Below are 142,628 nucleotides of genomic sequence, written 5' to 3' on the forward strand. Positions count from 1 at the left end.
CCAGTGTCCTATGTTAAATTCATTTCGGTTTATTTGGCTAATTCATAAATAAGAATATAAATTCGGGGCACTTTACACAGAAAGTTAACGAGTTCAAAACAGGTTCAATTAGATGCAGTCCAACCACATAGCCTACATTTCAGTCCAGTTCCTTCTACTGGTGCTAACAGCCTCATCTTAAATGCTCTGAATTCGTGCTCGTGAGATACGCTAACAAGGGGTCAAATGAACATAACTTCAAATGGAACAAAGAATAAACACCCTACATGAACCCTTGTTAATACACTGTAAAATATATATATTCTGCAAAACAGAGACTATGCCATAATCAAAGGTGAATCGTGAGAATGTTAAACAACCTCATAGATATTGCTTATATTTGAATGATTGGTTTCCACTTCAACCGCTAATGGAACAAAAAAGGGGGGGTTGCGGAGTCCAGATTGTCCTACTTTGAAGCGTGATGGACTATTCAGTCTTTCTGATTTCCATTTGAGCATACCACACCAATTCCACCCTTTTGAGCTGAGGAGCATTACACAAATGGAGTACTTCCAGGGAATCACTGTACAAACTTCTGTCAGCACTCCTTATGCTTCCCCTGAAAGGATCCAGCCAGAGGAAATCACAGTTTATAATAACTATCACCTTCCCACTTACCAGGATATGAAAAGACTGAGGCTCTTTAATTCAATGCAGTGGTCCCTCTTAAGAAGCTGAAGAAACCTTCACAACAATTGGACAGCCACACAGCTCACAAACCTGATTATCTGCAGCTTTACAGTGAGGGGCCCGGACCCCCTGACAGTCCTCATCATAAGTCTGAGCGACACCTCTGAGTAAAGAGGAGCTATACCACAGCTTCGGTGGGGGGGGTGTGAATGACAGAAAGTATTTTCACTCGGTTTCCAGATGCTTAGAAAAAAAAGGTTGCGCAATGGATCATTTCAAACACAATGTTAACAACGTTACTTCAGTCAAATATTTGATACCAAATCAGACTGCTTTCGTGATGTATGCACAACTTACCTGATGGTCATTCATAATAAATAAAATTAGATTTGATTTGCTACTTTTGTTCTAAACAGTGAAGCCAGAAGACAAGCACATACACCCTTATTTACAACAACAATCTTGTGTCTTTTAGAAAGCTTGTGCTTGTCTCACTATTGCATTTTACTCGTAATCAAGGGCTTAGCATGAGAAAGAGGTGCAATTTAAGCACAAGAAAACACTGTTTTTGTCACACAGCTCAAAAAACAGCAGCCACAGAGGGAGCAGTACCGTTGAAAATGACCTGCCACCGATCAATTCTTTAACAGTAAATGCATAACCTACAGGCTCTTGGGGGATAAATAGAGTCTTTAGATTAAGTGTAAGACAACAACTGCCTGCCTGTGTGTCTGCCATGATCCTAATGCCTTTGAAACTCGCAAGTGATTCCTGGATAAAGTGAGAGCGGGAAATAAGGGAAATAACCGACTGATGCAAGCACAGGGACATTCAGCCTCTCCGTGTTCACATCATTAAAGCCGGCAAACTATATCAGCACAAAGAGGAAGACTCTGCAGCACTGTCCACTGTGGCAAAGGACTGCCACTGAACTCTTTCTTGAATTACAACCAGTACATCTCATTCATCATTGTCTCTCTCTTTTTTTTTTTTTAGAAAAACTGAATCTAAATGGCTTCTTGTAAGAACACCATCCATCAAAGAAATGCACCCAACAAACACATAGAAACGGCTGCCAAACACTGATTGTGTATATTATTTATCACTAAATACACCGAATAGTATTTCTTAAGTGTGCGAGGACAGACAGGCACACATTAAAAAAAGAAAAGTGTCAATCTTTTTGCTGAATTCAAGGAGTCACAGAAGCAGTGACCTGGTGTTTGCGGCGCTCTCTGCTTTTGATTTTGTTTGGTGGGGAAAGAATCCCCCCTCAAGCCATAAGACTCCATTTACTAGTGCTCAAGAGATGAGGAGCACTTAGCTTAATGTACAGGACAGTAAAAATAACCCTCATACACACAGGCAAAGAAATGTTCATGGACTCCAGTCTTTTAATCACAATTGAAATACAACATATATATATATATATACATATATATATATATATGTATATATATATATACATATATAGATATATAGCCTCCTGAATTCAAATGCAGGAAATGATAAATATAGCCTGATATTGGGTAGACATTCAGTCAGTGCCAGTGCTTGAATTCCATATGTGCAGTGTTGTGTATATAATAAACTGTACTGTATTTTATCATATAGAATTTCTGAGATGACATCAGACATGTTTCAGTAAACACCACAACTCCACTGTGGAACTGTAGAGTTTCTCATTGTATTTTAAAACTATGGTGGTTTTTGAATAAGTGAGTGTCCGATCTTGTCAATTGAATCAACTGGGAACAGTTTTTTCAGTCAGTTTATGTACATTTACCAATTGTAAACTGGTTATAATGAATGAATTATGATAGATAGTAAATTAATAATATATGAATAAATAATAAACCTATCACTTCATCCAGCAGAGGCTGACAAGGAGTCACAGCATGTCCCTAACAAAAAACACTGGTTGAGACACAGTTTGCCAGGTCATCACAAAGAAACAGGCTCACACTCACACTTATAGCAAAATTAGAATAATGATTAACCTAATTTGCATACCATGTCATGTCACCACCAATTTTCACACAACAAAGCCTGCCCCATAAGTTTCAGTCAACAAAGAAAGAATAAAACTCTGACTCAAGCCTTTCCAAAATGTTCATCTGTTAACAGTAAATTCCTAAGAATAATGACATTTTCTCAAATTGCTGCGAAGTGTTATCTTCCTCAATTAACAGTAGAGGACTGTTCAAATCTTACTGTAAAACAGCACAAAAGTTTTATCTTGAACATGTGCCAACTGAATTATGGTGCGTGAGGACCGTACGGTGTTTCAGTACGCACATATCACACACATCAGTTGTATTAGCTTTTTATTTACAGAATGATGCTTCAGTCCTGAGATGGACTAAAACGAATATGATACCTGCAGGGCCAGCTTTCCTTAATGGATTAATGGAGAGGTGGAGGTACACGGGAACATCTGTCTGCTGTGTGGACGCTGATCATAACTGCGTGTGCCTTGTGGAGACAGAAGCTCGGACTAACTGATTTAGTTTGCATCTTTACTGTCAGCCTCCACTGCTCGTCTGGGTAACAAGTTGCATCATGCTGCGGGGATGGGCTCCATATTCAGTAAAGAGATGCAAAATATTCCACCTTGTTGCATCCTATCTGGCAGTTAACATTTTGTTATCTGAGCGCATCCGTGTGTTTAACAATATCTGGCAAATTTGGCACACAAGCATTCAGAAAGCAAAAGAAAAGGACACCGGTGTCATCGACCGAGGCGTGTGATGGATTACAGTGGCCCAAGGGGGAAGTCCTGGTCCATCAAAATGTGATGAAAACTAATTTGAAAACGGTGGGCAGGTATGAATAACTCTACGACGTGTTGGAGTAACATTGTGTTTGGTGAGAGGTCATTATTGTCTCATATGTGAGAAAAATGGGCTGATAACATTACGATTGATGATAGCACATTAGCTGTTGTCTTCAGGAGTTATGGCAGTCTGTAAATACACCTGACTGAAAATCGATCACAGGCAGGAACAATTTCACATCACGTTTGTGATCAGTTTCACTATCAGAGTGAAACAGATGGAACAACATATATTGTGTATTTGCAGGAAGAAAATGGGGGAATGCAGCACCACGAAACCTGTGGAATTTGTCCAAAAGGGCAAAAACATCTTGTATCAAAAGATTCCTTAACAAAGTCATCCCGTACTAACACAAAATGTTATGTCCAAATTTCTGTTCTTTCTACCATTGCAAGGCCATGTATAGCCTATAATGTTGCAGAGCTAATATACCAGAGGGAAGAAAGTCGAATGGATTGGGATTGTTGTCCTGGAACAGATTGAACAGGCTACGAGAGAAGACTGTGAGCTGAATCCCATTTCAACTCACAAGCCCAGGTGCATTTCGTTTGCTGAGAGGAAGGGGAAATTTACCAAAGGGGTCTTAATAGGGGTTTGAGGCAGTAAAACCAGCTTTAATCTAACTGCTATCAAAAGTAGTGTATTACTTTTCTCTGCAACAAAAGGAAAACACTATACAGAGTGGGTACAGAGTGGAGGTCTTACTCTATCGTGTGTGTATCTTAAACTCAGATTTATATGATTGTTTCTGATTTTACGCATTGTTGTTCCCATGGGAGTCAGAAGACAGGTGCACTTGGTACTGAATTCCTTAAATTGCTTGTTGATTAAGACAACATGAATTACATACTTGACATTAGGTATCTCAGTTTAATGTTTCCTAATTTTTTACTCTCATGTTGGACAATTAAAAGGCTGCAATTTGCAGCCATTAAGGATGAAAATGAATAGACATTTTTGAGAAAGTGCACAAAACTCCCTAAAAATACAACAAAAATCACCCCGAATGAGAGCGTTATGAACGCGAGGATAGTCTGCTCTGAAATAAAAATAGGTAATCTGTGGAGCTTCCTGTCCTTCAACAGGAAACCTTCGCTCCCCACAGAGCATCAAGGATTATCCTCAGTGCCTCACAGTCCTGCATCAACTGTCAAGACTTTTAAGGTTTATTCAGTGTAATAGATGTGGAGCCAAAGACTTTTGCAAATTTCAGTTTTTTTCCTTCTTTTACAGATTTCCGTCACCAATGTGGAACAATGCATCAGCTCTCTTTTAAAAAGTCAGCTTGCAGGGCTCATTACAGAACTGACAGGACACCCTCGGACAATGAAGCCCTCCCAGCCAGGTGGCGAGGAGGCTCAAGTCCAACAGTTCCACCACAGCTCTGCCATGGCTGAGAGGGACCATATGTCTCTCCTCTCCGGAGCGTGTCAGAGCCCAGGACTGCCAAGCCGTTAGGCCTATCCCACATATGTGTCGTAATGCTGTTAAGCACTAAGTCTTCCAGTGGGGTTTACAGCATAGCGGCAGTTCGGTTTGTAAACCATCATCTGTTTTGTCTTTGCTCAAGTGAACAACAGAGGAATGAGCACAGGAAGGTTCACAGGGTGGTGGTATTCACCGAGGACCTACACCTTCTTTAGACAGGTACGTTTGTTTCTTTGTGAAACTGAGATTAATCCGCTATTCTCTTTACAGTCACACAATCTAGAAACCTTGTTTGCTCTTTTGAATGGGCAAAGAGCCATTATTATTTACGAAACACACGAGCAGACCAAAGTTTATTGTTATAGTTTTAATAAAATCAAAACCAATAAGGAAAAAATATATTTGGCTGTTTGAGTTATACAATATTATATCAAGTTTATATGCAGAAACCACTAAACGGTACATATTATTATTATATTATTATTGTATGATAGAGAACTTTGTCAAAGCATCATTTCTTAAAAACACATTTGACCTTTCTTCCTCTCGTTCGATAATAAATGAATGAATGAAAATACAATAAAACTCCGAAAGCCAAAGGACACAGATAATAACTAGTTTGTGCATCCACTGGCGGCCAAAATCAGTGTAAATCACACAGACCAAACCTCCAAACTCACAGGAAAACATTAGAGATTCATTTTCCTTTTAACTGCTGTAGACGCGAACGTTGTTCCGCTTATCGTTGCCCTGGAAATGATTGAACCAATCAGAGGTGATCTAGCCTGAGACGTTAGAAACAGAGGCCAATCAGAGAGTCTGTTGTTTGAGGGTCGGTCTATTTGAAAAGCCATTAGCAAGCACTTTCCAACTGACGATTACTGTAACTTGTGGTAAAAGCCAAGTGTGGTGCCCGAGCAACTGATAAAACTGGTAAGTATTTCGGATAAATCTACGTCTGCGCCGGCACGTTACCTCGAATGGTTTTGTTTAACATTAGCCTTTACTTCTGTAGCTAACGTTTGTCTAACGGTTAAATCAGAAGAAACCAAAGCTAATGTTTGTTGGGCTGTAGGAACCAAATAGTACTTTTAGCTTTTCTTCAAGCACATAGACAGTATTACTCGTCTGTTGTTGTTTTAAAACACAACGTAAGGTTTGTTGTAGGCGTTCAGTTATAATTAATTTCCATTACACCTGCAAGGGAGCCATGGAAACTGTTTTAAAATGCACTATCCAGTCCTTACCAAGTTACTATAGAAACTGTACTTTTTTAATAGAAACTGTAATTATCTGATATGAAATAGTGCTCATTATAATGTTCATTCCTTATCATTCATAAAGGCATAATCCCTCACATATATCAATATATATATATATATATATATATATTATCATATATATGCCACACACACCGACTGTGTGTGTGTGTGTGGCATTGTTGTTGTCTCATGCTGCTTCATGAGATTACTCCCATTCTTACTTCTCTGGGTCTTTTTTTCACTTAGATGTCTTCAGACGAAGAGGAACCAACCAGTCCCGTTCTGCCCAAAGACTCAGACTGGGGCAGCTCTGTGTCCTCAGAGCTCCAGGTGATTCGAGAGGACACACCTGTGTGTCTTAAATTCCCTCTGCAACACGTAGCACAACCTCACAAGTGAAGTTGGTTTGGAGCGTCACCGTTTTCTGTTAGATAGTTGACTTTTAATTGACAAATGTATTAAACAGCCTAATTACCCTCTCCCCTGAAGGTCGTCACAGAGCCCTCCCTTCTTTGCATTAAACTAGTCGCTTTCAGTGTCGCTCACTCTTTCCGAAAATATCTATTCATGTCAGTCCTATATTTTAAAATGTCACAAATGAAATGTTTTGGGTTTTTTTCATATACATGCATATATCAGGAGACGCTTGGGCCAACTGTTCTTGTTTTCGTGTGTTGGAATTACTAGGATGAGTATGAGGAGCTCCTCCGCTATGCTGTTATCGCTCCAAAGATTGAGGTGCTTGCAGGAGCTCATCTGAAGGGTCTGACTCCTCAAAATACAGATGACACGAAATTGCAGCACCGACCAGGTACCTTGGGTTCCCTCTGTGCACAGGACGCATTTATACACACACACACACACACACACAGATATATTTTGCTAAGCGTTTATGACAGAAGGTCAACGTTGGACCTCCCAGACACTGCTGCCCACATCAACTGATCAGCTGTCAAAAAGGACTTGCCATCACAATATGAAGAAAATGCGGTCTCTGTGTTTTCAGCTCGTAAGCCAATCAGACTGCCTTGATAGTATGCAGCTCTCATTGAAAGTTGAGTGTCATGGAAAAGCACACATGGATGTGGAGAACAGAAAGGCTGATTGGTAATGATCTGCTGGATCTCTGCCCGCACTGCTCTTTAGAGTGCACCCCCCCCTGCCTGCAGAATTTAATTACGACATTGACATAAGATGCTTTCCTGGACGAGGAACCGTGCTCTTCTTATTCTGCGCCGTCACATTTTCTGTTTTTAATCTGTCTTCTGTTTTAGGAATTTTACTCTCATCATTAAATCCCCGATAGCAGATTTATTTTTTTATAGCAACAATGCATTTTAATCAAGTCTTAACCGTTGTGTCTTCCTCACTTGCTGTAACTCGCGCGTGTTGTTTGGGATCCTGCAGCAGAGGCTAAAGATGGGAGACATTCCAGCAGGAGTGTGAGATCATCACAGGCCTCGCCCCTGATTGTTGAGCCCTCCACACAGCCAAGAGCCTCTCTTGGTAAACTGAATTAAAACACAAAGAAAAACAATGACATTGTGATGGGTAACCGCATGTTCAGTTTATTTCTATTAGATATGCTTAGAAATACCTCGACCATTGGACTGCGTTGTGTTTTCTGCCCTCCAGCTGACAGAACGGCAGGAGAGTCTGGCAAAGCGTCGGCGCTCTCAAACACAGACGGGCAACATGGACAGTCTGAGAGGTCTAGGTCAAACAGCCCAGACCCGCATGAGTTTGCTGTGACCGAGATGTTCATTTCAGACGAGAACATTTGCAGCATGGAGAACATTCTGGACACATGGAGCAACAACCTGAAGGTTTGAAAAGTTTGATTCCTTGTACCACAGCACTCTTCCCCCATCAACCACTCAATCAATCAGTCATATGTTTTCTGATTATATAGAGCGGAAATGGAGCTGAAAAAGAATCCCTTTGATGGCGGGGATGGGTTTTTAGCATCAGTCATTTCCATGCTGGAACATTTCTGTATGTTAAATGGAACTGTGGCACTGATTTGCTCATTTATTGTCAAATGAAATATGAAATTAATGAACTATTAACAGAATTATGTGCACATTTAAGTAACTAATGCAACAATTAATTTTCAGATGTGCTTTTACCGACAGAGCTGTCCTCTTAAAGAAGGATGTAGTCAAGTGGTTATATTTGTCATTTTGAGTAGTTGTGATTTTGACGGCACATTTACGGTCCTTAAATTACAAGAAGTTGTATTCGATGCCAATACATTTCTTTTCCTATTAAAAGCGTAAGCGTATCACCTAGCTGTTATTAAACTTTTACTGTAGCCATGGCATAAGATGAACTGGAAAGACGAATTGGCAATTCCAATTATTAGTTACGACAGCTGATTATTCGCTGAGATGTGACAGTCATGGCGGCCTTAACGACCCGGTGAGAGCGTGTGAAAAGACTGCGCCTGAGTTTTAATAATGCCTTTTGAAAAGTATGACAGCTCGACTCGTCTTGGAAGCGGTGACCTTTTTAATTGTGTGTGTGTGTGTCCCAGTGGAGTGATTGTGGAGGAGGTGGCTGGCCCCATGTGGGTGTCCATCCTGCCCTTTTCTGCCGATGTTGTACAGCTCATTCACGGAGAACAGATGACAACCAGTCACCTGCTAATCCGTGTTGATAAAAGAGCTGAGTTTGACCTGAGAAGAGGTGAAAAATCAGAGAGGGACACAGGCTGTGACCAAGAATGTGGTCTCTCAAATCTTTATTTCAGCTTTATAGAATGATTCTTGTTGAGTTTTTTTTTTTTTTTTTTTTTAGCTTATTTTACCTACAAGAACAAAAAGCATAGCAAGGAGAAGTCTCACACTGGTAAGTTCACAATGTGAGCATTTATTGGTTAAGCCAAAATTACAATATACTTGTGTGCTGTGCAAAAGCTTAAATCTTGCTTAAATTGACGGGAACCTATTAAATGTTTTAAGAAAAAAAACGGCACTAGAGAGAAAATCTGCAGTGTTCATACCTTGTTCCCATCACAAAAAAAGAGTAAAAATGTGTATACTTGCACCCATGTTTGCTTAAAATGTGTCCCACCCTCTATTCCCTAATTAGTCGAATGTGCTGACTGAGCTACGGAAGTGGAAGTTTGCCTTTATGGAGAAACACAAGCTGGAGATGATGAAGGAGAGGGAAAGACACGCAGCCCAAACAGCTGTCCTGAAGTTGGAGCTGGATGGCCTTAAAGAGCTGCTGCAGACCTATGAGACTTCCAACCAGAGAAAAGACGAGGTATGGGTGTTCTTTCCTTCCCTAGCACATCATTTTATGGTTGGTGAGACGGGGATTTAGCCTTGTACCGTTTGTGTCTGATTGGAAACTAGCTGATAAATGAATCATCCATTGATTATGGAGATTATTCACATATTAACTTGATAAACTTACCATTTGTTCTGTAAATCTTCTTTATGGCTATGATCGGAGTGCCAGTTGACATCATGAAATGGCAGCCGGTCTATCATTTTAATGAATATCGGCTTAGCTGACTTAACAGTCAAACTAACCCATTTTCTTTTTTACGTGTCCAGATGTTTCCAGGATCTATTTGTGTGGATCTATTTCGGTTACTTACTCTATAGCTCTCCTGTTTTATATCTGTTAGGCGCTTGAGTGAATAAGAGACGCCGTATCTGCTTTGTAGAGCAGCGCGTTTATTGTGTTACCTTGATGTGTCCTCCCGCAGGTGATTGCCAACCTGAGCCAAGTGTTGCAGAGACAAAAAGAAAGCATTGAAAAGATGAGGGCCTTTACCCACTGGAGACTGAAGCACATCGACGCCAAAGAAGAGGTACACTTTGAGTACTTATCTCAATTCACAAAACAGCTGTTTATGTATATGGGAAACTAGCTCCCAAGGGAAAATGATGATTGTGATGTACTGCAGCTGCACGAGAGCGATTATTAGCTTGTGAATATTTTTTCGTGGCCTTTGGCCTCCCCCGACAGGCTCACGCCGCTCGGGTGGCGCAGCAGCACTACAGTTTGCAGCTGAAGAAGAAGGTGTGGCTGGGCTGGCACTCTCTAGTTGAGAAGCACTGGAAGGTCAAGGTGGAGCGAGCGTGCCGATCCAGGGCTGAGGAGGTCTGCTCCCGCTTATCTGCAGATTACGAGGCCAAGCTGGCAGAGGTAAACGAGTAAGAGTGGCTCGAGGACACAGTGGGTATAATGAGACTGCATTGCTGAGCTCATTTCTGTACACCCTACCTTTATTACGTTGTTTTGCCATAGCAACTGCGGCACATTTACGGTAAATGTATATTCACAAAATGTGCTCTTTTTCTGTGCTCTACATATAAACTTAGCAGATGTAGCAGTGGAATTACTGCAGCCATTGTATGTAGATAGAAAGGTTGCAACAGGAATGGGATGAAATTAAGGGTTAATAATGCTGGTGCTACAGACGCATCGTACATCTGGGGTAACGAATGTGAGGTGGTAAGATTGAGAGTGAGAAACTCAACTTTGGCGGCTTTCTGTTTTATCTTAACTGATTATTTATGGATTCCCTCCATCTTCTAATGTTTTCACAGCACTGCAGAGCTTTAGAGAAGGCTCAGGCAGAGATCCACCGGTTACGAGTAGAACGAGAGCAGTACGAGGAATCTATGAAGAAGGCCTTCATGCGAGGTGTATGCGCTCTCAACATGGAGGCTCTTGGCATGTTCCAGTCCACAGAGGGACGACCGCAGCAACCTCCTGTTCACGAACAGCACGGTGTGTAGTCTTTGTTTTCTTTTCTTTTTTCCCTGATCTCATCTGACAGATGGATGAATCGGTGGTTGTTCTTAATGCTGACTGAAAGGTACTTTTCACGTTTGCATTTTCTATCTGTGCATGCTAACAAGCATAGATGGCATAAACCTGTGACCAGACAACAAGACATTCATCGAGGCAGCTGTGTTGGCTAAACTTTAGTCAGGATTCACCGTGACTGGGCAACACTTCAGCTTTAGGGTCCAAGTCTGCTGTTTTTGAGAAGCTGCTGAAGGTCCGAGCTGCTGGATTTCAACCTGCTCATCCGTCTGCTCTCAGGATTTATACGTTTGGAAACCTAAAACCATGTCAGACTGTTAATTAAAATGCTCTTGTGTATCTTCGTAATTGTTAATGAGCCATTTATGCTTTTTTTTTTTTTTTTATTAGCCACCTTATTGAAACTTATTCAAACGGCTTCTCCATCACACCTTTGTTTTCATTTATAAATCCGATGCGATTTTTATTTATTTTTTTAGTGACATTTAATACAAACTCTACCATTTTTAATCATGATTGACAGGCAGAAGGTGAAATCGCTCAACTACCAGTAAGATCTTAGAGTGAGTGGGTTACATCTGTATTTATTTTTGTTTCTGGAAGGTTCTTTGCCTCCCCACGATGAGCCTGGACCTGCTACACTGGCTCAACTTCAACCATATCCCACCTCCTCCACGAGGTTCAGTCCGGTCCATTTTGAGCACACACAGCCTTCCCACAGTGAAACAGATCATATGGTAAGCCCCTGACAGTTTAGTTAAAACACGTGTAAGGTGCGTTTACTATTCACACACCTCTGTTCATCTTTGCCATTTTTCAGTTAAATTTAAATAAATCATTATTGTAATCATTACTAAGAGATTGAGATCTTTCTGTAAATTAGCATTTTTGTTTGGCTTTTCCTTCTTTTTACTGAGAAGATGCCACTGAAACAAGCCTTTGTAGAATGATATTTATAGTGCACATAGTCAGTTTGCCTTATTAAAGCCTTCTCATTTAAGTAGTTGCACTTCCTCTACATTCAGCTCCCATTTCCCCTTATTTTCCTTAGGTGGGTTCTAGAGCACCCATGTCCCACGAAGAAGTACTCCCTCCCACTGCAGTGGTGCACAGCTCACTTCCACTTGGAGGCATCGCAAGTTCTCACAAACAGGTTGATATCTCACCACTTTATCCACTGACTCTGTTACAATGGTGAAATGAAGGCGTTAAAGGGACAGTTCGCGTCTTCTGACATGAAGCTGTATGACATCCCATATCAACAACATCATTTCTGAACATCTTCTTACCCCCTGCTGCGTCCTGTGAGCAGAGTTCCAGCCTCGTTTTGGTGTTGATGAAGGTAGTCCGGCTAGTTTGCTGGGGTTTAAAAAATAAAGCTTCTTGCTTCTCAAAACAATATGCGTTCAACAGAGTAATACATTTGCATCACAAAATGGTTCATCCAGAAAAAGTCAGACCTCACAATCGGTTGGCCCTATTTTCTCTCTCCCTTCGTATCACTGCCTGCTTGTGTAGACCGAGCAGTCCCCTGCTTCCGAGCAGGAAACACCGTAACAGGCGCGGCTGTCGGCAGGCGGCAGCAGGCAGTGATACGAAGGCAGAGAAAATGGGGCCAAGAGATTGTGAGGTCTGACTTTTTCCTGGAGAACCATTTTATGATGCAAATGTATTACTCTGTTGAACGCATATTGTTTTGAAAAGCAAAACGCTTTATTTTTTAAACCCCAGCCAACTAGCCGGAACTACTTTTGTCAACACCAAAACTCAGCTGGAACTCTGCTCACAGGAGGTAGCAGGGGGTAAGAAGATGTTCATAAATGATATTGCTAGTATGGGATGTCACACAGCTTCATGTCAAAATAGGCGAACTGTCCCTTTAACCTTCACAGCAGCTATGCCAAAGTGTAGCATAGTCGCATCAAATACAAACTGGTTACGGAGAACACAACACATAAACGTCTCCAGTCAGCGGACTGTTTTCTGTCTCCATATTTCTGCTCCATCTCTTCTGTGTTTCCATAGATTTCCATAAACAAGTGTTGAAAGAAACAAAAGATCATACCTTCTACTTTAACTTTACATGCACGTTATGATATTTGTGTTTCAGGTCAGCGGTCGCATTGTGACAGCGAGTCAACAAAAACCCTCAAAGACCGTAACGGCTCGCATCACCGCCCGTGCCGACCTCGGTAAAGCAGCACGCACCAATCTCCAGGTGATGGGAGTGGCCCCGCCCGTGAGCTCTGTGATCGTCGAACGTCACCATCCGGTTACACAGGTGCGGATGCGTTACTTTTTACCACCTATGAGTCATGACGTGCAGTTCAGTCGGGGAAAGCTGAAAATAACTCTCGTCCTGCTTGTCTTTGACGCTCTCAGCTCACTGTCGGACCGGCTACAGCTGCTAAGTTTCCTCGCTCCGCGCAGCAGAGCCACGCCTCCACTGCAGGCCGAGGGTCCTCCCGAACGCACACCAGCTCGTGCCATGTGCACTCCATCAAAGTAGTTGACTGATCACCAAGTGCAGTTTTAGGCTGTAACTCATCCTATGCAACAATCCATGCAATACGTACGTTAGCATTGATGTCAAGTCGGTTTTAATCTGACATAAGCAGTGACTTTGCCCTCGATGTCACTTGATCGTCTTCTGTTCACGTTTGTGAAGAGCACAACAGGAATTTTCTCAGGAAAGTAGTTGATTATTACCGACTTGACCGATTTTAGATTTCATATGAAGGTTTTAATTTAAATTATGCACAGTCAAGAATGTAGTTTACTGTATGAAATCAGTCCAAGATGTGGCAACAGTGGTGTGGCACCGTTGTATGATATATTGTATAATATATGTTGTGTATATATATATATTGTATCATAAGTATAAAATTCATTTTATACTAATGATCTGTTACACAAAGCTATTTTTGGAATAAATATTTTATTTGTAGTGGTTTAAGCTGATCCGCGGCAGCACTCCTCTTCATGAAGTGCAGCAGCTCTTACTGCTGCTACTTACAGCCTCCGTCCGAAGCTTATCTGGAAGACACGTACACATTTTACTCAGAAAAACTGTTTTTGTATGTGTCGGAATCTTTTGTTTTGTAAAAACAACTGTTAACGAAGGCACCTGCAGCTTTCCTGTTGCCGGTGGCGATGAGGCCGCGGTACAGTTCCTTGGCAGGACTCCTCTGAGCCAGCTCCTCCCCGTGGAGCCAGATCAGCAGCATCCTGTTCCCATGCTCTTTATAGCTCTGCTGACCTGTGGACAAACGCACCACTGTGTAATCGGAAAAGCAGTTCCGCTTTCAAGAACAGGAAAAATAGAGTTTTTTAAAAAAAATGAATTAAAATATGAATTAAATCAATATAAATAAATCATTGCAGGTTCATGTATATTTTAATTGCCGAGGATTTGTAATTGCATCATGTGAGAGTGAGAGGATTGTGTTGGAGTTTCCAAACACAAAAAGCCCGTCCTGTGTGTTTCTGTGTCGTGGCACCTGTCCACTGCTCCTCGATGGCAGACACTTGCTCCCGAGTGAAGCCCCACTGCTCCGCCAATCTTTTCCAGTCTCCTGCCTTCAGGAGCTCGTAGGCCAGGCGCCACGCCATCGAACGGAGTCGCCTGGTCTCAGAGCGATGGTCAAGTTTAAATGTAAGTGGATACTCGCTGTGAACGCTTTCATTAAGCTCGGGGTTGGCCTGAAAGGGTAATTAAATCATGTCAGAAGCCTGATAAAGGCCACCAGGCCCGGAGAACATAGGACAATTATCATTATTAGCAATATGAGTGCCGGAGTTTAAAATCAACAATGCTACGGAATCATTAATATAGTTAATTCAATTGAAGGAAAATTGTCTGTCTGGTGTTTCTGGGTCGGGAGTCTTTTTTAAAAATGTTTATAACGGATGCCTTAATGCTAATCGAGAAAGCAACATTTGGGAAATGAATCATTTCTGTTGATTAGTGATTGATTTCAAACCCTCAAAGGTGCATTCTATCGCCCCAAAAACCTGTAGTTAAGTTACACGGATCATTTGACTGTCTCTCACCTTTATCCAGGCGAAGTATCTTTCTGCTTTGATGATCATGTCCACAATAATCACCTCATCTGCTCTGGCTGCAACACCCAAAGCTGTCTTACCCTGCTGCTCCCAAACCAGCGGGTACAGGGAAATTTATATATTAGTATATTAGAATGGATAAATAGATTAGCGTTTGTCAATCTTTCCTTTGGATTGCCTACAGCTTAATTTATATGGCAACTGCAACACTGTTTGAAAAAGTGTGAATTCTTACTCTGTCCTGGAGTGTCAGATCCACATCGGATTTAAGAAGCATTTCCACAACTTCGGTCCTGGCCAGTTCTGCAGCTAGATGCATGGCAGTCTGGGACCTCTGACAGCAGCACAGTGAGGCGCAGTGAACATTTTCCTGCTTCAGTGTTCTTTATATGTGCAGACTAAATGTTGTGATGTCACGGTTGAACATACCATATCTGTGATGTTAATGTTGCAGCCTCCGGCTATAAGGGAATGGATCACAGGAAGGTGGCTGTTCTCCACTGCCAGGTGGAGAGGTGTCTGCAGGCGCTGAGAACAAACGGATTCTGTTACACGAGCCCAAACGATGAGCTGGCATTCTGGAGAAAGATGCCTGGAAATGATTTTCAAGGTAACAGCAAAACCTATGAGGGATCAGGAAAAGCTGTTGGTCTGTTCTGCTGCCACCTACCTCGTGCTTGATTACCTGATTTTGGAAATCCGTATAGGCATGGTGCTTTGTGAGGAGTTGGACAAGAGAAGCGTCTCCTCTCTCTGACACGGGGTGCAGAGCGCTGCACTTGGCCTGCAACGAGTCGGAGTTCAGTTTGGATTATTTTTATTTTTCACATACTGAGCTAAAGTTGAACCTCTTGTACATGTTGAATGAACAACAGGGAAGTATTAGCAGGGACTAAATTCTTTGAGTCAGCATCATGTCGTATTGTACCACTGTCAGAATGTTGGGGTCACAGTCGGCCTCCAGCAGGGCCAGGACGCAGTCTTCATGACCATCCTCTGCAGCCTGATACAACGCCGTCTCACCGTCCTGCAACCCAAAGCATTTAGCAACACTTTCCAAAAGACTTGTTTTTCTCTCTAACTTTAACCAAGAACGCTTCAGAAACCAACCTTTGCAACACAGATGAAACTGGGACATGTATTAATCAATCAATAAGTTATCTGAAATTGATTTATGCTGTTAATCTTGGGAAGCCTTCAGTTGTAGAATAATAAATGTAAAAAATTGAGTTAAGAAGTTATAGCTTACAAATTTGGAATTTTTTTTAACTCAATCCTCACTCATCTAAGACTAAAATGAACCTGAAATAACACGTTCAGCATTCTTGTAAACACATGTACAGCTCAAATCCAGCAGGGGATTGCAACACCGTTACAAACCGTGTTGACTTCATCCCGAGTATCAAAGCTCTGCAGCAGCAGTTGGAGAGCGTCCAAGTGGCCGTTCCTGGCAGCTAAGTGGAGGGGCGTGTCCCCTCTCTGCCAGAAGGGAAGGAGGCAAACCACACACATCAAAGAGTGTTTGACTTTGAGCTTCATCTTTTATTGCAGGTGAAACACCTTAAATACACACTCAGGTCCATGTTGATATGAGTAACCTTATATTTACTGTATGAAGATGCACCAAACACACAGCAGCAGCAGCAGCAGCGCGCACCTTATTTGGCTTCATGGTGGCCATGTTGTAGGGCTCCATCAGTATCTCTAACATTTTAACGCACCCATGTTCTGCTGCCAGTGCGAACGGCCGGTGTCCTGACTGAAGCACAAGAGCTGTTACAGAACAGCAGAATCCGCTGCAGGGACTTTAGAAGCTAACCAAGTTTACAGCTGAATTTTACCTGGTCATCTTTGTCCAACTCTTTCATCTGCAGGTCATCGATGATGTACTCTACAATCTCTGTGTGACTGTTGATGGCGGCGCAGTGCAGAATGTTCAGTCCATCCTGAGATGGAGAGGCCAGTTTTAAATAAGAACACATTTTCTGTTACACAAAGGGGATTTTATTTACAGGAGCTCACAAGTGTTAGGTTTATAATCCAGTGTAATCAACACTAATAAAAAATAAAAAAAAGTGGCCACGTTATTCTATTCAGGACTCAGAGAAATCTCATTAAGCTGCTTTACCTCGTTCTCGACCTTCTCTTCAGCCCCAGCACGCACTAATAATTTCAAGATTTCCAAGTTGCCGAACAGGGCAGCCAGATGAATGGGTGCCACGCCATACTGTCAGAGACAGCAGAGAATGCAAACTTGCTTACAGATATCTCTTGAGCTATTGTTCTTAGCTCAAACATTTCAAACCTTCACACCTTGTCCTTTTGATCCACCTTGATCCTGCGCTGTAGAAGATGCTGAACGGCCTCAATGCTTTTGCCAGCTACTGCGTAGTGAAGGGCAGTCCTATTGTGCTGAGCCAAAGAACATTAACAGTATGTCAATGAGTTCCTATAGAACCAGTGAGGCTGTTCAACCTTTTTTTTATGTGGTATTAAATACCATATCAAAGTAATGCAGTGTTATACAATTGGGATAGACCCACCACATTCCTTGCATTGGCATTCAGGCCTTTTCCAATATCCTTCATGGTCTGCACATCATTCTTCTTAGCTGCTTCCATAAACTGCTTCTCTGTCTGGAGCACTGTTCAACACGGTTAATGGTTTTACCATTTTATATAAGCTGATTAAAAAAGGGTGCAAATGGATCATGTTTAAACTTCCACAGCAGCTAACTAAACTGCCCGCCGACAAAGTTCCATGAAAAAATGGAAAGCAAATAAAGTGTGTTCCTTGGAAAACAACCATGCATGCAGTTCCTCCTTCACAGCATAGAGCTAACTATTAACATTTAAACCTGTGTATAAAATAGCTTTTGCTCTCTAATTTCTCTACATGAATTTTCTGTTTTAAACAAAAGTTCCAGTCCATCAATGTTCCTCTGTTTGTTGTTTAGCAAACTCACACATCTCTTTGTTGTCAAAGCTGTCATCCGTCTCTTTGTCCGAGTGTTTGTTGAGGTCAGCAAAGCCCCCGACGGTCCCCGGTCGCACCCACTTCCGAGGGTCCAGATTGTCCTTCTTAGGACCACGCTCCTTGATCATGGTCTTCAAAGCCAAGGCCCTTCTCTCCATTGGGACCTCTTTGTAGTAAAGACACCCTGTCTCACTGTTTTCCTGGGTCACACAGTAGACATACAGCAGAGGCTTATTCGTGTTTACTTTACCAGCTCACGCCCTTAAAGGGCCTGCTGATAACAAACACCAGAGTATATTTACCGTGACATGCTTCTCTTGTGTGCATGACTCTTAGATATTATAACTATGGTGTAATTTATTTATCCATCGACTGAAAAACATGAAATGCTAATACCAAACTATGACTCAAAGATTTATCAAGGTTAACACAAGGAGGCGGTTTAACTCGCCTTCCCAGGAAAGTTCGGTTAGTTGTCAGACATGTTTGTTCTCAGAAATGGCTCACCTTCACTCAGGCTGAGGCATTTGTGTTTTTCTACCGGTCCACCTGAGACCTGGGGGTTTTTTTGTTTCATATCAGCCTTAAAACTGCCCCCAACCCGGTCTCAACCTTGGTTTAACCTTTGTGCGCTGTCCTGCTGATTCTGACCATTTACCAGGAGGAAAAATCCCAATGAACAATCATCAGCCTGAGACTGATCAATGTAGGCTCATTGTCTGAGAACATGTTAAGGCACTAGGGCTGGGACGATATGACCATTCGATTTGTATCACGATTCTTGATAATTGCGATTCTACAAGTATTGCGATTGGATATAATCAGTAATTGCAATTTTCTTCCTCCTTAAAAAACAAACAAGTTGAATCACACACTTCTAGAATGAATGTCGTTCCCATAAACGATCCACATCAGTCTGTGTCAGTCAGTCCAGCAGCTGACAAAAAGAGGTCCTTAACTAAATGAATTGGAATGTCCACACAGCACAAATGTGAGCTAGTCTTAACATAACTTAATCTAATGAATTGATGAAGTTTTTCTGGACACAGATATGACATAACATAGTCAATTCAGGGGAGAAAAATCGATTTTTAAAATCATCCCATAAAAAACTATTTTTTCGCCCACCCCTAAAAGACACACATCTGTACTGCACATTACATGTGTGGGGTCAACTGTACCCAAAGCTCACTTAAGTGTTGAAAAGTGTTATTGACAGAAATTAACATTTAGATTTGCAGCATGTGTCATAAACGTAGCAATGTCCTCTCCACTGTATTAGAGGCCAGAGTCAGGTTGGTGTCGATCTCATGTGTTGAGTCTGCATGAGTGATCCAGCTCAAAGTTTGAAGCCACTTAAAAAGGAAAAGTCATTAAAAAACTCTTATATTTATTCATTGAAACATTTTACATTATCCGTCTTTGTGAAGAGATACGCCGTAATAAATACAACAAATTCCTTAAAAGAAAACAAAACACCAAAGCAAAGTAACAATATAATACATACAATATGACAAAGAGTACTTAAAGTTCACAGGGGAAGTAAACAATGGGAAGTAAGCATACTCCGTTTGTTCCGTTTAGCGTACATTAAAATGATTCTGAATAACAGAAAACAACAAAGTGGCATCGTTTTGACACCAGACGCGTTGAAAATAAAAACCCGCTGCTGGAATTGCTGCAAACTTTTTGTTGGCACCTTTATTTTATTTTTTTGTACTATATGGCTTAAAAACATACTTAAGTGCAAGTGCTGAGCTTCTTTAGTCTGTTGCTTTTCCAGGAAGACACTGAACATGGCTTTGTGTGCAGAGGCTGTCAGGACAGTTGAGAGCTGCCGAGTCACTGGCATAACTAAACCAGTCCAGTCAAACCGAGGGAAACTGTCTCGCTTCATCCGAGACGGGGACCTACATTCTGCACGGCTGACTGTCACGTGAAGAACTTGTCTATGGTGTTGCAAAGGCCAAAGTTTTTAGCCTTTTTAGAAGGAGGGGAGGAAGGCGAGTCTCGTCTGAGGCAAGAAATAAAACACAGAAACCATTTCAAATCAACGTCAGAACATTGTTGGCAGAAATGTGCCACATATGCCACAAGTGAACAGTTTGCGAAGCAAAAATCAAGCGGTCTCACCTTTTGCTTTTGCCTTTGCTCGCTTGCCGTGGTGGGAGATGTCCTCTGTCTGCAATCAGAAACAGACACCAAGTGATGTGCACCAAAAATAAATAAATAAATCCTTTCTTATCTCTTCTCTGACGGGAAAAAAGAAAAGACATTCATCGAGGAGGAACACAGTTGCAGCATCTCCTCAGGGACATAAAGACTGCAATTTCAGAGGCAGGCTTGTTTAAGAGAAAAGCAGGCTTCAGTTCATTGTAGGAAATGAATAGGTGAGAAAGTGATTTAGCCATTTCCAAGACTGGGGCAAAGGGGGCCTCGTGGGGTGAAATGGGATGTCTTTTCTCTGTCTGAATCAATACAAACTTCTCACACAATGTCACTGTCAGTAAATAAGAGGGTCATAGGTCTGTGACAACCCTCCAAATAGACATGGCTTCTATTCACTCCAAAGAAGTCACACGCCCACAGTTTATGGACATTTTCCACAGGATGGTATCTGTCCACAGCAGAATCCTCAGACTTAAGAGCCATGCGGGAACAGATGACACACCCGGAGCCCCACTGTGCGCGCAGAACAAGATGAGTAATTACCTGCCTGCTCAGGACCAAACAGCAGCCCCTGAACATGATGGGGCATTTAGCTTCAGCATGAATCCCTTAGCTATATGCAGACCAAAAACAGGCTGGTCCACAGGTGGTCAGAATAAATGTTGCTAAGTAATTGCTGAATGAGTGAATAACCAATCGCTGTGCCGTGGTAACAGCTTGTTATTACTAACCTTACGTGGCCAAAGAACTCAGTGACTGCAGGTGTAACGATGGAACAAAGCAAAAAAAGTGCCAACAATCAGGCTACCGTGAACCCAGTCTGAAAAACATCTTTCAGTCCTCACGCTTACCTGCGCTCTGGCCGTTTTTAAGTGCAGATGGATTGATGGAAAATGGCGTCTGTCCCCCCAGCTCCTCTAGGACCCCCTGGTTCAGGCAGAGGTCAACGTGGCGGTTGAAGACGGCGAGGTCACGTGTGTCCTGAATCAGCTGGCACACTGGGCAGATGAGGGCGGGGCCTTTACCGTGACATGGCCCAGGCTGCTGTGAGGTCATGGGTTTGTCGTCACCTTTAATCAGCGAAACCTTCTGAACAACGCAAACTGTGCTCGTCTGCAGCTCTTCAGCCTCACACTCTCCCCTCTGGTTGTCTTTCTCTGGATCCAGATCGGACTCTTCGGCTGAAACCGTGCCTTCCTTTGGCTTGCTGGCAGCTTCATTGAGACAGCCGTCTATATGCCTGTTGAAGACATTCAGATCAGTCGTGCCCACCGGCCTGAAACACACCGGGCACGTGAGGGTTTCTGACTTTGTTCCGAAGCCCGATGTGGATGCCTGGGCCCGCGCTGCCTGGGAAACACATTTGTTCTCTGGGAGCTCTGAGGCAGTACAGCTGTTCTGGTTTGAGTTTGTTGATGACTCGACACCCTCTTTAGAAGAAGTGCTGGTAGAGGTAAACACAGAAGTGTCATCCTCACTTCCTTCCTCTCGCATGCTTGCATTTGCCGCCTGGAGTTGCAGTCTTTTGGCATGAGCCCTTTGGAAGAAGGACTGTCGGGGTTCCTCACCAGCCTGACTTTCCTTACTCTGCCAGCGCACTTCCTCTCGTTTCTGGCCATTTTGCACCGGTGGAGGATGCAAAGTCTGTGAGGCTCGGAAGAACTGACTGGGGAGATGCTCTTTTTCAAGGTTTTGATGCATTATTTGGGAAGAGCCACTACAGCATGTTTTGCCTGGCTGGAGAAAGCCAATGATGCTTTTCTGCATGTGCGTTTTATCTTCAGTCGTCACAAAGGCAGATACTCGGACACCTACAAGTACAAGAAAATGTTATTTTTTCTGCATGCAGTGTGTCACAGATCATTTGGATTTATTTCAAGCTACTTATATTAATTGGCATGTCATTTGTATTGCTAAATTTAATTACCCATGAGCCTCAGTCTGAGTGGCTGGGGGCTTTCGTTTTCTATTTCCGTTCTCAGTAGGTCCTTAGCAACAGCAAAGATCTCCTCCACTGAAGCGACGGCATATGGGAGCGTCTGTGCCCGGGTCTTCACCTCAAAGTTCACGTTCTTGAGCTTTAGTGTGACGGTTTTACCCTTCAAGAGAAAGAGCAAAACCGTTAAAGCAGCAACCTCCTGGTTATCGACATAATCAATAGGACGGTTCAGAAGGACTATAAATAGAGGAGCGATGAAAATCTCTGTGATCTCTCATCTCAGTGACTGATATGTCAGAGTGAGTTTTCATAGTAATGTGTTCATCTCCCAGGGGATGTTCTGACGCTGATAGTAGCCCCTGCTGTCTCTTTAATGGCCCTTCATTTTCTCTTGCTATCAAGGGACCCAGGCAGGGGGGTGATGGCTGTACCAAGCCAACCAGTCTGTCCTCTATCGATTCAAAATAAATGGGCAGGGTACGGTAAGGGTACAAGATCCAGACTGACGTCAGTGGGATTCTCAAAAGGTCAACACTAGGATGGTGGTTTTTTTCTTATTCTTTATCTGCACAAAGAAATGTCCACTTCTGTTCAAATACTGCAAGAGCTATGCTGCTTCTCTTTGCTCATTCTGAGACAATTACACCATGTTTGATAAGACTCATACAAACATATATATATGCAAACAACATCAAGACCGTTATGAACGCGCAAATACGTAAAGTTGGTGTAATGAGGATGGGAAAACCTTTTTTGCTCAACCTTATTGAGGAGATTAAGGAGGAACATAAAGATATTTTCATTTTGAAATTGAACAAAGAGGCTCTCATTCGGTACCTTCAAACCTTCTTTCTTCATGTCCTCTGCGAGGTCTTCACAGAGTTCCCTGCAGAAAGACAGCTGCTCCTCAGCTTTACTCAGTTCTTTAAATGTCCTGTCAATATGACACATCACCAAGGAAATGAAAGGATATTCCAGAAGATGGACAAAAGAAAAAAATAAAGTGGTAAGCACTTAAAAACCAACCTCTCTGTGCTCATGCTTTTTCTTTCTTCATGCCTGAGTGAAAGCAGAGTACATGAACATCATCTCCTCTCCCTGGGATGGACTGTTTAGTTTTCAGATGAGTTGTTCTAAAATGTCATGAAGTACACACTTTACCTGGGTATATGTGTGGAGCCCAGACCCAGAGAAACTTCCATGAAATGATGCCAACTCGTCTCCGAGAACAACAGCGACAGCAGTGCCATCTGCTGGCCGAGATGGGAACAGTTGGTGATGCCCAGCGCGTTCAGCATCTTCTCACTCACCTTCCCTATTCCACAAACCTGGAGGAATACATACAGGAACAATACATGAATCAGACAGGTTTCTCTAAAGGTTTTGCACTTTGATGTCAAGTCGCTAAGTCCCATTTGGACGTTAGAATAGTTTTTTCTCACACATGCAACTTAAAACACACGCACTGCAGCAAACACACAGCGAGTTGAGTTTTCATTTGGTCGAGTTGGACAGTACTTTGCGAACAGGAAGGTTCAGGATGAAGTCCATGACCGCCTCTCTGCTGGGGGGCAGTCTGAACTGTCCGTTGGGCTTGTTCTTGTCACTGCACACCTTGGCAAGCATCGTGTTGGGAGCAATTCCTAGAAGATTGGATAAGTGTGATTCAAAACAGGCTGCACGATGCTGACCACAACTGAGCAAATAAAAATCTAATGATCTGACTTTTATCACTACTAAGCTTGGCAGTTTTGTTATTGTAAAGACCCGACTACTAAAAAGGATTCAATGGTGTGGAGGGGGCTGAAAGAACAAAAAGCTGAAATGCATTTAACTGATAAGGTCATAGTGAATATATCACTATGATACAATTATAAAGAAAAGCGTATTATCAGCAGTGTCTGAGTGGCTTTCCCCTCACCTGCACTAGCAGTCAGCATGGTCTTCTGCTCAATGCGGAAGCGCATCTCTCTCACGGCCTCCTCGACAGACGTCCCAAACACCTGCAGAGCACCACCGTCAGAGCCCGACAGGCAGGGGGAGGAGCTTGGAGTGTCCTCAAACAGGACCGGAGACAGGTCTTTTGTCTCTGTCTCCTGACCAGGCTGGATCTGCTGCTCATCTGTGCAGAAAAGACTTCACACCGTTATCACATGGAATTATGGTGCATAAAATCGGTCCAGAGTTTTGTAGAATTAGGCCTTACCTGCAGCGATGGTCGTGGAACGATAGCCGTGCGTACGCAAGGCCTCTGGCCAACTCTGCCTCTGCTCCAGGTGGTCTGTAAAATCTAGATAGGCTTCATCCAGGCTCATTGGCTGGAAGTGAGGATCATAGTCTGCAAAAATCTCCCGGATCTTTCAGAGAGAGGACATTCGCGTGCTTCTGTTAATAAGATGCAAAAGGTCTGCGTGACATGTGTCAGCGTCTGAGTGCCTTTCGCTCTTACCTCATCACTCACAGCTCTGTATTTATCAAAGTTTGTTGGAACAATAGCCAAGTTGGGGCAGAGTTTCTTTGCAATGAAGCCAGGCATGGCAGCTCGAACCCCAAATTTCCTGGCGTGGTAGTTCGATGTCGACTGAAGATAAAAAAAGGAAGAGGAGCATTTCCTCTTTGCTCATACATATGATATAAACAATGCTTGAACCGGACATGATGCTCATTATAACAGTAATACAGTTTGTGATGCATTTATAATTCAAACTGTAATAATGGACATCATACCCAAGACAATACCAGTAAGTCAAATTGTTCTCCATGGAGATTAAACGAATTTGTTAAAATATTAGGATGAGTCATGACAGAACTCTCTACTAAGTGACCTGTAAGACGTTAATTGCACTGACATGTAAATAAAAGAGGGAGAGGTTGAACATATCTAAAAAACTCCAGATACAGTGTTGGCATGGGAACAGGGCAGCCAGGATCTGGCTTGCCATGTCAGTGCCCCACTGTGTCTTTGGTTTCATGTCAGAATATGCGCTGATCTCCCCTTCGCTGACATGGCAAGAAAAAGGTACCTGTGATTGCGTTAGTGCATCGTGGTAAAGTTACTATCAGACTATATAGAGGCTTCAGAATGCGCTACAGAAAGAAAGAGCCACTAACATCACCTGTTTTAGATGGTGATGCTCGTTAGACCTTTTTTCATTGGGACATCCTTGGTTGTTGTTGCTATTCTTAATTATGTCATTTCCTTCATCACCATCGATGGTAGCAGTGGCTTTAGTATTAGTACTATTACTAATATTAGAATTACTATGACTAGTACTATGATAATCAGTATCGTTTGTATTACTGTTCTATTCCTACCACATGTTAAAAGCTGGTCTATTCTCTTATACGGTCCATATTAACATTCAGAACAACAATAGACCTGCCAAAATGTGCTCACTCCCTTCTGTACTAAAGTTTTTCTCCTTTTTTTTGGTCTTTTCCTCATTTTATGATATCACAACAAGAAAGAAGATTTTTCCATCTGCACAGTGTCTGTCTGTTACACCCACGGCTCGCAGCTGGAAAAGTCCTTTCTGAATTTTCTGTCATTAGCGCGTCCTTTAGAGGGATATTTCCACCCACCAGCATGCTCATGGAACCCACAGCCATGGGCTTGTCCTTCAGCTCAGGACAGTCTCTCATCTCCACAGCAGCATAGAAGGCGTCCATGTCCACATGTGCAATCACACGGCTCAGATCACGACTCTTCTCCAGCGCCGAGGCCACTCGTTCCACCTGCACACGTTGGACATCTCAGCATATTTAAGAAACAGAAAGCAGGGTCAATTTGCATCCATCACCTCCACGTCACAAGTCAAACCTGAGCCTGTGCCTTCTTTAGCTGGGGTTCTGTGATTTGTGCCTTTTGGAGCATCATCTTCTCTATGCGCTGGTTCACCTGCTGCTCCCTCTTCAGCTCATTCTCATAAAACCTGGATCCCTGCGTGGGAAGGAGAAAGAGGAGTTGTATTACTTCACCTAAAAAGAAACGGTACGATACCACATTCATTTTTATGTCATCATACAGGTACAATTGGACTTAAAGTGCTGTAGTAAAGTGTGAAAGAGGAAGCCACAGTTTCTTTTATCCACAGCAGACGATAGCTTTAGATTATATTTCCTCTTTTTACACTGGATGTAGATCATAGTACGTGTTTACGTGCGCAGGATTGGATTATTTATTGAGTTCACCCACCTTGGACGTCTCCATAATGATCTTATTGATCTTGTCCCTGTCCAGACCCTCCATACCAGCCTTATTGTCATTGAGCGCCATTCTGGAGAGAAAGCCCCTCTCTTTGGTGGATGCGACCCCGTTCTCCATCCTAAAGAATGAGTCTTTGCAGGGGAGTTTGTTTTGTTAGGTGGTCTGGTCCTTTTTAAAACGATCTCCTCTCTGCTGTCAACTAAGACATAGTATGTCCATTATATGCATCTTTCCATCTTAGGTCGGATAACCGTAAATAATTCAAAATCGTAAGTAACGATCACGGTTTGTCAAACACATCCAGCTGTCTTAACGTTCGTGTCCCTGAGTGTTTTGAAAAAAATGACGACGGCGGTTTTTGGCGGTACTTCCGCATACGTCATCGTCGTCAAGGCCGGAAAACAAATGTGAATGTTACAGCTTTGTTGCTCTGATATCCAACTGTATCCAACCAGATTTCCTTTTCTTTGAAAATGTTTTGTTTCAAGGCGAAAGATTCCTCTCCCACATACCTTATCAATCTAATATTCTTGCTTGCTAAATTTCATATTCATAAAAGTAAAATAATGCACAGGAAACCACTTTTTGATCTCTTTGTAATAGATGTAAAATTGTATCTTGACTCAATCTCGAATTCAATTAACAAAAAGACTATAAAAACATTAAGTATTTGGAAAGACTATAACTTATTTTTGTAACTCACATTTACTTGTGTAATTTTTATTTATTTATTTTTTCCTTTTTCCTTTTTTTTCTCTCTTCTGTTCTAACAGTTTTCTATCGTTGTATTTTTTAACTATGTTCTTCTTTCATTTTATGTCCTTTGTTCATTACTGTACACACTATTTCTTTCATGACTACTGTTACTGTGATATTGTGAAGATAAATAAAGTTTATTAAAAAAAAATGTGAATGTGAATGTTACAGAGAGGAAGGTAACACAGAGGAATTTTATTTCCGACATGACTGATCGGAGGGTCATAAAGGTCTTAAAGATATTGTTTTTTTTAATAGCTCTTCTACAGTCTGTCTCAGCTTTTGGTAAATGGGTCTTTCAGGCTTGCAAATTAATTATTTAAAGCAATACTATGTAACATTTCTACCTTAAAATAACAGCTTGAAAAAAATTGTGCAGCTAGAATGAGTTTTAATAATACGATTGGCCTGTCTCCTATGCCCTTCGGGGGTCTGAGTTGGAAAAACTGCGCTATGTAACTTTGCTGGACCGGCCCGGGAGCTGAGCGGAAGTACTTCGACTTGCTTTCTGGCACACCTACCGCAAAAACAAATAGACCCCTCTCACGCTCCCAGGTACATTTGATTACTCTTACCTTCTCGGTCGACATAGCTTGCACCTTCTGACTCCTCGCCGGTTCGTCAACAAACGTGAAACGTGAAAGTGAAAGGGTGTTGTATTTACGACAGTGTAACCGTACATTACCTCCAAGCCTGTAGGGGGAGCTCCATAACGGGCTTTTTGAGAAGTTACATTGTATTGCTTTAATATGTTTTACTTGGGAACTTTAAATTCTTTTTAATCAGACCGATATCCATGATCTAGCTTTCTAATTTTTGTATTTTAAATATTGAACAATATTGAACTCTCGGTGCACCTACAACTGAGGGTGTTCACCCTAAAAGCTTCGATTTTGTCTGGACTCTCACCGCTGCACTTGCTAAAAGATGGTGACTAATATTGTGTATTCTGAGCATGCCAAAACATATAACTTTGTTCTTCAAGGCAACTCACACACAAGACTCGTAAATATAATAATTACTGCTGTATTGCTTTTGCACAAGGTCGGCGAAAATCAAAGGCATCTGTCTTTTTTTTTATTATAGATATATAATTATATCCCTTTCTTCTGAAGTACACAACAGAAACTTTATGGCTGAAATGCTGATATGGGTGGACTTTATGAACCTTATCGGTGTGACTAAAGTACAGAATGTGCTGGCACACAGAAGAAAAAAATCTAAAATGTTTCTGTTTAGTTTAGTGTGCATTTGACACCCCTTGCATAGTTTTGATGCATGCTGACACACATTACAAATCACAGTATATGAGAAAACAAGGAAAAAACTTTTCACATTTTAACACAATGATCATGATGAGGTCAAAAAAGTAAAAACTATTAGAATGATAAGAACGCACAATTATCTTAACAGCCACCGAGAGAGAGAGATAACACATCAATCAGACAAACTACACTTCAGAAAACATTTCACAAAATTCAAGGACACAAATTTACGGAAGAGTATTAGGGCCAGGCATAAGAAAAAATATTTATATTTTGCCTGTCGAGATTAATGTCAACATGTTGAGAATAAACTCGAAATGTCGAGATTAAAGTTGAAATGTTGAGAATAAAGTCAAAATTGTCACACCCATGGACTCTCGTTTTTAGTTTCATGTTTTAGGTTATGTTTTTGTTTTCAGTCCATGTTTAGTTTTTAGTCATGTTTTAGTTTCCCTGCACTCAGTTCATTAGTTTCACTCACTTCACCTGTGTTTTTTCCCTCAGCTGCACTCACTCTCCAATCACTCTCACTCCCTATTTAGTTTCCAGTCTCCCCTCTCAGTTTGCCGGATCTTTGTTGTTTGTCATGTTTGTAACCCATGCTAAGATTCCTGCTTCCCATGAGTTCCACGTTTTTGAAAGCTAAGTATTTATCCATGCCGTGTTAAGTTCTTTGTTTTGTTCACAGCTACGTTTTTTCCGGCTCAGCCGCGTTTTATGTTGGTACTTTGTTTTTGTTAAATAAATTCAGTTTTCCTTCAAAGTCCGCATCCGTGTCCTCCCTTCCCCACACCACTTTGACAGAAAGATCCGGCCAGAAAATGGACGCGGCGGACTCCAACCAGTTTTGGGACCTCTATGAAGAGCTTTGGCGCAGTATAGAGCGTGGTTCCGCATTTGACAGACTGCGGGTGGCTGGTAAGCTCCTGGCGTTCCTGTCAGCAAGGGGGGGGCTCCGGGGGTGGAATGACAATCTGGAGGGCGCGTGGATCCATGCCGGGTCTGTGCAGCGCGCTGCCTCACTGGACGTTTATGGCTTGGAGCCAGAACAGGTAGCCGCACGGTACAGCTCCTCTCCCTCTTCCTCAGGCTCCCAGGACCAGCAGCCCCAAGACCCAGCAGCCACATCCACAGTGTCCAGAGCCCCAGCCATCACCGAGCTGGCCCCAGCAGTGTCCGAGCTGGCCCCAGGGCCTGACCACGAGGCCGCAGGGCCTGACCACGAGCCTGACCACGAGGCCGCAGGGCCTGACCACGAGCCTGACCACGAGGCCGCAGGGCCTGACCACGAGGCCACAGGGCCTGACCACGAGCCTGACCACGAGGCCGCAGGGCCTGACCACGAGGCCGCAGGGCCTGACCACGAGGCCACAGGGCCTGACCACGAGCCTGACCACGAGGCCGCAGGGCCTGACCACGAGGCCGCAGGGCCTGACCACGAGGCCACAGGGCCTGACCACGAGCCTGACCACGAGGCCACAGGGCCTGACCACGAGGCCACAGGGCCTGACCACGAGCCTGACCACGAGGCCGCAGGGCCTGACCACGAGGCCACAGGGCCTGACCACGAGCCTGACCACGAGGCCGCAGGGCCTGACCACGAGGCCGCAGGGCCTGACCACGAGCCTGACCAAGAGGCCGCAGGGCCTGACCACGAGGCCGCAGGGCCTGACCACGAGCCTGACCACGAGGCCGCAGGGCCTGACTACGAGCCTGACCACGAGGCCGCAGGGCCTGACCACGAGCCTGACCAAGAGGCCACAGGGCCTGACCACGAGCCTGACATCGAACCCGACCACGAACCTGTCCCAGAACCCGACCAAGAACCCACAGGGCCTGACAAAGCCTCATAGCCCTTGGGGCCCCGGCCCATGGACTCACCTCTTTGAGCCCCTCCCTCCCACGATGTCTGGGATCCATCCCTTAAAGGCCCCCCCCCCCCCCCGGACGGTCCCCGGCTCCTCCTCCTGCCACATCGACGGGTGTCTGGGTGCCAACCAGACCACTGCCTGCTGCCACGTCGTCCGGGCGTCCGCCAGACCACCGACTCCTGCCGCCACGCCGACGGAAGTCTGGGCGTCCGCCAGACCACCGCCTGTTCCTGCCATGCCGTCTGGGCGTCCGCTGTTGTGGAGAAATTAGAGTCGAATCCCGCGTTGGTCAGCCGTCCATTGGGGAGTTTATTGAACAAACTGTCACAGCAAATATGCATACAGAATGTACAAAATGTCCGACGAGCTCATCTTGTGACACTCTTTTATACCGTTTTATCATAACAAGTGTACGTGGCCCTCTCTGGAGGCGCCTAGCTTTCGCAGTTTATCATAAACACGCTCATTCTAACTATCAACAATATTCATATGAACCAGTCAACAAGGCCCAGGATGTAACTAGGCCAGAAGTCATGAGCATGTAATGACATCCTTCTCCCACATAGTCCCCCCTGAAATCACTTATCAGTGATTTAATAAAGAAATAATCTAAAATGAAAGAAAATCATCCCACATAGTTAATTAAGAATGAATTAACATAATCAACACTAAATCATCCTAATAATTCTACAATATCAATCAACGGGACCATTTCGAATAAATGAAAAGGAATATATATATGCGTGTACTCGAATCACATTAAATGATTAAATTAAATTAAATTAAACGATATTGAATTCAACAACACTACAAGTTTTACATTGCCATCACACTCGTCCACTGTTCGCAGTGCATAGGTGCGAAAAACCCACCGGCTGCTACTTTCGTAACTCATGTTCTTATTTTGGGAAAATTCACCTACGGCCCCCCCCACTGGCAACCGACCACTTTACCAAAGTCGCATTCCGAACAGTCGACTAACACAACTGGCAATGGACATATCAGTGATCAGTTCTGATTGATAATACACATAGACTGAATACACCACCATCAAATCAGTTAATCACCGTTTTGTATCAAGTACAATACATAAAATTATGGATTATCACACAACAATAGTAATAAAATGCAATGTAATGCAGCTCTTCCAGTCCCGTCCCATCTCCTGTACTCTGGTGTCGTCTGCTTCTGGCCGAACATCCGTCCGGCTGGGTCTGGAACTGCTAAGCTAACTCTGGGAGGAGAGGTCACCAGTACGTCACTCCCAATCAAAGAGATCTTCAGCATCTCTTCTCCCTGTCAGACTATACTTGGTTCCACCCTCGAGGAAAGAAACTTGTGAACCGTCCGTTGATAACCTTCATTCGTTGACCCGCTCTCCCATGCGTTGGTCCTCAGACCTGGTCTCGCATGGTCATCTGCCTCCTGATTCCTTCCCCTGTTTGTTTGAACATCACTTGCAGAAAACACCTTCTCAGAATGGGTATAATGCAACACCCCAATAGGGAAACCATCCTCACTATCAACAATATTGCTATTCCCGCCTTAACTGTCATCGCTCCCCCTTCTCCCAAAATCCCAAACAGACCAGTCCACCACCGTTCACCTCCACCAGCATCACACGTCAGCTCCTCTCTCCGTTCTCTGAACTCCTTCACGGCTGTTGTAAACGTTCCATCAGCTGCAGTGTTCCCGGGTATAAATGTACAACATTTTCCCCAACCATCTGGCAAACACCAATTTCCCTTCTAATATCCATTCTAAAACTTGTCTGTTCTACCAAGCCATCATACTCGTCTCATGTAGTTGTTCTCCAAAGCCTGCAAACCCTTCACTCGTGTAGCTAAGAATTCTCTGTTGATTGTATTATATGTAATTAGTCCATTCCCCATTTTGTTAATTGTGATCCACGGCAAAATAGACTCAAATCCAGCTGTAACCTCACTGCGTGCTTTGAGCTCAAAAGGAATCCCTCTCGGCTGTCATATTGCATCCAAGTAAACGTGCTTATCCCTGATGTAGCCATCACTAGATCTTTTAACTCTCCCTTTTTCCACATCCAAACCTCGCATCTCGTTTACCTTGTCATACACTACCACAACTGATGTCTACCTCCTCACCAGTGCCCAAAGACCTATCCACCTGTTGGGTAGCACATTTAACAAAACATCATCTCCACACATCCAGTAACTCTCAGCTACTGGGTGTGTCTGATCCCCAAAAAGATATAGAGTTAAAATGATCATTTCTATATTTTCACAATTTGATCCAAATAAATAAATCCTAATAAATATTGTTTTCATTTAACAGTAGTATTACCTACGCGAGTTCCAAAAGCATTCAAACTCACCATCGTAATCTACTCTATAATCCGTTGGAGGCCCATCCTGTGATGTACGAAGATTAAATTCCGCACAAGAAGACTCCAATTTGTGGCCCTCCCTTATTTTGAAAATAACTATGTAATTTATTTGGCCCAAACATCAATCTGCACTTAATACCACACATAGGAAACAATAACCATTTATCCTCTTCCGAAGTGAACCTACCTTCCCTGCATTCCCGTTGCCGGACCACTGCACAGTCCCTGAAGGTGTGTGGCTCTGGAACAATAACAGGCAATGCTCCTGGAGCGTCTGCGCATATGAGACACTCCGTCGCTGTCAGTTCCCTCGTAGTGTACCATGCCCAACTATACCACGTATCCTGTGCTGCATTAACCCATTTTCCAGTTACACTGTTTTCCCGACTCTACCTGTGCATGTACACTCCGTCTGTTCTTGGATTAACATGATTATTCTGTCCTGTAGTGCTAATGGTAGCAAATCCCCCTAGACTTCCACGAGAAATCTTTCTATTCTTACAACCATTGTGAACAACTACTTCTGACCCGATCTGACATGATCTTACCAGATTGCCCCTTTGTTGTGGCGTCCAGAGGCGGTGATTTGGTCGTCTCCTCCACCGGACCCATGATCCACACTTCCTCAAATCGTTTATTCCATGAACTTAAATTCAAGCTTAGCAGATACCTCTTCACGACTAGCTCTAGTGTGTATTGCTGGCAAGGTTTGTGGCGTGGCATGGTCTGAGTGGGTGTGTATTGTTGCATCATACTCCTCTGACCCAGGCTGGCTACTTCCCTGCGGGGTGGCTTCATCACGGGACCCTTCCAGCCTCTCCTGTCTGCGGGATCCCGTCCAACATCTCCAGGCTTTGTTCTCCTGAGCCCATGCTGTCGGCCAACACCCACACCTGGATGCTCACAGTGTCAGAAATCTTAACCTCTTCCTTTTGTTCATCCTTTGCCTCGGACTCAACTCCGTCTGTGTCTTTAGTCCGAACCTTAGTGCAGTGATTCAAATGGTACCATGTGTTGCTACCTTCCACTTGAACTGCCGTCGGCGTTGCTCGCACCACTGTGTACAGTCCTTTCCGTCTTGGCTCAAGCCACTTCCTTCGGAACACTTCGATGTGCACCTGGTCGCCTGGCACCACTGGTCTCTCAACCAACTGTTCAAGACTCAAGTCTCTGAACTCCTCCTGTAGATAGATTGTTCTGTGGATTGCAGTTAGTTGCTTCATGTAAGCTGTCCACTCTGTTTGCAGCTGCTCAAGTGGGGGCCCTCTAAAGGGACCTCTCGACTGAGGTGCCAGCATGGGTCGACCCGTTAGCATTCTATGCGGTGTTAGTGCATGACTCTATGAGTCTGCATACGAAAGCTCATTAGTGCAAGCAGCAAAGCATCTAGTTAGTTTAGTTGAAGCACAGATTCAATTCAATTTCACTTTCAAAGTTCCTTTGATCCTCTCAACCGTCCCTTGACTCTGTGGATGATAAACGGCCCCACAGCGCTGCTTGATTTGCAGCTGCTGCAGAATGCCTCTTGCACTTTTATAAACAAACACTTAACCATTATTTGAACTAATCTCTGATGGAATGACAAACAGATGAGTCAATTCTCCTACCAAAAAATTTTTTTACGACTATTTATCCAATATGTATAACCAATATCCTTGTGGTGGCGTGACCTCTGGCTCCAGTAACACCATTGGTGCCAAAACAGCAAGCTGGCACTTTGATGCTACTTTCGCTGCTTCATCAGCCGCGTTATTACCTTTACCGACCATTTTGTTACCTCTACGATTATTTGACACTGTATCACTGCCAATTTTCAATTTTCATGACTGCAATCTGCTCCTTCATTTGGACCTCCTGTCGCGCTGGACTTCCGTCTGACCTCCTGAACCCTCTCTGCTTCCAAACTGCTTCAAACAAATAGCAAATATCATGAGCATATGCAGAATCTGTGTACACATTCGCAACCTTACCTTTCACCAGTCAACATGCTTCCATTAATGCCTTCAGTTCAGCCAACTGTGCCGAACATGGCCGTTCACATTTCTGAGCTTTCACCGTCACAAAGTTCTCCACCATCCTGTTTCACAACTGTAAAACCTGCATGATTACCCAAATGATCTCACAACATGAACCATGCACAACATAAGTGACATCAGCCTGCACAAGTGGAGTTGCTTCTAAGTCAGGTCTCAGTTTAATGTATCTCACAGCTTCTGACACACGCTCATGTGGTTCTCCTTCAAACTCACGTGGAATGACATCTGCAGGATCCGATGTAGTACACTTCTGTATTCACATCTGGATGTGTCAAAAGATGCACAACCTGCAAACATCCTGCCTGAGTCACAACATACCTACTCTGATTTATTAGTTCTGAAATCTCATGGTTTTTATTGGAGACATATAAGAAAAATGGCTTCTCATAGACTAGTGTTGGCCGTTTTGGATGACTTTTGCTAATTTCGTTTCAAATTTTCAAAGGCTAACTTAGCCTCGGTTGTCCTCTCCAGTTGTGCTTTCAACCTTTGATCTTTGGATTCTTCATGAATCCTTCCAGAGGAAGCGCATTTTATTGCATAATCCTCCCAAAAGAAGATCATACTTGTTGTATTTTAATTTTACTTATTTATTCATTAGTTATTTATTTAATTATTTTGGACATGGCGCTTTTCTTACTCCCTCCAAGTGGGATGGAGAGATATCAGTAATTCCCTATGGGCTAAATAGATACTCTAATTTAGGCTATCAATACTAAAATTTAAATTAGAAACTTTGTTCCGTTCAAATTTTAGAACTTCGTAATAGTGGCACATTTAAATTTTAAATTCAGAAACTTTGTTTTGTTCTGTCCTAGTAACAGTGACCTATTTAAATTCAAGTTTTAGAAACTTAGTAGTCGTGACACATTTAACTTAAAAACTTTGTTTTGTTTTGTAATAATGACACACCTGAGGGCGGTTTTTAAACCCTTTTGAGTACGTCCGATGTAAGTGTACTTCTTACCTCTATATGTCAATGTAAACCAATACTGGGATTCCTCTGCCAGAGGAACGCCTTGGACCTGCCGGGCCACTTGCTCCGCCCCGCAGGGACTGGCCACGGTCCTGCCGAACACTCGGGTTTCTCGGTGCTCTCGGACAGCTGTAAACAAAGTGTCCCCTCTCGCCACAGGCCCAACATGCCCCCGAGGACCTTCGTCCTCCAGGTGCACCTCTTCTTGACCTTTGACAGGGTCGACTATGGACTTGCCCCTGTGATGGCTGTTCAGCGGCCCCCGCTGTCATGGACTCATTTCGTACTTCTTGCTTCGCTTGCAGTTTTTCTAACTGCAACCGTGCAAGTTCCCTTTGCATATCCTTCTCCTGCTCATTCCGTTTCAGTTCTTTTCTGTATTTGTTTACTGCATGCACCACGTGGTCTCGGAATTGCCCATGTGACATTGAATTCAACCCCACCACATCCTCCAGCCTCCCCTGAACTGGGGCAGGCAGAGCCTCTGTGATGGAAACTCTGAACAATGTCACCCAAGCTGGGCTCTTCTCGATTTCTCCCTCAGACTCTTGTCTCCATTTCTTCAATTGTTGTGCAATGTACACAACCGGACTCTCTGTTCCTGACAGTGGTTCCCCCTTTAATGCTTCAAGGTCCACTCCCGCAGGAAACTCAGCTCGTAACGCTCTCCAGAGTGCAGCTCGATATGCATTAAAGTCAGTTCCATCAGCTCGGTGGCTTAAAATCCAGTCATTCTCACTGTGTCTCAAAATGCCCTCCATGGTAGAAGTTCCCAAACACAGTGCCCACACTGCCTTAATGTGTCCCACAGACAACAGTTTATCCACAGTCTCTTGTTCAAAAGCTCTTATCCATCTACTTGCACCTGTGTGAATGTCCGGCAATCGAGCAACCAGCCCCCCTAGGACGAGCGTCTGCCACGGCACATACTGTCCCTGCGTCATTTCTACCAAACTCGGTGCTGACGCTGTTGGACTCTTATGTTCTTCAGAAGATGCCTTTTGAACTGGAGATGCCAGTTCTGGTGATTTTTGATCTTGTGGGAGCTGTCCCCTTGCCTGATCTGAATTACAGACGGCGCCTGGCTCAGGAGCTCCATGACTGCTTGATGTAGCTATTTGTGGTTCTGGACGTTCATGAGATATTTTATGATCTTTTATTTCAGAATCTCCTTGTATGTTTGCTGCTCCTGGCAGTGTTGGATATAGCTCTGCATTTTCAAAGAAATGTAAAACTTTTAATTCAAGCTCTCTTTTTTCCTGTCTCTTTTTGCTTTTGTCCTTTGGTTTGTAAGCTTTAATCCTTTGTTCCATAATCTTACAGGTAGTTACATTGAAAGTGCCACCTTTTGGCCAGGGTGAGACGTTATTTTTTGTTCGTTTTTCCCATTTTAGAGATATCTTTTTAATATCTTTGGAATGTTCAGGATGTTTGGCGCTGATGGTTATTGTTGGTGTTACATCCATTGTTTCAACTAGTTAGTTCCCTTCTATTGACTTTTGACTTTTCCTTTTTATTTACTTATCTATTTTCTGAAATTCGTATTCCCTTTTTTTTTTTTTTTTTTTTGAAAGTCAATTTAAATTAACTAATTACTTAACTCTAATCAATGCTAATTTAATGCTCGGCTAAATTTAGCTTAGATGCAGCTAATTATTGGATTGGATATTGTCAATGCTAATGTTAAGGTTAGCCTATGTTAGCTTTGAAAGCTTATGCTCTAGGTTGTTTTTTTTTTTTTAAATTGAACCAATGTTAATTCAATGTTAGGCTAATTTAGCTTTTTGACTTCTAACCAATGCCAATTGCTGTTAGCTTCCTAGCTGTTGCTAATAAATGCTAACCTATTGCTAATTAAGATTTAAACCAATATTTGCCTTATTGCTATTGCTAATCAATGCTAATTGTCTTTCTGATCAATGCTAATTATGGCTAACGAAATGCTAACAAATGCTACTAATGCTAACCAATGCTAACTATTGCTAATCAATGCTACTTATTGCTAATCAATACTAGCTTCCTTGTTGACCAATGCTAATTGAATGCTAATTATGCTATTCAATGCTAGTGATTGCTAATCAATGCTAGTTATTGCTAATCAATACTATTAATTGCTAATCAACGCTAATCAATGCTAAACAATGCTAGTTATTGCTAATCAATACTAATTATTGCTAATCAATACTTGCTGTATTACTAATGCTACCCAATGTTAATTTATTGCTAATCGAAAGCTCAGTTAAAGGCATGGTAGGTAATCCTGTTCAGAAACACATTTTGTAATACTGGGTGAAATGGTCCGTCTATCCTGAGAGAAATCTACACAAGATGTATTTAGAAAAAGGGACGAAAATAATCAGACCTCTGTGGCAGCTGCAGGACTGAGAAAAAGCTGACCAATCCGAGATCAGCGTCCCGCTGATCTCGGATTGGTCGCCTACAAAAAACCAATCAGATGCCTCTGCTTTCTGCCTACGCCCCCCTCTGCCGGCTCCCTGCTCCATGTGCGCATGCGGTTCCACCGGCTTTGGATGAAGCACTGACAGAATGGGGAGGGGGGGGTGGAGCTTAGAGCAGGGGACACTTTCGAATCTTGCTAGCTCTCTTGCTAGCTCTCTAGGATTACCTACCATAGCTTTAATGCTTACTCTGTTTGAAGTGACTCAGGCTCAAGGCGTTGCCCCAACCTTTGCTCACATCCGGATGCTTCCGATCCAATCCACACACAATGTCCTCCACCAATCCAGATGATCCAATGTACGTCACAGCTACGTCAATTCTGACCAATGAAATAAAAATATTTTTTGACCAATGAAATCTGAACACACCTCTAAATCTATCTCCAATGAAACACGTCTGAGACACGTAACTTCTAACCAATAAAATATGAACACACCTCTAAGCCCGCCTCCAATGTACCACGTGAATTTTTAACCAACCAAATATGAACACACCATTACATCTACTTCCTAGACTGTTATCAACTCCTCCCAAGCATAACAATTGAACCACACCCCAACTCAAAATGGCGTTTGTCACACTTTTTGTTACAAGTTAAGAAAGAGGAGGAAATACAAACTTTCCAGCTGGACAGAGAAAAAATACAAACCAAACAACACAGAAATAACAGTTGCACTATTCCTCACCTCAAAATGGCATTTGTTAAGAAAGAGAAAGAAATACAATTTAACACGCTGTGGACAGGGAAACTACAAATCAAAAGATACAGAAACAATGCATAAGCGAAAAACTTTCTTTATCAGGAATGTCACATTCACGTCGAACGACGTGATGAATCAATGGCCTAAGGACAGAAACTCTCCCTTAGGAATTGCGAAACCAACATTTACTCGACTGATAACAACTCTGCAATTAGCACATTACCTAAAGAAAACTAATAATTATTACAGTTCAACCATAAAGTGCCCCTGGAAGACACAAGGAAAGAAAATGTGATTACGCACGAACATCTGTCAGTGTACAGACAGCACAGGAATCTCAAGGACAGAGCGGCGCGGCTCCACACAAGCAGCGTGCCCGCGCAGCACCTCGGTCTCCCCCTGAAACTCAAACACCTTCACGCGCCTGTTGAAAATAGAACTTTAGAAACTTAACACAAATCACAGCAGTATTCAATAATTCAATAATAACAAGATGCACTCAACGAAAATACAGAATCTTAAAGAAATAAACACTCAGCGTTTAAAAGTCATAGCACATTACTGCAACAACTTCTTATCTCCCCAAGTTATTAATGTGGCAACTATAACAATTAAGCAAATTATAACAATGAAGCAAATTATAACAATGAAGCAAATCTGAGTTTAACTTAAAATACTACGAATACTCAAAAGTCAAGGGATGATATGAGTCAGAACCTTTTTTCTTTTCTTCTTTTTACATTCACATAAAATAGCAGGATTTCACACACATTGACAGACAACAGAGACCGGTCCCACACACTCACACCAAGTCAGTCGATCAAAGTTTTGTCAGTCACCGTTCAAATCTTCACATTTTTAAATTATCAATTTCTTTCATTTAGACTTTTAATTTTTCAGGAGATGTTGGTGTCGGCAATATATGGAATACAAAATGTGTTTTCCCTACAAGCCTTGTGATATGGTTTCTTGACCAAAGAAACAGATGCTGACGTGTACTTTACCAGCTTCGCTGTGACCTCTCAATAATAATCTCCTGTGGTCAATTTCATAAACGAATTTGAACTTTCTTCTAAATGTCTTTATACTGAGGTCTCGGATAACTCCAAAGAGTTCTAAGCAGATATATAAAATGATATAAACATATATACTTAAAATGTGCTCCTCATAGAACTGGATTTTTCATTTCAGAGTTTTTTTGAAAGCCTGATTGATTCAATCGTTGAACTTTAATGTTTGCCAGTCAATCAATTATCAGTATTCGTTTTACTCCTTGACTAGTGAAAATAATTTTCACGTATGTTTAATGAGTCTAGTGTACCCCGTACTCCCGTCAGTGTTCCTCCCCCCAATGCATTGAAGGATGGCTGATAGGATGCAAGAGGTACTATTGGTGGTTGCTCAACAACCTGCCCGCTTCTTCAAAGCTATTAATTAATCCAGTTTGAATTCACCCGATTCACAATTTGCCGGAACGCAGCAACTATAGTCCTTCTTAATTACCACAAAAATACAACAACACAAGCCAGACCAACTGCTCACAGCTGTCTGCTTTACAACTCTCACAAGCTGCTGTTTACCCAATTTTATCCCAATTCACACATATGGCTCCTCTTGGCCCAAAATTTCCCAAACAATTTCAGCAGCCCCCCTGCGCAGAGGAAAGCAATGGAAGAGCTTACCGAATGCAGGATCCATCTCTCTCCTGTGTTCTTTTAAATTTGGGGAAGCCGGAAGAAGCCGTCAGCTGTGCTCCACTAACAGAGATCAACTGCGTAATGGTAGGAACAAAATCCCACCTGCCGGCTTGTTACAGCTGATGTCGGTTGTCGGGGCACAGAGGACACACTCCGCCGGGATCCAGATGCAAACTCTCACGAATTCGGGGTCACCATTATGTTGTGGAGAAATTAGAGTCGAATCCCGCGTTGGTCAGCCGTCCATTGGGGAGTTTATTGAACAAACCGTCACAGCAAATATGCTGCCACGTCGTCGGGGGTCCGGGCGTCCACCAGACCACCGTCTCCTGCCGCCACGCAGACGGAAGTCTGGGCGTCTGCCAGACCACCGCCTGTTCCTGCCACGCCATCTGCGGTCTGGGCGTCCGCCAGACCACCGCCTGTTCCTGCCACGCCGTCAGAGGTCTGGGCGTCCGCCAGACCATCGCCTCCTGCTGCCCGAAGCCAGTACCACATGCCTGTTTCTGGTCCCCCGCCTGACCGGCTTCGAGCCCCTCCCTCCCACCCTCGGACTTTTAAGGGTTGTCTGGGATCCACCCCTGGGGGGGGGGCTCTGTCACGCCCAGAGACTCTCGTTTTTAGTTTCATGTTTTAGGTTATGTTTTTGTTTTCAGTCCATGTTTAGTTTTTAGTCATGTTTTAGTTTCTCTGCACTCAGTTCATTTGTTTCACTCACTTCACCTGTGTTTTTTCCCTCAGCTGCACTCTTACTCCCTATTTAGTTTCCAGTCTCCCTTCTCAGTTTGCCGGATCTTTGATGCCACTCATGTCTTGTTACCCTACCTTACCTGCCTGCCATGCTTCCCGTTGTTTCTCATGTTCTACGTCATCTTTAAGTTAAGTATTTATTGCCATGCCAAGTTCTTTGTTTATTTTTTCCACAGTAGTTTTTTTTTAATCCGGCTCAGCCACGCTTTCTGTTACTTTGTTTTTTTGCTAATAAACCTAGCAACCTGACAAATGTTGATTTCAACTTTATTCTCGTACATTTCGACTTTTATCTCGACATGTGGACTTTAATCTCAACAGGCAAAATATAATTGTTTTTTTCTTATGCCTGGCCCTAATACTCTTCCGTACAAATTTCCTTTAAATGCCACAAAATAGAGCATATCCCATACCTAATAATCCCCCATAGAACATTTCACTTTGCATTGCATATCTTAAAAATACAACATTTTTTTGTGTGTGACCAATTTCTGAACATGGAGGCACCAGGCCAAGCAAATGAACAAGGGCAAGTTCCTGCTCGAGGAAGAGTGAGGATGCGTAGTGGTGGAATAGGGGGAAGAGGCCGAGGAGCACGAAGACACCGCGCTGTCCCAGATGAAATTCGGGCCACAATTATAGATCATGTCATCATTCATAGTCACATAATTTTGCTTGTTTTTTGTTTGTGTTTATATTACAGTATATGTGTGCTATGTATATTTTTATTTTCCTTCTACAATACTATACTGTATGGAAGTTACGTACTTCACAGTATATGTGTGAATAAAAATGGTTGGTATGAGTGTATTGTGTGTGCTTTGAGGCTACTCTTACTGTGAAACTTTTTTCCTTCAGTTTTATACACTATTGTATTCTGTTAGGTAGTCTTATGCCATAGTGACAAAACATCTAAACATTTTGACTTGTAGTGCTCACACAATGCCAAAAGGACAATGCATTTTGGGGGCACTGACTATTTGAATGAGAAAGAAACTTCATTTTGACACATGGGTGAACTGTTTAGGGGGAGATATGAGCTTTTGCTGGTGAACCATGGTGTGTTGCTGAACCATTCAGTGTAGTTTTGCACAAAGTACTAAAGAGTGTTGAAAGCATCCGGTCTGTTTCAAGAAATGAGCCTAGGCAATTGAGAAAGATCTTTGCAATTTGGGTGCCACTGACTCTTTACATGGGAAAGAAATCAGGTCTGAAGCATGGGTGAACAGTTTTGGGAGAGATATGTGCTTTTGCAGGTTAGCTATGCTGTTGTGCTGAACTATAAGAGAGTTATGCCAAATGATCTTAGAGTTTTGAGAATGTAATTTCTGTTTCAAGAAATGTGCCAAACCAATAGAGAAAAACTGTAACAGAAATTGGTGTTTACCTCATAAACATTAGTATTTAAAGGGTTCCTTTTTTTTAAACAATTGAAAACTTGGTGGTTATGATCAGAACTGAAGTGGAAGAAAAGATTTCTGGGAAAAAAAGTGGAAAAAAATATTAACATATGGTATTTTGGGGATCATTTTAGAAGGGGGCAAAAATGGCCCTTTTCAGAATTTTTTTTTTAAATCAGGCATAACAAAAAAATTAAAAATCCCTAAAAATCAATGTTGTTGCTAATCATTGACATATCCCAGACCCTAATTATCCCTACTCAATAATTCCACTTAGCATTCCATATTTTGAAAATACTGGCACCTAAAGGCTTCAAATTTGGGCTAAAAAGTTCAAATTGGCATCTAAAGGGTTAATTTTTTTTTTAAATAATTAAAAACTTGGTAGTTATGATCAGAACTGAAGTGGAATAAAAGATTTCTGAAAAAAAAAGTGGAAAAAAATATTAATATATGAGATTTTTAGGTCGTTTTAAAAGGGGACAAAAATGTCCCTTTTCAGAAATTAAGGAGGTTTTTTTTCTACACAATGAAAAATTGCATTGTATATGATGTGTGTTTGAAATTCGAAAAAATAGTCAAAAATGCACAACTGGACCAAATATGATGAGTATCACTATCTACAGTGTGAAATTAGAGGAGAAAGTACACCCCAAGTGGAGAAAAATGTCCCCTATCAGGGATTAGGGTTAAACTACTTATGTATGCATTTATTTTGGTATGCTTATTTGTTCTTCATTTATTAATAATGATACTTGTCATGTTTTTGCACTGTTTTTGTATCTTGTAAAGCAAAATAAAGTTGTATTTAAAAAAAAGGTACCTTGACGCCATGTATTTATTTTGGTATGCTTATTTGTTCTTCATTTATTAATAATGATACTTGTCATGTTTTTGCACTGTTTTTGTATCTTGTAAAGCTAAATAAAGTTGTATTTAAAAAAAAAAAAGTAGCTTGACGTCACTCGACGCAGCAGGTACACAGTAAAGCGTGGCTGCGGCTCCTCCCCCAGACAAGCTAGCCAGCACTCCGCTACTGCTAACTGAGCTGCGGAACCAGAGCAGCCACACAGTCCGCTGCTGGTTGTTTGTAGGTTGAAGTTGAGCTTTCAGCCTTAACACGACGGCCTTTGGAGTAAATGATCGACTGCAGCTCAGTTAACTGTGGACAACTGCCACAAGTCGCCAGTTAAAGTAAACGCTAGCTATTTGCGTCGTTTGACAGCTAACTAAGTTAGCAAACGGCTTGTTGGTATTCGACGTCAGTTTCAAAACAAAGCCCGCAAAACGAAGAAATCCAGACCGAGCTGTCACCTCCAGAGTGGCTTGTTGAAAGACGAGCTAGCTGTAAGAAAAACTGCAACAGCTTTGTGTCACCGCTGTGGAGCCTCGGTTAAATGTGTTGTTAACATTATTTGGCCAACGTTAAGTTGAAGAAGCTGTCAGCGGGTTGAACCGATAACTCACCCCGCAACACAGATTGAGCAGCGTGGGTCCTGTCGATAAAAACTCAGATTCAGGTTGTTGGTTTTTTTTTAAAACTTAGAATTCAATGTCCGAAAAGAGTTCGTCGTCCGGTTCGGACGAGGATGTGGAACCGGAATCCGGACAGCCCGGGGAGCTGGGAGGCGTCCTAAGCAAGGTAAGTTTAGCCAAGTTTCTTACATGGTGCTTTGCGCAAGTCTTAAAAGTCTTAATAAGGATGGACTTTTGTGTGAAAGTCTTAATAAAGTATGGAAAATAAATGTATGGTATAGAATTTTACAGTATGCTCAAAGGCATTGTGAAATGAGAAATAGGAATGTAGGCTATAAAACTATAATTTTACTAACTGGTCACGTACTGTATTAGCCTAATGGGATGATATTTAATCAACGCATGCTTAGCCTAGTCTGGCACATGTTCGTAACGTCACTGCTGAGGTCTGTTGACATGTGATTTTCATGTTTTGAAACGTTTTCATCAGTAAAAGCATAATTTACTGTGAATAATGCATTTGTTAATTGAATACTAACCTATAAAAATTAACATTAACATTAACAAAGTCTGGAAAAAGAGCAAGCGCCCTGTTCTTAGTGTGGTCAAGTTTTTGTTTTCTGATGAAGTAACTTAAAGCATATGTGTTTTAACGATCCACCACTAGTACGGGAGTCACGTGAGCATTCCCAACAAGCGGAATAAGTTGAATCAATGCCTGGATGGTCACCAGGGAGGTTGTTTGTTAATTGCACGATGCAGCTGACGTCATATACTGCACATCATGTGTGTTTACAGTGGACCAACTACATACACGGGTGGCAGGACCGATGGGTCGTGCTGAAAAATAACACTCTGAGTTACTACAAGTCGGAGGATGAGCGGGAGTACGGCTGCAGGGGTTCTCTGTGCCTTAGCAAGGCTGTCATCACAGTAAGTACTGGCCCTGTAATGAGGAGGAAAAGTGGCTTTCCTCACATCTAAAGCGCGAGTACGAACCACGGGGAAAACACCTGTTTAACATTTCATTTCTCTAAAAGAGTTTAGGGAGTTCTCAAGGTTTAGATTTAGTCTTTACACCCAGTTGAACTTCTTTGATTTCCCCCCCCCCCTGTCCTCTGGGATTGAGATGTAACTTGTAGTTAAGCCATTATTAAGATCTCACGGAGGCTACACACCTGTGATTCTAGCACACAAAGGCAACCAGCCTTGTCCACACTCTCAGGCCTCTGTTTGTCTGTGTGAAGTTGGCGTTCTCTGTGGTCAAATGTAGGCGCTGACCACATACGGTGGAGACTGCTCTTGCATTCCTCCAGTGCAGGTAAGATAAGCTGAAATCCCATACTTTAGTTAAATATTCACTGACTCCCAAGTATGTCGGCCAAAGAAGTGGTTCTGCTGGGATTGCTGCACTTTTGTGAAATGGGAACAGTAAACACAGAACTAGATTAAAACCTCAACATGAAAGAAACGGCAAGTTTTTTCCAGTAAGAGTTGAGATAATGGCGTGTTTTTTTTTTAATTTAGTTATAGTAGCCTAATTAACAGTGTACGGCTTTATTACCGATGCTCCCTAATAATTAGTGTGGTGTGACCCGCACAGCCACCTCTCACTGCCCTCTCTTTTGAAAGACACATCAGTCTCATGAGACTGTGGTATGAGGACTGAGGAATGCAGAAAAAGCCTCCCGTTTTCTTTTTTTCCAGGCCCAGCATCGGTGTGTTACCCACAGCGTATCTGTGGACACAGACCAGACTGTCCTCATACCAAAGGACAGCATGCAGGAAATGTCACTGTCAAAAAAATCCTACTGTACAACAACAGTCAAATACTCCCATCAGAGCTTATGTGTTCTCCACTCAGTTGCGTGTACTCGTGCATCTATTTGCAGTTGATATTTATATTCATTTCGGTAAATGTGACTCTTTTTACAAAGCCAATATTTATGCAGCAAACATTAGTTTCTAACCTCGTCTGTGCTCACACTGAAGATTTCTCAGTCCTGAACATGGAGAAGCAGTCGGTGCAGCCTGGGTGTACAGCACTGCTTGTACAAGGGGAAAGTCGAGTCATTCCAGTCTGAATGGAAGAGTTATAAACTTACTGTAAGGCTGAGGTTTATGGTCCGTGTCTGATACTGCACAGTAAGCCGAGGCAAGATAGATTTGTCTAACCAGTAACTGTCATGGCTGGTTGAACTTGATAATACCACAGCTTATTTTTTTTTTTAACAATAAAATCATAAAGAGGAGGGCATTTTTGATATCACACCAGGCTAGATCAGATTACTCATGCCCTTGCTGAAAAGCTCAGCCCTGTTTGCATTTGTAAAAATGTAACTTTTGAAATGTACCGTCACGTGAAAGTGTCACAGCAGTGTCACGCTACACGGCCGAGACCTCACGCTCAGAATTTGAGTATATGTTGCTGTTGTCAGAGGCTGCAAATGAGGCAGCACATGAGCGTCATTCAGCAAATGAAATTAGATTTAGGCAACGTAAGGTTACAGCTGCTCTCCTGATGCTTCTGAAGAGGAAAAGCAGCGGGAAAGCGAGGACACCCGACCCAACTGTGTCTTATTTCTTCTTGTGAACTTTAGCGGAGCAGCCCTCCTCTCAGCTGAGTGCGGTGGTCAAATTCCATTCTGAGAGGAAACGAGTGAATTCTTTGCAGCACGTGTTGGGGTGCCTCAGGCAGCCTGTGGTTGGATAGGGTTGGGGGGGGGGGGGGGGGGGGGGTGTAACAGTTGAAAGATTCCTCCAAAAATTCAAAAAGTAAGGCCATGATGACCCGGGTTCACGCTGGAACAATCCGTGTTTTGTTTTTCCTTGCACAGCTCTGCTGCAGTCATTCAGGGCCAGGACAGCAGACACAAGACATCAGTTTTCAATTAAATTTTCTGTTTATTGTGTGGCGTATGGCCCTCTGTGACTGACTGAATCCATGTGTTGGTTAGAATGTGTCATTGCCTGTCAGCCAACGCTGCAGACAAAGCTGTTCAGCATTATTCCACTCCTGCTTCTCAGGAATTTCATTGAGGCAGAGGAAAACTTGTATTTCGGTATCCAGATAAAGATCGTTTATTTACATTGCTCATGCACTCTCCCTAATAACTGTTTGTGACCTTTTCCTCCATGCGCAGCCACACGAGTTTGACGAGTGTCGTTTTGACATCAGCGTGAACGACAGCGTTTGGTACCTCAGAGCAGAGGATCCCGAGCACAGACTCCGCTGGATAGAATCAATAGAACTGCACAGGGTGAGTAGTTGATCTCTGTTCTTAGCTTATTTTATCTTACTTTGCTGGCTTCCTTTAACGTCTCTGTATTTTAACATGCAGATCTTGTTGGAATGAAGTTCTTTGTGGGCATCAGTGAATCCACAGAAGCTGATTAAGACCCACTGTGTTTGAGTAACCCCGTCCCTGTTGTGTTTCCAGACTTGTTAGTTTGTGAAACATCCGAACACATTTTCTTAAGCTAAACTGAAAAGCTGTTTAGCCCATAACTGTTTTTGCCCAATTACACCACATTGTTTTGCTGCATTATTCACATACTTACAGTACTCAGGTTGAATTTAGGGTCAGTCTTTTATTTATTTTTCCCCCTCCTCTCCCAGAACAGATAGAGTTATGTGCTTTTTGTTCTGTCAGCTGGGTGTGGCAGGATTCGGACACACAGACAGTTCTTTACCCGGGGGAATGTTAGGAATCTGAGGAGTGAGGTGTCCCCCCTTGCCATCAGATAGTAAGCTGCTTTTCCCTCTGCAAGAACATCTAGTTAAAGATGTATGGCTTCAGAGAAGAATCGTGCAAAGCACTTTGGATAAGTGTCAGAGTGTATTTATTTATATGTGTTTACTGAACAGACAACTTGTTGGCAAGGGCTTATGTGAGCCCTTCTCTCAGGCCTGTTATTTGTGCTGCACTCAGGCCGCTGCAGACATCACACATAAAGATCACATGGCATTAACATGTTGACATGCAAATGACTAGATGTGGTTTTTGATGGTATCTGTGTGACACACCTCCACGTTTTCCCTGTAACTTCACAGGCCTGATGGGCCACAAACCCTTTCTTGGCATAAAAAATGTGTTGCCAGATCAGGCTCGATGACCTAAAAAGCGATTGTTTTTAAGCAGCGCTGTCCCACAATTCAAAGGAAAACATTACAATGATGTTTGCTTTTCTGTTGTATGTCAATATATTTTATTTCAGCTCAGCTTGGACGTTTTTGACTGCATATTGGTGTCATTTACAGTCGCAAATAGTTTCTCTCTCCTCCTCTATTGTGCTGTTAAAAATTCCCCAACGAGTGTTTATCCGTCTAAAACCTAAGAAACTAAACCAACTAAACATCTGAATCTGCTGACAATTGTGAGGGCGCAGATTGCACGGTTACCAGCAGGAGAACACCAGGCTCAAGCTTTATGCCGCAGCAAAAAGCTGAACTGAACTGTAAGCATTGCAAAGGGTCCTTCCAAGCTGCCGTTCCAGGTGGCACTGATACGTCTTTGTTCCACATCACTGTCCTGGGTTAAAGTACAGAGCCAGAGTTGATGCTCCACTGATATCCCGCTCAGTCGGCAGTTGACGTCGTCACAAAGTTGAATTGACGTGTGTGTGTGTGTGTGTGTGTGTGTGTACACATGGGGATATGTACTTGTTTTTCTAGCAAGATGGCAACAAAACCTTTCACTGCACGCTTATGTGGAGTTGGTGAACAAGGCGACGGGAGGGATTTTTGAGGCTTAAGAGCTGGATTTAGGGTCAGGGTTAAATTGGGCTTTGATTAGGCTTAGGTATTCTACCTTTATGGTTAGGCCAAGGGGGGATAAATATAAGATGTGTGCCAGCTGCTAGTTTAGTTTACAAAGTATTGTTAGTTTAGCATTCACAAAAAAAATATTAAGCTAGCTGACCATGTGTTTCATTGAGTTGTTTGTTTCCTCCTCATCAAGAACAGTTTAGATGGGACACCCATGAAAAATCATCACTTGCTCTGAAACGGAGCCGGGGACAGTTTGTTAAAGCGCTGCTGGGTGCTTTTACTGAGGGTGTGAGTCACTGCAGGTCTCTGGTCCATTAACAACGGTGTGAGAATATTTCAGGGTCATGCCTGAACTGTGGCCTGTGGTAACCTTGGTGAGGTTATTGCAGCATAACGGCAGGTTGTGTGTTTGTGCTGCAACCAAATGGACGGAGAAGGAAGTGCGTTGTGGTTTTTAGGCTTGCAGGAGGACCAAAGACGGCATTAACCCAGGAAACTTGACTTCACTGCGTATTCTCTTCCCTTTCCTTAAATGTGAGCATTTTATTCATGGTTTATTTTGAAAATGAAATGATTTAATACAGTTGAACATTGATGAACCTTACCAATTGTTTTTGAAGGTGTTTTAAAGCTAAATTCTTTTCCAGTTCCGTACATTGCTTGACTCCGGCTGGGTTATTGACAGTTACGGCTATAAATGTGCTTCAGTATGGGTTGAACAAGTAATGAGTACAGCTTTGAAATTAGGAACCTCTTTGTAAAAGGCAAATAACACTAATTTGCATATCAATATTAGAATATTTTGTTCAGGGAAGTGTTTTTTTGTGCAGGTCCATTTGTGTTTTTGTGCGTGGGCGTGTTTGTGTTGGTGGGTAGCAGAGTGGTGCTAAATCCTGTGACATTTAGTGCAGCTCCTGAACAATAATACATTTATTTTGATTGCTGATTTTCACAGCAACACAATTCATCACGAATACAAAAACCTCTTCACCACGCAGAGACTTATCTTAAACTGATTCAGATATATTTTGCCAATGGGGGTGGGATGCTTGTGGGAAAGTTTTTTGTTAGTTTGCGTGTTTTCTACCACTTCTTCAGGGTTGTTGCTGTTGCCGTAGATTGAAGGGTTGCCAATGAATCAGAATAAGAAGGATGTAAGGAAGGAGCCAGGTAGATAGAAGTAGAGTATGGGTTCCAGACAAATATTGCTCCCTGCCTCTCACTCTTCCTCTCAGTCTCCTTCTTCTGCTGTGTCATAATACACAGCAGGCTTCTTCACTCGCCCACCTTTTCAGTTCTCCAGTGTTTTATTACACAAGCAGCTCCAGACAGCGCTTGTCTGGCTGATGCATACATGCATGCACCCATCATCTCTACTCCACTCTCACTCTCCTCGCTGCGAGCGCACACGGTCCCGGATGCTTGCTCAGTGATGGATGCTGGACAGAACGACAGACCAGATGAAAAGGTTTCATATTTCAGGGTGTGTGGTCTCGGGATGCATGTATTTAGAAACAGTGGAGTGCATGTGTCCGTGTGCATCTTTTGAGCCCGTTTGTGAAAGCGGAGGACCTGATTATAAACAGACCCTGCTTCGCTTCATCAAGGAATTACAAGACTCTTCCTTTGGCTCGGCCGGTCTTTCTGCTTCAAGGAGCATTTAGTGTCTCCCCTCGTGTCCAGGCAAATGACTACTTCTTTCCTCTTCTTGCTCTGCTTCTTATATTACTGTTTTCCTCCACATGCCGAGCCAAGCTAAGCCGTTACGGCTTCTCTGCTTCACTTGTTCTTCCTCCCTTTTGTTCTCCAGTGAGGTGTGTCCAAGGAAACGGGAAAACCGGATTAAAGCTTCTGCATTATCAGATCAGAGTGTTTGGGGAGCGCCTGGCCATGTTGGGCCCAGAAAACCGGCAGGACTGCAGCCGTGCCCTGCTCTGCTTTGGCTGTTGGAATGGCCGAATGGTGGGCTTATAGCATGCTGGCATGCCGCCTGCTCACTTTAACTCATCCCTGAGGTCTTTAATTATTGTGGCAGTGTTGTGACATGAATGATCTCTATACATAAGCCATTTTCCCCTGCAGGATAACACAGTGCATTAAGAAAGTATATTTATTTTGCATGCAGTTTTTGGTGTTAATGGCACCGGTGGACTAGCTTTACATTTGAACTCCCCTGCATGTAAGTCACTGTTATTTAAATTGTACTGCTTAGTTGTGTGCTGAGAAGTCTGTGTACAGTGTTACAGCCAAAAACTAAAAGTTCACTTGTTTTGTGTGAGCGGGTGCTCAGTTTGCATGGCTGCCGTGCAGCTGACCAGGTGTACGCAGATGGCAGTGGGTGGCAGGGTCACATGTTGGCCTTCATCGCTTCAGAGCAGCGGGGGGATCGCTTAGAGATAAACAAACAAGAATTTCAGGGTCGACAACAATAACCCATAATCATCTGTTTTGGAAAATGGCACGCTGTTCTCCACAGAGTGAGATAATACTTGTCGTGGTCCCTTGATTTTAGACATTTTTCTTAATTCGTAGCTCTTTATGTTGCAGCAGAGTGCCTGTCGGATGTTGTGTGGACCACAACACGAGGTCTCCCTCTGTGTGTCTGAAGCAGAGAGGAGCAGCACGATGGACACACAGAGTAGTTAGTTTTGAAGTTTGCTGCTTTTTTTCCACTCAGTGCGTTTTTTGTGTTACAAATGAAAAATGGGTTTAAAAGTTGCTGAACTTGGCAGGCGACAGCAGCAAGCGTTCCTCCCGTGGCTGCATCTGGATCTGGTGAATTTGCATTAGGCAGGGAGGGGCTGTGGTACAGCGTTGGTGTGAGAGAGCAGCACGCAGCTTCCCAGCTGTAGATTTCACTGTTCTGGATTCTGAAAGATGACAAATATAAGTAGGCGGTCTCCTACATTTGAATGGCCGTTAATATGCTTAAACTTGCCACCCAAGAAAACTGAATTGATATTTTATTGATAAATTTTGGTTTTTAATTGTTTCTAATCAAACTATGTGAATAACTGCTATGATTGAATTATAATGATACTCCTTACATTTTCTTCCAATGTCCGTGTGCTCCTAATTTCAGTTTCCTCTTTCTTAAGTCTAATCAAAGAAATATACATTCATTTAAATCCTGTGTTTAGCTGGTGCAAAGGACCATATGGCAACATTTATTTACCCATGTAACCAGCCACTTGTTTAAATGGTAAGCAAGTAGTAAACAGTAACACATCTCGGGTATTTATTAGAGGACGTGCAGTGGAAAAACATACTGAAAACAGTCCCAGGTGTGTGAAGAAAGTGGCCAAGATGGTAGCTTGGGTGGATAAATGTTTGACAAAGGGTACTATGGATTTCTCCGTACTCACTATTATATTTACAGTCTGTTTATTAATATCTACGGCCGACTCACAGGTCAAAGTGTTGCCAGCCTCTGGCTTACAGTTAAATGGATCATTCTTGACTCACAGCTCTTCTCCACCATTTTCAGCTCTAGAGACTCTGATGGTAGTTTTGTGAAGGTTGTATTCACCTTTTGGACCGAGGCAGGTGATTTATTATTATTATTTTTTTTCCAGGCAGTTTTTGTCACGTTACTGAACTGAATTGAATTTTATTTTGTGGTGTTAAATGTAACTTTGTGATATTTGTCTTGTGTGACAAATTCAAATGTTCATATTAGGAATATATAAGCGGCACCTTTTATCACCATTCAGTGTAAAGTAAGTTATTAGGACATTGCCAATTACCATATAAATGCAGATAAGTAACTTCTCAACCTCTGTAGATGTACTTATGCCACTGATATAATCCAATAAATAAATATTCTGCTTGAGTGAATACAACAACTCCTGCAAGACGGCCCCATTAGGGGCTAATACGCACTTATCCAGTTTCCCAAGTAAGAGACTCGACTCCTCCACCTATCAGAGCCGCGGGAGGAGAAGGCAAGTGCAGACACGAAGAGAAGGGAGGGGAGGAGCAGTTAACAGACTGAGACCTCTTTGCCTCAGAGCCTCATTTTACACCAACACAAATTTAATGACACGTGACAGCCGCATCGTCTAACTGTTGTTTTGCTGCGATTCGTCACTTATCTAAGGATTTCTGTCAGTTAACAATTAAAGCTGTTTGTAACAAAGTGGCTATTTGAATGACAGCATGGGGTTAGCATGCCACACCCCCTGCAGATGTTACAAATGCAGAAAAATCCTCCGCCCCATCCCTGTTTAAAGCTCCTCTGGCTCTCCCCTCGAACTTACTTACTCCAGATGCATTATAGGAATTAAGACATCTGGTTCTGCGTGCCTATTTCACAGTTTTGTTGTTGATTTATTTATTCTTTTACCTCTGAAATGTTACAGTAGGTGTGATGAGGATTGTCTAGGGAAAAAAATCGACTTTATTTCGTTTGAAAATAGTCAAAAATTCATGTTGCGCTTTGTAGATTATTTAAAAGCTTTCAGTAATGACATTTTTTTTAAATAGTTTTTTGTGTAAAACTTGTTTTAATAACCTTAACGTATAACCTCATATGTCTGTCCAGTTAGAAAAAGGCATTTTCCTGATTAAATTCTGTATGTTAAATGACTTGGATCGGTGTTTGAGGACAAAGTATCTCCATCAGGACATCCTTTATGTCATGGTTATGTTTTTTTTTAGTTATTAGCTGCATCTTTGTGCAGGATTAAGGTTATCTTCTCTCTTTTGGTGTTGAACCCTCTCCCACTCGGCTATTTAATGTCAGCTCTCTGTCTGTTGACATGAGAGCCTGTAGCAGAGGGATACGTATGCGGAGCAGTCGCCTGACTCGCTCTTTGGTTTGCTCACTGATTCTTAAGAAATTCCTCTTCATTCCTGTTGGCCAACAGAAACTGCTCACAGTTCGTTGTTCATTTTGTAATCGAGGGGAATCATAAACACAAAGCCACGACTAAACCCAACCACAGCATCTGCATTTATATGGAAAAGCTTTTTCAACATGCTTTTTAGTCTGGTGGTGGATAAATAAGGCAATGTGAGTGTGAGGCATGAATCATCTCCTTCTAATGTTGTGGATAAGTATCAACAGCTGCATGTGGGGTGATAAAGAATATTTTGCTTTGTTGTGGAGGGCTTGGTGTGCACATACATACAGTATGTGCAATAAAATGCTGTCACTTTGCTGAGCTCGCAGTCCCAGGCGGCGCCCAGTCGTAAGTTTGCCACTTAATGGAACAAATGCCTCCACCGCCACTCCCACGGGCCTGATCATAGATCAGTTTTACAATGTCAAACTAGGCACAGAAATAAACCAGATATTCTATAGGCTGCACTTTTTCCTCTTGTCTTAGAATTTAGTGCTTGTGTCTGTTTTTTGGGCCATTTCTGTGGTGGTGCTGGGGTTTAGGATTCCTCAGTCTGCTTAAATTGCTCTTTCTCTTTCTAGATTTGATGAACATCGGACGTATTTTTTGGCAGATTGGGCATAGTTTTGTGCACTCTTACTAATCTCCCTCCCCCCCTCTTTGCTTCTTCTGTTTCTCGCCCGTCTTGCAGGCCGAGTCTGGATATGGTTCAGAGACGAGTCTAAGGCGCCATGGTTCCATGTTGTCTCTCACTTCAGCAGCTAGTGCCTTGTCCTCCGCATCCACGTCCTCCTTCAAGGTAATAAAACAATCATTTGATGCAGTCACAGGTGGCCGCCTTTCAAGTATGTTCACAAACCATGGAAACAATACTTTATACTCAATACTTTGAAGTTTTATTTGCTGTCCAGGTTGGATCACCCTGAGCCCAAAGCACAAAAATCGTCCTCTGAAAACTCTTTGTGTAGATTTGTGTTTACCTTATTCCCCTGTGTGTCTCTGCTCAGAAGGGGCACAGGTTGCGTGAGAAGCTGGCCGAAATGGAAACCTTTCGGGACATCCTGTGCAGACAAGTGGACACCCTTCAGAAGTATTTTGACACGTGTGCCGATGTTTCCAAAGATGAGTTTCAGAGAGACAGAGGTAGCGTGTGGCTGCAGTGCACTACAACACAGCTTGTATGACTTACTCTTGGATGCCGTTATACTCGGTCATGTTCCCTATCTGATGCGTGATAAACTCATTAGTTGAGAGAGTTAGTTCAAGTGTTTGTTTTCCTTTAAACACAAATTTAAATAAATGTGGAATTTGAATGATGTGCAAATCATTGATTATAGTGTCTGTTATGAAAATAAGATTAAGATTGTCCAAGTATAAATGAACTGTCCACAGTGAAGTTTAAAACCTCCTTTTTCTGTGGATTACTTATGGTGAACATATCGACGGTAGGCTGTTGGTTCTGAATGTTGCAGTGGACAGCACAGGGAGATTGTAGATATTACTGAGATTACTGTTACTGTCTCACCCACAGAAGAGGAGGATGAAGAGGAATTCCCCACAAGACCAGAGGGCGAACACAATCACAACAATAATGGCAGCAAAGAGAAACGTGAGTCTACCTGAAGCTATTGGCAAACCATTTTCTTAAAATGAGTTCCTGTTCGTGTCCTCTGGTCAGAACTGTCTCCAGATGAATTTTGAGCAGGAAAATCAGATGTTTTTCAGTGAAGCCACGAGGCACCCGTTTGATTATTTGATTCCTTTGTTGTTGTCTGTGCCAGTGTTTTCGCCCGCCAGTCCCAAAGGTATGAACGGGATAGACTTTAAGGGGGAAGCTATCACCTTTAAGGCCACCACAGCAGGCATCCTCTCCACCTTGTCCCACTGCATCGAGCTGATGGTCAAACGAGAGGACAGCTGGCAGAAGAGATTGGACAAGGTACATTCCATACAGTCGTTAGAATAAATGGCACTCTCTTTGTAAGATGAATAATGGCGGCTTCTCTGTCTGGATGTGTCACTCACTGAAGAGCTGCCGGTTCCCTCTGGAGGTCAGACGTTTGGCTGGTGACTGCTGATGGAAAAATCAGCTGAAAGGCCTCTGAAATCGCTGTGTGAAAGAACTGACTAACAAACATTTTTAGGGAGTCATTAAGATGAATCATTGTTGACACACATTTTTTAGCTTGTAAAGAGTTTCTCTGAGTGTGTGTTTAAGTGTCCGTTAGTCCTTGACTTATTTGGGGTTCTTATATATCGTAATATTAACAGTTATATTGACAGATGGACGAATGGTGGTTTCTCACCGCGGGAGTAACTCTTTTTGATCGTTTTGATTTGTTGTTAAGTGGTCTGTTTCTTTAAATGTATACTCTCCACAGCTCCTCGTGCTGAGTTGATGTTGTCAAACCAGTTTCTCTCTCTCTCTCTCTTTTTTTTTTTTTTTTCCTCTCTCTGTATGTAAAGGCGTGCCACCCCACCCCTAAAACTCACAAAAGCCGGGAAGTGTTCTCAGTTAGGCTGCTTGAGTGAAGTTAAGTTACAAGTTTGAATGTTTAGTTGCCGATCTGGAGTAGGAAAATAAAAACGGGAACATAACACACGCTCACGGGAACAACACACCTCCGTTTTATACAGAGCAGAGAGAGCAATGAGTGCTCGGACTTCATGGTACAATCTGTGGAAGCCTTCAATACAGCGGAGTACTGAGCTGCTCAAACACCAGACGCAAAGATGGATCCCTTTACAGACCTGCAGTCTTCTCTTTACAGTAGGTCTCTGTCTGTCTGTGCAGCCGTTAGACACAGCAGACCACAGGATCTCCTCCTGTTTATTTTTGTACGTCTACACCTTCTTTTGAACTCTGTTGACTTTCATTGTCTGGTCTGTCTGGTTTCCCTCCATGGGATTGTTTTGTAGAGAGCCGGGTTGTTTTGTGTCACAGTTGCTCTCTGCGCACGTTTCTGTAGTAGACTGTGAATTTGAGTTTGTTGTGCGAAGCTGAGACGTTATGTTGTAAACACAGTTTATCTTTTCTTTTCTTTCCGAGTCATAACTGAGCGAAACTAAACACTTCTGTCTGATTGTATAGTGGGAGTTTGTTGTGAAACCTGTTTTAGTGTTCACAGCTGAATAGGACACTGGTTTATCTGAATACCTCTATTTTCATTTTCATGGCACTTATCATCTGTAATCTGAAGAAGCTGAAACACTGTCAGAGGGGTGATGATAGAGGCTTCAGAATGACCAACACGGCTACATTACCCACACTGACTCACTGTGTTTGTGTGTGTGCAGGAGATGGAGAAGAGGAGGAGGATAGAAGATGCCTACAAGTCTGCTTTGAATGAACTGAAGAAGAAGTCACACTATGGAGGCCCAGACTATGAGGTACGATGAAATGATGAGCGAGTTTGATTAGTACTGATACTTTGGTCACAGCTGTTCCAATGGATTCCTCACCATCTTGACCCCACTTGCTTCTTTCCAGGAGGGACCCAACAGTCTGATCAATGAAGACGAATTCTTTGATGCTGTGGAAGCTGCACTAGACAGACAAGACAAGATAGAGGAGCAGGTGTGATGCTTATTAATATTTTGACCCGTCTTGCTCAATGGAAAATGTCTTCTCCAGTTGTTATGTGTAAAGCAGATGCACATTTAACCTACAAGTCCTCTCATTTTCATTTTCTTTTGTTAGTTTGTCAGATGACCTTATTCTGCAGCTCAGTGTTCAGATCTTTAATCTCTCTTTTCTTTCCCCTCAGTGCCAGTCAGACAAGGTCAGGATACCCCGCCTAACTCCAGTTCCTCCTGGTGATGCTTTTTCCACCATCGGCACACATCGGTTTGCCAACAAGGTAAGCAGTCTGTTGGTATATATTGACTTTACTGTATACTTAACCGTCATGCTGCTTTGTTAAGAATTAATGCCACGAGTTGCTACTATTCAGTTTGCCTCATCATTCTGGGTTTAGACAGCCGGCAGCTCCTTGGAGAGAGCCAAACATTTCCATTATGCAATGCTAATGCTACCCTGCTAGGTTGTGATTGTATTCTTCTGATCTGCTGCTGTGGGGCTTCTTTATGTTCTCTTCCTGCGTCTGTTCTCTTTCAACCACATCTCTGCTGCACAGCCCCGTAGCTATTCTTCTTCCCAGTCCTCCATTGAGCTAGTCAGTGCTTCAGATGACATTCACAGATTCAGCGCTCAGGTACTGTACTTGGTCAACTGATGGCGCCTTCAGGGTGATGCAAGCAGCTCCCGCTTTTCACTCCAGTTAGATAGAGCATGAACAGATAGCACAAAAATGTCCACTAACCAATCCTTCCATGGTTTCTCAAACCTTCCCTCTGCTTTCATAAATATTTTAATCATATTTATGCACCAAAATGTTATTTTGATGATATTTTGCACTGATGCACAAGGATGAAGGTGAACACTGAAGCTCCTGGAGTGAACAAGTTTCCCTCATCACATAACAGCTGCATGACTAGTGAAGCCTCTTAATTTCCTCCTCCTCCTTTTAACAGGCTTCTTGTTTCACAGCATGAAAAGGCATGTATTCAGACCGGCTATGCACCTTTTTTTTTTTTTTTTAATGCATTTTTGGGATGTTTAATATCACCTTCAAGCAGGATTGTATATCTTGTATGTGTTTGCTTGCCGCTCAGTGGCTAATGTATCTGCTTAAGGAATTCCTTAGGCTCTGAGAAGGAAACAGTTTTTTTTTTCTATTTGAGGTTATGAAATAGAAATAGAAACCTCTGCAGTACACGGGTGCTAAGTACAATGATTCCAAACCCTGAATATAGCCTTGCTGAATATGACATGCTTCTTTTCCCCTTGTTTTAAAGCATGTCCTCCTCCAGTAGGCAGATGAAATAAAGGCCTCTAACAGGAATTTAATCAGAACGCCTTCTTTTCTCAGGTGGAGGAGATGGTGCAGAACCACATGACTTATTCTCTTCAGGACGTGGGTGGAGATGCCAACTGGCAGCTGGTAATAGAAGAGGGGGAGATGAAGGTGTGTAGAGCTGCCCATGTGTCATCTCACCTGTTAATATTTAAATCAGTCTTTTAAAGTTGCTTTATTTGCTAAAGAAGCACGTTTTAAATACTTTTACAAAAGCTATTCATTCAGCAGACCACCACTGCTCTGATGTGCAGTAACTCTGTCAGAATCTTTCTTTCCGTATTGTTCCTGCTAGATTTGGAAGTGAGCTCGTGAATGTGTTCGCAGTTTTCACGTGTTCTGCTCCGACCGTTTAACAGGTTTACAGGAGAGAAGTGGAGGAGAATGGCATCGTGCTGGATCCTCTGAAAGCTACTCATTCTGTAAAAGGGGTAACAGGACATGAGGTGTGCCACTACTTCTGGGACACGGCTGTCCGAATGGACTGGGAGAGTAAGTCCGTGACACCGTCATATTGACACATTAACCGTCTCGGCTCCAATGTCACGACCTTACTGAACTGAGCTCTCCCTCCCTCAGCCACCATTGAAAATTTCAACGTTGTGGAAACACTCTCTGATAATGCCACCATTGTTTACCAGACACACAAGGTAGATTTGCTTTATTGTGCTTTTTGATTTTTGCTGGTGTATTTGGCAGTCTGTTTGACGGCGGCCGCATGCGGTTGCTTGTGTTTCAGAGAGTGTGGCCTGCTTCTCAGAGAGATGTACTCTATCTGTCAGCCATCCGGAAGATTCTGGCAACTAACGAAAACGATCCCGACACGTGGCTGGTCTGCAACTTCTCTGTGGACCACGACAAAGCTGCTGTAAGAGGAACCCCTCAAACCACATCTAGCTGTTAGCAGCGATCACATGTTCTACAGATGAATGAAAACAGAAAACAAACGCAGCTCCGCGTTGAAAACAGACACGACTCTGTCGCTGAAATCACCGCACGGACCCCGAACCGTTTCTAAATCCCACCATCAGTGCACATAGTTCATCATTTCATCCACAAACGCACACTTAGATTGTACCGTGAAAATAAGAGCCGGGGATTTGGAATGAAAGAGAGTGATATCTGTCCTCTACCAAGCTTCACTAATTTGTCTGGTTTTGTGGCGTGAAGCGGGCTATGACAGGAGCACCCAGCCATACAGCCATCAGTGCGTCAGGTGGAGCCGGCACTTTGTCTGTCCATCAACATGCACCTTTAACAGCCAGACACCGTTTGTTTTTGTTTTTTCTGATTCTACCAGGCAAAATGACTTCCAACACTTAGTTACCTCTGCTACTTAGGTACCTCTGCTACTTAGTTACCTCTGCTACTTAGGTACCTCTGCTACTTAGTTACCTCTGCTACTTAGGTACCTCTGCTACTTAGTTACCTCTGCTACTTAGGTACCTTTGCTACTTAGTTATCTCTGCTACTTAGGTACCTCTGCTACTTAGTTACCTCTGCTACTTAGGTACCTCTGCTACTTAGGTACCTTTGCTACTTAGTTACCTCTGCTACTTAGTTACCTCTGCTACTTAGGTAACTTTGCTACTTAGTTACCTCTGCTACTTAGGTACCTCTGCTACTTAGTTACCTCTGCTACTTAGGTACCTTTGCTACTTAGTTACCTCTGCTACTTAGGTACCTCTGCTACTTAGTTACCTCTGCTACTTAGTTATCTCTGCTACTTAGGTACCTCTGCTACTTAGGTACCTTTGCTACTTAGTTACCTCTGCTACTTAGTTACCTCTGCTACTTAGGTACCTTTGCTACTTAGTTACCTCTGCTACTTAGGTACCTTTGCTACTTAGTTACCTCTGCTACTTAGTTACCTCTGCTACTTAGGTACCTTTGCTACTTAGTTACCTCTGCTACTTAGTTACCTCTGCTACTTAGGTACCTCTGCTACTTAGTTACCTCTGCTACTTAGGTACCTCTGCTACTTAGGTACCTCTGCTACTTAGGTACCTCTGCTACTTAGGTACCTCTGCTACTTAGGTACCTTTGCTACTTAGTTACCTCTGCTACTTAGTTACCTCTGCTACTTAGGTAACTTTGCTACTTAGTTACCTCTGCTACTTAGGTACCTCTGCTACTTAGTTACCTCTGCTACTTAGGTACCTTTGCTACTTAGTTACCTCTGCTACTTAGGTACCTCTGCTACTTAGTTACCTCTGCTACTTAGGTACCTCTGCTACTTAGGTACCTTTGCTACTTAGTTACCTCTGCTACTTAGTTACCTCTGCTACTTAGGTACCTTTGCTACTTAGTTACCTCTGCTACTTAGGTACCTTTGCTACTTAGTTACCTCTGCTACTTAGTTACCTCTGCTACTTAGGTACCTTTGCTACTTAGTTACCTCTGCTACTTAGTTACCTCTGCTACTTAGGTACCTCTGCTACTTAGTTACCTCTGCTACTTAGGTACCTCTGCTACTTAGTTACCTCTGCTACTTAGGTACCTCTGCTACTTAGGTACCTCTGCTACTTAGTTACCTCTGCTACTTAGGTACCTCTGCTACTTAGGTACCTCTGCTACTTAGTTACCTCTGCTACTTAGTTACCTCTGCTACTTAGGTACCTCTGCTACTTAGGTACCTTTGCTACTTAGTTACCTCTGCTACTTAGTTACCTCTGCTACTTAGTTACCTCTGCTACTTAGGTACCTTTGCTACTTAGTTACCTCTGCTACTTAGTTACCTCTGCTACTTAGTTACCTCTGCTACTTAGGTACCTCTGCTACTTAGGTACCTTTGCTACTTAGTTACCTCTGCTACTTAGTTACCTCTGCTACTTAGGTACCTCTGCTACTTAGGTACCTTTGCTACTTAGTTACCTCTGCTACTTAGTTACCTCTGCTACTTAGGTACCTCTGCTACTTAGTTACCTCTGCTACTTAGTTATCTCTGCTACTTAGTTACCTCTGCTACTTAGGTACCTCTGCTACTTAGTTACCTCTGCTACTTAGGTACCTCTGCTACTTAGTTACCTCTGCTACTTAGTTACCTCTGCTACTTAGGTACCTCTGCTACTTAGTTACCTCTGCTACTTAGGTACCTCTGCTACTTAGTTACCTCTGCTACTTAGTTATCTCTGCTACTTAGGTACCTCTGCTACTTAGTTACCTCTGCTACTTAGGTACCTCTGCTACTTAGTTACCTCTGCTACTTAGTTATCTCTGCTACTTAGGTACCTCTGCTACTTAGGTACCTTTGCTACTTAGTTACCTCTGCTACTTAGTTACCTCTGCTACTTAGGTACCTTTGCTACTTAGTTACCTCTGTGTTGTTTCACTTAAGAATCCTAAGAATCCTTCCTCAGCTATACAAAAAAAAAGAATAAAAGACCATTTAACTGGATCCCTAGTGTCCACTCATGGTGGCTTAGACTGTCGTTCTGCTTAAATAAATTCATGATTTTATAACCGCAGCACAATCTGAGAAAATCACTGTTTAATTCACTTAAAAACGACTGTGGAATGAAAGCTGCTGCACTATGATGTCCCGTGGTTGGCATTAGAAGCGGCACAATGTCGAGCGTTTCTCACACAGTCCACGACATCGCAGTGTTTTTTTTTTTGGTTTTTTTTAATTTTCTTAATTGTTTGCATTTACCTCTTTTGTTTCATTTTCAGCCCACAAACCGATGTGTCCGTGCCAAAATCAACGTTGCCATGATCTGCCAAACCCTGGTCAGCCCACCAGAGGGAGATAAAGAGATAAGCAGAGACAACATCCTTTGTAAGATCACATATGTTGCCAATGGTAAGTACCCTTCCACTCCAGCAGCTGAGAGAAAAATGCCTCCGTTTCATGATCAGTCATACAGCAATGTACCCGCAAGCACCTCAGTGTCGACACTCAACCTTCTGTGAAATGCACGTAAAGCTGCTGAGATCTTAATATGGGGAAAACCTGCATGATTTTCTAGATTGCAGAGGAGAAACGAAGCACAAAAAATGTCATTGTGCAGTCATATTCACACACACACATCCAGACACACTTTGATTTACTATAAAACGGCTCAACTGAAGCTCCAGTTTATTGTCAGAGAAGCTAGGAGGGTCATGGAATTTAGTTTGGTGAGGCAGCACATCCTCTCCGCTCTCCAGAGGCCTGTTTCATCCTATCAGTGCTGATCATTACTCTCTTTGTGGCTGCAGTGAACCCTGGAGGCTGGGCTCCAGCCTCGGTCCTCAGAGCTGTGGCCAAGAGAGAGTACCCCAAGTTCCTCAAACGCTTCACCTCCTACGTTCAGGAAAAAACTGCTGGGAAGCCCATCCTCTTCTGATCGCTGAGAGGTAACCAGGGACCGGGACGCACGGCGTCTCTGAGTGAGAAAGCAGCCGGTCTGATGGGAGGAGCATTCATCACACTGTTATTATGTGCTTTTTCCAGGAAACTTCCTGTTTCCAGTTTGCCCACAGGAGGGACAGCATTGTTCAGCGTTGAACAGACTCTCGATGAACACACGACGTGTTCACCCGTCATTCAGCTTTCAAACGTGCATGCAGGATCCTCCAGACCATCAACACATCCCACGGGATGCCTGCTTAAAGACGAGACTGGTTTTACAGCTTTAATGCATCAGCTACGTTTTAATGGCCTGGAAACATCTGCTGGTCATGAAAGTGCATTTTATGTCGATTCAAACTTTTTTGAAATGTTAACAATTATTTGCATTTTGTTTTTGGTTTTTTTTTGTAAATTGTTTTGTACATTTCTTATGATTACATACTTGTTGACTTTTTTGGGTTTGCTCTGATCACTAGTATTACAGCTCCTTGTTTTTCTGCTGCTAAGTTTGACAACCATAAGAAAGTAGAAATGGCTCCGATGAGGTGAGGTACACCAGCTCCTTTTTTTTTTTCCTGTCCCTCTCGTTATGACTCTTCACAAATGGGGTCAGAGCCGAAAGCTTTGAAATCTTTATATTTCTACATTGCTATAAAGCATCTTTCTGAGAGCACCGTGGACACAATGTATTGTACAGGAAAAAACAGAGTAAGCTTTCAGTTGGTTTACCAATGTGAGAAATGTGAATTGACTGTTAAATGCTGGAACTTGATGTCAGCAGTGGACTGAGCAAATGGGAGATTGAGAAAATTAGCTATTTAACACTTTGGACAATGTTTTTTTTGACCCAGATGACCTGATGAGACGGTTAGCTGTGGTCTATAGATGCTGAGCTGCGGTCATCGTGACCTGTCTTCAGACGGGTCTTGCCCAGCCGTAGTGTCTGATGTGAGGATTCCTCTCTTTCATTGAGAGATGAGTGGATGGACTTTATACACTATTTTTTTTCTTCATGTATCCTCAGGCCCTCATGAGGCGGGGAAAGAAATGTGTCCACCCATGAGTGTACGGTTCGTTGTTAAAGTTGTTAAATGATAAGAGGCTCCCAGTTCGTATTGTTTTACATTTCACACGCCACACTACAGTGCTGTGGCCTCCTGCCCTTCGACTGATAACTACCCCCAGAATGCCTTAGACTCCAGGAGTCCTGGATTTCTCTTCTTTACAGCCACCAGATGTGCATTTATCAACACTGAAGTGAAGCTGGGGGGAGGGGTGTGTCAGTATTTCACATCATCTTACCTCATGATTAAATTTTTACCACAAGACGGTTTATTGCCATCACAAGTTGGGAGTTCTGCGATCAGTCCATCTTCATTGTTGGGGGAAAAAAAGAAAAAAGAAAAAAAAAAGTTTGCCATGCAGAGGTCAGAGGTTTGGAAGGTTCATTGTTTTGCTGATCGTAACACAAGCCAGATCTACGAATAATGTCAGCTGAAGAATGCAGTTAGTGTGTTTAATTGTATTTTGTCAGTAATCTACACACTTTGTATATTTCTAAGTTGTACATCAGAAATATTATTTGCGCTAAATGTAAGGCCCTTTGATAATGTTCTGTAAATTAAAATTGTGACACAACAGAGATGCACACGTGCACTGTTCTTGCAATTAACTCGTCATTTACTGGTGTGTTCACAGCCGTGACAGTCTGCAACCCCGGGCAGTTTTATTTTGTTAAATAATAGTAATGATAATAAAGGTATCACAGCCACGACACCAATTATATTATAATTAATATATTATAATTAATATATATTATAATAATTATATAATTTAAAAACAGAATATTGTGGCTTTAGAAAACTTTTTTTTTAAATAATAAATGAAAAGCAAACGAGCACAACTGGAATCATCTAGAAAAGCCAAATGTAAACCTTTACTAACTCCTAAACAGAGAAAAATAAAGTTAGTGCGGACTAACGTGAAGCAGTCATGGCCTGGGGATGATCGGCTGAAAGTGATCCAAGTTGGACACAGAGACGCTGCTGGAAGTTGTTTAGTGCAGGTCCAACCAAACGTATAAAGGCGACCGAAGAAAACGAGCACACTTCTAAAATCACTGAAGATACGGGCTTGATATTAGATGGAGATGGCAGTCCTCCTCAACTTGAAGAAATATATATATAATTTTTGTTAAAGTGTTCAGTTGTTACATCAAACAGTTTTGTGTCACTTATTTCATTTTCATTCATTTATTTCTCGTTATATAAAATAAAGCACCTGCATGAATATCCCTCAAGAAGTGATTCCATGATGTTTTGCAAAGGGCTTGTATGTTAAAGGTTAATCCCTTTAAGAAGTAAAGGTAATAAACAATGGCAGACGACAACTTTAAAGAGTTTATTTGTAGGAGGCTTCTAAATATAAATATGCATTGTCTTTACATTCAATGATTAAAGTATTTTTTTCAGCAAATGGTAAAATATTGAGATTTACAGAATAAATTATGGTCTCAACTGACGTGTGATCGTAGAGTTGAACAATTATAGTTTGTAGGTGATCTTGATGCAGAGGTATCAGGCAGCTGTACGAGTAGCGTGCCTCGTAACTTCTTGAAGAGGACACACTTAATCAGTATCAAAGGAAATCCTGAGTAAAAGCATCCTTAGTCAAGACGCAAACCTCACAAAACGTGTAGTTCCACATCAAAAATGATCTAAAGTGTTCCTTCATTGTCTCTCTACATGTAGTATCAATGACAAAACAGAGGTGTGCATTTGTATCATAAAAAGAAATAAAAAGTGCATGTTCACACATCCAAATCTGTGCTTATGTCAGGTAGCCCACCCACCTAAGCAATGTCCTCGATAGTTCTTACAGTAATCATAACCAATGTCAAAAGTGCCTTTTTGTCATGAGCAGGTGCATTGTCCCCTCGCTCTGTGCTTTTGTCCAGGATCCAGTAACTGTCTCTTCTCACTTTACGGCTGGAGCGTCTTTACGGGCTCCTCTCGGGAGCACAAACAACTGCCCGGTTTGGAAAAAGTTGGTCTGCGTTTGGCCTCTGTAGCTTCAGAACCGAGTCCGTTCGTGTGTCTTCATCCGTGTTGTGTTGGCTGTGGCACACAAGCTGGCGTGTGTCCTCCGTGTGACCGTGTCCAGTCCCTCTTCATCGAGGACAAAGGGGCCGCCGTAAATTTCCTGTAAACATTTCTCATCGGCAGCCAACACAGTTCTTAACATCATTCTGATCATCAGAAAAAGAAAAAAAAAAGGAAAAAGTAATGTCTGTTTATCTAGCCTCTCCTTGTGTATATACGTGTATATTTATATATATACAGTATATAGGAAATGTTCAAATCTTTGTTTAGCCCATTAAAAACAGTAAACATATATAAAACTTAATGGCACCACCTTGATGCATGCTCTATAAAGCAACACTCAATTCAGCCTGAAGTTCAGCACATTACACAATATGTCACATGGTTCCTGTCACAACTGCATCGGTATGACTTTGTCACGGTCTGTCGACCAGTGGGAATCTCTGTATTTTTATGTGTTGGCAAATACAAGTGGCAACATGGACCTAGCAGCACTGAAAGTGGAGTCAGACGCCAGCCTGGCATGTCCAGTGGAGCACGGCGATTGTCTTATGCGTGGCAGGAGGAAATGAAAGATGTCGAGCTGATCCTTTCACTGTAAAGGAACAGAGGAAAAACAAAAAAGACTGTTAAAAAGGACGAGAATACGCAAGCGTAACCCCAATGCGACCCGAAACAATAAATGAGCGACTCACCAAGTAGACATCGAGCACAGATCCGTCATCACGGTCCATGTCCACGTCCATGGTGCTCTGCTCTGAAGTGAGGCAGATGGCGCTGTCCTCCAGCGTGAACGTGGAGCTGGATGCAACGTCATCTCTGAAACAGGACAAAACATCAACATGTCAACCTGTAGGCAGCCCCGAGAGTTTACTGTCTGAGACCAAAGCGGCTAAAGTCAAGCAGCTGCATAAACAGAGCATGAGATTCAATAAAACTTAAAAAAAAAAGCTCTCCAGGAACAAATGTTGCAGAGGCTTTGACGTCAAAGAGGCGCAGGGGATGAACCTGTCTGGGGTCAGGCTCTGGAGGCCTCACGTGAGAGGCTAATAGTCTTAGAAATGTCCCACAGGAAGTGAGCAAAATCTGGCAAAGCTTGGGCCACGATGACTTGGTCAGAACAAGGCACCTCGTGGGGAAATTTCTTTTAAATGGCCCTTTGCAGCATAAGTGACACAAATTTAAAAAAAATTCGAAATCAAATAATAAAGGGAAACAGGAACTTAATAGTGAGGATGCTTAATGCATTCTCACTATAAATATATGCAAACTGCGCCCTGATCATTTTCCAATATTTTGGTGTAAAAACAGGCACAGCATCACAGTATTTCTGTTTGTAACATGGCTGTTGATGAGCTGTCATTTCACGCTTTGAGAAAGTGAGAAAGTCCGGCTAATGAGACACGTGCCACCATCTGTTGTTGAATGCACACAACGAGGACCCGAAGAAGAAAAATAACTCGTGTCTTTATTCACATTCAGCCGGTCGCAATTCCTGAAACTGATTTTAGCTGGACAGCAGAGGAAGGTGGGGTAAAAAAATAAAGATGTACATGTGGCTTCTTCCCACATCAGAAACATACTGCAGGCTTTGCTCATGGACTGCTTTCCTTCACAGCTGCACTTCAACCACTAGATGGCAACTAGAGAGCTATTTTTTTTAACATGTACATCAGGTTGACTTCCTGAGAAGTCGCCTTTTATGATACAGGACTAACTGCATTTTTTGGTTCAAAGTCAATAAGAGTTCCAGGGAGAGCGCTGTAAAGTACAGCTGTAGGAAGAGATGGATTAAGATGCATACAGGTAAACACCAGCTTTTTATATGGCCTCGCACACCTGACGCAGCGACCACTAACAAGCCGAGCAGCTGTCAGACAGGATTCATTGTTGACCGACATACAGTCTCTGCGGCGCCGCTCGTCCTCCTTTGTCACGGCATTTATGCCGCATAATGGCAGCGTGTAAAACTGTGTCAAAGCTGCTGTTCAAATATTTATGAAAACAGTTGAGAGAACAATGTCAGGCCGGCAGCAGGTGACTGATGAGAGGGACAAGACTGGACACGTCCCACAAAGGAGCCTCAGAGAGCAGGCTGAACCCGACACTGCCGGACAGGAGGAGAGGTGAGAGATGAAGAAGGAACAGGGGGCAGAGGACAAAGAGGCTTCTGGCACGAGGGAAACGAAAGCGACTGCTGCCAGAGGGAGGATGTAATAAAACCTGTTAATGGAAAACTCGAAATGTTGAGAAAGAATGAGGCAATACATAACTTATAAAGGTCTGCAATAAATTCTGTGAAGTGTACTTTAGGAGAGAAAAGGGGCCATGGAGACGTTTTCTGCCTGAGGCCAAAGCAAATACTGCTGTCACGGAAGGATTTATGTTCAGGCACATTACGTCTTCCCTGTCTGAGAAGTAAAGAGAACAGCAGTGCCCCCCTCACATCGGTCTCCCTCTGACAGCACTGTCCACACAGTGTGATGTGTGTTGGATGCCAGCCGAGTCACCGGCTCCATGACGCCAGCCGCTGATAAGAGTTCCAGTGATACTAACCTGGGAGTGTCTGTATGTGCTGGGCGTGTCCTCTTACACTGTGCACGCTAACCTTGCATCGTGGTTTCATGTGACACACATTATTGGGTATGATATAAAAGAGGAACTGTACCTCTCTCCTGTTTGGTTGTCCACATTTACAAAGATGGAGGAGGTGGAGATGGTCCCCATGGAGGAGCCCTCGTAGAAGGATGGGTTGGCAGGGACTAAATCCGGACGAAGATATGAGCCGAACACAACTGAGAAGGAAAAAAACACGATGTCACTTTATTTTCCTGAGTAGCACATTTCTGATCTGCTCCTAACTCCCCGACACAAGGGCGGGGGTCTTTCTTATCATCCAAGACTTTGGTTCCTGCTGAAAATACTACAGTTAGTTGACTGAGTAGGTGATTCATTGTTCTCCAAATGACACAAGGTTAGAGATGAAAGGAGCACACTGGAAAGGTTTGGTGTTCTCCTTTGACATTTAACAGCGTCAGTCATTGTTACATTAAAGCTTTATAAACACTTTGACAAGCCTTGTTCAAATAAATCAGCAGCTATAGTTCCTCTTAGCAGCTTACCTAGCACTCTGAAAATGAAAGTAATTGATGACTACAAAGCAGAGGAAGGATATATGAGCATTTTTTGGCAGCTGCAAAGTCTGTTGGAGAAGTAATCAGGAAACGCCACGTCACAAGAACAATGGGTTTCAAATAGAGGTCTGGTAGACCAAGAAAACCGTCTGAGAACTGCTGCTGGAAAGCAAGAAAGACAAAGCAAAAAGCTCATTATGGACGGGTAAAGGTCTTCAGGAAGACTAACTAGACTCGTGGTGATGCAGGCTCATAATCTAAATAAAATCCACAATGGTGGGCCTGAGGTAGAGCACGCTCAAAGTTTTTCATGGTCCTCACAGTCCTGCGCTACAAGCATCACTGAAAAAAGAGCAATTCAAGCAAGATGACCCAAGACTCTGACAGAACAAGAACATGTGAAAAAAAAAATCCCCCAAACTATAGAGCGAGAACTCTCAGCTGCGAGAAAAGCTATTTGCATGCTGTGATGCTGGCCAAAGACCATGTTATTAAGGACTAACTAAACATTTTTTTCATTTTAGGCTGCAAAAGATGGAAATCAAAAGTCATTTAGCTTCAAATATTAAAGGGATCTGCCATCTTTATGCCTTTCAGAAATCAGAGAAGCTTGTTGCTCTCATAGTTTTTATGAATGTTTCATCACAGGGTTCCCAAACCTCTGCATGGCACCGTTGATGTAATAAAAACAAAAAACTGTTTTCCCTCTGGTTCAGCTTTGGTTTCTGTTTTTGGACTTCGAGGTTAACACTGAGCCTAATGACTGAGACACGGCAAGAAGCCAGAATTGAATTTAACGGATTAAAAGGTTCCAATAAAATCAACCTGTTGCTCTGCTTCAGAGTAAAACAAATTTCCCTTTTCAGACACATTTAGTTACCAGAAAGGGCTAATCAGGAAGTGTAACAATCCAATTGGTGGTGCGCAGTGTCACAGCTGGCGACACATGACATGGTCTTATGACTTCTCTTCCTGTGCCACCTCCACGCCCCTGTTTCTCCCAGCGTGGTGTTGGCCAACACTCCTTAATCATATCCTAACTCAAAGGTCAGACGCAGCTGCTGCACTCCATCTCTGAAAGTACTTTCACCCACTGATTCATCTTCTACTGAGGTCAGACCGTGGTCAGAAGGAAGAGGACGGCTAAAAAAAAGAAAAAAGAAAGATACGCACACATGCACATAAACTGTATCTGAGGTGGGGGGGCTACCAAGGTGTTCTGTGTCCACCACGGCTGAACACTGTATCAACCTGTGACAGCTTCGTCAAAGGCCGCTGCTGAGAGGACGTTTTCATGGCTGAGTAGAAGAGGCTGCCTCCGGTCCTCCAGTGTTTTAAAAAGCTTCAATAAGCCACACAAAAAAAAGCCATAAAATGACATGATGAGGATGTTTATCTATGACGTGATTTTATCACAAAATCATTTAATTCGTCTTAACAAATCCCAATGAGAACCGGTTCCCAGTGTTTCAATTCCTTGGAATCGTTTGGCGGTTCCCTTATCGATTCCAGTGGGCACGAATGACGTCACCACGCAACGTTGCGTGGCGAGTCCGGTGCAGCCAGCAGCCAGCAGTAAACATGGCGCCCAAGCGGTACAAACGCTCGAAAGTTTGGTTACACATCCCTAAAAAAGACGACAACAGGGCAACTTGCAAATTGAATATTTCACCAAAGAAAGGAAATACTACCAACATGCAATAACTATGAATGAATGTCGCGTTTTCGATCCGCTCTGGACTAACGTTGGTGAATCTGAACCCAGCAACGTTAGCAACGTTAGCAACGTTAGCATGTCCTCAGCTAACACTGCAGGTAACTAACTAACAAACACTGCCTATCATGTTAGCACCATTTGCCTCATTGTAAAAGCTGCTGTTAGTAACGGTTAAGGTTAAATGAAGGCCTTCTCATGCATTACATTTACTACCCCCAGTTCACCTCTACCTCCAGCTTCTCCTTTCACCAGAGCAGGAAGAGTTCAATTACCCAGGCCATGATAGACCAATGTGGACCTCACCGTTGTTGGGTTTGTGAGGTCATGACTCGTGTGACTTCTAAACTAAACAAAGTTGATGATAATCGACCGGTTTGTTGTCCTTTTTCTCCAAATGAGAATCGATAAGGGAACCGATAAAGAACCGAATCGTAAAGCAGAATCAAAAATGGAATTGGAATCGTAAAAATCTTATCAATTCCCATCCCTAATCCCAATAATAATGAGATCTTTCTATGTATATGCCTGGATGTTGTAAAACGTCAGATGGATGCTCATCTTGCTAACAAGGTGAACAATGACTTGTCGGTTTTCCATAAAAGCTTGCTGCTTTTTGTACCTTGCCCATCCAGACTGGCCAGGCTGCGCGCCCCTCCCAGCCTCTCCCTCCTGTCCTCCTCATGCCTCTCATCTGCCTGCGATGAAAGGATCTCCTGTGAGGACGACTTCAGAGCAGGGATGGAAGTGCGGGTTCTCTTTGAAGGGGAGAATCGAAGTGCTGTGAAGCAAAAAGGAAAAAGCACTCAAGTCAGAAAAAGCAAAGAAATGCAAGATTTGGGCAGGAAAAGGATGAAGAGGGGGGAAATAATAAGACAATGGAACTCTAATCTCAAGAGTGAACAGATACTAAGCTGTCCAACTGCAAAAGAGAGAAAGAAAAAAAAGCCACCCCCATTCTGCCCCCCAAGCGGCACAAGAAATGAAATCCTTCTGCTCTCGTCCCCTGCTGGCAGGACTTGGCAGTGGTTAATAACACAGCTAAATCCTCAAATCAGGGACTCAGCCTGGTTCATTTCAACGGGGGGTCCTGCATGGCTGAATGGCTTTTGTTACTATATTTGATGCTGACGTGAAGCTTCCTGGCTTTACTTACAGCTACTCACATGACACAACATGTTTGCCGTGAACATGTTTGCTAGTCATGCTTCGATAAGTTCTGCATGCCGAATTCTCAACAGTCTGACTGGAAAGGACTGGACTGAAGAGGGTGTAATGAACGTAACATGCATATAGCTGCATATATAATTGAAATTCCCACAAATAGAAATAACTGAATGTTAAATAAATCGATCTCATTTTCACACAATGTATCATGCAACTAATAACAGAGGAGAAGGGCAGGTCGTTGTTTCAGATAACAGCAGAGTGTGTCTAATTATGCTAAAATGACACACATGTACCTGGCAATACACAATAAAATCTGCCCACAGACTCATTCCACTTATCAGGCCAGGATTTCCTGCTTTCACCCCTCCCCTCAGTGTTCATACGTGCGCCACTTACGCTGAGTCTTCCTGAAGACCCGTGTGCTCATGAACTTGAGGAAGCGGCTGGCGTAAAACCCGGGCCGGTGGACCGAGACGGAGTCCTGAGGACGAGCAAGAGAGGTGCCGAGTTTTAGATAGCCACATAAAAGGCTCATTCATAAAAGGCTCATTCATAAAAGGCGTGGGCATCAGATTTGGGGCGATCAGCTTACCCCGTCGTACACCAGGGCTTTCCACGAGTGCTCCAGCTTTTTAATGAACCTGGAGAGAAACAAAACAAGAAAGGGCCTTGTGACAAATGTATGCACGTTTACAACTTCCCCTTAGAATCAAAGCTCTGAGGCTTCCTCTTTTCCTTCTGGTGAGCTCAAAGCAAAATATTTTAAGGGATTGTAGTGGAAAGCAAAGTTTTACTCATGTAAACCCTGTGAGGTGAAAGTTTAGCAAAGCAATCTACCAGAAATGCAGCAGGATAAGTGAGCGATAATTGAGCTTATTCATCCTTCTTCCCCCACGCTGTGTGCATCTGATGCATCGACCAGCAGCCTGAAAAAGATTTATGTGATGCTTTTAAATGTCCACGGCCTTGAAAAGCTATTGATCCAGAGGGCTTCCTCCTCTGTTACCAGACTCTCTTGCTTTCAGGACGAAAATAAAATCGATGGGTAAAGAAATGAGACTGAGAGGGCACTGTGGACCTTTAAATCATGCTGGATGGTGGAGAAAGTCTTGGGTCCTTTTAGGATTGTGGTTCAGTGTCTTGTAGATCTTTCCATTGGCACAGGGTGATCATTCAACTCAAGAGGTCTTGCTGTAAGCCACGAATCGATCAAAGCAGTGACTCTCTCTTTAGTGTGCATTGATGAGCCATTCTAACTTAGAAAAATGGAAAGAAACATGGCTGCAGCGGCACCCAGACCTGAAGAGTTATGCTTATCAGTAACAACAAGAAAGCACCAGCGCTGGAAATAAAATGCCGTATGTACAGCAGGTTTACTCAGCTCCATGAAGACCAGTACCTGTATGACTGCAGAATGTCTATGATACCCAGGAAGATGAGCAGCTTTTCGTCTTTGTGTGTTTTGGCAGGGATGCCCCCCATCCTAAAGCAGTGGAAAAGCACAACAGCAGTCAGAGAATAGCTACTGTTCTCCTGCGACGCTTGAAACCGTGTTCAAATAAAGCCAGTGTGCTGCTTCACTTTTACAAGTGTTTGTAAAAGAGCTACTTACGCTATTTACATTTGAGCGTTTGGCTGTAAATACGCAGAACAGCGACTGTGTTTGTATTTGTGTAGCTATGGTTATGCCAGAGCCTGACTGTGTGCCCTGGCTGAGGTATGAGCGTGCTTGTATAACAGTGTCTGTGAGAGAAAAAGTGGAGAATAAGAGACAGACGGAGGCGGAGTGCCCCTAATATGAGTGCATAATACAGTGTGTGCGTGTGTGTGTGTGTGTGTGTGTGTGTGTGTGTGTGTGTGTGTGTGTGTGTGTGTTTCCCCCCCCGCTGAGCCAGCTCACGTGTGGTCGGTGGTGAGGGCTTCAGCAGCCCGGCCGTCTCCTTGGATGGACTCCATGGCTGTGGAGTAAAGCACCCTCTGACCCACGGGTCTCCTGCCATCGCCCCCCGCCTGGCCCGGTTCGCCCCCGTCCCTGTGGCTCTGGTCCAGGACGTGCACACCCAGCAGGAGACTGTAGTCCATGATTTTAAAACTTTCCAGCACCTGTTGTGACAGGGAAGTGGCTTTTATTGCAAATGCAAAAGGTAAACCTCCAGAAATGTCCACATTTGCTACGACATCCTGGTTTTTCTTCTCACCCACCACAAGAAGAGGTGCTCTACTTCCAGCTCCCTAAATGCAAATACACAAGACGTGGTTAAATATTTTTTTTCCCTCGCCCCACACCCTTCGGTGCCGAGAAAGAGGAGAATGGGAGCAGAGGGAAATCTGTGTTTAAAGCAGGCGTGAGCTAAGCAAACAAGGTGTTTCTCCACCATGAGCCAAGTGTTACACATTGACCCGTCTGAGGAGCCCTTTGCCCAGTTTCCCAGAGACTCTGTGACTTTATGTCTGCCAGGTCTTGAGAAAAGTGCTTTTACAGAGTGGTGAGACAGGGGGCAGAGGGATGGAGAGAAAGGAATGGGATCAGGATCAGTAAGCAGCCCGGTTTATCTCATGACCAACACTGGGAACATTAAAGAGGAGAAAAACATTTGTGTCTGCTAATTCCTCTTGAGTGGATAACATTGGCTATCAAGGAAGAGTTCAACCTCAGGAATGAAAGGTGTGTGGACTTACTGTGGGGCCTGCATTTTAAACATAGTTTATCTAACATCTGAAACACAAACACACTGCTGTTTGGCATCAGTACATTTCAAATCATATTCCACTCAAGCAATGTTGGACAAGGTTGAAATATTTTCTGTGTCTGAGGGGGAAAATGGGAAAAACTCGACACGGTGAACAAAACTTAAATAAACACTTCAGCATCAAGGTCATTCAAACATATAGTCCATAAATAACTATTTCCTGCAGTATACGATTAAAGGCACTGAAAAAAAAAACTAGACCGTCTTCCCTGGAAAAACATGTTTTCCATCCATGGTCAAAAAAGAAATTCCTACTACTTGTCATTATTTTTCACGTGCAATAGAAAGAAGTGATCTCGTCCAACCCATCCACACACACGCCTGACACCACACCAACAGAAGAGAGACGCAGCGACTGACTGAAACCGAACACTGAGGCTTTTGTCTGCACTTTGCCTCTTCCATATCAACAATTTGCATCCCCTCACTCGAACTCCCTCAGCCTATTCAGACAGCAGCCATTTTGAATAGAGCCACACACATCGTGCTGCCTACAGAAAGCCATTAGCATGTGTCCGGGCCCCAGCTTTCCCTGCAAACAATCCAAGCATCACAACAACGGATACGTTTCTGTTGTCTGGGCCATGTTTTTCTTTTGATTCTGATTTCAAAGTGTAACATCGGTGATCCCCAGAGACAGGCCCAGCGTTTGGGCGTTTTCTCCGGGACCACCTGCCCTCTGCTCACATTTCAAACACAGCTCAGTTTTCTTGAAGTCAAAGGGGAAAGCATATTCTACTGTAAGTGAGCTTTGTCACAGCATTCTCTGCTCCACATCTCTGATGCATCCCACCCTGAAGCACTCCAACAATCTCCCTCTATGCCAGTGATGATGGATTCTCCCTGTGTGCTGTCTCCCACATCCCACTTTGCAGTGACACTGTTTCCCAAGTCTGAGTCTGTCTGCACCGGATACCGAACACACAGCCACTTCACTCTCATGCACTGTGTCCACCTACAGTCAGAGCAACGCTTCCACTTAAGTGTGCATTCATAATTCATTCATTCAACCTGCTCCACATTACAGAAGATTTAGATTGGACACATGAGACCATTGATTTTGAAAGTTGTGCAGGATTATAAGCACATTTAGACGTACTCACTGCTTTCCCAAACAGTCAAGAACAGCTACAGTAAATCTCCCTTTTGGTGCTTTATTTCTATTTCTGATAACTTCTGTTCTTGCCATTTTTTAAAACGTTTAAACCATTCAACTAAAAATCACCTTTTTTATTCCTTTTTCTGAGCTTTAAAACATGGAGTTTATTTCAATAAGACTATTTTTTTACATTACATGAATGGTATGATAACAACAATACCTTAATTGAATTAAATTAAAGGATTCACACAAATTCGCGAGTGTCAGGCTGTTATTATTGCAACAATTCATTAGTCAAAAGAAATGGTGAAAAACATTCAATTAAGCTTCTCAGCTGTTGTCATGCTCTGAACTTGTGCTGCCACAGGGTCACATGACTTGGAGGAAGGGCAACAGGCAGTTCAAGCTGTTGATGATTGACCATACTGACTGCCAACTAACTCGTTATTCTCCACTTACACCGCTTCACTTTCTGCATTATGAGATTCCATTTCTGCACTTGGTGTCTGAAATTAAAAGACTCTCTTGTCAAAATAAACTAAATGATCCTGATCAGATTTGGCCTGAGTTCTCCCCCGGCTGACAAAGCCGCCTGTGTGTCTCTGAGCAGCTTGACATCATCGCCCACATGGCTGTCACTGTAATGTTTGTCTCACTGTAATGCCACAGGGATGCTCTTCTCAGTTACAAATCACACCTCACTGGTACCAGCAGACACTCACTCTACAATAAACCCACTCCATCTCACTCGCACTGTAAGTTCAGCATGAATTATTCATGTCTAATGCTGTTTTGCCATTTGGGGAGGTGCAGAGTGACAGTAAGAAGACGCTTGAAAGGACGAAAGCGCAGCCTGCGTTTTCCAATAAGTGTGCCCTGTAGCAGAAATACATGCATTGGTTCTTTCCTGTTTTTTCATCATTCAACATTCAGCTCAATTCTAACCTCCCACATACCACTGACAGAAAAATCAGAGCCCGAGCTCTGGAAATGAAGCAGGAATTGATCCTGAGCCTGTTCCTTTTTTTCCCACTTTCTCCACAGCCCTCACTGCATGCTGCCAGGCTCCTGCCGACCTTTCCTCTATGTTTAGGTCCCCTGCTGGGGTGAAGGGGTTAGCTGCTTACTCATGGAAACAGACAGAGATTCTGCTTAGAGGGCATTTTGCTTCCCGTTTAGGAGGTGAGCGCAGGAAGCCCTGACAATAACACACTATAGAGCACAGAGGCTCTAACAGCAGCTGATACACAGGCACACACATAACACACCTCGTACTTTAGACATGCAAAATGTATCCCGTATCCACAGGTGGAGGGTAGAGTGTGTATGCCTTTTGGAAAAGCCTGTGTGTGCTGCTGGGTTAAACATTAAGAAAGCAGTGACTTAGCAAAACTTCACTCTTGCTTAAGGAAACATTAAAAAAGAAAACAGGAAACATGGAGAAAGTCAGCATATTGGTTAGTAACGATAAGGAGGGGTCAACCTGAGGAGATGACATGAAGTTCCTCTAAATCTTTGGTAATCTCACTTTAACCCGACTTAAAAAGACCCTTAAAAGCTGGTGATCGGGATTCTGTTTGACACAAACGTGGGAAACGCGACAGTTGTTCACACATGTTTGCAGACTTTTCCTGGAAGTGCATTTCGCTCCACCAAAAGGCTAACACTATACTATAACTACATCATTTACTCTGACAAAAAAAAAAACAACAACATAAAAGCCTTTCTGTGATTACAGAGCTCTGTTACCTAACAGGCTGGACTAAATATACCCACAGCACCACGCTGTTCGTTACCTTTAACTCTTCACCACGCTGCATCAATCAGGAATTTCCTGTACAAAAAACTGAAACATTAAATCCAGTTTAATGAAAGTCATCCACTTTTTGGCTGAATGCTCCCATGTGGCACTGTCAGGTCAGCTCAGGCAGGTTGGTTCAGCCCAGCAGGAACCCTGCCAGGAGGCAAAGCTGGAAATAAAGCTTTCCCCCAGGTCTCTGGCCTTCCCCGAACTTTAAGTAACACCCTGATCAAATTCCAGTTTATATAACAGATAGCTGACACTTTACAGGTGAGAAAATGGTGCTACAAAAGATGGAACTTTCTCTCCTATCACTAACCAGCTGCTATAAGAGTGAAACGCCTTCACTGAATGACTGTCACTGATAAAGCTAAGAGGCTGTTACCTGAGTGTAAAAATGTCCACGCACAGAACACCCAGCTTTATGCTTTCTATATGTTGGATCGGAGCGAGTCCTTTCTATCGCATATTTGTGGGTTAACTATACTGCTCAGCTCCCTCTAAACTTAAACTTTAAGACAGTAAATCATCCACCAAGGCCAATATCCTATTTTGCAATTATCTGCTTTAAAAGCTAACGGGGTCTCTCTGTGAGCACCCACTTCCTCACCAGGTCTGTGAAATCCTGCTAACAAACAGCCAAACAGTCAGCAAAAAAAAGGAACCTGAATAAAGTAAGTCAGGTGGATCACCAGCAGTACATCGCTACAGACAAACAGCTTTCTTTCAGGTTACATAAAAGACATTTATTTCACAAAAATTGCTTGGCTAACGTTAATGCTAGCTTACATTAGCTCCTGATAATGTGTGCTTTGATTTGTTATGATTAAACCAAATGAAAACTTCTGATGCTGCTGGTATTTCAACATGAACTGTGACACGGGACCACAAACACTCAGTTGCATTAGTTTCAGAAGTGCATATTTAGCCTATATGGTCTTTCAGCTTCCACTACGAAGCTATTCGAAGAAAAGGTTTCAGAGAAATTATTGTTGAGCAATTGTTGTTGTTTTCTGTACAACGTTTCTGTGAAGTACCCAAACAAACAGTTCACCTCCAGCTGATATTCGGCTGTTCAATAAGGAATATTTGTTCTTTTTCAATCTGTCACTATTCATCTGTGGAGAATTGAAGCTTTTACTGCAGGTCTCTCTCTTATTTACCAATGTTTTCCACACTTAGAAGGTAAAGCCTCCCTAAATTTCCATATTTTTGTCTAACTTCTCTGAGCCAATCAGATCATTTCAGCCATCCTCTAACCTAGACTCCAGGGGAGTCCCTCTCCTATCTTCATCCATTGCTCATATGATGGGACTGCTCATGGGTATTTAACAGCCAAGACTTCACTATTACACATGCTTTTTTGCAATGAAAAAACACACAATAACATAGTTGTGCAAATCTGGGGCAAGCCAAGAGTTTAGCTGAACACAGACTGGAAATACGGTGTCCCCCCCCCCCTGGCAAACGCATGGCAAATCCTCTTTTCATGCATTTTGTCCCATCTTGTGTTCACAAACACTATACTGACCTGACACGTTATGTTACAGGGCTGCATGTGTTGGCGTTTTTTGAATCCTTCATAATTGGTTACATACATCACTGACATATTTCCAACAGCCCTGCACCCTCACTCAGTTGAGGTCACAGGTTGAAAGAAATTGCTGTAAGATCTAATAACACATGACGAACACATGTCCATGTGAGGCTTTGCAGCGCACACGTTTTATCAAAGTGATGAAACTCAACAGAAATGGCTATTTTCTAACACTTTGTTTATTAAAAGAAAGAGACCTGATCCCAGACTTGCTGATTTGCCCACAATGTCTGTCTGTGGAATTTTAAGTTGGCTCCACCGAGCAACCAGCACCCAAAAAAGCAAGCACACCTGCAAAAACAATCCAGCTCTACACGCTGACAGAAGCACCTACCCGACAGTCTCTCTGCAGCGTCTTCATCAGGTTGTTGTACGTCTCTGTGTCAAAGTAAACTCCTTCCTCGTGCATGTCCTGGAAGTCCAGATCTTTGTAGGTCGGACAGCCCTTCTCCCTCTCTTTCCTGGACGCTCGTCTCTTATAGGTGGATCCCTTCAGGTCATACTTGTAGTGCATTTTCACAGAGCGCGGCAGTACATTGTTCATGACCACCAGTCGGATGTTGATGCCACCAGACTGGATGCAGTACAAGCCGTAGAACTTGGGAAGCAGCGTGCGTGGATTCTGGTTCAAGTTCTGTGGATTTAAAGAGAGTATGGGCTCATATTCAGACTCAGATACACCATTTCATAGTGTATGCTGTATGTATTGTTTACTTTTTGCTCATTTAGTTTTTCATTTCCCTCCCAAGCCCTTAAATGAGCCCCTAAAAACTCATTTCAACGTTACACGTTTAGTTTAGTTTGAACAAAAAAAATGTTTACATCAAAATAATCTTTTCAAGCCTTAAAACTCCTTAAATTAAATTATTATATATTCACACAGACCACTTAATAATAAAATGAATCCTTCTTATTTCATTTATGAAAAAAAATCACAAAAACATATTAATTACGTTTGGGAAAGATGACAAACTTGGCATGTTGATACAAGATACATTTAAAAAGGAAATAGGTGCAGGAAATATAATGACGACTTAAAGAAATGATGTGACTTATACATGTACTTAGGCCTGTTTCAAGAACTCCTAATTATTTCTTTTTAATGATTTTATTGCCTTCTTGTGATTTTATGTAGCTGTGAAGCACTTTGTATTGATTGTGCTCTATAAATAAAATTGCCTTGCCTTGCCTGGCCTTGCCTAATTGTAATATTAGTTGTTTAAAAGTTTGAACTTCCAGTTTTCTCTCTGTCTCTAAGCTTTCCAACATGATCATTTGTTCATGCATGTTTCCATCAGCTGCAGTGACTGACCATCTTTGACTTGCTCATAAAAGGAGGACAGACAGTAAGGCAACACATCACGGCCCTCACCATGTAGTATCCAGGCAGCAGTCTCTGCAGAAACTTGGCCTCTTTGTGCTGAACAGTTTTAATAATGAACTCATCGTCGCTGGTTAGGTAGAAGAGAGAGCCGCTGGCGCCCGGGTTGGCAAGCTCAATCAGAGGCTCATTTACCAGGGAATACTGAGGAAGGGAAAACATAAACATACCAATTTAATGTTCCTCCTGTATCACTGGTCAGACTTCTTGAGAACAGCAATGTAATCAAACAAAAACATTAAACCGTATGTGTTAACAGTAAAGTCGGACTAATAATTCCCTCCTAAGAACTCTGCTGAGGCTCTTTAGCCTATTCACATTCACAAGATTATTTACCCTCTGGAAAAAAGAAATAGTAAAGGATAAATACAGTGCCAAAGGGTTGTTGATGCTAGTTGTCTTAAGATTTTCCTCAAGAGGGGACTAAATGACTTCCACCAAACCGAGAAAAACTGCTCCAGACCAAATGCAGTCGTCGACTCACTTTTCCAACATTTAATGTAGACATGCCTCAATCTACTTTTTCTATAGTGATGCACCCCTGCTTCTGCTGCTAAAAGACAGCCATGGTGGATAAGAAACATCAGCCCTTCAGATGGGAATACCAAACTGTGTAGAGCAGATTGAGAAGCTTCACTTAAAGCGTTGGGAGCAGACTGTGAGAGCAGCAGACTCTTCAGAAGAGTCGGATGTGAATCCAGGCATTATAAAAGCAACGTGTTCGGAAGAGAAAGAAATACTGGAGGCATCTGCTCCTCCCCTCCAGAGACCGTCTGCAGACACGTTGAGTAACCATCACAAACACACCTGTGGTTCATTGTATTTGCATGTGAATGCATTCTCTCCTTTAATTAAACTCTGGGGTGTGGCTCCTCTGTCTGAATAAACGCATCATCACAGCGAGCGCGTGAATCAGCAGCACACTCTCCTCCCTCCGCTGCCTTCAAGTTACATTTCTTTTGTCTTTTGTCACTTTTGCAGAAATAAATTTGGCATTCAAAAACAAGAATGCAGCTGGAGGGGTTCATGGGAAATAGGAAAACGGCGTCATAACAGGATGAAGTCATATCAACATTAGACAAAATTGGATTTTGCTCAAAGCTGTCCAGTGTTGCTCAAAAAACTGTGAACCCTGTGGGGATTTTTCTGAATTTCTGCACATTATCAGATTATTATACAAGTAGACAAAGAGAGCCCAATTCAATGAATGTGGAAAAAAAACATTGTACTTAACTTTTATTTAATGAGGAAAATAATCATTGCTATAATAATCAGCTGTGAGTGTCTATGGAAGTGACTCGTTGGACAAAGAAATGGAGACTTTTGTCTCTTCGTTTCCATCAAAGTGGACTCCACCAATCTATAGTTAGATAGATTGGGAACAAAGGTACAAACTTCAATACCAAGAGTGGTCAATCCTCAAAGGTCACTCCAAAAGCAAGGTGTGTAATAATCTGCAAGATCATAAAGGACCACAGGGAAACTCCCTAAGCTGTGTGTTCACAATTTTGAAATCAGATGAATTCACGGGTCCCTGAAAATAACATTATGATCTGTCTGTGTTTTACTTTATGTCGAGTAGAGAAGCCAGCAGGCTGTTAGAAATAAAGACCTTTCGGCCTTAAATGAGGACCATTGGGTATTTTTACAAACAGAAGGAGACTTCATACCAGCATTATCCCATCTTTATAGCTCGGTGGTGGTATTATCATGGTTTGGGCCTGTTTTACTGTGTACTGTTTGAACATCCGTGAACTGATTCTTTTGAGAAAGTGGCTCTTGCAGCAAGATAATAATACAGAAAAATGCTCAATGAAGACTGAAGCAACAGCTCTGAATTGGCCAAGTCAAAGTCCTGATCTTAATCCAATAGGAATGTTATCAAAGGGACCTGTTCATGTGAAGAATGTTGCGGCAGTTATGCGTAGAGAAATTGGATAAAAGTCCTCTAAGAGAGCAAAATCCTCCACGTTCCTCCAAAAATGTGCAGGACTAATTGAAATATCACATTTAGTTGCAGTTGTTGCTGCAAAAAGAGATCACACCCAATGCTTCTGTCCCTTACAGACACACCATAAGAGCATAAGTGTACTGCTTTATACCGTGTACAGTCAATTTATTTTTTGCAGAAATGCAGAAAATTCTATGGCGTTTGCTAAACTTTAATCACCACCGTATATGAAGAGTAGTGATAAATGTGGCAGCCAGGCACACTCACTGTTCGACAGCATTTTGACTTAGTGTAAACAGACATCCGAGGCTTACACATATGTAACTGGGGATGAAAGTTAAAAAAGAAAAGGAAAATAAATGACCGAAATGCCTCTGTTGGAAAATAAGTATCCCTTCAAAAACTATGGAAGGATCAGTGGATTTCATTCAGCAGTGATTTTTCAGACACTGAAAATAGGATATAAATAACTGTAAAGATTCTTGAAAAACCCTGATCTACAGTCAATTCTCCTTCTATTGTCTTTTGTCGTCAATACCTGAATATTGCAATGGCCCACCTGCCAGGCCTCAGGGAGATTTTGATCTTACCAGGTAGTCGTCGGGTTTGATGCCAAACAGATCTCTGAAGTAGCGGAAGGCGAGCGGGGCGTAAGTCTTGAAGCGGAAGTCAGGATAGTGATGAGCTGGGGTCAAGTTGCTCCCCTCACTGGTATGTAAAACCAAGACAAGGGGACATGAAAACATTCACGTTATATTAGATACATTATTCCAACAAAATCTCAAATAAAGGATAAAACCAAACCTAAAAACATTACATAAATTAAACCTAGGAGGGTCAACAACACAGAAGGATACAGGCAGGGAACTCTAACACCTAATCTTTGTTTCTGGGTATGCAGCCCTCTGACTTCCGTGTAATTTGCTCCATTCATGCATGAACCGGCTTCGGTGAAGTAATCTATGGGAACCCAGATCCACCGGCATCATGATGACAAACAGGCCAGTGTAAAATTCTTCGCCTGGAGACTGAAGATGGCTCTGATTACTGGATCCAAACAATTCTCAACAGCAAATGAGCCTCAACTCAAAAAAAAAAGGAGAGAAGAGCCAGCAAAAAGCTTTAAAAAAAGACACAATAACATTTTGTAATCTTGAGCGGACCGTGAGACATTCTTAGACAGGCTCTGACAAAGGCTGACCCTGTTTTGTAACTGACCTAACTGGAGTTCCAAGGGGAAACCACAACAGAGTGAGTTGGCTTACGGGGCTTTCATCCACTGAACCCACTAGAATTAGTTTTGTTGATGCCGAACGTGGAAGTGGGTTAATAAAGATTTTGTTGCCCACAGCACCTCTAAATCCGGTTACTTGGATGGTGGACTGGGTAACAGGTCTAATGTGTTCTTTCCTGCAGGTACAATTATGGAAAGGGAGCAACAGTCAGGCCCTGCCGTGTAACCCGATGAATGCGATTACTCTACAATGTAATTGGACTGCTTTGTTTATTGTGTGAGGGCAACAGCACCTGTCTGTCAGGAAAAACATTTAGCAGCACATGGATATGTTTCATTCAGTCCAATCAGGAGGGCATCTTTGTGTGTGTCTGCCTGTGGAAAGAGGAGTGCTGGTTGCTATAGATGTACTACAATAGATATGCAACAACAACAACAAAAAAAGTGTGTGCGTGGGAGTCAGAGTGATGTGATGTGTGATGTCCAGCCATTCAAAACTAGACTGACGGGACAAACAGCAGCAGAAAGGCCCCAGAGAATGAACAAAAAGAGGAAGAGAGGAGAGCATTTCAGTCTGCTCCATCACACAGTAAATATATACTATACTTATACATACATGTAGTATAATACTTTTATTATATATATAAATATATATATACTTTTTGTTTTCATAGAAAAGGCAACTAAAGCTTTATTTGACTTTAGCATTTATTGGATGGCTCTGAGGGTGTCACTTTGAACTAAGAATAATGTTTGCCTGTTGCTGAGAAACAGGACAATAAAAGGTTAGTGTGCGTGTGTGCTAAGCCCAGGTTTGCATAAACCACACTGAGTTTGCATCTCGAAGGTAAACCACCAAGTACTTCCTGATAGGACCCCCAATTCTCTTCCTGAAGCTTCAGAGTCAAAGTCAGCGTTGGATGATGGATGTATTTGGCCACAAGTCTAGTCTAGCTAACCACTCAAAGTACCTTTACACAACAGGCCACAGTGAAGCATTCACACACACACACACACAAAGCACTGCTCAGTTTATTCAGTGTTACGGGCTGCTCGGTGCTTTTTCTCTTTCACACACTGATGGACGTATTAAGAGGCAACGTGGGATTCAGTGTGTCCTGCACAAGGACAGGTAACATGAGGTCTGGTGAAACCAGGGATCAAACAAACAATGACCTTCCAACTGCCAGGTGATCGCTGAGTTTCAGCCACCCAGGTGAACAAAACTGAGACATTTCTCAGTCCAACTTCCTCCATCTCCTGCCAGCTGAGCTGGGTGCAGCTGGGGTTCTCACATTTCAGTTACGCTGGCTTTTGTAATGCCAAAAGTAAAGTAATGAACATTTTTATAGCAATAGGTAGAAAATAATACAAAGGTGGGATAACTGAGAAATGGGGTAAAGGGATGCAGATACTGTAATAATAATATTTTGCTACTTGTAAGAAATACATGCATGCTAAGTGGAACAAATGAAACGTTTGCATTACACAGACTGTTCAAGTGCATGAAAATGAACTACAACAATTTTGAAAGACTTTCAGAATCAAAGCAAATCAGCAGGTTTAAACTGCTGGTGCCAGTGAGCTCAGCTGACAGACCCGTGGAAGTCCATTTGTTTAAAAAGCTTGGGAATCACTGCTCCAAATCAATTGTACATACACATAAAGTAAGTGTCAGATAAAAACAAATGTGTGTAAAAATATGTGACGTACACGTTACACTTTCATATAAAATGTTTCTGTAAGCTGATGATGTAATTGTGGAGACGCACTGAGGACAGCGTGGCCACACACTGACGTACGCTGAGCACTGCAGCAGGCAGAGGTACACAGTAAGCTGATTTCACAGTTTTTGGCAGGATAATCCACTAGCATAATTATATCCCTGCATCATGACTTAGACTAGAAAAATGATTTTTCTTGATAAATGATGATAGAGGCAGTCTGTAGCAGAGGCTGAGTTTCTTTGGATTGGCTGTTCAGCGGCTGCAGTTCCCACTGAGCGTGATTAATAAGAGATTCTTTTCTTCTTTTTCAGCCCCAGTGATGAAACAATCGAGCAGACAAAAAGGTAGCATTTAGATTGTGGTCTTTCACTAAACTGACACCGCCTATTACCACCGACACATGATCTGTTTTATGAAGCAGCTCTCTGATCCACAAGCTCCAGCAGCTAAATAACCTTGAGCTTATGCAAAGGTCTGGCTGTTATTATAATGACAATGTGCAAACATCCAGTACACAAAGAACTCAGACAAGGTGTTTCCTTCTGAAAAGTATACATCATAGAAGATGTGTTGCTGCACACAGTGAGTATGAAGGTGTATCCGAGGGGCTGTACACTGTGTGGTCCTAACCTGGGCAGAAAGACACTCTCCACCACATAGAAGTCTTGCATAAGCACATCTCTGTCCGGCTTGGAGGTGAGGTTGCCCACTGTGTAGCCAATGCCGAGCTGAATGGCTCCCTTCAAGGCCGAGGACGTGGTCTTGGTGGGAAAATGAAAGAAAAAAACATTGCTTTAGTTTGGCTGCAGCACACCGTCCCTGTGGCCAAATACACTCACTGTTTAATGAAAATATGGAAAATAACACAGGTACATAGAGGAGGAGCAATCCGAGAATTAAAGCTCGTGCTTAAAATATCAATTTCAATGTGTGAGTAAATAAACAGCGCCAAACTCAAAAAACAAAGACCATCCACACGTTCGGTTTATTATGGCTACATCAGCGCGGATTCATTTACAAATTTCCATTTTGAAACTTACAACAGCTTTTACAGGCTTGGAAACAAACATGCCAGTATTGCTGTTAGGTGTGTAGCCACCACAAAAATACTTCTGACTCTTTAGTCCCAACCTGAACAAAGCCAGCCACTGTACTACAGAGAGCTTAATGGTTACTTCTTAAGAAATGCTGCCATAACCAGTGAAGTCTACAGTTTAAAAAAGAAAGTAAAGAAAACAAGTGTGAGCAGCCCTTGACTGGTTTCTGGCAGCCGGCCCTAACAGGGGTCAGGACATTATGTGCTGCAGTAGAGGGACATTTAAAGCACTCAGAAATAAAGTCCCTTTGGACTCCCTTTGGCTCAAAGCAGCAGCATTCAAAAATAAATGTTATGGGACCAGGTTTATATTCACCATAATTGGGAAATCAAACCAAACGCGGTGAGACTCTTGTCTGCTTTACCTTCTTGTACGTTTTTTCTCTGCCTGTACTCCGAGGCCCTCCCGTGCCATTTTCAGCTGTGGTTGACATCTAAAAAAAACGGGGCACAACATAATAGAATAAGATGCTAACTTGCCATAATGAAGTTAAAAGCTTATTGGAACTTGTTTCATAACCTCAAATAAAATCTAATTTGCTCAAGAGCATAAACTTACCTTGCTTTATGATAAGCTGTGCCTGGCAAACAGCAATCAGGGCGACAGCTTTTTATTATCAGCTTGAGCAATCATCAGGGGACCCTCTGCAAGAGAGTGGGTGCACAAAGAGTTACCATTATGTAAGAAAGACCCAGGGCAAAGAAAAAAAACAGCTTCAAAGTTAAGATAATGACAATATGAAAACAAGAGGGGATCCATCCGCAGGCAGAGAGAGCTTCATTAACTGTGATAAACTTGTATCCCTTTCAGTTAAAGGCCATTTTTATGACATCACTCCAGTTAATCACTGCCTGACAAGAAGGGCAACTTTGCTTTGACAGTCGCTCATGATTCAGGACATGTTTGTGTAACATCTTCTTATTAAAGACTTGTTTTGGTACAGCAATACTTTCCTGCTCGTCACTTCAACGGCTCACAAACCACAGTCTACATATGACGTTTTAAAAAGTGCTCGTAGCTCATTGAAGAGCAGAGCTACATAGTGCATGGGAAAGAGATAAAGTCCTGGGGCTAAAAGCCAGAGCTCAACTCAAACCGTAAAATCACTCCAGTCGCTCTTATTTCTGCATATGTGTATCACTGCACTGCTCCCTGCCACTCTGTCTTTTCGGACTTTGTCTGACGAGCTCTGGCAGGCCTGCAGTCACCATGCCACCTGCATATAAATGCACCTGCAGCTCTCAGAACCTTGAATGTTGCACAATGACTTTCAGCTTCACCGGTGCACGAGACCATATGCCCTCCGTTCAACTGTTCTGTGACCAGCTGCCCCTTCTCCATCAGAGCAGTATGTACTGCAGTAAGAATCCAACAACTAACTTTGAGAAGAACCTCACCACCATGTTATATATATCACTTTCTACATACTGTATGTTGCAGCTTTGATAAAAACAGTCTTCATACAAATCTATGAGCTTTTATGTGGAAACGTGCTCACAGATATTGAAAGAATGAAGCTCTTATCTTCAGACACAGGCCTTATCTGTGCACCAGCTTTCTGTTGCTATAAACACAACAACGCATATTTTGGCTGGAGGCACAAAGCAATTTGTCTCTGTTTGGGGACTTGTCATCGTTTATAACTCTTCTATCGCCTTTAAATAAAACCCTGCCGCTCCTGAAGGAACGTAAGTATGTTAACGCTCACATAAAACTCGTTTCACAGCTTCAATCAGAACAGGCGAGACATTTTAGAATCCTGCTACTGATCATCAGCAGTGTCAGTAGAAGCAAATCTGTGTAATGAGGTATTGATCCACCTGAGTCAGTGCCACCTATAGCAGCTGTCTGAAGCTAAGGAATGTTAATGAGCCCACGGACGGGCCCGTCTGGCTCTCAGCTCGCCCCGAGCCCAACTGTCAGTGTCAAAATGAATTGTGTGGATCTCTCACCTGACCCCATTCAAGCCAGCTGCTGCTCTAACAGACTGTTTCCAGAACAATCTATGAGAGGCCCACAGCTGCAGGGAACAACAGCAGGTCTCTTGTTCACCTCTCAACAAAAGGAACGCAGACAGATGGATGGACGCACGGATGAAAACGGACGGATAGATGGATGATTCTAATCAGCCGTGTCTTATTGCTGTCATTCGCTACCTTAGCAAAGGCCGCTGCCACATTGGAAACACGGAGGAGAACAAGGGAACACGAGTTACACTGTTACACGGGCAGAAAAAAAGATTCAATTACATTAACGGAACCCAGAAATAAATCCACCTGTCAAATCAATGGCCGCAGCAGATGGTGCCATGCAGTGACTGTTGGAGGTCTGGGTGAGAGCCAAATGGATCAAATTATCTGACTGATCGATAAAATGAAAACTGTACTCAAATGTCTAAATATAAATGAAAAACATTTCTGTAGAGGGTCTCGAGTTGCGTTTAGTTTTGTTGGTGTGCTTCTGTGTTAGTTATGAGCTACGGTGTCCCTGCTGGCACAGCGGGGGACATTTTAAGGCAATGAGGAAAATGACACATTGGGTCCAGACCCTGATAAACTGATACTACAAATACTGCACTTAGACGCTGTCCAGTAAAACCGTAAAACTCTTACAGATACAAAGAGTTGTGGCAAACACAGCTAAATCCAGACTTGGCTAAGACTTATGCAGACTTATGTGTCAACAGGTTCTGTAAGAATAAACTCTGCTTACTAACCTCTTCCCTTTGTAAGTCTCCCAGTGTAGCGAGGACTCTATTCCCACTTGTCCCTCCCTCTTCCTTGTCAGAAACTATATCAGTCTTCACACAAACACACTTGAGCACAGATCAAACACTGGTTCTCATGCCATATCTCCTCCATGGTTTCAGGGTTATTGCCAGTCAGTCCCTGTGGAAGTCAAATAGCAGCTCTGTCTAATCAAGCAGTGCTAGCAAGGAGAATATGTTGCTGAGAGCAGACTGTCTGGTATGATAATGATGTAAACCTCATTAGTCTGAACAGCATTTCTTAGCAGCTGAGGTAAATTAGCTATATATCCATACAAAATTGGAAATTCTGGTTCTTTACAAGATGTGACGAAAGTGGAACAACTTCCCATTGAGAAGCGAAACCCTGTTGAAACCATTTGACAATGACACCGGTGCGGAGAGTTGTTTAGTCAAGGAGGCTCCCACTGGTTCTGTGATCAGGACACAGACACCACACATAAGTTCCCTGTTTGCTCTGCTTTGTTTCTGTCCCCAGATACTATTAGATTACTGCAGCAGACTGGAGACATAATGGGGAATCAATAGCAGAGCAGCAATGCGGGGCACTCAGAGCGAACCGCTCTGCTGGGCTGCCGTGACCCCCACAACCAGACTGAGATGGCAGATAAGCACAGAGATCTGGATTTGGATGGATACAATCAAGAAGATGCATGTGCAGTCGGCTAAGCTCGGCATGAAGAGGATCGGCTTCATCAACTTAACTGTTCTCATCCCTTTCCAAGCCCTAGAAAATGGAGGGAACATGTTCAATTTTACTCTTGATTGAATTCTTTATGAAAACTCTCTTCACTGTGCAAAAGGACTAAATATCCCCACACCATGCCCAGCATGATAAAATGCAATAAAATAAGTGCACTAATAAATTTAGAAAAATTCCAGCTTTCTAAAGAAGTGCTGTATGTATATCACATCTGGCAGTAATTACTCATTTTCTAGACTAAACACATTTGGTCTATAAGTGTGATCACATATTTGGCTTAATTAGGCCAGGCATGTAAAATAGTTGCTTCCACGGGATGAGTTAGGACTTATTAATGGTGATTAGTTTCAGACATGAACATTGAATATGCCGGCCCCTTCCTCCACCACCCATGCAAAAAGTCTGTGTAATAAATGGAAATGTTAAACAAATGATAAGTCGTCCTCTTCCAACACGAAATCACACCAATTCACCTCCTGAATGTTTGAAGAGTTTCTCCTGCAGACAGAGAGAGGCAGGCAGAGGAGGAGCAAAAAACAGCACCAAGCAGAACATAAACTGGCCAACATTGCACAACACTGCTTTTGCTGTGTTTTGCTCCATATTTCACAACACCATTCAGAGGGGTGTTTGTTGGCATCATCACTCTGACAGAAAGCCTGTGACTCAGATGTGAAGTGAGCAAAAAAAAAAAAAAAAAGGACAACAGAGGAAGTGACTGACAACCTGAAGTAGTTCTTTAAAAGTTGAGATAGCTGTAAAAAATCAATCCTCTCATGTTTAATGCAGCCAGTGCCACAACAGGACAACGTGTCCTAGTTTGATTTAATGCAAAGTCACGATTCTTGTGTGTGTTGGGGGGGGGGCTGTGGTGACTACAGCAGTACATACCTGCAAGACCTTCAGCAAAAAATGGATGTATTATTTCATTTTCAAAGATGACGCACCGGAAATCCAGAGAGAGAACTCAGTGTGTGTATTTGTAATTCAGAGAGCATCTCACTCCAGTTCCACTCTGCATGGGAAGCAGTGAGACGGAGGTCACCCTCTGTGTCCAGAGAGTCACATGATTCAGCTGAGGGAATGCAGGGGGAGAGCGAAACATAACGGAGGGTATAAGGAAAGAAAACAGAGACCATGTTCTCTGAGGACACAGAAGCTGCTCCAGCACAGCCGGCCCAACGCTCTCTGAGACATTCTGAGAGAAAGACTTATTACAGCAAACTCCCAATGTAACAGCCCATAGCACAGAGACAGTGCTTCCCACGGGAGTCTAAAGGTCCTCTTGAACACCTTTAAAGGGAGATAGGGGGGTTTAGTATGTAGAAATATTACTGTAATCAGAAATGACAATATGATAATAAGAGGTCAATCAAATGGGTAAGAGGGGGTCACAGGTTGCTACAGAAAAGAGGAGGAATTTCATTCTGTCTAATATCCGCATTCCTTGACTGTTTCTCCGACTTATTTGTCTTCACTCGGTCTCCTTTTTTATTTTTCATCTCTCCCTCCCGCTGTCTCACTCTAGGGTTCCCTTAGTGGGCCTCTGCAAACTTTGTCATTACCAGGAAAGAGGGAAGGGGGCATGGGGGACCCACCGGGGCCAAAACAACAACAACAAACATCACAACCTCCGAATAATCTGAATTCCTGCAGGGCTGCCAACCCATCGCTCTGTCAGCAGCCTCAAACCAGCCAACCGTTATGCAGTGCAGAACAATTAGGAACCAATCATCTCTGCTGGCGTCCTTCGAGAATGTTCTTTCACCCTCTCAAAAGCTGGTGCCGACGTGCTGTGCAGCTCGGGAGGGGGAGGGCCTCCACTTTGGATGTCGTTAAGATCACACAGATAAAACTGGGAAGTTTTGCATCCATGCCCAGCTGCCACGGAGCAAATGAAGAGGATTTTAAAGCGACCCTGACGCTGATGTTTGCGAACAGTCCTCCAAAGATTCTTCCTGTGTATAAGTGTGAAACGAAGACATCCAATGTAGGAGAAAAACAACTTCTCTCCATCACCGGAGATTCCAATTCCATTTTCGATTCTGCTTTACGATTCGGTTCTTTATCGGTTCCCTTATCGATTCTCATTTGGAGAAAAAGGACAACAAACCGGTCGATTAGCATCAACTTTGTTTAGTTTAGAAGTCACACGAGTCATGACCTCACAAACCCAACAACGGTGAGGTCCACATTGGTCTATCATGGCCTGGGTAATTTAACTCTTCCTGCTCTGGTGAAAGGAGAAGCTGGAGGTAGAGGTGAACTGGGGGTAGTACCACCAGCCTCTGGCTCTGAGCCAGTCAGGCTCTGTCTCTCATGATTTCATCTAAATGTAATGCCTGAGAAGGCATTCATTTAACCTTAACCGTTACTAACAGCAGCTTTTACAATGAGGCAAATGGTGCTAACATGATAGGCAGTGTTTGTTAGTTAGTTAGTTAGTTAGTTAGTTACCTGCAGTGTTAGCCGAGGACATGCTAACGTTGCTAACGTTGCTAACGTTGCTAATGTTGCTGGGTTCAGATTCACAGACGTTAATCATTCATTCATAGTTATTGCATGTTGGTAGTATTTCCTCCCTTTGGTGAAATATTCACTTTGCAAGTTGCCCTGTTGTCGTCTTTTTTAGGGATGTGTAATCAAACTTTCGAGCGTTTGTACCGCTTGGGCGCCATGTTTACTGTTGGCTGCTGGCTGCACCGGACTCGCCACGCAACGTTGCGTTGGTGACGTCATTCGCGCCCACTGGAATCGATAAGGGAACCGTTTGCAAAATCGCCAAACGATTCCAAGGAATTGAAACACTGAGAACCGGTTCGATTCCCATCCCTACTTATGTCCAAGCACCGATCAGGAAATTTTCATCACTCGGCCCGAAGTGGAACCTCGTGCACTAACAAATGTGGAAAAAAAGCATGACACTAGCTTTAGAGGCCACTGGAGGTGAGCGATGGTCATCTGGAAAAGCAACAAAGCTTTGAATAATGGGGGATTTTGTTCCTCTTCCAAGATGAGATGTTACCAAAACCAAAGAAAGAAGATACTCCCCACGACTGAATAAAGAATTTCCAATTGTAAAATTAGTGGAACGCCCCTTTAAGTACTTACTTCACATGTTTCACTCTGTACGGTTACATTCACAGTGGAGTCGAGCTACAGCTGCAGGTTATTAACTGAAGTATGTCTGATCCTGCAACCCTGTGGACTGCGTGATGTTCAAAACATTCTGTCGCTTCACACTTTCTCTGTCTCACTGATGAAGGGAGATCACCATACATGCTGCACAGCCAGATTCAATGCAAGTTACTTGACTGGTGATTTTTGTCAGATGATGTTGTTGCGGATATAAAATCAGGATTTTATTAGAGCAGAGTGGCAGACAGGAAATGCTTTAAGTGACCGCGAGTTGACAAGTCGTCCTACTGGGTTTGTTTTCAATGACAATTTCATTAATGGTGCATTAATCCGTCTGACAAAAGAAACAAAAAAAACATATGCGAATTAGCACAGCTTTTTGGGGAGATTCAGCAATATTAAATTATATCTTTGCTTTTTTTTTTAAATGATGCAAAATGATGGAACTTTGGAGCATGTACAGAGCACCTCGGGCCATTTGAGCCTATTGTATGTATACATGTAGAGTGATTCCATTCCCCACATCATCTAGGTGTGTTAACACGTTCGCATACAAGAAAAGCCGACCAGAAAACAACCGTGGATAACTGCCTTCAAAATATCTTTACCTGGATGATTTCTGAGGCCGTGGTCCGGATGCTAAATCTAAACTTCTCTCATTCCAAAGACTTTATTGTTATCTTTGTGCAGCATATGCCAATTCTTACAATAAACCTGTTCTTGTGCAGTAGCAAAGGGGATGGCACAATCTAGATGAATATATTTCACAGTAAAAAACAATAAAAAAAGTAAGGTAATTACAAAGTCCTGACTCCTGACTGAGTGCTAATGGCAGCTGGAGTAGTATGTGGTATGTGCTGACATGGATGGAGCCTGGCCAATGAATGAGGACAATAAAACAGATAACAGAAACAGAGAACAGTGCACACTGTGCTTAGATAGAGCAACAATACTGCTTACAACTCCACAGAGGTCAGGAGCCTAAAAAAAATCATCAGATCAGTAGCGGATCCACGTTTTGGTCCACACCAGCGCTGGAGTGCATTTGAAAGTTTCTTTAAAATAGTAGAAAGAGGATTTTAAGGCAGACTCAACAGGCCGGTTACAGTACATAGTAATAGTTAAAAATCAGCAGAGATGTGAGTTATGACAACACGCAGATTCTGACCACGACTGATAGTTTTGAGATGGCTCATTTTAACTTGATATAATAAGCTACATTTCGAAATGTGTAATTATGTGTATGTCTCACTCGGTAAACAGCGTGAATAACAGTTCTTTAAAAAAAAAAATCTGTCAGAATCTAAAAGATCAGATATAGTCAGATTATAAAGAAAAGTTCTTTACTCCTCCTTCAAAATTTGCTTGCAAGTTTGACATTTTATGCTAAATGGTGAATTGTTAACTCATTAAACTAGACGGCGCTACTTTAAACAATATGTAATTATTGGTAACCACAACAAAAGCCTGGCACTGTCTTATCAGTGTGCAACAGCAAAGCCGAATAACATTGTCAGAAACTGAGAAACTGTGCATCCATAACACATACTGTTTGAGTCAGAGTAATGACCATTATGATATAAATCTAATTAAATACACATGGGTTGATAAAAGAAAGCAGAAAAGGAGCTGCTGAATAACCTGGGAAAGAAACACAGCACTCCTGTCAGGTTTTCAGCTGACTGCAGCTGGTATTCAGCACATTTTCACACACTGTAACTGAGGACAACAATCAGGATCCTCTGACAAAAGCTACACTAAGAAGTCACACTGGACACAAACAAACTTTATGAAGTGGCAGATTTCGCTGTCACAACACTGTGAGGCATTTCTTTTATCACAGCATAACGAATATAACCCGAGCCGACATGGGACCACACCCCTGTGTGGACACAAGGCACATTGGTCAGTCAGGCCATTATCAGGCATGGGAGAGCTGCTGACTTATATAACCGTCTTAATGAGGCTCATATGGCTGTTATTTTGATCCTATCACTACGAGGAGCCCATGGCACACAACAGGCACAGTACATAGAGTGCTCTTTGACCCAAAATCACAAGACTGCACTAAAAGCCCTACAGCTGCTAATTGTTGTGCTACCTCTGCACATGAAGCGAACACATCGGGCCGCAGTTGGTCTGAGAACGCTGCTCTTTCCTTTGAGTTACTGATGAATACCTGCAGTTCGAGTCAGCTTTACAGCGCAGCCCCTGATTAAGAGCGATACACTTGAACCACAGAAAAACCCAAAGAGGAGAAGTCACACAATAAACGTGGCACTTCACATTACATAACGCCTCTCACTGTGACAAGAAATATCTGTGGAAGGGCAGCAGGTAGCACAGGATGGAGCTCAGGTGTTACTTCTGAGGAGAAAGCAGGGAATTTGCACGAGTTGTTTTCCCTTTCAAAAACCCTGTGCAGCAAGCTGACCAACCTGGACCAGCTTCACTGCCTCTTAGTCAAATTAGGCAGATGCAGGGGGTTCATAAAGGTGAATACACTCATATTCCTGAATGATGAACTGGCTTGGCCCAACTACTTGGCTTTAAACCACTCAAGATTCACTGTCTACAATCATTAGTGCGTCCCACTTTTTTTCCAAAATAAAAACTGGTGCCTTTGAAAAATCACAAGATACATTTAATATGACAGTTTATTTTGCCAAGAAAAGACTTCACATTGGACAAAAATCACCCCATAATTTACAATTCTTTTTAAAGTCATTTCAAATAATCACAAGTTGAAGAGCTGGACTGTCACAAACTCTCAGTTTCTCAGCATAGCATCCCACATAAACCTGTTGTCCGTTCTTTTCTTTGGTCCAGTGGAGCTGTTTCTGTTTCATGACTGCCACAGCCCAGGGAAATGTTTAGCTGGTGGCATAGAACAAAGTGCAGAGAGCTGTGGAGAGACTGGCAGCCAGTTACCAGCAAAGAAATGTAGCACTGTACTGTAAAGAGCAGTGAGAAAGTGACAGATACTGAGGCCCAGAACAGTGTCGCAGTAAAGATACCAAAAAAAAAAAAAAAACAGAAAATCCCCACAGGACATTTAGCACCAGACTTTACACCAGCTCTAAAGTTTCTGAGACTTAGCTACACATTAATGTCGTTACATGAGTGGAACATCAGCATTTGGAGATTTCTTTCCTCATCCCTTGTTAGCCTGCCTCATTTCCATTTCTCTCCAACAACAAGAAGACTTCATCATAAATAGGAAGCAGCAGCAAAAAGTCTCTCTCAAAAAGCACACGAGAATCACAAGTGGCTCCCCGGCACCGACACTGGTGCAAACTGGCTTCATCTGAACAACAACCTCAGCACGAACTGAGTGTGAGGGTTAGGGGTGTGAAAGAAGCAAAGCCTCAATCCAGAACGAAACACCGTCATTACCGCAGAACATTTTCGGACAGAAATATGAGCCCCTTAATAATCTGAACATCCATCAACTTTAAGCCTGGCAGAGAAACGCAGCCTCTAGAATAAACCGAGCGCGCGCGCCTGGTATGAGACCAGAGGCTGAACAGCTGGATGGTCTCTGACTCAGTTTAAGCACACCTGCGATCTCTACACCTGTCGCGACAACTGACTGCAGACTGTCTCCCTCAGTGGTTGTATTGATTTTGTTGTTTATAAAAAAAAAAAATCAAAAAATTCTGACAAATATCGACATCATTTCGCGGGCTGAGTCCAACTTACAGTGATCGTCTTCTCAGCCGTTCGGTAGTTTCTTTTCTTTTTCCCTGAGTGGCTGCGGCAGAGCTCACAGAAATCCTCCAGCAGACAAATGAAAGCAGCTCACTGCGGCTGCCTGTCCTCTGCTGCACCGCAGGCTGAGTGTTTCCTCTGCTGAGTGCAGCAGCGAGCCCCCGTCACTGTTCCTGCCCCCCTCACTGTGTTCCTGCCCCCTTCACTGTTCCTGCCCCTTCACTGTTCCTGCCCCCGTCACTGTTCCTGCCCCCTTCACTGTTCCTGCCCCCCTCACTGTGTTCCTGCCCCCTTCACTGTTCCTGCCCCCCTAACTGTTCCTGCCCCCTTACTGTGTTCCTGCCCTCACTGTTCCTGCCTCCCTCACTGTGTTCCTGCCCCCTCACTGTTCCTGCCCCCCTAACTGTTCCTGCCCCCTTACTGTGTTCCTGCCCTCACTGTTCCTGCCTCCCTCACTGTGTTCCTGCCCCCTCACTGTGTTCCTGCCCCCCTCACTGTTCCTGCCCTCACTGTTCCTGCCTCCCTCACTGTTCCTGCCTCCCTCACTGTGTTCCTGCCCCCTCACTGTTCCTGCCCTCCTCACTGTGTTCCTGCCCTCACTGTTCCTGCCCCCCTCACTGTGTTCCTGCCCCCCTCACTGTTCCTGCCCCCTTACTGTGTTCCTGCCCTCACTGTTCCTGCCCCCCTCACTGTGTTCCTGCCCCCCTCACTGTTCCTGCCCCCTTACTGTGTTCCTGCCCTCACTGTTCCTGCCCCCTTACTGTGTTCCTGCCCTCACTGTTCCAGCCCCCCTCACTGTGTTCCTGCCCCCCTCACTGTTCCTGCCCTCACTGTTCCTGCCCCCCCTCACTGTTCCTGCCCCCCTCACTGTGTTCCTGCCCCCCCCTCACTGTTCCAGCCCCCCTCACTGTGTTCCTGCCCTCCTCACTGTGTTCCTGCCCCCCTCACTGTGTTCCAGCCCCCTCACTGTTCCTGCCCCCCTCACTGTGTTCCTGCCCTCCTCACTGTGTTCCTGCCCCCCTCACTGTTCCTGCCCCCCCTCACTGTGTTCCTGCCCTCCTCACTGTGTTCCTGCCCCCCTCACTGTTCCTGCCCTCACTGTTCCTGCCCCCCTCACTGTGTTCCTGCCCCCCTCACTGTTCCTGCCCCCTTGCTGTGTTCCTGCCCTCACTGTTCCTGCCCCCCTCACTGTTCCTGCCCTCCTCACTGTGTTCCTGCCCTCACTGTTCCTGCCTCCCTCACTGTGTTCCTGCCCCCCTCACTGTTCCTGCCCCCTTACTGTGTTCCTGCCCTCACTGTTCCTGCCCCCCTCACTGTGTTCCTGCCCCCCTCACTGTTCCTGCCCCCTTACTGTGTTCCTGCCCTCACTGTTCCAGCCCCCCTCACTGTGTTCCTGCCCCCCTCACTGTTCCTGCCCTCACTGTTCCTGCCCCCCTCACTGTGTTCCTGCCCCCCTCACTGTTCCAGCCCCCCTCACTGTGTTCCTGCCCCCCTCACTGTTCCTGCCCTCACTGTTCCTGCCCCCCTCACTGTGTTCCTGCCCCCCCCTCACTGTTCCAGCCCCCCTCACTGTGTTCCTGCCCTCCTCACTGTGTTCCTGCCCCCCTCACTGTGTTCCAGCCCCCTCACTGTTCCTGCCCTCCTCACTGTGTTCCTGCCCCCCTAACTGTTCCAGCCCCCCTCACTGTTCCTGCCCCCCCTCACTGTGTTCCTGCCCCCCTCACTGTGTTCCTGCCCTCACTGTTCCTGCCCCCCTCACTGTTCCAGCCCCCCTCACTGTGTTCCTGCCCCCCTCACTGTTCCTGCCCTCACTGTTCCTGCCCCCCCTCACTGTTCCTGCCCCCCTCACTGTGTTCCTGCCCCCCCCTCACTGTTCCAGCCCCCCTCACTGTGTTCCTGCCCTCCTCACTGTGTCCCTGCCCCCCTCACTGTGTTCCAGCCCCCTCACTGTTCCTGCCCCCCTCACTGTGTTCCTGCCCTCACTGTTCCTGCCCCCCTCACTGTGTTCCTGCCCTCCTCACTGTGTTCCTGCCCCCCTCACTGTGTTCCTGCCCTCACTGTTCCTGCCCCCCTCACTGTGTTCCTGCCCTCACTGTTCCTGCCCCCCTCACTGTGTTCCTGCCCTCCTCACTGTGTTCCTGCCCCCCTCACTGTTCCTGCCCCCTTACTGTGTTCCTGCCCTCACTGTTCCTGCCCCCTTACTGTGTTCCTGCCCTCACTGTTCCTGCCCCCCTCACTGTGTTCCTGCCCCCTTACTGTGTTCCTGCCCTCACTGTTCCTGCCCCCTTACTGTGTTCCTGCCATCACTGTTCCAGCCCCCCTCACTGTGTTCCTGCCCCCCTCACTGTTCCTGCCCTCACTGTTCCTGCCCCCTTACTGTGTTCCTCCCATCACTGTTCCAGCCCCCCTCACTGTGTTCCTGCCCCCCTCACTGTTCCAGCCCCCCTCACTGTGTTCCTGCCCCCCTCACTGTTCCTGCCCTCACTGTTCCTGCCCTCACTGTTCCTGCCCCCCATCACTGTTCCAGCCCCCCTCACTGTTCCTGCCCCCGTCACTGTTCCAGCCCCCCTCACTGTGTTCCTGCCCCCCTCACTGTTCCTGCCCTCACTGTTCCTGCCCCCCCTCACTGTTCCTGCCCCCCCTCACTGTTCCTGCCCCCCTCACTGTGTTCCTGCCCCCCCCTCACTGTTCCAGCCCCCCTCACTGTGTTCCAGCCCCCTCACTGTTCCTGCCCCCCTCACTGTGTTCCTGCCCTCCTCACTGTGTTCCTGCCCCCCTCACTGTTCCAGCCCCCCTCACTGTTCCTGCCCCCCCTCACTGTGTTCCTGCCCCCCTCACTGTGTTCCTGCCCTCACTGTTCCTGCCCCCCTCACTGTTCCAGCCCCCCTCACTGTGTTCCTGCCCCCCTCACTGTTCCTGCCCTCACTGTTCCTGCCCCCCTCACTGTGTTCCTGCCCCCCCCTCACTGTTCCAGCCCCCCTCACTGTGTTCCTGCCCTCCTCACTGTGTTCCAGCCCCCCTCACTGTGTTCCTGCCCCCCTCACTGTTCCTGCCCTCACTGTTCCTGCCCCCCCTCACTGTGTTCCTGCCCTCCTCACTGTGTTCCTGCCCCCCTCACTGTGTTCCTGCCCTCACTGTTCCTGCCCCCCTCACTGTGTTCCTGCCCTCCTCACTGTGTTCCTGCCCCCCCTCACTGTTCCTGCCCCCCTCACTGTGTTCCTGCCCCCCCCCTCACTGTTCCAGCCCCCCTCACTGTGTTCCTGCCCTCCTCACTGTGTTCCTGCCCCCCTCACTGTGTTCCAGCCCCCTCACTGTTCCTGCCCCCCTCACTGTGTTCCTGCCCTCCTCACTGTGTTCCTGCCCCCCTCACTGTTCCAGCCCCCCTCACTGTTCCTGCCCTCCTCACTGTGTTCCTGCCCCCCTCACTGTGTTCCTGCCCTCACTGTTCCTGCCCCCCTCACTGTGTTCCTGCCCTCCTCACTGTGTTCCTGCCCCCCCTCACTGTTCCTGCCCCCCTCACTGTGTTCCTGCCCCCCCCTCACTGTTCCAGCCCCCCTCACTGTGTTCCTGCCCTCCTCACTGTGTTCCTGCCCCCCTCACTGTGTTCCAGCCCCCTCACTGTTCCTGCCCCCCTCACTGTGTTCCTGCCCTCCTCACTGTGTTCCAGCCCCCCTCACTGTTCCTGCCCCCCCTCACTGTGTTCCTGCCCTCCTCACTGTGTTCCTGCCCCCCTCACTGTGTTCCTGCCCTCACTGTTCCTGCCCCCCTCACTGTGTTCCTGCCCTCCTCACTGTGTTCCTGCCCCCCCTCACTGTTCCTGCCCCCCTCACTGTGTTCCTGCCCCCCCCCCTCACTGTTCCAGCCCCCCTCACTGTGTTCCTGCCCTCCTCACTGTGTTCCTGCCCCCCTCACTGTGTTCCAGCCCCCTCACTGTTCCTGCCCCCCCTCACTGTGTTCCTGCCCCCCTCACTGTTCCAGCCCCCCTCACTGTTCCTGCCCCCCCTCACTGTGTTCCTGCCCTCCTCACTGTGTTCCTGCCCCCCTCACTGTGTTCCTGCCCTCACTGTTTTCCTGCCCCCCTCACTGTGTTCCTGCCCTCCTCACTGTGTTCCTGCCCCCCTCACTGTTCCTGCCCCCTTACTGTGTTCCTGCCCTCACTGTTCCTGCCCCCTTACTGTGTTCCTGCCCTCACTGTTCCTGCCCCCCTCACTGTGTTCCTGCCCCCCTCACTGTGTTCCTGCCCCCTTACTGTGTTCCTGCCCTCACTGTTCCTGCCCCCTTACTGTGTTCCTGCCCTCACTGTTCCTGCCCCCCTCACTGTGTTCCTGCCCCCTTACTGTGTTCCTGCCCTCACTGTTCCTGCCCCCTTACTGTGTTCCTGCCCTCACTGTTCCAGCCCCCCTCACTGTGTTCCTGCCCCCCTCACTGTTCCTGCCCTCACTGTTCCTGCCCCCCTCACTGTGTTCCTGCCCCCCTCACTGTTCCTGCCCTCACTGTTCCTGCCCTCACTGTTCCTGCCCCCCCTCACTGTGTTCCTGCCCCCCCCTCACTGTTCCAGCCCCCCTCACTGTGTTCCTGCCCTCCTCACTGTGTTCCTGCCCCCCTCACTGTGTTCCAGCCCCCTCACTGTTCCAGCCCCCCTCACTGTTCCTGCCCCCCCTCACTGTGTTCCTGCCCCCCTCACTGTGTTCCTGCCCTCACTGTTCCTGCCCCCCTCACTGTTCCAGCCCCCCTCACTGTGTTCCTGCCCCCCTCACTGTTCCTGCCCTCACTGTTCCTGCCCCCCCTCACTGTTCCAGCCCCCCTCACTGTGTTCCTGCCCTCCTCACTGTGTTCCTGCCCCCCTCACTGTGTTCCTGCCCTCCTCACTGTGTTCCAGCCCCCCTCACTGTTCCTGCCCCCCCTCACTGTGTTCCTGCCCCCCTCACTGTGTTCCTGCCCTCACTGTTCCTGCCCCCCTCACTGTGTTCCTGCCCTCCTCACTGTGTTCCTGCCCCCCCTCACTGTGTTCCTGCCCCCCCCCTCACTGTTCCAGCCCCCCTCACTGTGTTCCTGCCCTCCTCACTGTGTTCCTGCCCCCCTCACTGTGTTCCAGCCCCCTCACTGTTCCTGCCCCCCTCACTGTGTTCCTGCCCTCCTCACTGTGTTCCTGCCCCCCTCACTGTTCCAGCCCCCCTCACTGTTCCTGCCCCCCCTCACTGTGTTCCTGCCCTCCTCACTGTGTTCCTGCCCCCCTCACTGTGTTCCTGCCCTCACTGTTCCTGCCCCCCTCACTGTGTGCCCTCCTCACTGTGTTCCTGCCCCCCCTCACTGTTCCTGCCCCCCTCACTGTGTTCCTGCCCCCCCCCTCACTGTTCCAGCCCCCCTCACTGTGTTCCTGCCCTCCTCACTGTGTTCCTGCCCCCCTCACTGTGTTCCAGCCCCCTCACTGTTCCTGCCCCCCTCACTGTGTTCCTGCCCTCCTCACTGTGTTCCTGCCCCCCTCACTGTTCCAGCCCCCCTCACTGTTCCTGCCCTCCTCACTGTGTTCCTGCCCCCCTCACTGTGTTCCTGCCCTCACTGTTCCTGCCCCCCTCACTGTGTTCCTGCCCTCCTCACTGTGTTCCTGCCCCCCCTCACTGTTCCTGCCCCCCTCACTGTGTTCCTGCCCCCCCCTCACTGTTCCAGCCCCCCTCACTGTGTTCCTGCCCTCCTCACTGTGTTCCTGCCCCCCTCACTGTGTTCCAGCCCCCTCACTGTTCCTGCCCCCCTCACTGTGTTCCTGCCCTCCTCACTGTGTTCCAGCCCCCCTCACTGTTCCTGCCCCCCCTCACTGTGTTCCTGCCCCCCTCACTGTGTTCCTGCCCTCACTGTTCCTGCCCCCCTCACTGTGTTCCTGCCCTCCTCACTGTGTTCCTGCCCCCCCTCACTGTTCCTGCCCCCCTCACTGTGTTCCTGCCCCCCCCCCCTCACTGTTCCAGCCCCCCTCACTGTGTTCCTGCCCTCCTCACTGTGTTCCTGCCCCCCTCACTGTGTTCCAGCCCCCTCACTGTTCCTGCCCCCCCTCACTGTGTTCCTGCCCCCCTCACTGTTCCAGCCCCCCTCACTGTTCCTGCCCCCCCTCACTGTGTTCCTGCCCTCCTCACTGTGTTCCTGCCCCCCTCACTGTGTTCCTGCCCTCACTGTTCCTGCCCCCCTCACTGTGTTCCTGCCCTCCTCACTGTGTTCCTGCCCCCCTCACTGTTCCTGCCCCCTTACTGTGTTCCTGCCCTCACTGTTCCTGCCCCCTTACTGTGTTCCTGCCCTCACTGTTCCTGCCCCCCTCACTGTGTTCCTGCCCCCCTCACTGTGTTCCTGCCCCCTTACTGTGTTCCTGCCCTCACTGTTCCTGCCCCCTTACTGTGTTCCTGCCCTCACTGTTCCTGCCCCCCTCACTGTGTTCCTGCCCCCTTACTGTGTTCCTGCCCTCACTGTTCCTGCCCCCTTACTGTGTTCCTGCCCTCACTGTTCCAGCCCCCCTCACTGTGTTCCTGCCCCCCTCACTGTTCCTGCCCTCACTGTTCCTGCCCCCCTCACTGTGTTCCTGCCCCCCTCACTGTTCCTGCCCTCACTGTTCCTGCCCTCACTGTTCCTGCCCCCCTCACTGTTCCTGCCCTCACTGTTCCTGCCCTCACTGTTCCTGCCCCCCCTCACTGTGTTCCTGCCCCCCCCTCACTGTTCCAGCCCCCCTCACTGTGTTCCTGCCCCCCTCACTGTGTTCCAGCCCCCTCACTGTTCCAGCCCCCCTCACTGTTCCTGCCCCCCCTCACTGTGTTCCTGCCCCCCTCACTGTGTTCCTGCCCTCACTGTTCCTGCCCCCCTCACTGTTCCAGCCCCCCTCACTGTGTTCCTGCCCCCCTCACTGTTCCTGCCCTCACTGTTCCTGCCCCCCCTCACTGTTCCAGCCCCCCTCACTGTGTTCCTGCCCTCCTCACTGTGTTCCTGCCCTCCTCACTGTGTTCCAGCCCCCCTCACTGTTCCTGCCCCCCCTCACTGTGTTCCTGCCCTCCTCACTGTGTTCCTGCCCCCCTCACTGTGTTCCTGCCCTCACTGTTCCTGCCCCCCTCACTGTGTTCCTGCCCTCCTCACTGTGTTCCTGCCCCCCCTCACTGTGTTCCTGCCCCCCCCCTCACTGTTCCAGCCCCCCTCACTGTGTTCCTGCCCTCCTCACTGTGTTCCTGCCCCCCTCACTGTGTTCCAGCCCCCTCACTGTTCCTGCCCCCCTCACTGTGTTCCTGCCCTCCTCACTGTGTTCCTGCCCCCCTCACTGTTCCAGCCCCCCTCACTGTTCCTGCCCCCCCTCACTGTGTTCCTGCCCTCCTCACTGTGTTCCTGCCCCCCTCACTGTGTTCCTGCCCTCACTGTTCCTGCCCCCCTCACTGTGTTCCTGCCCTCCTCACTGTGTTCCTGCCCCCCCTCACTGTTCCTGCCCCCCTCACTGTGTTCCTGCCCCCCCCCTCACTGTTCCAGCCCCCCTCACTGTGTTCCTGCCCTCCTCACTGTGTTCCTGCCCCCCTCACTGTGTTCCAGCCCCCTCACTGTTCCTGCCCCCCTCACTGTGTTCCTGCCCTCCTCACTGTGTTCCTGCCCCCCTCACTGTTCCAGCCCCCCTCACTGTTCCTGCCCTCCTCACTGTGTTCCTGCCCCCCTCACTGTGTTCCTGCCCTCACTGTTCCTGCCCCCCTCACTGTGTTCCTGCCCTCCTCACTGTGTTCCTGCCCCCCCTCACTGTTCCTGCCCCCCTCACTGTGTTCCTGCCCCCCCCTCACTGTTCCAGCCCCCCTCACTGTGTTCCTGCCCTCCTCACTGTGTTCCTGCCCCCCTCACTGTGTTCCAGCCCCCTCACTTTTCCTGCCCCCCCTCACTGTGTTCCTGCCCTCCTCACTGTGTTCCTGCCCCCCTCACTGTGTTCCTGCCCTCACTGTTCCTGCCCCCCTCACTGTGTTCCTGCCCTCCTCACTGTGTTCCTGCCCCCCCTCACTGTTCCTGCCCCCCTCACTGTGTTCCTGCCCCCCCCCCTCACTGTTCCAGCCCCCCTCACTGTGTTCCTGCCCTCCTCACTGTGTTCCTGCCCCCCTCACTGTGTTCCAGCCCCCTCACTGTTCCTGCCCCCCCTCACTGTGTTCCTGCCCCCCTCACTGTTCCAGCCCCCCTCACTGTTCCTGCCCCCCCTCACTGTGTTCCTGCCCTCCTCACTGTGTTCCTGCCCCCCTCACTGTGTTCCTGCCCTCACTGTTCCTGCCCCCCTCACTGTGTTCCTGCCCTCCTCACTGTGTTCCTGCCCCCCTCACTGTTCCTGCCCCCTTACTGTGTTCCTGCCCTCACTGTTCCTGCCCCCTTACTGTGTTCCTGCCCTCACTGTTCCTGCCCCCCTCACTGTGTTCCTGCCCCCCTCACTGTGTTCCTGCCCCCTTACTGTGTTCCTGCCCTCACTGTTCCTGCCCCCTTACTGTGTTCCTGCCCTCACTGTTCCTGCCCCCCTCACTGTGTTCCTGCCCCCTTACTGTGTTCCTGCCCTCACTGTTCCTGCCCCCTTACTGTGTTCCTGCCCTCACTGTTCCAGCCCCCCTCACTGTGTTCCTGCCCCCCTCACTGTTCCTGCCCTCACTGTTCCTGCCCCCCTCACTGTGTTCCTGCCCCCCTCACTGTTCCTGCCCTCACTGTTCCTGCCCTCACTGTGTTCCTGCCCCCCCTCACTGTGTTCCTGCCCCCCCCTCACTGTTCCAGCCCCCCTCACTGTGTTCCTGCCCTCCTCACTGTGTTCCTGCCCCCCTCACTGTGTTCCAGCCCCCTCACTGTTCCAGCCCCCCTCACTGTTCCTGCCCCCCCTCACTGTGTTCCTGCCCCCCTCACTGTGTTCCTGCCCTCACTGTTCCTGCCCCCCTCACTGTTCCAGCCCCCCTCACTGTGTTCCTGCCCCCCTCACTGTTCCTGCCCTCACTGTTCCTGCCCCCCCTCACTGTTCCAGCCCCCCTCACTGTGTTCCTGCCCTCCTCACTGTGTTCCTGCCCCCCTCACTGTGTTCCTGCCCTCCTCACTGTGTTCCAGCCCCCCTCACTGTTCCTGCCCCCCCTCACTGTGTTCCTGCCCTCCTCACTGTGTTCCTGCCCCCCTCACTGTGTTCCTGCCCTCACTGTTCCTGCCCCCCTCACTGTGTTCCTGCCCCCCCTCACTGTGTTCCTGCCCCCCCCCTCACTGTTCCAGCCCCCCTCACTGTGTTCCTGCCCTCCTCACTGTGTTCCTGCCCCCCTCACTGTGTTCCAGCCCCCTCACTGTTCCTGCCCCCCTCACTGTGTTCCTGCCCTCCTCACTGTGTTCCTGCCCCCCTCACTGTTCCAGCCCCCCTCACTGTTCCTGCCCCCCCTCACTGTGTTCCTGCCCTCCTCACTGTGTTCCTGCCCCCCTCACTGTGTTCCTGCCCTCACTGTTCCTGCCCCCTCACTGTGTTCCTGCCCATATATATATATATATATATTTATATATAACCAGCAACATGCAGCAGCTTGTTAAGCAGCTTCTTCTTTTTCCTTTTTCTACCCCTTGTCCTGTCCAGCATTATGGCAGCAGAATTGTAATCTGAATACCGTTAATGCCAAACACATTTGCTATGCCAAGGGAAGCTTTATGAATGTAAATCTCCCCTTGATGCCCATGAACTACTCATTTTTATTTATTTATTTTTGTTACAATACTTAACATGATGTGAAAGTGTGATAGTGTTGAACCGGACCGGGGGACAGAGAGAGAGGGAAAGCGAAGAAAAAGAAAAAAAAGGAACAGAAACATGAAGAGACAAACATAGAAAACAGTAAAAAGTCACACAACCAGCTGCTACACCTGTAAAAACAAAACTGAAGACAATCCACGGCTTTTGTGGGGAATCCAGCCTTAGGAGCACCTGGAGCACCTGGAAGCAGACAAGCAGAGAACAAACACACAAACAAACAAATAAAAAAGCACAAGCAGCAGCAATCTCATATAATACAACTGTGGATACAGATGACCTTTAACCACAGGACAGCACAACAACTGATTAGCGAGCATGCTACTGGGCTAATGAAAGTGTGTGTGTGTACGTGTGTGCATGAACATGCAATACACATAGATGGTCCCACATAAAAACCATGCTTAAATATCAGTGTATAGGGCCACAATCCAACCCCCCCCCCCCCCCCCCCCGCAATCAGAAGCAGGCCGAGAGGGCCCCCAGACCCAGGCCCCCAGCAGCCCCCAAGGAGCACAGAACCCGGGAAGCCCACCGTATGGACAACCACGCATCCCCCCAGAAGATAGCAGACCGGACAGAGCCCCCACAAGCATCGGGCAGAGCCCCCCCGGTGACCAGAGGTGGCAGCCTACCAGCCCCGCCAGGCCCCCGCCACCCAGACATGGGCCGCGCGCCGGAACCGGCCCCCGCGAGTCCGAGCGCCACCAAACCCCCCGGCAGGGGCCCCGCTGGAAACTGGAAACATGTTACAATCAGCCCCTGTTAAATGTATTTCTGTAAGTTCACTATGTTCACAATTATTATCTTACTCTTTTGGTACTTTAAGGATTCTACAAAGCTGAATAAAAGAAATTTGATCACAAAACAAAACTCAAACGGAGGATGAAACAGAATCAGAATTACTTTATTAATCCCTTGCGGGAAATTCCTTTTCTACAGTGCCCTCGTTTACAGAAAAAAAGAAAAAAGAGATTAAGTCAGGATGAATAAGAATAAGATAAGGAAAATCTCAGTATATACAATAAACAGTATTTACAATGCTGCTCAGTACCTAATTAACAGCAAAGCAGAAGGATTTTATTTCTAATGGCATCATGCTACAAGTTGAGGAGAGAAACCAGATAAAACCAAACCAGAGGAAAAAAAGCCAGTGAGGATCCTTGGACAGAAACAATAGAAAGATTTCACACATACATGCAAACATTAAGAGGTGTCAAATTCCACTGAAAAAAATACTTCTGAGTTGATATGGTCGGAGCGGCAGTTTAGACTGCCTCCCAGCACACCCGGACCCCCAAGGTTTAAAGTTAAAATAAGATATTTAAGGCTTCTCTCCATGGTTCCATGTTAAGGGGAGCTGCTGTTTTCCAGGCCGTCACCAGCATCACTGCCCCTAAACATATGAGAAGTTATCATCAATGAGGACATTTACATCTGCTGTGTTCGTATTGAAGTGTTTTTGTTAATGTTTACTGACCTCTCACTCACTCCGGAGGTTTGTCTTAGAGGTATATTAAACACCAGACTCCCTGAAATTAGTCCATAATAGTTAGAATAATGCACATGCTGAATTACTTCAGTGTATCGATGAATGATTAGTTCAGTAACCTGGTTTCCTGCTGACCACAGTCTCCGTTTGATCTCTTCTTGTAACAATATGCTAGCAAACATATTACGAGTAGGCTTACACCTGCAGGATCAAAGGATTAATAGGATTAAAGTGCAGCAATTATAAATGGAAACACCTAAAGTTCAGATCTTACCCGACTGTCAGCCTTTGGAAGAATATTCTGGCCCTCAGCGAAGCAAGTGGAAAGATAATGGAATCATAGAAATAAGTCAGGTTAGCAGCGGAAAGCAAGACTTTCTAAAATCTATTCTTTAAAATCTTCCATCCATCCATCCATTTTCTATACCCGCTGAATCCGTCGGTCAGGTCGCGGGGGGGCTGGAGCCTATCCCAGCAGTCATCAGGCGAGAGGCGGGGTACACCCTGGACAGGCTGCCAGTCCATCACAGGGCCACACAGAGACAAACCAGACTAACGCCACACACACACTCACACTCACTCCTAAGGACAATTTTAGAGACACCAATGAACCTAACATGCATGTTTTTGGACAGAGGGAGGAAGCCGGAGTACCCGGAGAGAACCCACGCATACACGGGGAGAACATGCAGACTCCACACAGAAAGGCCCCAGCCGGGAGTTGAATCTGGAACCCTCCTGCTGTGAGGCGACGGTGCTAACCACTCTTTAAAATTTTAAAAACGCTTAAAGCTGCCGTCGGCAGGTTTTCAAAATTCCGAGTCTAAAGTCGGAAAATTCGAACTGATACAACTTTCAGGTCCCTCCCCCAACCTCTAACAAGCTCCGAATCGCCCCCCAAACCCCTCCCCCTCTGTGGACGAGGTTGTGCACGTGAGTTCACACCAGTGTGAGCGCACACAAGCTGCGGGCAGACTCACGCTCAGCAGCGTGTGCACAAGCTGTGATTGACAGGTAGGATTCCTCCACCCTAACGTGATTGGTTAAAAACAGCCGGGAGCGCTCGGTTTTTGCAAGCATGATTACAGGCTTCAGAGGGAGCTACAGAATTTGGGATTTTTCCTAAACAGCCTATTTAATATTCTACTTCCAGAATCCCATGACAGTTCAAGCTGATATGACAAAAAAAAAAGTTGCAGACGGCAGCTTTAATCAAAAAAGATGTTAGTTTAAAGAGAAAAAGAAAAGCGTGAAAAAACACAGTGAAAAGCATCACAGCAGAAGGTGATCAGGACTGACCTGATACAACCAAAACAATCTCCAATTGACGCTCATCCTTTGGAGGTGGAGGAGTGACTGGTGTTGCTGCTGTGGCATGAGGACAGGACCAAAACTTCAGTGAATGGTCAGTGAAAACAGCAACAGGTATGCATCTGAAGAAAATGCTTACCACGAGCAAAAACACAGACGGGGGTCGAGTCTAAGTGAGGAAAGAAGACAAATGTTACAAAGTGCTTCAAGATAAATTACATTACATATTATCTGGCTACTTTGGTAGCAAAAATAAATATAATTTAACCCTTTAATTTGCCAGCAAATGTCTTTTGTGTTGCTTTTTGCAACAAGCACAATGATTTCAGCTGAGACAGTCAACAGCTATTGGCAGCGTCCAGTGGTGGAACAGCTCCCCCTAGTGGCAGACATTAGTGCCACCACGAGTGAAGGAAAAGCTTTGGCAAGCGAGCAGAATGAAGTATCTGGGAACACAGATCCTCTCCAGTGTGCATGTTAACATTGTAGGGGGTTGATGATGACACTGTTGCGTAGTGTTTACACCCATCTGAAGAAGGCCAAAACACATGTTGAATTGGTCTTTGAGGGTCGACTTCTCAGGTGCTTTTAAAACGGCGCGACCCTACTTGTTGACAAGACAAGAGCTTCTTGAGAAGGACAGAAAGCCACGCTTAATACTTTGGCTTATTTCATATCCGACGACTGGTGGTCAGAATCAGCGGCAAGCTATATTCCACCTGAACTATTTCTGCGGGAGTCCCACAAGGTCATTTCACCTGAGCTCTTCATGTTGTACACAGATAACTGCCGGAGCTCGGGACCACAATTTAACATTAAATATCCTGCCAATACAATAATTATGGACACCAAAGCTGAGGGGAAACAAAAAATTGAGAAATTTGGGGGGGGGGGGGGGGGGGAGAGACAAGCCTCAATCTGCTTCAAGGACCAGAGAGCTGGTCCCTAAGAACTCAGTGCTTCTACACTGGGCGTTGATGGCCAAACCATAGAACTGAAGAACAAACTCACTGAAACACTTAGATACATCATTCCAGATTGTCATCCTTACAAACATTCACTTTAATCCAATAAGATCAATAATGGGGGGAAAAAAACAAAGATGGACTAAAGTGACAGGTCTACTAAAAGCTCAATACAGTTATTTACCTCGAGTATACACTTATATTCAGGTCCAGCTTTTGTGTGTACCCACATCACTTCTTAGGGATGCAATGTGTTTTTCACTTGGTCTGAACTGTTTTCATATGCGAGTAGTTGTAAGCTACAGCATAAAAGCATGAAACTTCCATCCATCCATCCATCCATTATCTTCCGCTGGTCTGGGGATCGGGTCGCGGGGGCAGCAGCTTGAGCAAAGAGACCCAGACGTCCCTGTCCCCGGCCACTTCCTCCAGCTCTTCTGGGGGGACCCCGAGGCGTTCCCAGGCCAGCCGAGAGACATAGGCTACGGCTACACGAAAACGAAACGAGGTTTTTTTTGAAAACGGGTACGAAAATTCTTGCGACCACACGGCAACGCGCTGCTGTAAAGACTCAGGTCCAGACGAGAACGGATGAAAACGATGAAACGATGCAGTACACACGCCACTGTGTCACGCCACGCTGTGAGACAATAGAGAAGTGTTAAAATTGGCTCACAGCGTCAACGTTTGACTGACGCAAAAACGTTTTAGCTGTAACAATGGAAACGAAACGAGGCCGTTTTCAAACTTTCCCACTCTGGAACCCGTTCTCAAAAACTATCGTTTTGGGGTAGTGGGAACGCCGGCTCCGTGTGGCCGCGACAGCGAAACGATAAGAAAAAGTATCGTTTACAGTGAAAAACGTTTTCGTGTAGCCGCAGCCATAACCTCTCCAACGTGTCCTGGGTCTTCCCCGGGGCCTCCTCCCAGTGGGACGGGCCCGGAACACCTCACCGGGGAGGCGTCCAGGAGGCATTCTCACCAGATGCCCGAGCCACCTCATCTGACTCCTCTCGATGCGGAGGAGCAGCGGTTCTACTCCGAGCCCCTCCCGGATGACCGAGCTTCTCACCCTATCTCTAAGGGAGAGCCCAGACACCCTGCGGAGGAAACTCATTTCGGCCGCTTGTATTCGGGATCTCGTTCTTTCGGTCACTACCCACAGCTCGTGACCATAGGTGAGGGTAGGAACATAGATTGACCGGTAAATCGAGAGCTTCGCCTTCTGGCTCAGCTCCTTCTTCACCACGACGGGCCGGTGCAGAGCCCGCATCACTGCAGACGCCGCACCAATCCGCCTGTCAATCTCCTGCTCCATTCATCCCTCACTCGTGAACAAGACCCCGAGATACTTGAACTCCTCCACTTGGGGAAGGATCTCATTCCCGACCCGGAGAGAGCATTCCACCCTTTTCCGGCTGAAGACCATGGTCTCAGATTTGGAGGTGCTGATGGTCATCCCAGCCGCTTCACACTCGGCTGCGAACCGCTCCAGTGAGAGCTGAAGGTCACGGCCTGACGACGCCAACAGAACCAAATCGTCCGCAAAAAGCAGAGACCCGATTCTGAGGTCGCCAAACCGGACCCCCTCGACGCCCTGGCTGCGCCTAGAAATTCTGTCCATAAAAATTATGAACAGAATCGGTGACAAAGGGCAGCCCTGACGGAGTCCAACCCTCACAGGAAACATGTCCGACTTACTGCCGGCAATGCGGACCAAACTCTGACACCGGTCATACAGGGACCGAACAGCCCATATCAAGGAGTCCGGCACTCCATACTCCCGGAGCACCCCCCACAAGAGTCCCCGAGGGACACGGTCGAACGCCTTCTCCAAGTCCACAAAACACATGTAGACCGGTTGGGCGAACTCCCATGCTCCCTCCAGGATCCTGCGGAGGGTATAGAGCTGGTCCACTGTTCCACGGCCAGGACGAAAACCACACTGCACCTCCTGAATCCGAGATTCGACTATCCGGCGGATCCTCCTCTCCAGTACCCCCGAAAAGACCTTACCAGGGAGGCTGAGGAGTGTGATCCCCCTATAGTTGGAACACACCCTCCGGTCCCCCTTTTTAAAGAGGGGGACCACCACCCCGATCTGCCAGTCCAGAGGCACTGCCCCCGATGTCCACGCGATGCTGCAGAGGCGTGTCAACCAAGACAGCCCCACAACATCCAGAGCCTTGAGGAACTCAGGACGGACCTCATCCACCCCCGGGGCCTTGCCACCGAGGAGTTTTTTGACCACCTTGGCAACCTCAGCCCCAGAAATGGGAGGTCCCACGTCCGAGCTCCCCAACTCTGCTTCCTCATCGGAAGGCGTGTCGGTAGGATTGAGGAGGCCCTCGAAGTATTCCCCCCACCGACTCACGACGTCCCTAGTTGAAGTCAGCAGAGCCCCGCCCTCACCATACACGGTGTTGACGGTGCACCGCTTCCCCCCCCTGAGCCGCCGGATGGTGGACCAGAATCTCCTCGAGGCCGTCCGGAAATCGTTCTCCATGGCCTCCCCGAACTCCTCCCAAGCCCGAGTTTTTGCCTCAGCAACCGCCGAGGCTGCGTTCCGCTTGGCCTGTCGGTACCCATCAGCTGCTTCCAGAGTCCCACTGGCCAAAAAGGCCCGATAGGACTCCTTCTTCAGCTTGACGGCCTCCCTCACCACTGGGGTCCACCAGCGGGTTCGGGGATTGCCGCCACGACAGGCACCGACCACCCTGTGGCCACAGCTCCGGTCGGCCGCCTCAACAATGGAGGCACGGAACATGGCCCATTCGGGCTCAATGTCCCCCACCTCCCCCGGGACATGGTTGAAGCTCTGCCGGAGGTGGGAGTTGAAACTCCTCCTTACAGGGGATTCCGCCAGCCGTTCCCAGCAGACCCTCACAATACGTTTGGGCCTGCCAGGTCTGACCGGCTTCCTCCCCCACCAGCGGAGCCAACTCACCACCAGGTGGTGATCAGTTGACAGCTCCGCCCCTCTCTTCACCCGAGTCTCCAGGACATACGGCCGCAAGTCCGATGATACGACTACAAAGTCGATCATCGAGCTGCGGCCTAGGGTGTCCTGGTGCCAAGTGCACATATGGACACCCTTATGCCTGAACATGGTGTTCGTTATGGACAATCCGTGACGAGCACAGAAGTCCAACAACAAAACACCACTCTGATTCAGATCGGGGGGGCCGTTCCTCCCAATCACGCCCCTCCAGGTCTCACTGTCATTGCCCACGTGAGCATTGAAGTCCCCCAGCAGGACGAGGGAGTCTCCCGGAGGAGCACTCTCTAGTGCCTCCTCCAGGGACTCCAAAAAGGGTGGGTACTCTGAACTGCCGTTCGGTGCATAAGCACAAACAACAGTCAGGACCCGTCCCCCCACCCTAAGGCGGAGGGAGGCTACCCTCTCGTCTACCGGGGTGAACCCCAATGTACAGGCGCACAGCCGGGGGGCAATAAGTATGCCCACACCTGCTCTACGCCTCTCACCGTGGGCAACTCCAGAGTGGAAGAGAGTCCAACCCCTCTCGAGGAGGCTGATTCCGGAGCCCAAGCCATGCGTCGAGGTGAGTCCGACTATATCTAGCCGGAACCGCTCAACCTCGCGCACCAGCTCAGGCTCCTTCCCCAGCAGAGAGGTGACGTTCCACGTCCCAAGAGCCAGCTTCAGTAGCCGAGGATCAGACCGCCAAGGTCCCTGCCTTCGGCTGCCGCCCAGCTCACATTGCACCCGACCCCCATGGCCCCTCCCACGGGTGGTGAGCCCGTAGGAAGGGAAAAAAAGCATGAAACTTAAATGCTTTATTTCAACAGAGAAGATCATGTGGAAGACATGGCTTCAGACCGGTGCAAGAAAATTTAAGCAAAAAAATATATAAATAAAAGCAAAAACTTTTAGTACCGTCACATTTTTCTGTCTCCAGGTAATGACTTTCCCCCTCGAATTCACAGGTAGCCTTTGTAGGGGTAGATACAAACGCACGGCCATGCTGTTGACAGACTGTATTTGGTGGTGGAGGGCCTGAACAAGAGGACATCACAGCACTGATAGGAAGGAGCTTATCGTCGCAAAACACTTTTGTTACATTCACAGCACATCCTGCCACCTTGCAGTAGGAGACCTGAATGGTTGCATTTCCACCTGCAACATAACGCAGAACATGCGTTAGAAAAATCTCACATAAAACTTGTTCTGAAATCACGAGAAAGGTCAAAACAAAAGACGACATTCCTAACCTCTGGTGACTGGAAAACTCAGAGCCAGTGCAAACTGCAGCACACAGAGGCTGAGCACTGTTGAGACAAAAAGCATGAAGCAAAATGAATCTCTGTGGGTGGACACTTAGCACGCTCTAAGATGACTAAAGAATCCCAAACCTACCATTCACGTCAGCCATCTCAGCTGATGATGATCTCCACGGCAGTCCTGAAGCACACCACCTGTTGGAATTACAGTTGACAAGAGGAGAGACCGCTCATGTGAACTAAGACGTGATCCCCCGTTGCTGTAGATTCAGATTTGGATGCTGGAATGATTCGTTAAGCCTTAAGAGTGTAATTCAGCCTTGAACTGCTCTTGTTTTTACACAAAATATCCTTGTCCTTATAGCTCCAACTCAGGGCATGAATAAAGATCTGATGGGAAGAGCTGTTGCTATGCAAGAAGCTAGCGAGTCAAGTCTGCACAACTGTTTAGATAGTCAGCAACTATCAAAGTAACATCTCATTATGTGAAAGCCAGTGTGGTGAACCGAGCACAACGGGTATATGAATGACAGTTAAAACCAACAAGGCCACACTGGGGATTGCACCCAGGGAAATAATTCAAAACAAAAACAAAAACTAAATGTGATGCTGCAGTTGCAACCCCAAAATCAAAGACACTCAGGTCTGTTTTACCCAGAACAGTAGACGTGTTCCAATCGAGAAAAAAAAATTATTAAAACAAATATGGTTTTGTTTTAATGTGCTGTGGGGTGGTCTTGAGATGTCTTCCTCCTCCTAACCTGCCTCCCCCAACGACGCTAAAGTTGGCCTCCGATTTGCAAGCCTCCGATTTGCAAATTAAAGGGATGGGCATAAAGGGCCATTTCACTGAATTTTGATCACCCTAAACAAGGTCCTGTATGGAAACTACAATAGTTAGACTGCTCAAATCTGGATAGAATTATTCTAAAGAGGGTGTAGACTTATTAAAACCTTGTCTGGGATTTGTGAAACCTTTTTCTGATTTGTGAAAATGCAGAACAGGAACATTTTACTGCTTTTTTTTGCATTCTGATCACCATAAACTCGGTCCTGTATGGAAACTACATCAGACAGACAGTCTAAACACCACTTAGCCACAAGGCTAAGACAATGTTGAACAGTTGTTTTACAGACATCTAAGATGGGAGGTAAGATGACTATGATGGGAGCAGGAGAAGACAAGCAGGGTCTGAAATGATGGCACATGTTAGTGGAAAGATTAATGAGAGGACAGCAATAAATTTGTGAGGCAGATTTCATCAAAGCATCCAATACAGAATAGGGCATAATAATGGTTGGACTATGGGATGTCTGATGCAGGCAACAATAAAGGCTGTGGAAGTAGTCAGAAAAATGAAACGGATTGAAGCGGTGGCAGAGGTGGACCACGGGCAGATGGAAAAAATGTGAGAGAATTCATTGTTTCTAGATAAAAGAACATGAGAATAAAGTCAACAAGTGAAGAAGACCATCGTAAGTAGTTAGTGAATTAAAAATGCATGAACTTTTTCTTTTTCCTATGTAGTGAAAGACGGGAGATCCTCATGGAAATTAAAATGAACATGGAGAGGCGAGGACGTCTGTGAATTTTGGGACAAAGAAAGGTTTCACAAATTCTAAAGTGTGTTTGATATCATTTATATCATGTGGTGAATAATTAAACCCATATTTAATTATTTTTAATACAGGCTCTGGTTTTGGATGGTCCAAATGAAAAGAAACTGCAGTGAAATGGTCCTTTATGCCCATCCCTTTAATTCGAGAATCGGAGGCTGGCGAATCGGAGGCCAACTTTAGCGTCGTTGGGGGAGGCAGGTTAGGAGGAGGAAGACATCTCAAGATCACCCCACAGCACACCTGTCACACTCTCAATCACAATCACGCGGTGGTGCAACCCAAACCCAAAAGTGGGACACATGGAACACACTAGGGCAGGGATGTCCAAAGTGGGTCCTCGAGGGCCGCTGTCCTGCAGGTTTTAGATGTTTCCCTGCTTCAACACACCTGATCCAGATGAAATGGATCTCTTCAAAAGATTGTCAAGTTCTACATAAGCCTGCTAATGATGCTGAATCAGGTGTGTTGAAGCAGGGAAACATCTAAAACCTGCAGGACAGTGGCCCTCGAGGACCCGACGTGGACATCCCTGGGAGACTCTGCCACCAGAAGGACCCTGATCCCCACCACTGGAAGCCCTTCAGCGTCTGAAATAAGAATTAATTACAAAGAGATCTATAAAATATATTTATATATTTGCAGTTTAAACACAACACGTGAAATAATCAATGAAGCATCAGTGGCATCATCTGCTACCAAACAATGATCCGACTCGATTGGCACCATGTGCACCGTGAAACGAGAGTCTGCATGGAGTCCAGGTCACAAAAATGAAGCTTAGGCCTCAGCGACAGCCAGGCAAGCGATAGCATGTCCTAGTTACACCACGGATTTGGAGCCAGCCTAGAATCCCGGGCATAAATAAAACGTGTTACCGAGTGACTGTAGTAATTGGACATTCTGGGATACGGATGTCACATACCAATCAGGCAGGTGGTCCAAGCAAGCGACCGCGTGAAGCTTATCCATCTATTAGAAACAAGCGCATAAACCTAAAGCAAAACCACCCGCTTCATGTACATCCAACCAAGGCTGGTGACAGGTGAGAAGCAAACTTACTGGACTTAGGTGAAGTCAGTTTTAAGTTGGATATTCGACAGACATTCGCAAAACACTCCAACATTTCAAGTGCACTCGCATTGCAGACTTTACAGTAAACACACGGAGAGGACGACTGCAGCGTGTTCCAACTTCCTGTTTTCAAAATAAAAATGTGGGACATTTAAAGCAGAGATAAGGTATTGTGTTTAAAGTTATGGAAAATTATGAACAGATGTAAAAACAAGAGGTGTATCTCATGCAGCCAGTGTAGTTACATGATCCCTCACTGTCCTACATAAATGTCACATATTTCAACACAGGGTTCCTCTCCAGTCTCAAAACGTTGCAGTACAAACCCGTCCCACAGCGCATCATAGTTTTCATCACCATAGAGCTCATAATTAAATGTGCAGTGTGGTGGATCAACCGGATCGGTGTGGAGACGCATGACAGAAATCCAAGGGAGCCAAGAGGAAAAAGTGGCATGGAGTGAGGTGGAGTGAAAGCCAGGAACAAGTCCCCACCATATCTCGGCTCCGTTTTCACTGCCTGAGTCAGGGGAACCCGCTGTTGTTTGCACCATTTGCCCAATTAATTGTTTTGTCGTGGCACAACGTTGTACAGAGCCATTTGGGAAAGAGATGTCCACATATTCCGGAGTCATAAACACAGATATGTTTTATGAACACAAGATATCCCTGGCTAAAAGATTCACCGGGCAAGAGGATGAAAGAAGAAATGAATGATCAAAAGCAAGGGAATTCCATAAGCATGAAACAGGTGTTGACAGAGGCCACTCTTCTGTGTTTCCCGAGAAACCAACAATGGGTACGGTGTTCCGTCCCTATTGGGACATTTGGTGGGAGCCAGGGGCATGGTGCCCAGAATCCTGATGTGGGCCCTGTCGGGGAGCCTGTTGTGGAGGAGGGTAGCTATTATGCTCATATTGTGGAGTCCCTCCTCCTGATTGCACTTAGTAGGGAGCCTCGCGACAGTCAGAGGCCCAATGGCCATATCGTTTGCAGAGATAGCACGTCATTTCTTCTGCCATTGGAGCCTCGACGGGGTTTCCTTCTTTTATTAGTTATGAGCGGAGGTCCGCTCTGTTCTGGGTATGACCCATATGAAGAAGATGGATAATGTGGTCGTATATCACGAGGAGGAGCCTGCTGAGACATCTGTTTAATCTACCATGATTCCACACTGATTTGGTGTCAATTGATCACATGACCTGGAAGCTATTGAGCTAAAATGCTAATATTTACATATAAATATTAATAAAAATTATGAACAGAACTAAATTGTAAAAACAAGAGGTGTATCTGATGCAGCCAGTGTAGTTACATGATCCCACACTGATTTGGAGTCAATTGATCACATGATCTGGAAGCTATTGAGCTAAAATGCTAATATTTACATATAAATATCATTAAAAATTATGAACAGAACTAAAATGTAAAAACAAGAGATGTATCTCATGCAGCCAGTGTAGTTACATGATGCCACACTGATTTGGAGTCAATTGATCACATGACCTGGAAGCTATTGAGCAAAAATGCTAATATTTACATATAAATATTATTAAAAATTATGAACAGAACTAAAATGTAAAAACAAGAGGTGTATCTGATGCAGCCAGTGTAGTTACATGATCCCACACTGATTTGGAGTCAATTGATCACATGATCTGGAAGCTATTGAGCAAAAATGCTAATATTTACATATAAATATCATTAAAAATTATGAACAGAACTAAAATGTAAAAACAAGAGGTGTATCTGATGCAGCCAGTGTAGTTACATGATCCCACACTGATTTGGAGTCAATTGATCACATGATCTGGAAGCTATTGAGCAAAAATGCTAATATTTACATATAAATATTAATAAAAATTATGAACAGAACTATAATGTAAAAATAAAAGGCGTATCTCATGCAGCCAGTGTAGTTACATGATCCCACACTGATTTGGATTCAATTGACCACATGACCTGGAAGCTATTGAGCAAAAATGCTAATATTTACAAATAAATATTAATAAAAATTATGAACAGAACTAAATTGTAAAAACAAGAGGTGTATCTCATGCAGCCAGTGTAGTTACATGATCCCACACTGATTTGGTGTCAATTGATCACATGACCTGGAAGCTATTGAGCAAAAATGCTAATATTTACATGTAAATATTATTAAAAATTATAAACAGAACTAAATTGTAAAAATAAAAATATGTATCTCATGCAGCCAGTGTAGTTACATGATCCCACACTGATTTGGATTCAATTGACCACATGAACTGGAAGCTATTGAGCAAAAATGCTAATATTAACATGTAAATATTAATAAAAATTATGAACAGAACTAAATTGTCAAAATAAAAGATGTATCTCATGCAGCCACTGTAGTTACATGATCCCACACTGATTTGGAGTCAATTGATCACATGACCTGGAAGCTATTGAGCAAAAATGCTAATATTTACATGTAAATATTATTAAAAATTATAAACAGAACTAAATTGTAAAAATAAAATATGTATCTCATGCAGCCAGTGTAGTTACATGATCCCACACTGATTTGGTGTCAATTGATCACATGACCTGGAAGCTATTGAGCAAAAATGCTAATATTTACATGTAAATATTATTAAAAATTATAAACAGAACTAAATTGTAAAAATAAAATATGTATCTCATGCAGCCAGTGTAGTTACATGATCCCACACTGATTTGGTGTCAATTGATCACATGACCTGGAAGCTATTGAGCAAAAATGCTAATATTTACATGTAAATATTATTAAAAATTATAAACAGAACTAAATTGTAAAAATAAAATATGTATCTCATGCAGCCAGTGTAGTTACATGATCCCACACTGATTTGGATTCAATTGACCACATGAACTGGAAGCTATTGAACAAAAATGCTAATATTAACATGTAAATATTATTAAAAATTATGAACAGAACTAAATTGTCAAAATAAAAGATGTATCTCATGCAGCCAGTGTAGTTACATGATCCCACACTGATTTGGAGTCAATTGATCACATGACCTGGAAGCTATTGAGCAAAAATGCTAATATTTACATGTAAATATTATTAAAAATTATAAACAGAACTAAATTGTAAAAATAAAAGATGTATCTCATGCAGCCAGTGTAGTTACATGATCCCACACTGATTTGGAGTCAATTGATCACATGACCTGGAAGCTATTGAGCAAAAATGCTCATTTTTACATATAAATATTATTAAAAATTATGAACAGAACTAAATTGTAAAAATAAAATATGTATCTCATGCAGCCAGTGTAGTTACATGATCCCACACTGATTTGGATTCAATTGACCACATGAACTGGAAGCTATTGAGCAAAAATGCTAATATTAACATGTAAATATTATTAAAAATTATGAACAGAACTAAATTGTCAAAATAAAAGATGTATCTCATGCAGCCACTGTAGTTACATGATCCCACACTGATTTGGAGTCAATTGATCACATGACCTGGAAGCTATTGAGCAAAAATGCTAATATTTACATGTAAATATTATTAAAAATTATAAACAGAACTAAATTGTAAAAATAAAATATGTATCTCATGCAGCCAGTGTAGTTACATGATCCCACACTGATTTGGTGTCAATTGATCACATGACCTGGAAGCTATTGAGCAAAAATGCTAATATTTACATGTAAATATTATTAAAAATTATAAACAGAACTAAATTGTAAAAATAAAATATGTATCTCATGCAGCCAGTGTAGTTACATGATCCCACACTGATTTGGTGTCAATTGATCACATGACCTGGAAGCTATTGAGCAAAAATGCTAATATTTACATGTAAATATTATTAAAAATTATAAACAGAACTAAATTGTAAAAATAAAATATGTATCTCATGCAGCCAGTGTAGTTACATGATCCCACACTGATTTGGATTCAATTGACCACATGAACTGGAAGCTATTGAACAAAAATGCTAATATTAACATGTAAATATTATTAAAAATTATGAACAGAACTAAATTGTCAAAATAAAAGATGTATCTCATGCAGCCAGTGTAGTTACATGATCCCACACTGATTTGGAGTCAATTGATCACATGACCTGGAAGCTATTGAGCAAAAATGCTAATATTAACATGTAAATATTATTAAAAATTATAAACAGAACTAAATTGTAAAAATAAAATATGTATCTCATGCAGCCAGTGTAGTTACATGATCCCACACTGATTTGGAGTCAATTGATCACATGACCTGGAAGCTATTGAGCAAAAATGCTCATTTTTACATATAAATATTATTAAAAATTATGAACAGAACTAAATTGTAAAAATAAAATATGTATCTCATGCAGCCAGTGTAGTTACATGATCCCACACTGATTTGGATTCAATTGACCACATGAACTGGAAGCTATTGAGCAAAAATGCTAATATTAACATGTAAATATTATTAAAAATTATGAACAGAACTAAATTGTCAAAATAAAAGATGTATCTCATGCAGCCACTGTAGTTACATGATCCCACACTGATTTGGAGTCAATTGATCACATGACCTGGAAGCTATTGAGCAAAAACGCTAATATTTACATGTAAATATTATTAAAAATTATAAACAGAACTAAATTGTAAAAATAAAATATGTATCTCATGCAGCCAGTGTAGTTACATGATCCCACACTGATTTGGTGTCAATTGATCACATGACCTGGAAGCTATTGAGCAAAAATGCTAATATTTACATGTAAATATTATTAAAAATTATAAACAGAACTAAATTGTAAAAATAAAATATGTATCTCATGCAGCCAGTGTAGTTACATGATCCCACACTGATTTGGATTCAATTGACCACATGAACTGGAAGCTATTGAACAAAAATGCTAATATTAACATGTAAATATTATTAAAAATTATGAACAGAACTAAATTGTCAAAATAAAAGATGTATCTCATGCAGCCAGTGTAGTTACATGATCCCACACTGATTTGGAGTCAATTGATCACATGACCTGGAAGCTATTGAGCAAAAATGCTAATATTTACATGTAAATATTATTAAAAATTATAAACAGAACTAAATTGTAAAAATAAAATATGTATCTCATGCAGCCAGTGTAGTTACATGATCCCACACTGATTTGGAGTCAATTGATCACATGACCTGGAAGCTATTGAGCAAAAATGCTCATTTTTACATATAAATATTATTAAAAATTATGAACAGAACTAAATTGTAAAAATAAAAGATGTATCTCATGCAGCCAGTGTAGTTACATGATCCCACACTGATTTGGAGTCAATTGACCACATGACCTGGAAGCTATTGAGCAAAAATGCTAATATTTACATATAAATATTATTAAAAATTATGAACAGAACTAAATTGTCAAAATAAAAGATGTATCTCATGCAGCCAGTGTAGTTACATGATCCCACACTGATTTGGAGTCAATTGATCACATGACCTGGAAGCTATTGAGCAAAAATGCTAATATTTACATGTAAATATTATTAAAAATTATAAACAGAACTAAATTGTAAAAATAAAATATGTATCTCATGCAGCCAGTGTAGTTACATGATCCCACACTGATTTGGAGTCAATTGATCACATGACCTGGAAGCTATTGAGCAAAAATGCTAATATTTACATGTAAATATTATTAAAAATTATAAACAGAACTAAATTGTAAAAATAAAATATGTATCTCATGCAGCCAGTGTAGTTACATGATCCCACACTGATTTGGTGTCAATTGATCACATGACCTGGAAGCTATTGAGCAAAAATGCTAATATTTACATGTAAATATTATTAAAAATTATAAACAGAACTAAATTGTAAAAATAAAATATGTATCTCATGCAGCCAGTGTAGTTACATGATCCCACACTGATTTGGATTCAATTGACCACATGAACTGGAAGCTATTGAACAAAAATGCTAATATTAACATGTAAATATTATTAAAAATTATGAACAGAACTAAATTGTAAAAATAAAATATGTATCTCATGCAGCCAGTGTAGTTACATGATCCCACACTGATTTGGAGTCAATTGATCACATGACCTGGAAGCTATTGAGCAAAAATGCTCATTTTTACATATAAATATTATTAAAAATTATGAACAGAACTAAATTGTCAAAATAAAAGATGTATCTCATGCAGCCAGTGTAGTTACATGATCCCACACTGATTTGGAGTCAATTGACCACATGACCTGGAAGCTATTGAGCAAAAATGCTAATATTTACATATAAATATTATTAAAAATTATGAACAGAACTAAATTGTAAAAATAAAAGGCGTATCTCATGCAGCAAGTGTAGTTACATGATCCCACACTGATTTGGAGTCAATTGATCACATGACCTGGAAACTATTGAGCAAAAATGATAATATTTACATATAAATATTATTAAAAATTATGAACAGAACTTAAAAGTAAAAACAAGAGGTGTATCTCATGCAGCCAGTGTAGTTACATGATCTCACACTGATTTGGAGTCAATTGATCACATGACCTGGAAGCTATTGAGCAAAAATGCTAATATTTACATGTAAATATTATTAAAAATTATGAACAGAACTAAATTGTAAAAACAAGAGGTGTATCTCATAAAGCCAGTGTAGTTACATGATCCCACACTGATCCCATAGTGAGATACCTCACTGAACCTTGGTTAATTTCTTAACTTATACTTCATGCAAAATATTGCTAGTATGGGATGTCATAAAGCTTCATGTCAAAAGAGGCGAACTTTTTGCTCAATAGCTTCCAGGTCATGTGATCAATTGACACCAAATCAGTGTGGGATCATGTAACTACACTGGCTGCATGAAATACACCTTTTATTTTTACATTTTATATCTGTTCATAATTTTCAATAACTTTATACACAGTAGCTCATCTCTGCTTTAAATATCACATTTTTTTAAATTTAATTTTATTTTGAAAACAGGAAGTTGGTACACGCTGCAGTCCTCCTCTCCGTGTGTTTACTGTAAAGTCTGCAATCGAATATCCAACTTAAAACTAACTTCACTGAAGTACTTACTGGGAATGTTCCAGAGACACAGGAGGTCACAGAGGGAGGCGATCTGCACGCAGAGCCGGCCCAAGGCATATGCTAACTACGCGGTCGCTTAGGGCCCCCACGCCACCAGGGGGCCCCAGAGAGCACCGAGGCGTTGTGATAAAAAAGTAAATATATACATGAAATTAAAATAACATTGAATAATTTAAACGAAATTGTATTACACCAGAAAAAAAAATTATTTTGACAAAATACTAATACTAGGTTAATTTATGCCTCCTGTTGGCTGCTGCCACCGTTGGGCAAAATTATTTAAGTATTGTATTTATTATTTAAGTATTTAATTTTGATTACAACTTGATTTTTCTGTGAGATAATGTGAATGTCATTTGATTCTATTTTGTATTTGTATTTTGAACATTTTGCACACCATTGCACAAATGAAAGAAATTAAACTATTTAACGTGTTTACTATAAATGCAGTCTCCAGCCTGCTGATGTTACTTTCAAATAGTTGAATAAACAAGCCATACTTATACATCACTCTTTATGTAGAAGTTAATTAAACCATATTTATGAGTTTGCTATCCCTTTAAGGTTAAAAACAAGAATGACACCTGTATAATGTAAGAGGATTACAAATAATGCTAATGATTGTGGGTCCCTTACACACATAACAGTGTAGCCTATGGAATAATGAGGCATCTGGAGCTGAGGTGATGGTAGGGGGGCCCCAAATTAAATTCTGCTTAAGGCCCCATAAAGGCTTGGGCCTTTATGGGGCACGAGTGACGACAGTAAGTTGCTGGGTGGCACTCAACACCAGAGTTCAATCATGAGAAATTTCAATCACCGTCTAGCTTTTATAACTGGGATGGTGAGACCTGATTGGCCAGTAATCCCAACAAGCCGAGAACTCCATGAGCATTTGATCAAATATGAACATGAACAAATATGAACAAATATGAACATACCATAACATGAGCCGTGTTACTCGCTTTATCTGTCAGCGGTTTGAATGTAGGAGATGAACAGTGTAGCCCATTAAATGAGTTCGGTAAAGTTGGAAAGATATTGGCAGATTCGGACTTCCGGGATCAATAACTCAGAAGTGAGACGTTGTTAAAACACAAAACACGCATATTTTCAACCGTAGTAAGACAGACAAGGAGCTACAACCAGCTGCGGCCGCTGTATTTGGGCAGGATGGGCAGAGCCCCGCCTTCCACACCCCAACCTTTCTTTTATAGATAAAATATAGATAATTATAAATTATAGATAAAATATTTATTTCAACTTCAATCACAGTGGGAATCGTATTACACCATATTGTGGCTTGTGACGGACTTTGCGAGTGGAATCTGTTTTTATTTTCGCTGAAATATAGCCTACCTCCAGTGTGGCTGCTTAACGTTAGATCTATGGCCATTGGCCAGGGCAGATGCCTGGTCTGCCCTCAGCTAAGCCCGGCCCCGCCGAACTCTCGAGCACATTCTACCAATCAGAATCACTTTAGGCCCCTACGTAGCATAATATCATGAAACATTTAGCGCGCCTGTATAGATGCTATTGGGGCAGGTGTATGATCTGCCCTGGACATGGAAAGGACTCAAAGGGTTTAAGAAATATATTACTCCGCCCATCTAGCCAGTGGGAACTTCAGTGCCGCCAAATTCCCCTACAAACTTGTTGGATAAAACGGATAACTATGTCAGATTTGATGAAGGATATTGGCTGTTTAATCCGGATTCACGTTTGTGGTAGGTAAAGATTTTACTTTATAGTTGCTATCTTACAAAGTTTAAGTGATTGTGAACGAAGTCTTTGCAAAATGGGAAACTGGGAGTGATTTAATGAAATATCTTAGCTTGATGAGCAAAGCAATGTTGAGACAGTAAACAATGTGTTGACAGCTTCGTACATGTACAGTAGGTTACTTGTCTGCTAGCTTAGGTTGGAGCACTGTCGGTGTGTGTGACATGAAGCATTTTTCGGAAAAGGCAAAAAAACACGAGTCCAGCAAGGCGCATCTGAATTGTGCCATGAAATTAGCCATGCAATGCTTTGCGACAAGTTTCCCTCTAATTGAAACGTAGGCAGTATTAATTCCTTTCACAAACTTTCTCTTCGCTCATTTTCACGTGACTTTTATGCGAGTGCGCACCCCCCCCCCCTGCGTATGGTTGCATAGACTATTGGCCTATTCCGTATGCTCCATTAAAGCTTGCATTTTGATAACGCAGATCATCTGCCCCGCCTATTTTCCAGACCACGAGCCGCTACTGGCTACAACCTAACTTTCATCCAAACGAGCCATCCTCGGAGCCACACCAATAACATGAGTGTTTCTGTGCAGCCGGCTGTGAGAGCAGCAAGCAGGGACCGTCTACAAAGTGCAACCGAAGAGAGACATTACAAAAAAGAATCAATAAATATTCAATAACTTCCTGATGATACAGTGTAGTGTCACTTCACATGTCACTTGTCTCCTACAGATTACACTACAACTCTTGGTTTGAAAAAAAAATCATTTTTCAGAATTTCTTGGAATTTTTATTCGAAATACAGTATTAATCAATAACTTCATGATGATACAGTGTAGTGTCACCAAACTCACTACACGCTTCATTGGTCTTGCGAAAAGTTGCTTCTGTCGTGTTTTATTTGGCAGCTCGTTCATGCTCGCACTATTTTCTTAGCGGTGGCGGAGTAATATCAACGAACATCCAGTACAAAATGTCAAATAAAACACGACAGAAGCAACTTTTCGCAACGAAATTTGATATGGATTACCAGTGCACACCAGTAACCACTCCGGTGAGTTGATTATTTTGAAAACGGACGTTTATTGTGCTTTTACGGACCTTTTTGGACATGCGCATGACTATCCATTCTGAAGCAGGTTGAGAAGAATCAAAATTAGGCAAATACCGGAGACAGCAGTAAACATCAAAAAAGTGGTGAGGGGGGTTCTAAAACATTGCAGACGACTCAGAAAAGAGGCTTAATGTTGAAAATACCGCAGTTCCCTTTTAACTGTATTTGGCCTTCAATCAATTTTTGGCAGGTGAAAATGCCCATTTTGTGATGTAATGGTCCTTTAAAAGAATTCCAAGCTGTCCTGTGAGGTCTAGTGTTTATATTATGAAGCTATTGAATGAGATCAAGTCCTATTTAGGCAGAAAACACCTTTCATTAACTGTATTTGGCCTTCAATCAGTTTTTGGCAGGTGAAAACTGATTGATCACTGCAAAACACATCCAAACATGGGAAGCAAATACTATGAAGAGCCCAGATCAGATAAAAAACAATGTAGTCACGAGGATCGTTGCAAAAGTTATCATATCTTTATTGAAAATCCACATATAGCCTAAATCATATTCATTACAGTCTAATTTCCAAAGACAGGGCTCTACAAAGTCATCAGATATACCGAGCACAGATACATGTTTATCACGTAATTGTCTTTACGTGATAAACGTCAAACTTTCGAAGCTATAATTAGGTCTACATTACAATGCAGTTGTGTGTATCTGCATAGAAAAGCAGACGGTTTCTCGCTACCGCTCAACGGGCTGCTGTGCGCGCTCCGGCGGCGGCAAATCAGATCCTGGCAATCACATGTTATTGGTGTGGCTCCGAGGATGGCTCGTTTGAATGAAAGTTAGGTTGTAGCTCCTTGTCTGTCTTACTACGGTTGAAAATATTCTTGTTTTGTGTTTTAACAACGTCTCACTTCTGAGTTATTGATCCCGGAAGTCCGAATCTGCCAATATCTTTCCAACTTTACTGAACTCATTTAAAAGTCACACCCCAGCTCCCACTCCCAGAAAAACTCATCTGTCCTCCTGAAAATAAAATGTTTTCTGTCTGGGAAGAAACAAAAAGGAAGCAAGCTAGCAAACACACACCAGCATGGCTTTAATGCGACTTGTGGAACGCCTCAGCAACACCTTCCTTATCATAACTTGTTAGAACTATGAAAATGCCGATCACCTCCACTCAAATCTTCCGTCTCTTGGCACTTCCTTTAAAGCGTCTGCTCGGCTCACATAAAGAACAAACAGCAACAAAATAATTGATCAGAGCAGATTATTCTCGCTCGCTGTGTGCCAGAATCTCAGGGGTTTCTAACGTAATGTAGCAGATCCGCATATGCTTTCAGAGAGACCCCATTAAAAGCTGCTGATCAACCGATCAAGTAGAGGACGGGTAGTGTAGTGGTAAGATTACATGATGATGATGGGTATGATGAGGATCACATGGATCAAATCCCCTGCATGAAAGGTGCTACCTCCTTAGGCAAGACCCCCTACCCTACCAGTGTCAGTCTGCCAAACATAAACATAATCAGTCCTGTTGGCCCAACATTCCTCCTTACAACAGATGTAGCAAAAAACCTTTTCTGTGAGCTCCGGATGAGAAGTCTCCAAGTGGCGTGTTCACTTTGAGGCACGCCACACACACTTCACACACAGCAGACGGCACACAGATCAAAAAACCAAAGGACTTCTCGATTGGATGAAAGTTAGTATCTACCTCTTTGTCTGCTTCGTTTGAATTATGGAAAGATGGATCCCGCCCCAGGTCGAGTGCAAATGTCAGCTGAGCCAACAGTCTCACATCTGAGCTACCGTTGCCTCCACTCTCTCTCCTCTCTGCAGAACAGGTTTTTCTGCTCCAAGCATCCACTCTCTTGCCACACCCCTATAGCTCTGGCCACACCGTGTTTAAAGACATGGTTGGTGATCCTGTTCAGAAACACATTTTGTAATACTGGGTGAAATGGTCCGTCTATCCTGAGAGAAATCTATACAAGATGTATTTAGAAAAAGGGACGAAAATAATCAGACCTCTGTGGCAGCTGCAGGACGGAGAAAAAGCTGACCTCGGATGGGAGCGCCTACAAAAAACCAATCAGATGCCTCTGCTTTCTGCCTACGCCCCCCTCTGCCGGCTCCCTGCTCCGTGCGCGCACGCGGTTCTACCGGCTTTGGATGAAGCACTGACGGAATGGGGAGGGGTATGGCGTGATCTTTGTGCCACCAGGTTCAGCGCGCAGTGACACGGATTTGAGGGCACAGATCTATCTGAAGGAACAATAATTTTAAGCGTGTGCGTATGAATCTCACACACGCTCAATCATAGGTGCTCGGACACGAGCTCAACTCTGACAAACTGCTCGCTCGAACGGCTCACTCTGCTCGCGCTCGGCTCTATCTCTCTGCTCGCTAGAGCTGTAACAAAATCCGGGTTATCTGGTTTTCAACCCGGATAAATACGTCACCCGGGCAGACCGGATGGTGGCATGCATTTGATCCGCCTTAAAAAAAAAATTAAAAAAAGATTAAACCTATATATATATATATATATATATATATATGTGTGTATATATATATATATATATGTATATATATATATATATATGTGTGTGCGTGTGTGTGTGTGTGTGTGTTCCCTCTCTAGTTGCCTACTAGGCTACGGTCTTTCTCAAGCATGGTGTTCAGTCACGAACACAGTCACAGACACACTGAGTGAAACGAAACCCAACTCCCGCCCCGTTTGTCACGAGCCGGTTAAGTGAGCCATGCCTCCTACTGATCCGCCCGGACTTGCGATCCGTCCGGACGGGACGAATCCCCACTGACTCGTAACTGCTCGAACGGCTCACTCTGCTCGCGCTCGGCTCTATCTCTCTGCTTGCTCGCAACTCTTAGTTGTATAAATGAGCCACACCACCACTTATGTTCCAACTTCGTAGCGTTGCATTTTTTTCTCTAGTTAAGCCAGCGCCACTTCATGACGGATCCTTGCTCGGTCAGATCGTATATTGAGTTGTTTCTGTGTGGAAGCGGGTGCCTGAGTCTGGCGAATCATGCCGGCTCTGGGTGACTCACGGCCAGACGAGTCACGCGGCAGAATCGAAACTTAAAAAGCTCCGAGTTGGCATGGATCCGCTACTTGCCCGTCTGACCCGCTGAGTCACCCAGAGCCAGCGATTCAGCGGTCAGACGGGCAAGTAGCGGATCCATGCCAACTCGGATCTTTTTAAGTTTCGATTCTGCCGGCAGCAAGGATTGTTGACTCGTCAACCCATCTGACTGCTGAAGCCTCTGTAGCTCGCTACAGGCTCAGTTAGCGTGGCTTCATGCATCTTGTACAGTCGTTGAAAAATAATCATTTAGTGATATAGGGAGGGCAAGATCATTCCATGTTGTTTACTTGTAGGTCTAAACTCAGCATTGCCTCACCTAATGCTACCACATTTGTCGCTGTGTAAATGCACACACTAGCTGTTGTGTCTGGCTTTCAGATAAAATGGCATTGAACTTGACAAAAATAAATTAATGAAATTGTAGCCGTAGGCTGCTCTTTGATTTATCAAAATGAATTGATAAATGGGACAAAAAAAAAAGGCGAGGCGCATAGCCACTAAACGGCAGAAAGTTTTTTTTTTTTTTTTTTTTTTAATACGTGACTCAAGTGATTCAAGTGATCCGTATAACTCGGATCCCCTCCTCGAAATGATCCGATCAGCCCGGATCACCCAAAAGATTCGAGTTAAGCATCTCTACTGCTCGCTCGCGGCTCTGTCTGCGCTCGCAACTCTGTTAGTTTTATGTAAATGAGCCACACCACCAGCCAATCACTGCAGAGTCTGCAGTGCAGACTCAATTGAACTTCTACCATCACCCTAAAGGAATTAAACTAGATGTTATATTTTTTTGTCAAACCAGTAACCATTACAGATTAAACCATTAACACAATTGATCAGTTTAAAGTTTAAAAGTTTAAAAAACCACTGTGGGTCAGCTGCTATAGTTCATAACTTACTAGGTAAAAACAACCACTTCAATACTTCAAACATTTAATTTCCTAAGCTGGTGAAGTTTTATTTTTCTACCGTTTTAGATTTTGATCAAATCAAAATCAAATCAAATTTATTTGTAGCACATTTCATGTACAAAACAATTCAAAGTGCTTTACATAAAATAAAAGCATTGCAGCAGGGAGTGGAAGAAGCATTAAAAATACATAAAAGAATATAAAGAGAAACAAATAAAAAAGTTGAAGTTAGGTTTCTTTCTCTAAAATATTTGTGACACCCTACAACAGTAATCAGTAGGCTAACTAGCTAGCACCCAACTACACCAGTTTTAACATGATTATTACAATTCTTCCTCTTTATTTTTTTATTATTCATCACACAAATACCAGTCTGTGAAAACTACCAGTCTGTGATTGGCTGGTGGTGTGGCTCATTTACATAAAACTCACAGAGTTGCGAGCGAGCAGAGAGATAGAGCCGAGCGCGAGCAGAGTGAGCCGTTCGAGCGAGCAGTTTGTCAGAGTTGAGCGCGTGTCCGAGCACCTATGAGCGAGCGTGTGTGAGATTCATACGCACACGCTTAAAATTATTGTTCCTTCAGATAGATCTGTGCCCTCAAATCAGTGTCACTGCGCGCTGAACCTGGTGGCACAAAGGGGCCACTTTCGAATCTTGCTAGCTCTCTAGGATTACCTACCATAGCTTTAACGTTCAGCACGTTTCAAAGATGAACTTGGAGAGGCGAGTATGTCTTATGTTGAGTAACTCTTTTTTTTTTTTTGCATTTTCACAGATCAAATAAAGTTTTCACAAATCCCAAACACGTTATTAATTAATCTACACCCTCTTTGCAATAATAATGTCCAATTTGAACAGTAGGCCTATAACTATTGTAGCTTTCATACAGGTCAAAAACTTATGTGATCAGCAGTGAAAAAAAGCAGTGAAATGGCATTAGCAGTGTCGGTGAAAGTCACGGGCTCAGACTGCAGTGTAGCTAGAGTTCAGCAGTTATTAGAAATGTACAGTCTACTTCCAACATGAGTTGGTCTGAGAAATGTGGGTACACGAGTCATAAAAAGGCAAAACAGTTTATCAATGATTAGACTGGTATATTTGGGCTCATCTAACCACATAACTTCACACAACAGTGGGACCTCGTATAAACAATCAATTAATTCTGAAAGCATTACGTCTGAGTATCAAATCAGAAACAACATATTTCTCCTACTCCAGCATAGAAGAGGTGTTTCATGATGGGAACTCCCCATTCATGATGGGAACTCCCCACTGCTCAAGCTTTACAACGTCAATATTTAAAAATGATATACAGGTTTGTACTGTAAGAATTAAATTTAGAGATTTGGAGCCAGGTTGATAAATCCTTAAAAAAAAAAAGCAAATGGATACAAAGCATCTATGTAACAGAGGAAAAAAAAAAAGTCCTTTGCTGTTTTTGCTGTTTTGTTTCCTGGGACTCTATGAAGAGCTGGTGAAGGGTTTGATGAGACCAAGATCCATGGCTGTGATGAGACATGAGCGTGCAGCCTCAATGGGCTCCTGCCTCTTGGGATTGTCTGCTGCCTTTCCAACCACCGTGAGGATTTCCAGTATCTCACTCTCGATTAGCTTCTTGGCCAGCTCGTTGTTGTCTGAGTTGAGCATGTTGTAGACAATCACAATACCACGGTGCTGGACCCTAGGGTTGGTGTGGAGACATAACCTCTGCAGGATCTCAAGCCACTGAGCCGTCTGTTGGGAGAAATCAGTCACTTAGTCCGTGAAACTATTTGGATATTGTAGCCGTAGATTAGATCTTCTTTTGTGACACTAACATTTACTAACTACTAACAGAAAAAAAAAAAAAAAACAGTGATCACATACCACTTGGGACATTTTGAAGCACAGCTTCTTCTGAGCTGCGGTGAGCATGGCCAGAGCTCCTGCTGCAGCTATCTGAAGACTGTCGTCATCTTCCCCACACAGCAACACGAGCAGCTTCAGCTTGTCATTGCCATCTTCCAGGTAACGTTCTTGAACCTAAAACATCCACATAATCAAACGTTTAGCCGCAGTTTTCATACACTGACTGCGTGCAGCCGATGTCATGTAGCCATCTTTCAGCCATCCTCACCTCTTTACATGACACAAGGTTGCACATGCACTCGGTGGCAGCCAGTCTGATCTTTTCATTCTCCTCAAACATGTGGTTCTCAATCTCTGGTAAAGCCTTCTCTTTCACAATCTTTACTCTGAAAATCAGAAGTGGGTTAAGATCGGTAACCACAGCTGTTGCAGTGAAGTCACGTAGGCCAAGCTACTCTACTGAGCATCTCTGTGCCCACAGCACCATGCACTGGTTAAAAATGTCACCTTAGTTTTTCGCTGTAGGCAGCCAAGTTGGTGAGGCCTTTCAGAGCTTCGAAGTTCTGTGATCCATCTCTGTCTGTGTGAAGAAGTCTGACTAAAGGCCGCACCACCTCGTACACCTGTCAGCCGAAACAAAATTAAAATGATTTGTTCAATCATTTGGGAATTAGATACCAGGGTAGCTTACATATGAAATTCTGCAAACAGCAATAATTCTGACAATAATCAACCCTCTGATGAAGACATCTATCAAAGTATATCTAAGTACTAGAAATGCACTCAGAGAGTGCAGACCTCCGCCAACATGGACATACGTTCCTGATGTGGGCTACTTGTTCTTTGGCGCTGTCAGCAGAAGAGGCATTCCCTTCTCCCTATTCATTTCGGCACGCTATATGCAGTTATGCACACTGGCTTGCCGTTGCAATCTTTTGTTGTGCTAATTACAGCAAATCCGCGCAATATGCATTCTGTCTGGCTTTGGCTCTGTTTGGCTTTTCGCAAGATTGCAGCACGAACATCCAGACAGACAAACTCGGGCGATCACATAACCTCCTTGGTGGAGGCAATAATGTGTAAAAGCAAAGATAAATCTCAAAAGTTGAAGTAAAATGTTTGTTGAGAGGGAGTAAAGTACTATGTGGGTTTAAAGAATGTTGTACCTCTATACATTTCCATTGCAGAGGCATTGGACTGACTAACACATAGCAGCCATAGCTGAATGACTTACCCTCTCACCAGGAAAGGCTATTTCTGGGTTGGATACAGCTGCTATTTTAGCAAGGACGTGGCTTGCTTTCACCTTTCCAGCATCTGTACCTTCCAGACAAAGTGGTATCACAGCCTGAGGGCATAAGACAAGAAAAATAAAATGTTTAAGAGGAGTATCGACCAGAAGTGGGGGATGGTGCAATCAGCAAAAAGTGGTCTGTCTGGATTATTGAGTATGTAATATTTTGGTTTAATGTACAGTGTGACAGTCCCTCATGTCATCTCACATTTATTGTACAGAGTGCTGCTGACTCTCATGTATTTTGGTATCCAAAAACTATTTCTCACCTTTCCACCACCATGGGCAACAATAGTACCACGGTCTTTGGGATCATCTGACAATGCTAGAAAAACTCTGAAGATCAAAACAGAAAACGTTTGCATTTGTACTTCAGGTCACTGCTCAAGCTTATTACACATTTTCTAATCAATCAAGAGTCAAAATGGGAAAATGTAGAAATGGGAACAAAATCATTTCAATCCACCTGTCTTTTAGGGGCTTCTAAATAGCTGAAGATGAGCTTCACACAGAAAATGGAGGGATTTTATGTATTTATTTACAAGAGGAGGGGTGAGGATGCAGAGTACCATGTAGAGTGACATGAGGTATGCATCACAGCATGTTAAAAGGCCTTCCCACCACATGTTTGCTGTCTCACCTTGCCAGCATCTCCCTGGTCTGATCAGTCAAGATAGAATTGTCTGCTTTGACCATGACAGCAAGAGCTGATATGACTCCGGCCTTCAGTAGCCTTTTCACTCTCTTGTCAATAAAGTCCTTCTTGTCCTGAAAAGAAAAAAAAAAGAAAGTTGATAATACAGACCGTGGGCGTGCATGCATACAACATTTCCTGCTGTAGTTATGCTAATTCATCAACTGTGGTTACAGTTTCTTCTTTACCTTGGGGTGTTGCTCAGGCACATGTTGTTTTGAGAACTTGGCCAGTTGAACCAGCTCAGGGATGATTTCCTTCTTTTCATAGCAGTTAGTGCAGTTAACCAGGGTGCAAGCAACTGCATATAAGATTGTCTTATCCCTAGACTAAAACACAGAGAAATAAGGGATATTTGTAAATGTCTGAGCATTTATGCACATATTCCACGGTGTGCCTATTGTGAAGTGAACTTTAATAGTAGGCGATATGTAAATCATTAATTCATTGAAAAATAGAGACAACAAAACAATATGGAGTGTCTTGACTTGAACGAATGGTTTGTTGCATAATGGTTTTTAATTTCAGATCATGTGTAGCTAAATCTACACTTGAGGGATGATGGTTTTCAGATATGATGCGTTGTCGGCTTTGGTCATCTTTCACTGGAGAATTGAGAAGGGACTCATTGAGAATTGTGCTTCTTTCAGTCTGTTATTTCCGTACCTTAGCCAGTTCGAACATGGCTTTCATTGCAAGTTCATCCTCAACAAAGTCATCTTTCACGTCAGCATCGTTTGTCAGATAAGCAAGACCCTCAATAGCCCACTTCCTTGTTTTGGTATCAATCTGAGGGTTACAAAGCCACCTACAAAAGAAGAAAGAGAAACATTTTACAGAACATCAAGGGAAATTTTGAGGTACTAGAATTGCTATGACACTGTGATACTGTATAGCTACGTCGGTGGCTCTATATTATAATGTGTTTAGCACATAATGTTGGTTGTGTTACTAACAGATTTTACAAATATTTCCTTGAAGTGATATTTTTTCTGTGGTTATGGATAATAACCTGCTTGAATCAGGCAGTCATTTTAACCACCGGTGTTGGAGCACTCACTTTCTGCACTGCTTGGCCAGCTTCTCTGTGGAGCCCTCAGCAAACTGCCTTAAACCATAATCATCACCTCCAGCTGAACCCAGTTTACAGAGACCCTGTCAAGAACACAAGTAAGCATACAGATCACACCTGTGACACTGATATTTTCAGAGATTATGTCACTGTAACACTTAGGTCAAAAGGGTAAAAATCCCTTTTGACCTCTTTTTTGTGTTGAACATAAATCTTTACTCTGTCTCATTCTTGGAAAACTCACCACCAGTGCACGAATTTTGATCCTCTCATTCTTTGTCTTCTTGTAGATGTCCTTGAGCAGTGACACACCATTGGTAATAATGAAGCTGGCCCGGCTCATCTTTGTGGAAGAATGGATCAGGGCCTCCACAGCAACCATCTGGTCCACCTCACGTTCAGAGCCACACAGCGCAACCATCATCTCCATGATGCCTTGCCGTCCCACCAGAGTATTACCGACGTCAAAAGGACCCTGCAAGAGCCCTGAGATGGTGTTGATAGCATGAAGGGTCTTGTCCATGTTGTTGGGGTCAATTTTTGATCTGTGGAAAGGAAGTGGAGAACGTGATAAAGGAAAAATTAGGTGTAATTACAGGTTCATTTGATATTGTCTCTTTTGAGAAGGTTTTTTTTAAAGAACGTACTTGACGTATTCATCACAAATGTCCCTGAAGTTGTCTCTCTCTGGGTCACATTTGAGGTCGTCATAAAGCTTATTGAGGAGCACGCTAGCAATCAGCTGTGTGTTATCTGTCATGAGCAACTGGTCTGGCAGTTCGGAAACCTGACCACATACTTTGAGGATCTTCTTCAGACCTGACGAACACATACATGACGTCAGGGAACCTGAGTGGCAGCAGCAGATGCTAAAAGTGACCTGATGGAGCATGGAGCTGTCTCTGGCTCACCATGATCAATAGTGAAGAGGGTCCTGGAGTGGTCTTTATCTTTCTTGTCTTTGCGAGGTACATTCCTGGTCAGGAGGTTCAGTGCCTGGTCTCTGCCATGACCAGACACCTTTGCATTGGCAATCATCTCCAGCAGAGCAAGTAGAATAGTTTTCAGGTCTTTAGATGTATCTGTAGAGAGACATCAAGCCAAACATATTTGTCTTAGTCTTTAAAATATGACTTTGGTTATGTTGGATTTTGTCCAGGATTAAGGCTGAATGCTTGGTAAAAATGTCCATCATATAATAAAGTTAGACAAGTGCTTATTATTTCTCACCCAAAACCAAGGATGCCTCTTTCCCATATTCTCTTGAATCTGCGCCAGTTAGGGAGTCATTGATGCACTGAAAGAGGTTGCAGGTTGCCAGTGCGATTTCCTCGTTGTCAAGTGCCATGATACTGCAGATCTTATCAACACCCACCATGTTAACAATAGCCATGGCCTGTTTAGAAAGAGTGAAATTCAATTCTGTGAGGAAAATACTAAATGAATTAGAAGTCTCTTGTATTTGAAGGCTGTATTTGTTTAAACTGATTGAACTTGAATTCATTAAACTTGAATCCCTCCCTTCACTTTGACTGCCTCTTGACTCACCCGAGCTTTGTGTCCCGTACACATTCCTGACAGAGTACGGACAGCAGCCAGGACCATTTCTAGTTTGCTCGTCCCTATCATGTCGAGTAGCAGGGGCACACCATTATTCTGGAAGAGTCTCTCTGCTCCAGCGTCTTCTCTTGACAGCACAATCAAGTTGTTGGCAGCCTTGAAATAAAAAATGAAGCACAGTTGCATCAAAACCTCCCATTACTGTATCCTCTCCTCAGCAAGCTAACAAATAATAAGAAGGGGCATTTAGTTCAGTCCCCTTTTTCTGTTGCAAAAAGCTGATGATACATACTTTTTCCTTTGTGTCCTTGTCCATTTCTTCATCGAGCAGAATGTCAAACATGTTCTGCACTCTTGAGTCAGTGGAGAAGGTCGTCTTGAGCTGAACAAAGAAAGGAAGAATCTTGTAAATAAAACTTGTACCGTAAGTGATGTTGACATGCCACCGTCTTCTTTCTTTTTTGTGTCCACAAAGAAAGTGATCAAAATAAACTATAAATCAGCTAAATTTTCATCAGCTTTCATGCAGATCTCATTGGCATATGCTGTATCAATGTATCTACTCCTTAGCTGACCTTGGCCTGAATTTCTGCTCCCAGCCTGCGGAGAGTCTCCAGGAAGGTCTTGTTCTTTGGTTCGATGGTGGCGCATCTCTGAACATCTTTGAAGGCCATGTCAAGTTTGCCTAGCTTCTCCAGAGCTTGGCAGCGGCGATACAAAGCTTTAATATCTGCTGCATCGACATCAATTGCTATGAAAGAGTGAAAAAAAAAAGTCATATTTAACTTGGGACTATTGGGTTATGTTCGTAGTTATCTATTTACGTTTGTTTACAGCTGTTGTCATTTATCAATGAACACTCTACCTTTGGATGCATCAGATGCTGCATTGGCATAACTTTCCTGTTAAAAACATTGGAAAAAATGTCTAAATTTGTCTATTTAAGTTTCAAATGTAATCTGCTTGGTGTAAGCATGTGTTAGTTTCCAAGCAGCTTACCTTTTTTAGGTAGCATGCAGATCTGTTCCTGTGGATCACAGCCAGGAGTTTGTTGTCCTTGCACACCTTAATGGCACTGGTGTAGCATTCAATGGCCTTGTCAATATTTCCTTCCTGAAAGTGTTTGTTTCCCTCATCTTTTAACTGGACTGGGTCTCCCATCTGGCAGGAAAGGGGGTTATTAGTTAAAACAAGTAGAATTTACAGATCATATAGCATGTTGGTTTAGCATGTAAAATCCAACCCTAAACAGGCTATCCCTATGTTTCATCACTCTGTGTAACACGACAGTGATAATAATTGAAGGATTTTAGTTTAACTAATCAGTTAAATCAGCTACAGTAAAGACAGCAAAGCGAAGCTATATATTTTGTTTATGTACTAAGATTTCTGGAAAAGGACAAAAATATTTCAAAGAAGCCAGTGGGTTTTAAAAAAAATCTGCTGAACATGTGTTATGCTTTTTTTGTCACTACAATGTACAACATATTAGAATAGAAGAATGGACCTTTATAGACTTACAGTGTGGGTCCTTATTTCATATTCCCACTGGAGCCAAGTAACCACAATCTGTCACTAAAGCCATAAAAAAATCAATTTTCTTATTTTAATGCTCACCGTTGCAAAGCACAGTCCTGCCGACCAGGGTCTCCTGAGGCAAATGGCCATGCATGTGCTATCTCTAACTTTAAATGGCCTCCTCTCAAACCTTATTTGGGCATGGTCTCATACACCAGTCTGAGACCTACTCCTGCTTCTCTGAAAGGCATTGTCTGTCTCCTTACCCTAAGTACCCCCAGCACACCTGTCAAGCAAATGAAACAATATCTTTGTGGAGGCTGTACTGTACCTTAATGTTAGGTGTCTAGTTTTACCCCCCTCTTCTTCTTTGTGTCGTTTAAATTGTTGTCCTGCGTAGATAATCTGGACCTCCAGTCACTAAGTGCTATCAACAGACTTTTTCTGTCTTTTGTAACCCCCCCCACTAACACCTCAGTTTATATTTATAGTGGATCTCAATGAGGTGGGACAGAGCTAAGGTGGACCATCTGTGACATTAAAGGGTTCCTTCTAAAATAACTACCCCCCCCAAAAAAAATAGCTTTGCACTATAGATTATAAGAAATCATTTCTGCTTGGGTTGCAACAAATATCATTTCAGTGTTAGTGAATTATTCAAGACTTTATGAGCAACACTTTTTTGAAATACGGTAGGTTAAGTTTGAGTGACCCCTCAAAGATGGTCTGCTCCTGATAAGGTCTATTTAGGGCACAGACAGCTGAGAACTCACCAGCAAATGCAAGATGTGTGGGAGGTGGGTTTAAAGAGAGGGTGTGTGGACACACTGATGTGTGTGTGTGTGTGTGTGTGTGGGGGGGGGGGGGGTGACAACTGTAGAAGCTAACAACAACAAGAAGCTGGTAGCTTCTTCTAGAAAGAATATGATCTCACACATCCGGAGTTTGATTTAAACATTCAACTTGTTCGAGGAAAGAGCAGAGGTTGAAATAGATACCTAACTGTAGAGAACCATTTGACTGCTCAAGTTGTTTCTCACTTCTGCTTATTCAGCGCAGAAAGATGCCACAATAACATACATTATTTTGTAAACAGCTACATGCATGTCGACATGTTTCACAGAGGGATAATTTGCTCTTTGTCTCTTTTTGAATCTCTATCATAACAACATAAAACCCTTTTAGTTTTATTTGGGTGGTATGTATATGTTATGACTGTGAGACAACATATGTGTCTGATATTGACTTTCTTTTTCCTCAGATATGATGTGCAACCGCGCCTAATGAATATTTTCATTTATGTACATTTCTGTTCTTCACTGTTGTTACTGACAGTTATAGTCTGTCTCTTACCTCAGGTACCCTGAGCACACCTGTCAGGCAAAAGAAGCAAACACCTTTGTGGAGCCTGCATCTTTACATTATGGGTCTTGTTTTATCGTTCTTTGTTAAAGAAAAGAAAATGTGTATGTTTGCCATGTTAAATTTCCAGGTTACCTTTCTCCTTTTTGTTCTGTTTCCATAAATGAACAAAGCATTTTATGTGTGCCTAGGCTTTCTCATAGTCTCCTAGATATTACACACAGATTAATAAATGGCACAAGCTTTAGTGACTTATGCTGGTTCAGTTCGTTTCTTATCATCTGTTGGAGTTGGTTCGAATGAAGAACTGTACATTTTTATTTTTTTTCTAAAGATATTACTTTAGAGGTCACCATCTACAGGTGGTAGGTTCTAACTGTGACTTAACTTAAATCAGGTTTGGCTTGAGTAGAATTAAGCTTGCTTTTTTATGCTTTTTTTCAGTTTTTGTGCTTATTTTTCATTTGTTTATCTATTTATTTTTTAAATTTTTACTTGTTTTTTGCCTGTTTTTACCTGAATAGTGATCTGTCCTGGGCGTACCCCTCCTCTCGCCCGATGAAAGCGTTTCAGAGAGCATCTCCTACCCTATACTCTCCCCCCCCACTACACTTTTTACTTCCCTCTATGTCTGCACTCTATTTCTACACTGTCATCCCTGTGACCTCTGACAGAGCCTGACTGGTGGGTTTTCTACTTTGTAGCTTATTGTTAGCTTTGATGTTAATTGTAATGTTACATCCTCATTTGTAAGTCACTTTGGATAAAAGCGTCTGCTAAATGCTCCTACCTTGAATTGGATTAAATGGGTATAGGAAATGGATGAATGGACCTTTTTTTATTTAAAAGTTTTCTTTGAAAACATTTGAAACCAACATTTGTGCTTTGTATCAAGTGGCAGCTCAACAAAGTCTCTCGTGGTTTCTCACTTCACAACTGCTCAAAGCAGGGAGCTGCCCTCCCTGAGCCTGAATCTGCTGAAGGTCTCTTCCCGTTAAAGGGGAGTTTTTTCTTCTTCACTGTCACCAGCCGCCCTTTATGTGCTCAGCGTGGAGGATTAGATTAAACTGAAGATTTGATGCAATCTTTCAGATTCCTCAGTACTATCATACTGACTTTAACAGAACCGAATTTGACTTCACTGGATTAAAGCAGTATCCCATTGTTTGTATTTAATTAGACTTGAATTTAACTTTTTTCACTCTCTTTGTAAATTGTCCTGAGTTGGCTTACGTTGTGAATTGTCTTAATATGAATCAACTGAACTAAATCTAATTTAAATATTCTTGTAAAAACTTAGGTATTCAAGGAAAAAGAGAGGAGTTCTAGCCCTCTAAGACACAACAGATATGGAGTATTAAAGCCTTATAGCCACTAGGTGGTATTACCTATCCATCCATTTTCCATTTTCTGTACCTGCTTCATCCTGTTCGGGATTGATGACGTTGGTCGAAAATAAAGCATGGACGCGTTGTTGTAGCATCGTCCATCCAGAAATATTCGTAGTATGACAAATGATGGCGTAAATGAGGGAGTAATCAGAATATAGGGAGACTGGGGTAAGATGAGCCATTTCTCATATTTAGGATCACTACATCAGGGCAATCATAGTTTTTTCGCTAACTAATATACCTGCAAATATTTCAGGATGTTGTTCATCCCTCCAAACAAACAGAAAGAGTGTAAACATAACTGTTTCAAAAATATAGCATGTCCAAAAAAGGTGTCTCGTGGCACAACACACCCCGTGTATGGGGTAAGTTGAGCATAGGAGGGGGGTAAGTTGAGCCGTACCCCTAACTACCCCCCTATCCCTCTCACATCAAGCATCAAATACCTGTCCATCACTGATGCCAGCTTATCACAGAACAGAGTGACATTGTGTCCATTGAAGGCAGTGGCCCTTGCCAAGGATGAGG

At 43.9% G+C, this 142,628-nt stretch overlaps 6 protein-coding genes across 10 annotated transcripts; 2 read left to right on the top strand and 4 right to left on the bottom strand.

The window, feature by feature from the left end:
* The first annotated feature begins 5,784 nt into the window (after positions 1–5,784).
* On the top strand, positions 5,785–13,951 carry poc5 (POC5 centriolar protein homolog (Chlamydomonas)). Its single transcript, XM_075468804.1, has 13 exons — positions 5,785–5,870; positions 6,446–6,529; positions 6,887–7,010; positions 7,607–7,705; positions 7,835–8,025; positions 9,293–9,469; positions 9,921–10,025; positions 10,184–10,363; positions 10,768–10,951; positions 11,594–11,727; positions 12,042–12,143; positions 13,101–13,271; positions 13,373–13,951. The coding sequence occupies exons 2-13, from the start codon at positions 6,446–6,448 to the stop codon at positions 13,505–13,507; spliced, it is 1,686 nt and encodes a 561-aa protein (XP_075324919.1). The 5' UTR covers positions 5,785–5,870; the 3' UTR covers positions 13,508–13,951.
* Positions 13,915–18,241, bottom strand: ankdd1b (ankyrin repeat and death domain containing 1B). Its single transcript, XM_075468805.1, has 15 exons — positions 18,021–18,241; positions 17,599–17,699; positions 17,369–17,467; positions 17,184–17,282; positions 16,897–17,001; positions 16,713–16,814; positions 16,436–16,534; positions 15,984–16,082; positions 15,741–15,839; positions 15,485–15,583; positions 15,291–15,389; positions 15,044–15,139; positions 14,491–14,692; positions 14,118–14,249; positions 13,915–14,026 (listed from the first exon to the last, which is right to left on the bottom strand). Exons 1-15 carry the CDS (start codon positions 18,187–18,189, stop codon positions 13,971–13,973), a joined length of 1,656 nt encoding a protein of 551 aa, XP_075324920.1. The 5' UTR covers positions 18,190–18,241; the 3' UTR covers positions 13,915–13,970.
* A 1,210-nt stretch (positions 18,242–19,451) lies between these two features.
* Positions 19,452–26,670, bottom strand: polk (polymerase (DNA directed) kappa). The gene is made up of 14 exons (XM_075468803.1): positions 26,335–26,670; positions 25,960–26,079; positions 25,722–25,874; positions 24,589–24,720; positions 24,346–24,496; positions 24,061–24,261; positions 23,658–23,782; positions 23,301–23,467; positions 23,166–23,198; positions 22,977–23,073; positions 22,128–22,299; positions 21,052–22,011; positions 20,165–20,213; positions 19,452–20,045 (listed from the first exon to the last, which is right to left on the bottom strand). The coding sequence occupies exons 1-14, from the start codon at positions 26,461–26,463 to the stop codon at positions 19,964–19,966; spliced, it is 2,571 nt and encodes an 856-aa protein (XP_075324918.1). The 5' UTR covers positions 26,464–26,670; the 3' UTR covers positions 19,452–19,963.
* A 16,955-nt stretch (positions 26,671–43,625) lies between these two features.
* Positions 43,626–64,602, top strand: LOC142382689 (ceramide transfer protein-like). 4 transcript variants are annotated; one of them, XM_075468806.1, is made up of 18 exons: positions 43,626–44,262; positions 44,895–45,029; positions 47,240–47,356; positions 54,403–54,510; positions 54,719–54,854; positions 55,243–55,320; positions 55,493–55,650; positions 57,009–57,101; positions 57,202–57,288; positions 57,479–57,571; positions 57,848–57,925; positions 58,643–58,738; positions 58,987–59,119; positions 59,207–59,277; positions 59,367–59,495; positions 62,300–62,429; positions 62,828–62,965; positions 63,063–64,602. In XM_075468806.1, exons 1-17 carry the CDS (start codon positions 44,173–44,175, stop codon positions 62,953–62,955), a joined length of 1,860 nt encoding a protein of 619 aa, XP_075324921.1. In that variant the 5' UTR covers positions 43,626–44,172; the 3' UTR covers positions 62,956–62,965; positions 63,063–64,602. The 4 variants fall into 4 exon arrangements, with proteins under 4 accessions (XP_075324921.1, XP_075324922.1, XP_075324923.1 ...); XM_075468807.1 differs by lacking the exon at positions 57,848–57,925; XM_075468808.1 differs by lacking the exons at positions 43,626–44,262; positions 44,895–45,029; positions 47,240–47,356 and adding an exon at positions 50,207–50,350.
* A 743-nt stretch (positions 64,603–65,345) lies between these two features.
* Positions 65,346–97,187, bottom strand: pip5k1bb (phosphatidylinositol-4-phosphate 5-kinase, type I, beta b). Its single transcript, XM_075468810.1, has 15 exons — positions 97,027–97,187; positions 87,275–87,360; positions 87,081–87,149; positions 86,250–86,380; positions 83,249–83,366; positions 80,699–80,851; positions 79,661–79,960; positions 73,980–74,182; positions 73,479–73,562; positions 72,672–72,720; positions 72,476–72,560; positions 71,532–71,690; positions 68,730–68,856; positions 66,757–66,880; positions 65,346–66,656 (listed from the first exon to the last, which is right to left on the bottom strand). Exons 3-15 carry the CDS (start codon positions 87,147–87,149, stop codon positions 66,654–66,656), a joined length of 1,605 nt encoding a protein of 534 aa, XP_075324925.1. The 5' UTR covers positions 87,275–87,360; positions 97,027–97,187; the 3' UTR covers positions 65,346–66,653.
* Positions 97,188–132,434: 35,247 nt separating this feature from the next.
* LOC142382692 (protein unc-45 homolog B-like) lies at positions 132,435–139,803 on the bottom strand. Of its 2 annotated transcripts, none has more exons than XM_075468813.1 (20): positions 139,679–139,803; positions 138,829–138,990; positions 138,695–138,731; positions 138,405–138,580; positions 138,122–138,211; positions 137,818–137,985; positions 137,500–137,665; positions 137,181–137,351; positions 136,917–137,088; positions 136,514–136,814; positions 136,258–136,352; positions 135,864–136,005; positions 135,386–135,526; positions 135,144–135,271; positions 134,773–134,839; positions 134,444–134,557; positions 133,717–133,832; positions 133,478–133,595; positions 133,228–133,383; positions 132,435–133,095 (listed from the first exon to the last, which is right to left on the bottom strand). In XM_075468813.1, exons 2-20 carry the CDS (start codon positions 138,988–138,990, stop codon positions 132,823–132,825), a joined length of 2,793 nt encoding a protein of 930 aa, XP_075324928.1. In that variant the 5' UTR covers positions 139,679–139,803; the 3' UTR covers positions 132,435–132,822. The 2 variants fall into 2 exon arrangements, with proteins under 2 accessions (XP_075324928.1, XP_075324927.1); XM_075468812.1 differs by lacking the exon at positions 139,679–139,803 and adding an exon at positions 139,447–139,670.
* Positions 139,804–142,628: the final 2,825 nt, after the last annotated feature.

The sequence above is a fragment of the Odontesthes bonariensis genome, chromosome 6 (genome assembly GCF_027942865.1).
Source record: "Odontesthes bonariensis isolate fOdoBon6 chromosome 6, fOdoBon6.hap1, whole genome shotgun sequence".
In the NCBI taxonomy this organism is placed as follows: domain Eukaryota; kingdom Metazoa; phylum Chordata; class Actinopteri; order Atheriniformes; family Atherinopsidae; genus Odontesthes; species Odontesthes bonariensis.

Coding starts and splice junctions, on each gene's coding strand:
- ankdd1b (XM_075468805.1), bottom strand. CDS start 18,189: ATGGAGAGAAGGGCCTTGGCTTTGAAGACCATGATCAAGGAGCGTGGT. Junction 16,815..16,896: donor AGTTGGACAAAGATGACCAG/GTAAAATTCAGC, acceptor CTTGTGCTTCAG/TCAGGACACCGGCCGTTCGC. Junction 16,535..16,712: donor CCACCATGAAGCCAAATAAG/GTGCGCGCTGCT, acceptor CCCTTCTGGCAG/AGAGGGGACACGCCCCTCCA.
- polk (XM_075468803.1), bottom strand. CDS start 26,463: ATGGAGAACGGGGTCGCATCCACCAAAGAGAGGGGCTTTCTCTCCAGA. Junction 23,199..23,300: donor GGCTCCACACATATACCCAG/GTAAAGTGTGTA, acceptor GCTTTCACTCAG/GCATGAAGAAAGAAAAAGCA. Junction 20,046..20,164: donor AGCAAAGGCAAAAGCAAAAG/GTGAGACCGCTT, acceptor TTCTTGCCTCAG/ACGAGACTCGCCTTCCTCCC.
- poc5 (XM_075468804.1), top strand. CDS start 6,446: ATGTCTTCAGACGAAGAGGAACCAACCAGTCCCGTTCTGCCCAAAGAC. Junction 8,026..9,292: donor CATGGAGCAACAACCTGAAG/GTTTGAAAAGTT, acceptor TTCCCTAATTAG/TCGAATGTGCTGACTGAGCT. Junction 12,144..13,100: donor TCGCAAGTTCTCACAAACAG/GTTGATATCTCA, acceptor TTTGTGTTTCAG/GTCAGCGGTCGCATTGTGAC.
- LOC142382692 (XM_075468812.1), bottom strand. CDS start 139,497: ATGGCCATTTGCCTCAGGAGACCCTGGTCGGCAGGACTGTGCTTTGCA. Junction 138,212..138,404: donor GAGCAGAAATTCAGGCCAAG/GTCAGCTAAGGA, acceptor TTCTTTGTTCAG/CTCAAGACGACCTTCTCCAC. Junction 135,272..135,385: donor TGCCTGAGCAACACCCCAAG/GTAAAGAAGAAA, acceptor TTTTCTTTTCAG/GACAAGAAGGACTTTATTGA.
- pip5k1bb (XM_075468810.1), bottom strand. CDS start 87,149: ATGTCAACCACAGCTGAAAATGGCACGGGAGGGCCTCGGAGTACAGGC. Junction 86,381..87,080: donor GAGAAAAAACGTACAAGAAG/GTAAAGCAGACA, acceptor TTTCCCACCAAG/ACCACGTCCTCGGCCTTGAA. Junction 72,561..72,671: donor AAGCCCTGGTGTACGACGGG/GTAAGCTGATCG, acceptor GCTCGTCCTCAG/GACTCCGTCTCGGTCCACCG.
- LOC142382689 (XM_075468806.1), top strand. CDS start 44,173: ATGTCCGAAAAGAGTTCGTCGTCCGGTTCGGACGAGGATGTGGAACCG. Junction 45,030..47,239: donor TTAGCAAGGCTGTCATCACA/GTAAGTACTGGC, acceptor CTCCATGCGCAG/CCACACGAGTTTGACGAGTG. Junction 59,496..62,299: donor TGGACCACGACAAAGCTGCT/GTAAGAGGAACC, acceptor TTTCATTTTCAG/CCCACAAACCGATGTGTCCG.